The following is a 110737-nucleotide window of genomic DNA, read 5'->3' as shown; positions in this document are numbered from 1 at the left end:
GAAAAGGCATGAAATTTGTACAATAAGGAATTTTGAGAGAGAGGACGTTCACAAAAATTTTACTATATTGTAGCCATTTCCTTCTCCAGAGGATCTTCCTGACCCAGGGCTCAAACCCAGGTCTCCTGCACTGCAGGTGGATTCTTTACCATCTGAGCCACCGAGGAAGCCTTACACATTTCCATCCAGTTTCAAACTGGGGACATTTTGCTTGTGAGACAAAGGATAACAACTACACTATGGAAATGCTCACCTTAATTGTATTTTATTATTGTTATTATCAATCTCTTAATGTGCCTAGTTTATAAATTAAACTATCACAGTTATATATGCATGGGAAAAAATAGTATATGTGTGGCTCAGTATTGTCTCTGGTCTCAGGCATCCACTTGGGGATCTTGGAACGAACATGCCTACAGATAAGAGGCAAGCACTGCATCCTGAGCTGTCACCGCAGATGGAGTCAGCTCTTACTGTTGAACTCCACATCCATGGGGCCATACAGTATGTATATTTTTTGGTCTGGTTACTTTTGCTCATTGTATATTTGAGATTTATCTATGGCTATATATGTATCGGTAGTTCATCTGCACTGATGAGAAGTATTCTGTTGTTTGGATAGAATGCTGCTACTGCTAAGTCGCTTCAGTCGTGTCCAACTCTGTGCAGCCCCACAGACGGCAGCCCACCAGGCTCCCCCGTCCCTGGGATTCTCCAGGCAAGAACACTGGAGTGGGTTGCCATTTCCTTTTCCGATGCATGAAAGTGGAAAGTGAAAAGTGAAAGTGAAGTCGCTCAGTCGTGTCCGACTCTTAGCGACCCCATGGACTGCAGCCCACCAGGCTCCTCTGTCCATGGGATTTTCCTGGCAAGAGTTGTTTATCCATTATCCTGATGATGGACTTTTGCGCTGTTTCCTATTGTAGTCTGTCATGAATAAAGCTGCTGTACAAATCTTTGTTTAAACATATGTCTTCCTTTCAGGGCTTCCCAGGTGCCCTAGGGGTAAAGAACCCAACTGCCAATGCGGGAGACATAGATTCAACCCCTGGGTCGCGAAGATTCCCTGGAGAAGGGAATGGCTACAACACACTGTAGTAAAATTTATGTGAATGTCATCCCTCTTAAAATTCCTTACTGTACACATTTGCCTTTTTCACTTTCACTAAGCACTCCAGTATTCTTGCCTGGAGAATCCCTGTGGACAGAGGAGCTTGGCAGGCTACCGTCCATAGCGTCACGAAGGGTCAGACATGACTGAAGTGACTTAGCGCACACACACACATGCACATGGCTTCATTTCTGATCAGCAAATACCCAGGAGTGGGCTTACTCGGTCATAGCATAGGTGTATATTTAATTGCTAAACAGTGTTTCCCAGTTACTCCTTTCTGGGGCTTCCCTGTTGTCACAGCAGTAAAGAATTCTGCCAGTGCACGAGACAAGGGTTCAGGGTCGGGAAGATTCCCTTGGAGAAGGAAATGGCAATCCACTCCAGTGTTCTTGCCTGGGAAATCCCTTGGACAAAGGAGCCTGGGGGGCTATACAGTCCATGGGGTTGCAAAGAGTTGTACGCGACTGAGTGAGTAAACAACAGCAACCCCCATTATATATGCCCACCAGCAAAGTGTGAGTTCCAGTTGCCTTTGTCTTTGTCAGCACTACGTTTTGTCAATGTTTTTAACTTTAATCCTTTTTTGGTGAATGTGTAGTCACATACATCATGGTTTTAATCTTCATTTCCCTGAGAACTAAAAATGCTGAGCAACTTTTTGTGTACTTACTGTTTCAGAATTTACTGGGGCAGATAGATCAAGGATGCAGAAAATAATGGAGTGAGATCCCCTGAGGGCAAAACACCTCCAAATTGAGGAGTGGATTTTCTTTTCTATCCCTTTTGCTTCTATGCAGTGATCCCAGGAGCCAAGGGAGGCAATTCTTGGCAGCCATGGTAGGGTGACAGTGGCCAGCCTGCCTGGCTATGAAGTAGTCAGCGTATCTATTGCTCCCTGCTTCTTTGCTCCCTGGAGCATCTTGAGAAAGCTCATTCTCAAGGCTGGGGCCCCCTCATCCTGTCAGTTCTGTAAGGCCTTCTATAGCCTTCCTGTTGAGTGGGGCAACATTACTGATTCCTGGCTAATGGAAAGTTAAGGGAAGGTACAGACACAACTTCAGGCCCACAAAATCCTCCTGCATAATCCTCCACTCTCTTTCTCTCTCTGCAGGCTGCTTATTGACTGCTGACCTCCTCGGAAGCCACGTGTGGAACTGTGGAACCACCTTAGGCCTGGGCATCGATATGGCTGTGTGAAGCAGAGTTCCCCCGCCCCCACCCCTGCTCCCCGCCAACACACATACCCGTACTTCTCAGGAACAGCCATTTGGGGCTTTATATGTGCAATAAGTAAATCTATGCTATGTAAGACTATTGCAATTTGGGGACTTTCCTAATACAGCAGCTAACTATATCCTAACTGATAGAGACCACCAAAGCCAGTTTCTGTTGCCTACCATCAAAAACTCTGACTGATAAAACCTATCTGGCCAGGAACTTCAGAGAGCCCATTGGGTTAGCAAAAGTCATGACCCTAGGCTCTAGAATCATGACCCTAGGCTCTAGAGTCTTCCCTGAGCTACACTGCCCCCCACCCCAGCAGTTCCTTCAGCTGTCCCTCATTTGTCAAGATCCTTCCCTGCCCCCCAGGACCCTTCCTCAGAGTCCTGTTTGTCAACAGCCACTCAGAGCAGGGCCCAGAGCTGAACACATTGTGAAAGGCTTGACCTCCTGGCACCTGTGGTTAGCACATCTACGAGGCACTGGGAAGTCCACAAACGCAGGCCCCAGGACACTGGCCTGTGCCCCTCCCTCTGCTCTGATCCCTGTCCAAGCCCCAGCCTCCCAAGGCCTCATGGGCAGGCCCCTGGGTAGAAGGACCCCAGGACACAGTCTCTGCACCACCATTGGAGGCTCTGCTCTCCAGCGGCTCCCAGTCCATTTTATATATGCTTTTGTTTAGTCTGGATCAGCAACGTGTCTGAATGGTCAGATAGACAGCTTCTTTGGCCTGGTCCCAGCAGGACACCTAGCTAACCCAGGGAATTCATGGAGTACTGGGAAAGCAGATACGCCTACTAAGGGCTGGGTACTTTTTTTTTTTTTTTTGGCTGTACCATAGCGCATGTGGAATTTTAGTTCCCCAATCAGGGATCGAACTTGTGTCCCATGCAGTGGAAGCGTGGTCCTAACCACTGGACCACCAGGGACGTCCCCAGGCACCTTTTACTTAACCTTCATACCTGTCCAGAAGAGAGGGGACACTCACTTCATTTCACCAGTGAGGAAACAGACTCAGAGAGGTTTAGTAGCTTGTCCAAGCTCACACACAACTAAGACAGGAGCACTGCCAGAACTCTAACCCAGACTAAATGATCCCAAGCCCACCATGTTCTTTCCAGGCCACCTCACACCTGCTTCTGTGGCCAAGGTCAGATAGCTGGGCCGTAAGTAACAGAGCCAAATCTTCACATGACCACTCTAACAAGGGAACAGAAAAAGAGCTCCAGCTCCGACCAAACCTTAGATTCTTTTCTTTTTTTTTTTAAATGAGGAGTCAGGTTAACCATAGTTCAAGCATTTTGCTGAGTTTCTGAAAAAATTGTATAATTCACATACATTCCTAATTTTGGAATAAGGAGCCGAGACCTGAAAAGAGGCCATAGCTTGCAGGGTCACACATCATCTTCGTTCAGGAAGGTAGTCTAGAACCTGAGCCTTGTAATTCCCAGCCACCAAAATACCCTAATTACTATAGTATGCTCATGAATAATTTAAAAACCAAACTTCTCATTGCAATATATAATACATCCATGCTGCCGCTGCTATTTAGTCGCTCAGTCATGTCCAACTCTTTGCAAACCCATGGACTGTAGCCCACCAGGCTCCTCTGTCCATGGGATTTCCCAAGCAAGAATACTGGAGTGGGTTGCCATTTCCTTCTCCAGAAGATCTTCCCAACCCAGGGACTGAACTCCCATCTCCTGCTTGGCAAGCAGATTCTTTACCACTGTGAGCACCTGGGAAACCCCATAATATACCGGTAGAAAATACAGAAGTCACAAGTGTGCAGTCCAGTGAATTATCACAAAGTGAGCACTTGTGTTTTACCCCTGTCTAGAATTGGAACATTGCCAGCTCTCCAGAAGCGCCCCTGTGGTGCCTCTCAATCACTATGCCTTCCCATTCCCCCAGCCCCCAGGGGAACAAACCACTATTCAGATGTCTAAAACAGATCCGTTTTGCCTCTTTGTAAACCCAGTATCAACAGAGTCGGGTCATAGGTGGTATTCTGTGCCTTGCTTCTTTTGCTCAATATTAGGTTGGTGAGAATCATCAATGTTATTGGGTTGAACAGTAGTTTGTTCATTCTCACCGCCATCCAGTGTGTGGTCCATTCTACTATAGCAGCCATCTGCCCCACTACTGATGGACGTCTGGGGGCACCAGAGGTCATTGCCATCCTGCCATGAGCCTTCCAGTGTACGTGTTTTGGTGCATGTATGTTCATACTTGTGTTAGGTACACCCCTAGGAGTGAAATTGCTAGTGGGCTGGGGGTGGCTTGCTTCTCTTGCCTTCCCCCTGCAACCTCCCCCCAACCCAACACACACACACAATAGAGACTCCTACTTGGTGCTTTGAGAAATCCCCTGTGGGCCCTGCCCACACACATCCCCTGTTGCCCATGAGACCCTCAGGCTGCACTGTGGAGGCTTGGGCACAAATTTGCTGCAATGCAGCCATACCTTTTCTACCTCTCACACCTTTGTTCCTAGAATCCTCACACCCCCAATCCCCTGGCTGGCTCTGGCACATCTGCTGAGAAGTGCTCTCCTCAGAGCTCTTCAGATAACTCCTTTTAAACAAAGGCCCTGCAATTGCCAGTCGGGAACCAGTCCTGTTCAGCCTGCCAGTTAGTGATAACTGCAGCTCATCTTACACTAGCCTCTACCCCGATATGGGGGCTGGAACAACTGTAGCTCCTCCCAGGGCAGGGACTGCAGAGTTCCTCTTGCCATTTTCTCCCTGCGGCTCATCATGGTACGTGGGAGGTGCTCATAAACTTTTGTGGGATTGGATCCAGCTTTCTAAAATGACAATGGGGTGATGCTGCTGAAAGTCCTGGTAACCTGTGCTGTGCTCGGCCTCAGCTCTGTGTCCGTTTCCTACAGCTGCTGTAACAAATTGCCACAGATTGAGTGGCTTCAAACAACACATATTTATTCTCTTCCAGTTCTGGAGGTCAGAAACCTCCAGTCTTGCTGAACTAAATCAAGATACTGGCAGGACTGCATCCTCCTAGAGGCTCTAGGGGAAGGATCCATTTCTTCATCTTTTCCAGTTTCTAGAAACCGCTTGCATTGGCTCAGGACCCACTCCTCCATCTTCAAAGGCAGCAGCACAGCGTCTTCAAGTCTCTTTTCATCTTCTTCTACCATCACATCCCCTCCTCTCACTCTGGCCTTCCTGTCTCCCTCTTATAAGGACCCTTGTGATTAGAGTGGGCTTTCCTGAATAATCCAGGATAAACTTCCTGTCTCAAAACCCTTCACTTACTCACATCTGCAAAGTGCCTTTAACATGTAACATGTTTGCAGGTTTGGGGTATTAGGACATGGACATCTTCAACAGCCATGATACTGCCAGCCACAAGCCCCAAATCCTTAGCCTGCCAGTCAGGGCTGCAAACCTATGAACTTGCATTTTCTTCTGGTCAGTGCACACCCACACCCTCTTCTCCTGGCCCACATGCTCCTCCCTGGTCACTCTGCATATGTGGCACTTTTCTTCCTCCCACACTTTTGTTCCTAGAATTCTCACACCCCAGAACCCAGTGCCTCTCACCCAGTCTCTCCTTCAAGCCCTCACTGAAAATTCAGCTTCCCAGGAAGCCATTCCTGATCCCCCAGATGAGAGTGGCCTCCTCTCCTGGGTCACACCTGGGCGATGGCTCTAACAGGTGGCATTGTTCAGGTTCAAAGCCTGGCTCTGTCATTTGCTACCTGTGTGACCTCAGGCAAGTTAACGTCTGTGTGTCTTAGTGTCTCTTCATATATAACATCTATAATTTAGAAAAAAATTTAATGAATAATAGTGGTGCTTTTATAAGATTGTATAAGGGTTAAATGAGACAATGTACATAAGATGCTTCAGCACAGAGCCTGGTATGCAATAAAAACTTGATTTAAAAAATAGTCCTGGGGACTTCCCTGGCTGTCCGCTGGTTAAGACTCGGCACTTGCACTGCAGGGGATGTGGGTTCATTCCCTGGTTGGGGAATGAAGATCCCGCATACTGCACATTGCAGCCAAAATATAATAAAAATTAATTTTTTAAAATATTTGCATTATTTAAAAGGAAGAAAGGAAGTCCTATTTCCATTGTTACTGGTGTGCAAGGCTGTAACTCATAAGCAGACCAGTGTTACTCATCCCTGTGCCCCCAAGGGGCCCCCTGGCACAGTCACAGATGCTGGTTGATCTGCATGAGAGGGATGGAGGGATGGATGCGTGGCCACATTTATTTGCCATTATCTAGCTGAGTGTGATCAGACCCTTGGAGCCAGCAGGAGAAGCAGGCTCCTATGGCCCCAGGCTGAGCAGAAGTGGCAGTTTAGCTGTCAGGGGCAGACAGGCGTCTCCACGGAACGTATCAAAGAAAGCTGGAGAATGTAGGGGTATCTGGAAAGCTTCCCAGAGAAGGTGAGTGTGGGAAGCTTGGAGTGAAGCGAGACAAGGGGCCAGCTGGCCTCTCTCCCTGGGCCCTCCCTGTCTGTCTGCCATTTAATATCACCTTCTCCAGCCTCCCAGGCCCTGCAGTGCAAATGTTCTTTCAAACAGTGGCAAAGCCCAAGAGAAGCTGGTTTATAGGTGCTTAGAGGGTCCCTGGGGTTGAGATGGCTTTTTTGTGACCAGGGGTCCACGGAAGGCTGATCAAGGCTGTTCCCGCTCAGCCAGGGTTTGGGGGCTGTTTCCTCCAGGCCTTCTTGGTGGCAAGGGAGGAGAGTCAAGCTCTGTCAGGGCTCTGCCTCAGAAAGACCCCCATAAAGAAAAGAGCTCCTAAGATTCTACCAAGGCAAGAGTGGTCTATTGGGGTGATCAGATTCCTATTTGGGAAAAGGAAAAAAAAAAAAAAATCATTTTCTAGACACTTGGGCAACATTACAGAAAAGAGGCCCAAGTTCACTCACCTGAAACCCTGCCCTGCACTGTGAGTGCCTCTGGGCTTTCAGAGAACAAGCAGGGAAGATCCCGTTCCTGGGTCACTGCACCTGCTCACCATGCTGTGGCTGCAGAGGCCTCCTCTGGGCTCCCACCACAGCCCGGCTGGCCCTCGGCACTGGAGACCAAGGCCTGGATTGAAAGTCACACTGCCTGGTTTCTGATCCCACGTCCGTGAGAGCTAGCTGTGGGGCCTCGACATGTTCCCCCCCTCAGGGTGTCCCTCCCTGGAGGATGGGTAATAATGCCTCCTGGCAGGGCTGTCATGAGGCACGCATGAGCCTTGGATGAGGGTGCTTGGCATGGCTCTGGGCACACACAGCACCGGGGTAACCTGCCTTCTGCCCTTGTTTCAGAAGGCTGGGGCTCCCAGCACCATTAGAAAGCCATCACTTGCACCTGACTGTGAGCTTCTCTGGGTGCAGCTAGGGCCCTCTGGAGATCAAAGAGCAGGTCCTGGGAGAGAAGAGGGTCACCCCAACCCTGACAGGAGAGAGCCCCAGCCTGGCTCAGCCAAAGACTCTTCATCCCCCACAAAGGGCTCTTCACCCCCCACAGCCTGGCCTTGGAGGTTTGTCGTTGAGCAGGACACTGGGTCTGAGCTGGGAGCAGATTCTCCACGCTCGGGTGTTCAGCCCTCCTGGGGAGCAGCGCTGACCTGTCCCAGCCTGCCTGGGCCTGACTCCTGGCTGCCCGGGCCGCTCGCCGGGATGCTGAGGCCTTGGCTGATTGTCTGTTGTTCCCACTCCTGGCCATCCCCTGGGGAGGTCACAGACACAGCCAGTCCAGGCAGACACTGGCGAGGCCCCAGGCTCAGAGGAGACCCCACTGCCCACTCCCTGATGTTGGGGTGTGCCCCAGAGGAGGGTCTTCCCAGGCCAGCGCTCAGGCTCAGAGAGGAGGACCTGTGTGCCCTTCCCCCAGGGCACCCCCTGTCCCTGTCCAATGCCACAGCCCCTCTCCCTTATGTCAGCCAGGTTATTTCCCCTCTCTGGACCTCAGTTTCCTCATCTGCGAGATGGAGGCAGAAGGCTAGAAGACGTCGACTCCTGGCCTTTCAGGTCTGAAGTTACGGACCTCACCCGAGTGCTCACTGGGTTTCTGGTTTGAACTTTTGGAGCACCCTTGGCTCCTGCCCAGGGGAGGAGCCTCAGAAACAGTTGTGTATACGTTATAGTCACTGTCGGGTGAGGAAACGGAGGTTCTGAGACGTGACGGCCGTGTCCAGGGTCACACAAGCTGAAAGCAAGTCATGCTGGCTCTCAGCCCCTTGCCCATCGCGGCCCACTCTCCCACCCTCAGGGGCACCAGCCCAGTGGGGTGCAGCCCAGGCCACAACCTCAGCCCTGAGGTTGTAACTGATGAGAGACCCTAAAGAAAGTTGTCCAAACCTCTGTTTTTCTCATGATGGCCTGCCTCTGTCCCAATTTACAGTTTCCCTGGGCTTTAGGGTAACAAAAATAATAAACATTCGTTCTCACTGAAAGCTTCCACTCTGTTGTTGGTGCTTTCTGTGTATTAACTCAGTATGACCCTAAGAGTTAGGAATTATTGTGACTCCATTTTACAGATAAGAACACTGAGCCACAGGCTTCCCAGGTGGCACCAGTGGTAAAGAATCTGCCTGCCAATACCAGGAAACGTAAAATACCCGGATTTGATCCCTGGATAGGGAAGGTCCCCTGGAGGAGGGCATGGCAACCCACTCCAGTATTCTTGCCTGAAGAATTCCATGGACAGAGAAGCCTGGAGGGTTATGCAGGCTTGGAGGGTCACAAAGAGTCAGACACAACTGAAGCGACTTAGCATGCATTCACACTGAAGCACAGAGAGGTTAAGTAATGTGCCTAAGTCACACAGCTTGTAAGCAGCTGTCTCATCCCCGTGTTCCCTAGAGAACAGAGCCTAAAGCAAAGCTTATGCTCTAAGGAAGGCTTTGTTGGGAGTGCATTGCAGGGCACAAAAGTAAGGAGAGGGGAAAGAAGGAAGGAAGAAAAGGGAGGAAAGCAAATACAAGGTAGGTAGAGCATTTCTGAGCTGGACACCATCCCACAGGAGAACACAGCTCTTTGCTACATCATGGAGGACGTCTGGACAGGCCCTGTTCTCTGCTCCTGGGAACATTTCGTTGAGGGGAGGAAGGGAGGGGACTCACTGCAAGCTTTCTCCTGTGTGTCCAGAAGAAGGAGCCCATGCAGAGTGAGAAGTGTGGTGACCAGGAAGGAGAAAGGACAGGAGAGGTGAGAGCCAGCCATCCATGTGGCAGACCGGATCCGGGTCCCAACCAGCACCCTGCATCCTCCTGTGTTTAGTTGTTAACCTTGTCTTGGATTGTGTGGGTCATTTTGCTGTCCTTTTTGCTTCAGTTGGTTTCATTCAGGGTTTCTGGTCCCTGGCAACTAAGAGTCCCCATTTTACAGATGAGCAGACTGAGACTCCGAGTGGAAGGTGACTCAGCCTGGGTCACATAGCTAATCCAGAAACCAGTGTGCTCAAACTTGGCCTGTCCCATCCAGACCCTGAGCATGAGGCTCATGCGGCCCTCCATCCAGGCCTCTCTAGGTGAGGGAGGATCAGGGTAAGGGGAGAAAGTGTGTCCTCTGCAGACGTGGGGCAGGCATCTGAGTTTGCTTCCTTCCTTCCTCTCTGCCCTAACTTCTTCCACCAAAGGACTTGGTCCTAGGTGACCCTGTCACCCCTTCCAGTCTTCCCCCACTTGTTATCTATAGAGTTGTCTGTGCTTCTATGTTCCTCTGCTCTTGCCTTCAGAAAAGTTCTACCCTGGTGGTCTGAGTCTCTTAGAAGCTGAGTCCCTGGAGAGGAGATTGAACCTCAGAAATCCCTGTCTTCTGTCTGCAGCTGGAGGAAACTCAGCTCTGATTCCAGGACCGACCTCTGCACCCCCCTCCCCCATTCATCACAGACAGGGACCCACCCAAGAGGATGTGACTGCAGCCCAGGGCCACGGCGCTCTCCGGTGTACAGGGGTCTCACAGCTGAGGCCTTGGGGCCCGATGTCCAGGGCACACTGCGGTGGCTGACACAGGTATCCCACGGGGATGGAGGAAGACAGTTTCTGTGGGTGGGGGTGGTGATGGCAAGATCCACGGATCTCGAGAAAAGAGAAGTTGGGAGGCACCGTGGCCAGCAGGGGTCAGCAGAGGCCCGAAGGTCTCCTGCCCTGCCAAGCCCTGGGCCCATGAAGCCTCAAGCCAGAGCCCCAGGATGCAGCATTTCAAAAAAAAAAATTACATATGTAACACATATACATGGTAACAAAAAAGGAGCCCAGAGGAACTGATACAGAAAATATACAGCGATGCTCCCCCTCCCCAAGCCCAGAGCCACCTGGTGGGGTAGGTGTGGGAGGTGTTCTGTATTGAAGCCAAGTCAAGTGGCTCAGTCCTGTAGGATTCTTTGCGACCCCATGGACTGTAGCCTACCAGGCTCCTCCCATGGGATTTTCCAGGCAAGAGTACTGCAGTGGGTTGCCATTTACCTCTCCAGAGGATCTTCGCCACCCCGGGGATCAAACCCGAGTTTCCCGCATTGTAGGCAGATGCTTTACTGTCTGAGCCACCAGGGAATTTATTCATTTATTTTTATTGAAGTATGTTGATTTACATATGGTGATACTGTATGATATCTCTCATATGTGGAATCTAAAAAATAACACAAATGAATGTGTACACAAAATGGTAACAGACTCACAAACAAATTTATGGTTGCCAAAGGAGACTGGGAGTGAGGAGAAACAAATAAGAGGCATGGGGTTAGCAGAGACAAACCGTTTGGGTTTTTTAAAAACTGTTTTTCTTCTTTTTTTCTAGCTGTTTCTTAAAACTTTTTTAAAGCTTTTTAAAAAGTTGAATTATAGTTGATTTACAATATTGTGTTAGTTCTTTGAGGTATATGGCATAATGATTCAGTTATATATAATTCTTTTTCAGATTCTTTTCCATTATATGTTATTACAAGTTATTATAGATATAAATACAAAATATAAATATCATTGTACTATACAGTAAATCCTTGTTGCTTATCTATAAAGATTTCTAGGTTTAGGGCTTCCTGGTGGCTCGGATGGTAAAGAATCAGCTTGCAATGCAGAAGACCTGAGTTCGATCCCTGGGTTGGAAAGGCCCCCTGGAGAAGGGAATGGCAACTCACTTCAGTATTCTTGCCTGGAGAATTACATGGACAGAGGAACCTGGCAGACTACAGTCCATGGTGTTGCAAAAATTCAGACACGACTGTGACACCCACTCACTCATTTCTAGCATGTGCTTATCTCTCTAGAGTTTGATTTGTATTCGCGAAGGACACCTGTGAACAATGATTACACTCATACACTTAGCTCCCTTCCACACTTCCTTCCAGTGCTTGATCACTGACTCCAATTTTTGGTTCTACTATTCATTTCTGTAGCTCTAAACAAGGCAGTGGCACCCCACTTCAGTCCTCTTGCCTGGAAAATCCCACAGACAGAGGAGCCTGGTGGGCTGCAGTCCATGCAGTCACAAAGAGTCGGACACGACTGAGCGACTTCACTTTCACTTTTCACTTGCATGCACTGGAGAAGGAAATGGCAACCCACTCCAGTGTTCTTGCCTGGAGAATCCCAGGGAAGGGGGAGCCTGGTGGGCTGCCGTCTGTGGGGTCGCACAGAGTAGGACACAACTGAAGCGACTTAGCAGCAGCAGCAGCAAACAGCATCTTATCTCTCTCTCTCTGTTCCATCCCCCTGCCACAGTATCTCAAAACTCTCAGTGTAAGATGAAAGTCTGAGAGAACCCTAACCCCATCTATCCTGTGACTTCTGTCAGCTGGCCCTTAACTCTGACTTTGTTCAGATGAATAACATTTACATTCTTTAATGAAAACAAAATTCAAATTTCCAAGCTTTTTCTATAGCAGTTTCCAAAAGTATCCCATGAGCAAATATTATATATATATATAATTATATATATCCTATATACCAAATATCATAAATCGAACCTGGGCTCCCTGCATTGTGAGCGTGTGGTACATGGACAAATACTTTACAAAACTGTTTTACATTTATTTTAATCTGCATTATGTATGCATGTATATAATGAGTCCTTCGGTATGTGTTTTCACAAATCTAATTGCTTAGGATGAAGCTAGAGTCAATTCCTAAATGTTAAAACTGAGATAAGGTGAAGAAAAATAGTAAATGATGGTAAACACCCAAGGCATGCAGATGTAGGAAAAATCATAAAAGGGCTAAGAGATTGATTGGAAAACTGGTTTTGATTCTCAAATTCAAAAACTATTAATAGCTGGCACAGCAATTGCTTTGCTATGACAGTACTTCTCCTCCTCTGCTGAGCCCAGCAGCAAACCGCAATGATGTTTCCTTCTGTAATCGGGTGTCCCGGAGCCTAGGGACACAGTTGCTTCTCAAGAAGCAACGTGCCAGCACTGAGAACACTGTATGGTCAGGCCATTCAAGATGGCTGTTCTGTTGCTCTCTGTACATCCCCTGCTAGACTCGTCCCTGCTTCATTCACGTGACTATCCAATCCTCTTAATTATAGGACTTGCTTAGTCCCTGGTAACTAATTAGCCCAGCTGATATCTGTTCCCCCTATAAATGGTAGCCTCTTCTCCCCAGTGTAACAAAGAGGGCTGCCACTTCCTGCTTGCCAGGTGCCGCCCACAGAGTGAAGTTGTCCCAGGACTCTTTGAGACATACAAGATCCCTTGCCTAATAGACCATTGATGTCTCTGCCACAAACTTCAGGCTCTTTCTTCAGTCTCAAGGCTGGGCAACTAGCCGTCTTGCAGACCTGCAGGATGCAGCCCAACCCACGTATCAGCCCTGTCTTCTTCCACTTAATTGTTTCCAAGTGTTTCACTTTCGTCGTTGCACCATTTATTTCTGCAAGTTGTTTCTCTCAGTGTAATCACCCTTCTTTTTTTTTTTTTGTCTCAAACAGCACATCTTCAGATTTAATCATTGTCTCAGTCATCCCACTGGTTACATGGAGGGGCCCTTTTTGCCTGGAGATACCCAAGAAATGTTGATTATGTTGCAGTGGTTAGAGGCCACATCTACACTCAGATCAGAAGTCGTTCAGTTGATCTGCCACCGCCCCCCCCACCCCGCCCCCTACCCCCCGCCACAAGCCTCCTCCAGCTTGTGGGAGCCTGTGCCCCAGCTGGCCTGTGTGGGCATGTGTGCTTCAGGATGCAAGCGAAAGGAACACTTGCAGAGATGGGGCAGACACAGTGGGTCCAGGGACCTACCTCGAGGTCTTGGAGGGCCTCCTAGGGAGGCAGGGTTAGATGCAGCACTCCATGGGGATAAGAACACCAATAGTGGAGGCATCAGGGAACTTTTAATTTTCTTACATATACAAAATCTTATTTTTTATTTTCTTTTGTTTTCTTGTTGTTGTTTTTTTTTTTGCTGTTGTGTTTTGCTTTGGTGTTTCATTTTTTTCTGATATATTTTTATTTTTCTAATTTTATCTTTTATTCTGTTAGTCTGCTGTTTTCTGTCCATTGTCTGTTTTTGTGTTTTGTTGTTATCTGTTCATTTGATATTTTTGTGTTGTTTAATCTTGCTTTTATCTATTTTATTTTTTATTTTTGTTTTTGTCATTTTTATGTGTTTGTCTTTTGTCCTCAGCTTTTCTTTCAGTTTTTAAAATTTTGTTTTCTGTTTAGGTTAGTTACTGGTCTTGATTTGGGAGTTCATGTTTCTTTGGGTTACTTGTTTTTGCTTTCCTTTTTTTTTCACGTGGTTTGCTTTTTGGCTGCTTGGATTTGTGTTTGCTGTTTGTCTAGGATTGTATTTGTCTGTTTGCGTTCTTTTCTGTTTGTGTGTTTGTTTTTCTTTTTTGTTCTGTTACATTTTTATCATTTGTTTTGGCCTTTGTTTGTTTTGGGAGGTTTTGTTTTTGTTATTTGTTTTTTGCACAAACCCATGACTTGGAGGGTCTTGGTTCCCAGGGCAGGGGTCAGGCCTGAGCCCCCATGATAGTGCCAATCCAAGCCGCTGGACCACCAGAGAACTTCAGACTCCAAGGAATAGTAATCAGTGTGAGCTCTCCTGAAGGTCCTCATCTCAGCACCAAGACCAGGTTCCTCCCAACTGCCTACAAGATCCAGTTCTGGATGCCTCAGACCTAGCAATCAGCAAGACAGGAAAACAGCCCCATCCATTGCCAAAGTATGAAACAACAGAAAAATATGTCACAGATGAAGAGGTAAAGTAAAAACTTACTAGGCCAAGTAAATGAAGAGGAAATAAGTAACCTACCTGAAAAAGAATTCAGAGAAATAAACGTAAATATGATTCAAAATCTTAGAAATAGAATGAAGAGTATGGGCTGAGAAAATAATGTTTAACAGGGACCTGCTTATTTAACTTCTATGCAAAGTACATCATGAGAAACGCTGGGCTGGAAGAAGCACAAGCTGGAACCAAGATTGCCGGGAGAAATATCAATAACCTCAGATATGCAGATGACACCACCCTTATGGCAGAAACTAAAAAGCCTCTTGATGAAAGTGAAAGAGGAGAGCGAAAAAGTTGGCTTAAAGCTCAACATTCAGAAAACAAAGATCATGGCCATCTGGTCCCATCACTTCATGGGAAATAGATGGGGAAACAGTGGAAACAGTGGCAGACTTTATTTTTTGGAGCTCCAAAATCACTGCAGATTATGACTGCAGCCATGAAATTAAAAGACGCTTACATCTTAGAAGAAAAGCTGTGACCAACCTAGATAGCATATTAAAAAGCAGAGACATTACTTTGCCAACAAAGGTCTGTCTAGTCAAGGCTATGGTTTTTCCAGCGGTCATGTATGGATGTGAGAGTTGGACTGTGAAGAAAGCTGAGTGCCAAAGAACTGATGCTTTTGAACTGTGGTGTTGGAGAAGACTCTTGAGAGTCCCTTGGACTGCTAGGAGATACAACCAGTCCATTCTAAAGAAGATCAGTCCTGAGTGTTCTTTGGAAGGAATGATACTAAAGCTGAAACTCCAGTCCTTTGGCCACCTCATGCGAAGAGTTGACTCATTGGAAAAGATCCTGATGCTGGAAGGGATTGGGGGTAGGAGGAAAAGAGGACGACAGAGGATGAGATGGCTGGATGGCATCACTGACTCGATGGACGTGAGTTTGAGTGAACTCCGGGAGTTGGTGATGGACAGGGAAGCCTGGCATGCTGCAATTCATGGGGTCGCAAAGAGTTGGACACAACTGAGGACTGAACTGAACTTAACTGAGAAGAACAAACAAATAGTGATGAACAACGCCATAACTAAAATTAAAAATATATACTAGAAGGAATTTACAGCAGAAAAACTGAGACAGAATGGGTAAGTGGGCTGGAAGATCGAATGGTAGAAATAACTGCTGCAGAGCAGCATGAAGGAAAAAGAATGGAAAAAAAAAAAATGAAGACAGTCTCAGAAACCTCTGAGACAACATTAAATGTACCAACATTCAAATTACAGGGGTCCTAGAAGAAGAAAGGGAAAGAATCTGAGAAAATATTTGAAGAGATTATAGTTGAAAACTTCCCAAACATGGGAAAGGAAATATCCACCCAAGTCAATGAAGTGCAGAGTCTCATATAAAATAAACCCAAGAAGAAACATACCAGGCACATATTAACGACATTAATAAAAATTAAATATAAAGAAAAAATGTTAAAAGCAGCAGGGGAAAGTAACAAATAACATATAAGGGAATCCCATAAGGTTATGAGCTGACTTTTCAGCAGAAACTCTGTAGTCCAGAAGGGAGTGGTAGGATATATTTAAAGTGATAAAAGGGAAAATCCTAAAATGAAGATTACTCTACCCAGCAAGGATTTCATTCAGATTCAGTGGAAAAATCAAAAGCTTTATAGACAAGCAAAATTTAACAGAATTCAGCACTACCAATCCAGCTTTACAATAAATAATAAAGGAATTTCTCTAGGCAGGAAACACAAGAGAAGAAAAAAGACCTAAAAAAAAAACAAACCCAAAACAATCAGGAAAATGGTAACAGGGACATCAGTTCTGTTCAGTTCAGTCGCTCAGTCATGTCTGACTCTTTGCAACCCATGAACTGCAGCATGCCAGGCTTCCCTGTCCATCACCAAATCCCAGAGTTTACCCAAAATCATATCCATTGAGCAAGTGATGCCATCCAACCATCTCATCCTCTGTCATCCCCTTCTCCTCGCCTTCAATCTTTCCCAGCATCAGGGTCTTTTCAAATGAGTCAGTCCTTCACATCAGATGACCAAAGTATTGGAGTTTCAGGCTCAACATCAGTACTTCCAATGAACACTCAGGACTGATCTCCCTTACGATGGACTGGCTGGATCTCCTTGAAGTCCAAGGGACTCTCAAGAGTCTTCTCCAACACCACAGTTCAAAAGCATCAATTCTTTGGCACTCGGCTGTCTTTATAGTCCAACTCTCACATCCATACATGTCTACTGGAAAAACCATAGCCTTGACTAGATGGACCTTTGTTGGCAAAATAGTCACTGCTTTTTAATATGCTATCTAGGTTGGTCATAACTTTCCTTCCAAGGAGTAAGCATCTTTTAATTTCATGGCTGCAATCATCATCTGCAGTGATTTTGGAGCCCCCCAAAATAAGGTCTGACACTGTTTCCACTGTTTCCCCATCTGTTTCCCATGAAGTGATGGGACCAGATGCCATGATCTTTGTTTTCTGAATGTTGAGCTTTAAGCCAACTTTTTCACTTTCCTCTTTCGCTTTCATCAAGAAGCTCTTTAGTTCTTCACTTTCTGCCGTAAGGGTGGTGTCATCTGCATATCTGAGGTTATTGATATTTCTCCTGGCAATCTTGATTCCAGCTTGTGCTTCATCCAGCTCAGCATTTCTCATGATGTACTCTGCATATAAGTTAAATAAGCAGGGTGACAATATACAGCCTTGATGTACTCCTTTCCAGTCTATTGTTCCATGTCCAATTCTAACTGTTGCTTCCTGACCTGCATACAGGTTTCTTAAGAGGCAGGTCAGGTGGTCTGGTATGCCCATCTCTTGAAGAATTTTCCAGTTTCTTGTGATCCACACAGTCAAAGGCTTTGGCATGGTCAATAAAGCAGAAATAGATGTTTTTCTGGAACTCTCTTGCTTTTTCGATGATCCAGCGAATGTTGGTTCTCTAGTTCCTCTGACTTTTCTAAAACCAGCTTGAACATCTGGTAGTTCATGGTTCACATATTATTGAACTCTGGCTTGGAGAATTTGGAGCATTACTTTACTAGTGTGTGAGATGAATGCAATTGTGCATCAGTTTGAGCATTCTTTGGCATTGCCTTTCTTTGGGATTGGAATGAAAACTGACCTTTTCCAGTCCTGTGGCCACTGCTGAGTTTTCCAAATTTGCTGGCATATTGAGTGCAGCACTTTCAGAGCATCATCTTTTAGGATTTGAAATAGCTCAACTGGAAGTCCATCACCTCCACTAGCTTTGTTCGTAGTGACGCTTCCAAAGGCCCACTTGACTTCATATTCCAAGATTCTTCACATCCTGCATAGCACTGGAGTGGAGAGCAGCAGCTGCGCAATGCTAGAGTGGCTGAGAGGAGATACTCCACGTCCAAGGGCAAAGGAGAAGCCCCAGCATGACAGTAGGAGGGGCAAATCTGTGTTTAGAATCAAACCCCATTCCCTCCAGAGACACTAAGAGGGCTCATACAAACCTTGTGCGCACCAGGATCCAGGGACCCCACAGAGACTGGGACAGAACTGTGTCTGAGCATCTCCTGTGGAGGTATGGGTCAGCAGGGGCCTGCCACAGGGACAGGGGCTCTGGCTGCAGCAGACCTGGGTATGGCATACGCCCTCTTGGAGGCGGTCACCATTAACCCACCATAGAGCTCCCAGTACTTACACAGAACTGGAAAATAGACTCTGGGAGGGCACAGTCAGAACCTTGTGCACCAGGACCCAGGAGAAAGGAGCAGTGACCCCACAAGAGACTGACCCAGACTTGCCCATGAGTGTCCAGGTGTCTCCGGCGGGGGCGTGGGTTGGTGGTGGCCTGATGCAGGGTTGGGGGCACTGAATGCAGCAGTACACACATGGGATGTTTTGAAGGAGGTCGCCAGTGTCTTCATTACCTCCACCATAGTTTCGCCCCAGGTAAATAGCAGGAAGGGAACACAGCCCCACCCATCAACAGAAAATTGGATTAAAGATTTACTGAGCAGGGCCCTCCCATCAGAACAAGACCCAGTTTCCCCCTTAGTCAGTCTCTCCCACCAGGAAGCTTCCATAAGCCTCTTATCCTTCTCCATAAGAGGGCAGACAGACTGAAAACCACAATCACAGAAAACTAACCAATCCAATCACATGGACCACAACCTTGTCTAACACAGTGAAACTATAAGCCATGCTGTGTAGGGCCACCCAAGACAGACGGGTCATGTTGGAGAGTTCTGACAAAACATGGTCCACTGGAGAAGGGAATGGCAAATGACTTCAGTACTCTTGCCTTGAGAACCCTATGAACAGTACGAAAAGGCAAAAAGTTAGGACACTGAAAGATGAACTCCCCAGGTTGGTAAGTGCCCAATATGCTACTGGAGATAAGTGGAGAAATAACTCCAGAAAGAATGAAGAGGCGGAGCCAAAGCAAAAACAACACCCAGTTGTGGATGTGACTGGTCATGGAAACAAAGTCTGAGGCTGTAAAGAGCAATATTGTATGGGAACCTGGAATGTTAGGTCCATGAATCAAGGCAAATTGGAAGTGGTCAAACAAGAGTTGGCAAGAGTGAACATCAACATTCTAGGAATCAGCAAACTAAAATGGACTGGAATGGGTGAATTTAACTCAGATGACCATTATATCCAGAGAAGGCAATGGCACCCTACTCCAGCACTCTTGCCTGGAAAACCCCATGGACAGAGGAGCCTGGAAGGCTGCAGTCCATGGGGTTGCTAAGAGTTGGACATGACTGAGCGAATTCACTTTGAATTTTCACTTTGATGCATTGGAGAAGGAAATGGCAACCCACTCCAGTGTTCTTGCCTGGAGAATCCCAGGGACAGGGGAGCCTCATGGGCTGCCGTCTAGGGGGTCGCACAGAGTCGGACATGACTGAAGCAACTTAGCAGCAGCAGCAGACCATTATATCTACTACTGTGGTCAAGAATCCCTTAGAAGAAATGAAGTAGCCATCATAGTCAACAAGAGTCCAAAATGCAGTACTTGGATGCAATCTCAAAAACGACAGAATGATCTCTGTTCATTTCCAAGGCAAACCATTCAATATCATGGTAATCCAAGTCTATGCCCTGACCAGTAGTGCTGAAGAAGCTGAAGTTGAATGGTTCTATGAAGACCTACAAGACCTTTTAGAACTAACACCCCCAAAAAATGACCTTTTCATTATAGGGGACCAGGATGCAAAAGTCGGAAGTCAAGAAACACCTTGGGTAACAGGCAAATTTGGCCTTGGAGTACAAAATGAAGCAGGGCAAAGGCTAATAGAGTTTTGCCAAGAGAATGCACCGGTCATAGCAAACACCCTCTTCCAACAACACAAGAGAAGACTCTACACATGGACATCACCAGATGGTTGACACCGAAATCAGATTGATTATATTCTTTGCAGCCAAAGATGGAGAAGCTCTATAGAGTCAGCAAAAATAAGACCAGGAGCTGAATGTGGCTCAGATCATGAACTCCTTATTGCCAAGTTCAGACTTAAATTGAAGAAAGTAGGGAAAACCACTAGACCATTCAGGTATGACCTAAATTAAATCCCTTATGATTATACAGTGGAAATGAGAAATAGATTTAAGGGACTAGATCTGATAGACAGAGTGCCTGATGAAGTATGGAATGAAGTTCATGACATTGTACAGGAGGCAGTGATCAAGACCATCCCCAAGAAAAAGAAATGCAAAAAAGCAAAATGGCTGTCTGAGAGGGCCTTACAAATAGCTGTGAATAATAGAGAAGCAAAAAGCAAAGGAGAAAAGGAAAGAAATATTCATTTGAATGCAGAGTTCCAAAGAAGAGCAAGGAGAAATAAGAAAGCCTTCCTCAGTGACCAATGCAAAGAAATAGAGGAAAACAATAGAACAGGAAAGAGCAGAGCTCTCTTCAAGAAAACTAGAGATACCAAGGGAACATTTCATGCAAAGATAGGCTCAATAAAGGACAGAAGTGGTATGGACCTAACAGAAGTAGAAGACATTAAGAAGAGGTGGCAAGAATACACAGAACTGTGCAAAAAAGATCTTCATGACCCAGATAATCATGATGGTATGATCACTGACCTATAGCCAACAGGGGCATACATATCGATAATTACCTTGAATGTAAATGGATTAAATGCTCCAACCAAAAGACAGATTGGCTGAATGGATACAAAAATAAGACCATATATATGTTGTCTATAAGAGATCCACTTCAGACCTAGGGACACATACAGACTGAAAGTGAGGAGATGGAAAAAGATATTCCATGCAAATGGAGATCAAAAGGAAGCTGGAGTAGCAATGCTCATATCAGACAGTATAGACTTTAAAATAAAGACTGTCAGAAGAGACAAGGAAAGATACTACATAATGATCAAGGAATCATTCCAAGAAGAAGATATAACAATTGTAAATATGTATTCACCCAACATAGAAGCATCTCAACCCATAAGGCAAGTGTTAATGACCATTAAAGGGGAAATTGACTGTAACACAATACTAGTTAGGAAGTTTAACACCCCACTCATACCAATAGGCAGATCATCCAGTCAGAAAAGTAATAAGGAAACACAAGCTTTAAATGACACATTAGACCAGGTATACTTAATGGATATTTATAGGAAATTCCATCCAAAAGCAGCAGAACACACTTTCTTCTCAAGTGCACATAGAATATTATCCAGGATAGATCACATCTTGGGTCACAAATCTAGCCTCAGTAGATTTAAGAAAATTGAAATCGTATCAAGCATCTTTTTTGACCACAATGCTATGGGGTTAGAAATCAATTATAGGAAGAAAACTGTAAAAAAAACACACACACAGACACATAGAAGCTAAACAATATGCTACTAAATAATCAAGAGATCACTAAAGAAATTGAAGAGGAAATAAAACATCAAAACAAATGACAATGAAAGCCCAGTGACCCCAAACTCATGGGGTGCAGCAAAGCAGTTCTAAGAAGTAACTTTACATCAATACAGTTCTACCTCAAAAAAATAAAAGAAAAATCTCAAATAAACAACATAACCTTACACCTAAATAAGAACAAACAAAACTCAAAGTTAGTAGAAGGAAAGAAATCACAAAAAGCAGAGCAGAAGTAAATGAAAGAGGAACAAAGAAAACAACAGCAAAGATTAATAAAACTAGAAGCTGGTTCTTTGAGAAGATAAACAAAATTGATAAAATTTTAGCTAGACTAATCAAGAAAAAAAGGAGAGGATGCAAATCAATAAAAATTAGAAATAAAAAAGGAGAAATTACAACTGACACTGCAGAAACACAAAGGATCTTAAGAGATTATTACAAACAACTATATGCCAAGAAAATAGGCAACCTGGAATAATGGACAAATTCTTAGAAAAGTACAACCTTCCAAGACTGAACGAGGGAGAAATAGATAATATGAACAGACCAAACATAAGTAATGTAGTTGAAACTGTGATTAAAAAGTCTTCCAACAAACAGAAGTCCAGGACCAGATGGCTTCACAGATGAATCCTATCAAACATTTAAAGAAGAACTAACATCCATCCTTCTCAAACTCTTGCAAAAATTGTGAAGGAAGGAATATTCCCAAGCTCATTCTACAAGGCCACCATCACCCTAATACCAAAACCAGACAAAGATATCACAAAAAGAGAAAATTATAGACCAATATTACTGATGAACATAGACACAAAATACTAACAAACAGAATCCAACAACATATGAAAATGACCATACACCATGATCAAGTGGGATTTATCCCAGAGATACAAGGATTCTTTAACATGTACAAATCAACCAATGTGGTACACCATATTAACAAATTGGAGAATAAAAACTATCTCAATAGATGCAGAAACAGCTTTTGACAAAATTCTACACTGATTTATGATAAAAAAAAAAAAAGAGGGCATAGACGGAACCCACTTCAGCATAATAAAAGCCACGTATGCCAAGCATCATTCTCAATGGTGAAAAATGGAAAGCATTTCTTCCAAGGTCAGTAACAAAAGAAGAAAGTCCACATCACTACTATTATTCAACATAGTTTTGGCATTCCTGGCCATGGCAATCAGAGAAGAAAAGGGAAAAAAAGGAATCCAAACTGGAAAAGAAGTAAAACTGTCACTGTTTGCAGGTGACATGATACTGTATAAAGAAAAATCCTAAAAATGCCACCAGAAAGCTACCAATATTAATCAATGAATTTGGTAAAGTTGCAGAATACAAAATTAATGCAAATAAATCTCTTGCATTCTTATACACCAACAACAAAAGATCAGAAAGAGAAATTAAGAAGACAATCCCATTTATCATTTAACAAAAATAAAAAATACCCAGGAGTAAATTTACCTAAGAAGGCAAAAGACCTGTACTCAGAAAACCATAAGATGCAGATGAAAGAAATCATAGACATCACAGATGGAGAGATATACCATGTTCTTGGATTAGAAGAAATAATATTGTGAAAATAACTATACTTCCCAAAACAATCTACAGATTTAATGCAATTCCTATCAAATCACCAACGGCATTCTTCATAGAATTAGGATAAAGAATTTTACAGTATGTGTGGAAACCCAAAAGACCCTGAATAGTCAAAGCAATTTTGAGAAAGAAAAACAGAACTGGAGGAATTTGGCTCCCAAACTTCAAACTATACTATAAAGCTACAGTAATCAAGACAGTATGTTACTGGCACAAAAACAGACATATAGATTAATGGAACAGAGTAGAAAGCCCAAAGATAAACCATGCACCTACCATCACCTAATCTATGATAAAGAGGCAGGAATAAACAATGGAGAAAAGACAGTCTTCAGTAAATGATCCTGGGAAAACTGGAGAATTACAGGTAAAAGAATAAAATTAGAGGGACTTCCTTGGTTGTCCAGTGGTTAAGACTCTGAACTCCCAGAGCAGGGGGCCTGGGTTAGATTACCTGGTTAGGAAACTAGACCCTGCATGCTGCAACCAAGACCCAGCTGAGAAAAAAAAAAAAAAAGAAGAAGAAGAATGAAATTAGAACACTCCCTAACACCAACACCATACACAAAATAAACTCAAAATGGATTAAAGAACTAAATTTAGGCTGGACACTATAAAGCTCTTGAAAAGTGAAAGTGAAAGTCACTTAGTCATGTCTATTTGTGACCCCATGGACTATACATTCCATGGAATTCTCCAGGCCAGAATACTGGAGTGGGTAGCCACTCCCTTCTGCAGGGGATCTTTCCAACCCAGGTATTGAACTCAGGTCTCCTGTATTGCAGGCAGATTCTTTGCCAGCTGAGCCACCAGGGAAGCCCTTAAAGGAAAACGTAGGTAGAATGGTGTTTGACATAAATTGCAGCAAGATCTTTTTTGGCCCACTGATAGAGGAGTGAAAATAAAAACAAAAATAAGTAAATGGGGCCTAATTAAACTTACAACCTTTTGCATAGCAAAAGAAACCATATGCAAGACAAAAAGACAACCTTCAGAATGGAAGAAAATATTTGCAAATGAGGCAATTGACAAGGGATTAATCTCCAAAATATACAAACAGTCCATGCAGCTCAATATCAAAAAAACAAACAACCCCCCCCCAAAAAATGGGCAGAAGACCTAAAAAGATAAATCTCTTTTTAATATCTTTAATACCTTTAAATTTCTATCTATTAAAATTTTTAATTTAATATCTTTAAATATCCAAAGAAGACAAACAGATGCCCAAGTATCACATGAAAAGATACACAACAATGTCACCCATTATTAGGGAAATGCAAATAAAAAAACTACAATGAGATTTCACCTCACACTGGTCAGGATGACCATCACCAACAAAATCTACAAAGAATAAATGCTGACGAGGGTGTGGGAATGTAAACTGATATAGCCACTATGGAGAACAGTATCGAGGTTCCTTAAAAAACAAAAAACGGGACTAATGTATGACCCAGCAATCCCACTTCTGAGAATATACCTAGAGAAAACCATAATTCCAAAAGATATATGAACCCCAATGTTTATTAGCAGCGCTATTTACAACAGCCAGGAAGCAACCTAAATGTCCATCAACAGAGGATTGGATAAAGAAGATACAGTACGTATGTATATACAATGGATTATTACTCAGCCATAAGGAATGAAATTGAGCCATTTGCAGAGACATGGATGGACCTAGAGACTGTCACACAGAGAGAAGTCAGAAAAAAAAAAAACCACAGATACCATTTATAATGCATTCAAATCCTGAAAGATGATGCTGTGGAAGTGCTGCACTCAATATGCCAGCACATTTGGAAAACTCAGCAGTGGCCACAGGACTGGAAAAGTCAGTTTTCATTCCAATCCCAAAGAAAGGCAATGCCAAAGAATGCTCAAACTACCGCACAATTGCACTCATCTCACACGCTAGTAAAGTAATGCTCAAAATTCTCCAAGCCAGGCTTCAGAAATACGTGAATGGTGAACTTCCAGATGTTCAAGCTGGTTTTAGAAAAGGCAGAGGAACCAGAGATCAAATTGCCAGCATCCGCTGGATCATGGAAAAAGCAAGAGAGTTCCAGAAAAACATCTATTTCTGCTTTATTGACCATGCCAAAGCCTTTGACTGTGTGGATCACAATAAACTGTGGAAAATTCTTCAAGAGATGGGCATACCAGACCACCTGACCTGCCTCTTGAGAAACCTGTATGCAGGTCAGGAAGCAACAGTTAGAACTGGACATGGAACAACAGACTGGTTCCAAATAGGAAAAGGAGTATGTCAAGGCTGTATATTGTCACCCTGCTTATTTAACTTCTATGGAGGGTACATCATGAGAAACGCTGGGCTGGATGAAGCACAAGCTGGAACCAAGATTGCTGGGAGAAATATCAATAACCTCAGATATGCAGATGACACCACCCTTATGGCAGAAAGTGAAGAGGAACTCAAAAGCCTCTTGATGAAAGTGAAAGAGGAGAGCGAAAAAGTTGGCTTACAGCTTAACATTCAGAAAACGAAGATCATGGCATCTGGTCCCATCACTTCATGGGAAATAGATGGGGAAACAGTGGAAACAGTGGCAGACTTTATTTTTTGGAGCTCCAAAATCACTGCAGATGGTGACTTCAGCCATGAAATTAAAAGACGCTTACTCCTTGGAAGAAAAGTTATGACCACCCTAGATAGCATATTCAAAAGCAGAGACATTACTTTGCTGACTAAGGTCCATCTAGTCAAGGCTATGGTTTTCCCAGTGGTCATGTATGGATGTGAGAGTTGGACTGTGAAGAAAGCTGAGTGCCAAAGAACTGATGCTTTTGAACTGTGGTGTTGGAGAAGACTCCTGAGAGTCCCTTGGACTGTGAGGAGATCCAATCAGTCCATTCTAAAGGAGATCAGCCCTGGGTGTTCTTTGGAGGGAATGATGCTGAAGCTGAAATTCCAGTACTTTGGCCACCTCTTGCGAAGAGTTGACTCATTGGAAAAGACTCTGATGCTGGGAGGGATTGGGGGCAGGAGGAGAAGGGGATGACAGAGGATGAGATGGCTGGATGGCATCACTGACTCGATGGACGTGAGTCTGAGTGAACTCTGGGAGTTGGTGATGGACAGGGAGGCCTGGCGTGCTGCGATTCATGGGGTTGCAAAGAGTCGGACACGACTGAGCGACTGAACTGAACTGATATGTGGAATCTAGAAAATGATAAAGACGAACCTATTTGCAAAGTAGAAATAGAGATACAGACATAGAGAACAAATGTATGGACACTAAGCAGGGAAAGGGGGAGTGGGATGTACTGAGAGATTGGGATAGACATATACGGGCTTCCCTGGGTAGCTCAGCTGGTAAAGAATCCATTTGCAATGCAGGAGATCCCAGTTCTATTCCAGGGTCGGGAAGTTCCCCTGGAGAAGGGATAGGCTACCCACTGCAGTATTCTTGGGGCTTCCGTGGTGGCTCAGACAGTAAAGAATCCTCCTGCATTGCGGGAGACCTGGGTCGGGAATATCCTCTGGAGAAGGGAATGGCAATCCACTCCAGTATTTTTGCCTGGAGAATTCCGCGGACAGAGGACCCTGGCAGGCTACAGCCTATGGGGTCGCAAAGAGTCAGACACGACTGAACAACTAACACTTTTCACTTTCACATATACATATAGTTGATTCACTTTGTGGTACAGCAGAAACTAACACAACATTGCAAAGCAACTCTACTCCAAGCTTTTTTTGAAAAGTTATTCATTTGACCACCGTTTAGTTAGCACTTACCCTCTACCAGGCACTGTTTTGTTTTCTTTTTTTAGAAGTGGAAAGGTTACATTTTATTCTCCAAAATGACCTCACAGGCCTTCTTTTTAGGAACCCAGTTTTAAGCAGTTGTATAATTATTTTTTTCAGTTAATTTTTATTGGAGTATAGCTAATTCACAATGCCCTGTTAGCTTCTGTGCATAGCAAAGTGGATCAGTGTACATTTATCCACTCGTGTTTAGATTCTATTCCCATATAGGTAATTATAGAGTATTGAGTAGAGTTGCCCGTGCTGTGCAGGAAGTTCTTATTTTATAGATAGTAATACTAGGCATTGTTCTTAAGAAAGGAACTAAAGAGACAGAATTGCTACCTTGTAGGAGCCTGCATCCTAGGGGACAGATAGATGTTGACGCACAGAGTATCCTGAAATGAGGTGATGGTGAAGGCATGGAGAAAAAATAAACAGAAAGAGAGTGGGGTGCTGGGTGGGGGTATAGGTTTAGCTGCAGTGGTTGAGGAAGGCCTCACTGAGAAGGTGATTATCTGAGTGAACACTGAAGGGATGAAGGGGGAGTTAGACGATACGTGGGGACAGTGTGTCCCAGGCTGAGGGAACAACCTGTCCAAAATCTGTGGGCAGGAGGTAGAACATGGGCAGCAGGGAAGGGAAGTGAGGCAGGCGGGAGGTATTGTGGGAGATGAGCTCAGAGAGGGGGTCAGGGCCAGATCAGAGAGCCCCGTGGCCCTGAGTGAGGACTTTGGCTTCTGTTCTGATAAGAGAAGCCTTAGAAAGTTCTGGCAGAGTGCAGAATGCTTTCAGACTTCAGTCAGAACAAGGCCTTGGAGGCCTCAGCCCTGGCTGGGGCGGGAGAGGTGTGTGATCTGAGACCCACTGCTCAGGGAGGCTCACGGGGGCCCAGGGCCCAAAGGCTGGTCATCCACATCTGATGGGGTTGGGGTCCCCCAATCAGCACACCCTGTCCTGAATCCCTCTAGCTCCTCCCTTCCCATGTACTCCCTCAACTCTCACTCCACCTCCTCTCTTTTCTTATCTAATCTCAGGGGGAGGAACAACTGGTTCTGTGCACTCCTTTGCATCAGCATGTTCTAGGTCAGATGTTTCTGGGAACCTCTGTTTCTGCCTTAGTGTGGACCAGTGGAGGGAACGTGGTGCCCACCGGGCCCCAGGGGAAGGAAGGAGGCAGAGAGGTAGGCACCAGATTATCATCAGAGACACAGCAGGGCCTCAAGAAAGCCCCAACACACCCCATCTCCTCAGTCTTCTAGTCCTCCTTACCCACAACTCCAAGAAGCACTGATTACTGACCCCCATCACTATGACAAAGCTCAGGCTTAGAGAAGTTTGATCCCTGGGTTGGGAAGATCCCCTGGAGAAAGGCATGGCAACCCAATCCAGTATTCTTGCCTGGAGACTCCCTTGGTTAGAGGAGCGTGGTGGGCTGCAGTCCATAGGGTTGCACAGAGTTGCACACGACTGAACTGACTTAGCATGCACGCAGGCTCAGAGAGGTGGGGCCCTAGCCCAAGGTCATTCAGGTCATAAGCAGAAGATGCAGAATTTGAACCCAGATCTATTTAAATGCGAAGTTTGGGGTTTCCCACGTCCTGTGGTTCCTCACTGTCAGATACAGATCCTGAGGGTCTACAAAGAGCTAGAAGCATTTTCCCCCAAAAAGGCAAACACACACACACACACACACACACACACACACACAAAACATTGCCTGTGACTTCAGGGGATTTCCAGAGTCTAGTTAAGAACACCCATACCATCCTTGGGCTGTCTCTCTGAACGGCACTCAGTGGGCTGGGCCCTCCTTGCAATGCAAAGCCCTTGGCCCCCAGAGCATCCTAGAGATCCCTAGAGTTCCTAGCCAGCACCCACATCCTCCTGCCCCCCACGTAGCCAAAGCAAGAGGAGAGCCCTCCAGCTGATGAAGAGAACATTTTAGCCTGACACACACACACAGAAGGAACAGATATTTCCAGTCAACAAACTGGGCAAAATTGAAACTTTATTTTTCTGTAACTCCATGAATTTTTAAAATCTCTTCCCACTTCCTCCTATGACAGAATAATTAATGTATCCATTCCACAGAAAAAAACTGTCATTTTCCAGTTTAAACTAAGTGAAGTCCCAGCAGTTCCACTTCTAGGGATTTATCTTAGAGCTAGACCAACTCGAGTGTGAATGGTGCAGAAATAAGATGGTTTCAGCAAAAGACTGAAAACAACCTCGATGTTCATTGCACAGGACAGATTGAATGCATCCCGGCCAGACCATCCATAGAACGCTGTACATCCCAACAAAAGCACTAAGAAGCCCTCAATACAATAGGAAAGGTTCTCCAGAGAACATTGTCAAGTATGAGAAACAAGATACAAAACTGTATTCTGTGTTATCATTTGTAAATATCTAGAATACTTCTGTGCTCAGTTGCTTCAGTCATGATTCTTTGTGACCCATGGACTGCAGCCCTCCAGGCTCCTCCATCCATGGCAAGAATACTGGAGTGGGTTGCCATGCCCTCCTCCAAAGGATCTTCCCAACCCAGAGATCGAACCTGCATCTCCTGCATTTCAGACAGATTCTTTAACTCTGAGCCACAGATGAAGCCCCTAGAATACTTCTAGAATGAAGCAAGTTTTAACAGTGGTGGCTCTGGGAGAAGAAATGGGTGAGCAAAGGAGGGAGAAGGATGGAAGGAAACTTCATGCTTTTCACTGTGAAGTTCTCTGTGCCTCTTTTAAGAAAAGAATTTATTGAGAAAAAATTCACGTAGCATTGCCATTTTAAAGTGCATAATTCTGTGTCATAGTGCGCTTCACCATGGTGTGCATTCACCATTCTGTGTAGCCAGCATCTCTATCTATTTCTAAAACATTCCATCACCTCAAAAAGGAAACTTTGTGCCCGTTAAACAGTCAACTCCCTTTGTACATTTTATGTTCCTGCTTTATCAGTGAGGGTCCCCATAAGAAAGAGATGGCCCACTCAGAAGGGCAGTTAGAGAGGGGAGGGCAGAGTAAAGGGGGCCACGAAGGATGGGAAAGCCACAGCAGGGAGTTGGACCACTCCTGAGGTCCCAAGCCATCTGGGCAGGAGGTCAGACAGGACCTTCAGCTGCCAGAACCAAGAGGAAGCTGCTGCCAAAACTGCAGCCAGCGGGGAGAGAGCAGGAGGAATCGAATTCCCAACCTCTTTCTATCGGCCCTCCGTTCCGCTGCTGTCTGTATCGGCCTAACTCGACCAGAGGCCAGGGGCCTCGGAGATGCCCGTACCCGTACAGGTCAGCTCCCGGGGGACCGAGCCCATGGAGAGGGAATCCGGTGGCAGAGGCCGACTAACCAGCACGTGGTTATAGACACTTTTTCAAGTGAAGTTAGGTAACTGTTTTTAAAGCTCAGCAAAATCAGACTTTGCTGCTCCCTGTCCCAGCACTTCTGGATGAGATCTGTGGTCTTGGGCCTCAGGTGGGGTCAGCTCTTCCTGCTGGACCCACTGAGTACCCACTCCCCCATCAGCCTCTGTGGCCAGCGTGCTGACCCTGCCCTCTGCCCATGTGGACCCTTGCTCTGCTGCTGCACTGAGGGGGGCTGCCCAGGCCCTCTTGGTTCTGGTGCCCTGGGCCTCCTCCTCCTCGGCAGCCTGCGCTGCATACTGCAGGGCCTTGTCACTTTCTTGGGAAGCCTCAGGCCCTACTAACTTCTTCCCTTCTTACTGCACAGGAAATGTACCCTAGGGAGCTCCTCTCTGAGCCCCACTCAGGGTCTGGCTTCCTTTTTGAAGTTTCTTCCCTTCTCAGCTCTCAAGATCCCTAAGAATCTGAGGGATGGGGTTGGGGGAGGGAGAATTTATTCTGCCACATTGCACATCTTTCCAAACCTTTTCAGGCTTTCATCGTAACCAAAGCTTTTGAGCTTAAGAATTAGATGTCTTTTTTCTCTGATTCAGTATCCCCTTGCGGCGGGGGAGGTGGGAGGCTCACCACTTAGCACTCACAATGATGTCCTTCTCAGCGTACCCAGTAAGCCCATGAGCATGACTCGGCCCATCACCTTCTCATGTCCAGCTAGAGCTGGTAGCCACCTTGGCCAGCCTCCAAGCCATCACCCTTGTGATCCAAACAGTCAATATGAGGCCCAGAGAAGGATAGAGGCCTGCCCAAGGTCACAGAGAGAAGAGGTGAGTGGAAGATTCAGGCCTCAAAGCCAGACGTCAGGCCTCCTGTCTAATGTATTTAGTGTTTCAATATATTGGGAGACGGCACCCTGGGGTCCACACCCTGAATTTTCATGAATGCTGACAAATTCTTTCTCAGCCACCTGCATCCACCAGTTAAGACAGTATTACCTGTGACCCAGCTGAACCTACTAATCACTTTTGGGGACATCTTGCAGGAATCTCCACTAATGCCTCCTGTAGACAGTTTATATTCAGCAGAATCATGTTCCCTCAGAAGTCATGCCCACCCACAGCCTCGGAATGTGACCTTATTTGAAAATAAGGTCTTTAGAGACATAATTTTTTAAGATGATGTCATATTGGATGAAGATGGGTCCTAGTCTGATGACTCTCGTCCTTAAGGGGATATAGGGGCAAAGACACAGAGCAGGAAGACAGTCACGGGAAGACTCAGGCAGAGATTGGACAGATGCAGCTATGAGCCGAGAAACCTCAAGGATTGCTGGGAGCCACCAGAAGCCGGAGGAGAAAAAGAGAGATTCTTTACTGGGGCCTTTAGAGCAGGGCCTTGCCAACACCTTACTTTCAGACTTCTGGCCTCCAGAACTGCAGGAGAATACATTTCTCTTGTAAGCCACCCAGTTCATGGTACTTTGTTCTGGCAAGGACTACCCAAGGGAGATTCCTGGTATTCCGAGAAAGCCCTCAGTTCGCCCTGCCGTATGTGAATTTCCCACATTGGTTTACAGATGCTTGCAAACCCACCATCAACACCCTGCTTTCCTTTAACTGAAGGAGCAGATCCACACTTGTACTAGGTGGCCCTGGTGGTCATGCTCCTGGGTCCCTTATTACATCTGCTTCCATGCAAATGCTCCTGTCAACTATGCCGAAGTCCTCAGTGTTGGCAATGTCTCTCTCCTTCCCCCAGACTGGAGTTCCTTGAGGGCAAGAGCCACGGGTCCTGCTCAGAGCTCCAGCCTTCAGCGCAGAGCTTGGGGGAGGTGGGTTGAGAGGGTAAAACCCCTTCCTGGGTGCTGTGTCAACAGTGAGGCAGGTTTGCAGGGTGAGGTTAGCAGCTACTGCAGGATCTTAATCCAGACTGGTGCTGAGAACCCCTTGTGCTCTGACATGGCCTCTTAAAGCCAGTGAGGAGGTTTTCTGGGGACCCAGAAGCCCTGAGCCCATTGGCCAGACTTCCTGGGAGAACCAGAGCAGATTTGCATGAAAAAGAACACTGGCTTCATTGAAATTCTTCTCGTCTTGAGTGAAAACAAAGCCACAAAGAAAAGGAAAGTTTTAATCTTGAGCAATTTCACCGTTGAGGAGTGTTTTGAGTTTCTAAAAATGGAGAGGAAATGGCTCTCTTTGGGCCACTCCGGTCGCCGCCTCCCCCGGCCCCAGGCCCGCCCCCCTGCCCCGTCAAGGCCAACCTCCCAGGCTGAGGGAGACCGCTCTCTCTGGCAGATGCCCGAGGCTGGTGCCACACAGTTCTGGAGCTGGACGCAGCTGTCCCCCCTAGAACCCCAGCATGCCAGACAGCAGAGCAGCCCCGCAGGAGAGCCTGCTGGATGCAAGCCTGGGGACCACCCAAGAAAACTTGGGAACCAGGTAAGTCGGAGGTCGGGTCTCTGCCCACTGAGCCCATGGCCAAGCTCTGAACCTGACTCTGCTGTGTGACCCTGAGCAGTCTGCTTCACTCTCTGAGCCTCAGTCTCTTCATCTAGGAAACGAAAGAAAGAGGCTGGATGGTTGCTAAATGGGGCAAGCCCTGGAGTGGGACATGTGTGCTCCCTGCGTGGCCCAGAGGGGCTCGACCGAAGAATGAGGGCATGAGTGGGGGCTGCAGTTGGATGGAGGAAAAAGTTAGCAGACAATAAGAGTGTTTCCCTGTCTTCTCAAGGGGGAACTTTGGCATGTGGGGTCAATGTCAGACAAGGACAGGGGAAAGCCAGAGAGTCTGGCTCCAGCTTGCTGTGTGACCCTGGTGGGGCCCTGCCCCTCTCTGGGCTGCAGCTTCCCTGTCTGGACATGAATGCAAGACGTGAAGTTTCCCCAAAGCCCTTCTGCTGTATGTGTTCTACTAATCTGGGTTTCCCTGGTGGCTCAGTTGGTAAAAAATCCACCTGCAACGTGGGAGACCTGGGTTCAATCCCTGGGTTGGGAAGATCCCCTGAAGGAGGGCATAGCAACCCACTCCAGTATTCTTGCCTGGAGAATCCCCATGGACAGAGGAGCCTGGTGGGCACACCCCAATGGGGTCACAAAGAGTCAGAAACGACTGAGCGACTGAGTGCAACCTGTGATCCAGAGGAAGCAGATTCAATTTGTCAGTCATCACCAGTGCCCACTCTGGCCTGGGCCCTCCCCGTTCAAGGATGGGGGATCCTGAGAAGTTGGGACCCAGTCCTGGCCCCAGGATTCCCCAGCAAGAGGGCAGGGAGAAGGCAGACACACAGACCTCCAGATGCCTGTGATCTGTGCCCAGGAGGGGTACAGGCCCAGAGGAGGCAAGAGGGGCTTCTAACAGTGGACTATTTTGTTTGCTCTGGGGGGGCGGGGTGCTGCAGCGGGTCTTAGTTGTGGCATGCAGGATCTGTAGTTGCAGCATGCGAACCCTTAGCTGCAGCATGCGGGATCTAGTTCCCTGACCAGGGATTGAACTCAGGCCCCCTGCTTTGGGAGCTTGGAGTCTTAGTCACCAGACCATCAGGAAAGTCCGGAACATCAGACAGGCCTTGGATGGCCAGGAGGGCACTGACATTCAGAGAGGAAGAGCCGTGTGGCTAGAGGGAACAGCGTTGGGATGGTGAGAAGATGCAAAGAAAGATGCGGAACTCAGGGAGGGGCGAGGTCTGGCTGGCTGCAGTGCGCAGTGCAGAAGGGGAGAAGGACAAGGGAGAAATGCCAGGGGCTGAGCCCTCTGGGGAGAAGTTGCCGGTGTTTGAGATGCACAGTGAATGGCCATTGTTCTCATGGGAGTTATGAGGAAGGAAAGAGGGAGCAAATGAAAGAAATGCCAATGTGACGGATAGACAGAGGACCCCCCACCCCCACCCCCACCCCAAGGCTGAGTGTCTGGGCCCTGCCCTGGGTCTCCAGAGAGCCCAGAATGGGCTCCTTTCCTCACAGAAGTGGAGGCACCTTACCTGCAAAGCCTCCATGAGCTTGAGGTCCAGCCCCTCCCTGGACGTGGGCCACACGCAGAGGGTCAATAGGATTCAAGGGGGCTGGCTGGAGCTCCCTCACCCTGGGGAATGGGCTCACAGAGGCAGGGGCCTCTTTTGCAGACTCTATGAAAGGGAGGCAGAGCAGGGAATGGTAGGTATATGAGGGGGCCTATGAGGGAAGAGAGGGCAGAAAACTCAGAAGGTCAGTCCCCCTCTTTTCTTGCTTAGCAATTTTGGGTAAGTTGTTTAGCTTCCCTGAGTCTCGTTATCACTCTCTGTTCAACTCTCTGTTCAAAGGAAGACAAAGCCTGACTTCTGTTGACTTTGCAGAAAATCTGTGCAGAGTCTATCAGCTGTTGCGTATGAAATGCTTCCAAACGCACAAGGGCCACCCCTCACAGGCACAGTGAACCTCCTAGGCCTTGCAGAATCGCTATGAGGAAGGAGCTTTGAACCCTTGTTTAACATGTTCTTAAGTCAGAAGCCATTACCACGGCTGTGATGCTCCTCGCCCCTCCAGGCCGGCCCTAGGGGCACAGGGCTCCATCTCAGGCTTGCCCATCTCCCTGGGCCTTGTGGCCCCTGGCAGGCTGCTGCTCCTGGGGGAGGGTGGGTCTGCACTCCTCCAATAGTCTGGGAGAGGCCTTATCTGTCCCCTCTCCCCTTTCCCAGGGTTTCGGAAGGAAGGCCGGAGGTCAGGGAGCTGGAGACTGAGAACAGAGGAGGGTTTGCATGCCAGGCTCACCCAAATGAGCTCCCTTTTGTTTCACACCACTGGCAGGACTCGGGGGAAGGAGCCTCTGTGGGGCTGGAGCTGGGGCAGGTCTGATGCTGACCTGGCAGCTTGTGCTCTGTGTACTTTGAGGCCACAGTTGTAGACTGTGCCGTCCGTCAGGGGTACCCATCGGATATGTCCAGAGTCCTGTTAAACTCTTGGTCCAGTAGAGACACCTGCCTCCCTGAGCTGGAAGAAGCCCAAATTGGAGGAAGGACTTTAAAAGAACCAGAGAAGGAGACAGTTATTCTGGTTTTGAAGGGCCGTGGATGCCCTGGTGGCAGGCAGGGGCATTCTGTGGGCAGACGGTGTGGCTGTGGAAGAGTTAAGGCGGCCATCAGACCAGTTATATTGGGCCAGACTAACTGCTAGGTCTGGATAGGCTGGTGTGGCCAGACTAGGGGCGACCAGAGTCAGAAGAAGAGGCCAAGAGGAGACTTGGGAGGCGTGGCTGCAGCAGAAGCAGAAGAGGAGCCTAGTTTGTGGAGGCGGCTCTGGCAGCTGTGAATACAGGCTGGAGTTGGGTGGACTGGAGGCAGACGCCAGAGGAAGGGAACCTGCAGAGATGAGTGTGGCCGAGGGGAGGACAGTGAACTCTGAACTGACCGTACTCCTGGACTCCCAGCTGCCTTTCCCAGCTCTACCTGCTCAAAGACTGGGTGCAGAAAGAAGACCCCTTGGAGTCAGGGGTGTGGGGCAGGCACAGAAGGCTGCTGCAAGCCTGGTGAAGAAGGCTGCTCTCACTGCTAAAGCTTCCTGTGGATGGTGGGGAGTGAGCTCCCCATCTCTGGGGTATGCAAGTCTGGGAGGAACAAATAATCATAAATACTATGGAAATTATACAGGCATCCTTGAGAATATGGAATATCCAAGGCCTTCATTTTCCCAACTTCCTTCCCCTCACTTCCCCATGATACAAAAAATGGTTATTCTAGTAGAATTACTGTCTTTCTCACATTTTGGATTCTTTGCTGTTTATCGGTTTCCGTAAGTATCCTTTCATCTTTTGAAGATTCTCTCTCGTTGGGACGTCCCTGGTGGCCCAGTGGTTAAGACTCTGCTCTTCCAACGCAGGGTGTGCAGGTTAGATCACTGGCTGAGCAACTAAGATGCCACATGCTTCCTGGTATGGCCAAAATTTTTAAAAAAATAAATAACAGCAGTGTAGTCTTCAAACTCAAAAATATATATTTATTGTTGAATACATATTGTCCCAGAGGACATGGGAGTATATTATAAGTGCCACTGGGAGGCAAGGTCAGGAGTCCTAGGATAAAGGGCAGAGCACATCCCAGAAATCAGAGTCCCTGGGGCAAAATAACCCTGTCCCGGACATATGAATACAGATCTGGATGACTTCAGGTCAACCCAGGCCAGTGCTGAGTTTTTGCAGGGGCTACAAAGTCGTTAACTGGGAACAGCAGAACCCAAGCTGGCCTGAAGTCAGAACACTGAACCGGAAGCTGACTCACTCTGTCCCCAGGCAAGTTCCCTATTGACAGCCTCTCAGGCCAGTGAAGTTTTTCTTTAGGTCATTGAGTCTAACCCAACATTCACATATTATCAACCTACCCTGACTTGAATACCTCCAGGGACGAGGAACTCACTTACTTAACTCTTTGTCCCTGTAAAAGACAGGGATGGTGGTGGGAGAAAGTCCTGTATCACATTTGGTTCTAGGCGTGCCCCCTGGGTCCTGGCTCTATAGCCCTCCACAGGCAGCCCTGGTTCCTTGCAAAGGAGCCTGTGAGGAACATTTGAAGTCAGGGTTAGGAAGGTACTTTGGAAACTGCAAAGGTTGTGACCATGTGAAGGACATCTAGGACCTAGCTTGGACTCTAGCCCCAAGAAGCTGTAACAGAAGAATTTACATCTGCAAAATGTAATGGGTTGTGTTTTTTATTAATGGAAGCAAATTTTTCACTAGATGGCTTTTGACAAAAAGTATATACCCAAGTAATCAACAACTCAATAGAAATATAGAATATTTTCATCACTCCAGAATGTTGTCTGTGCTTCCTTCTAGTCGACTCTCACCCCCACTCATCCTTAAATAACTAGATTTGGAAAGCCACTGTTCTGTCTGCTCTTGAACTTCATACGAATGGAACCCACTGTATGTGCTTTGCTATGCCTGATTCCTTTCACTAATCACAGTGTCTACAAGATTCCTCCACACTGTGAAGCATTTCAGTAGTAGTGTTGTTTTCTACTGTTGGGTAGAATGCCGTCATGCGGCTATACCACTATTTGTTTATCCGTTCTCTTGTTGAGGGGATTTGGGTTGTTTCTGGTTTGGAGATTTTATGAATAAAGCTACTGCAAACACTCTTGTATAAGGTTTTTTGTGGACACATATACTGATCTCCTTGGAGAAGTCTCTAGGTTGTTGTATCAAAAGATCAGTTCAGTTCTGTTGCTCAGTCATGTCCAACTCTTTGTAACCCCATGGACTGTAGCACGCCAGGTTTCCCTGTCCATCACCAACTCCCAAAGCTTGCTTAAACTCAAGTCCATTGCACTGGTGATGCCATCCAACCATCTCATCCTCTGTCATCCCCTTCTCCTGCCTTCAATCTTTCCCAGCATCAGGGTCTTTTCTAATGAGTCAGTTCTTCATATCAGGTGACCAAAGTATTGGAGTTCCAGCTTCAGCATCAGTCCTTCCAATGAATATTCAGGACTGATTTCCTTTAGGATTGACTGATTGGATCCCCTTGTAGTCCATGGGACTCTCAGGAGTCTTTTCAACACCATAGTTCAAAGCATCAATTCTTTGGCGCTCAGCTGTCTTTATAGTCCAGCTTTCACATCCATACATGACCACTGGAAAAACCATAGCTTTGACTAGATGGACCTTTGTTGGCAAAGTAACATCTCTGCTTTTTAATATACTGTCTAGGTTGGTCATAGCTTTTCTTCCAAGGGGCAAGCATCTTTTAATTTCATTGCTGCAGTCACCATCTGCAGTGATTTTGGAGCCCTTCAAAATAAAGTCTGTCACTGTTTCCATTGTTTCCCCATCTATTTGCCATGATGTGATGAGGTGAGATGCCATGAACTTAATTTTCTGAATGTGGAGATTTAAGCCAACTGTTTCACTCTCCTCTTTCACTTTCATCAAGAGGCTCTTTAGTTCCTCTTCACTTTCTGCCATAAGGGTGGTGTCCTCTGCGTATCTGAGGTTATTGATATTTCTCCCAGCAATCTTGATTCCAGCTTGTGCTTCATCCAGCCCAGCAGTTCGCATGATGTACTCTGCACAGAAGTTAAATAAGCAGGGTGACAATACACAATCTTGACTCACTTCTTTACCTATTTGGAACCAGGCTGTTGTTCCATGTCAGTCAAAAGATAGGTATACATATAAGGGGATTAAATGAGTCAATCCTAAAGGAAATCAATCCTGAATATTCATTATAAAAACTGATGCTAAAGCTGAAGCTCCACTACCTTGGTCGTCTGATGTGAAGAGCCAAGTCATTGGGAAAGACCCTGATGCTGGGAAAAATTGAAGGCAAAAGGAGAAGGGGGCAGCAGAGAATGAGATGGTTAGATAGCATCACCGACTCAATGGACATGAGTTTGAGCAAATTCCAGGAGATAGGGAAGGACAGGGAAGCCTGCCATGCTGCAGTCCTTGGGGTCACAAAGAGCTGGACATGACTTAGCGACTGAACAACAAATCCGTGTATAAGGAAGCCACCAGAGGTTTTCCAAAGTGGTCCTAGCATCCTCACAAGAAGTTTCTGTTGCTCCACATCTTTGTCATCATTATCTATTGTTACTCTTTTTCAATTATAGCTTTTCTGGTGAGTGAATGGTGGTATTTCATTGTAGTTTAAATTTCCCTGATAATGATGTTGAACATATTTTCACATGCCTGTTGGCCATCTCTGCATCTTCTTTTGTGAAGTATCTATCCAAAACTTAAGCCCATTTTGTAATTGGGCTGTTATTATTAAACCTTTTATTATCGATTTGTAGAGATTTCTCCATAAATTCTTGATATCAGTCCCTCTATGAACACATAGAACTCTTTCTCTATATGTTCTATGAGAAGCTTTATGGTTTTAGTTTTTATATTTAGGCCCATGATCCATTCCAAATTAATATTTTCCTTTTTCTAACACATTTATCCAGTTCTTCAAATGCCCTTTGTTGAAAATGATTTTTTTTTCTATATTAAATTGTTATGGCCCCTTTGTTTAAAAAAAAAAAAAGTCAACTGGCTACATGTATGAGTCTATTTCTGGATTTACTTCCACTAAACTATTTTTCTATCTTTATGTCAATACCACACTGTCTTCATTACTATAGCTTTATAATAGGTCTCACAACAGGTAGTGTTTGTCTTTCAACTTTGTTCCTTTTTTTTTTTATAAACAAGATTGTTTTGGCTATCCTGGGTGCGGTAGACAGCCTCTAAGATGTTCCTCAGTGACTCTTGCCTTTTGGATTCTTGTGTAATTCCATATCCTTGAATGGGGACCAACCTACTAGCTTATTTCTAAGAAGCAGAATATGGCAAAAGTGATGGGATTTCACTTCAGAGGTATGGTTATAAAAAGACCATGATTTCATTTTTACTGCTTTCTCTCATTTTCTCACTTTCTCTGAGGGAGAGGCCCAGGTGGCAAAGACCTAAGGGAGACCTCTGACCATCAGCCAGTGAGGGATTGAGATCCTCAGCCCAACAACCTGCAAGAAACTGACTTCTGCCCACAACCCCATGAGTTAAACCTTCTGCTGAGACCGACAGTTTGATGACAACGTTATGAGAGATTTTGAGCCAGAGGCACTCAGCTAAACCTAGATTCTTGACCCATAGAAACTGTAAGATAATAAATGCCTATTTTTCAAAAGTGACTACACTTGGGGATGCTTGTTGTAGTATAATGGGTTAATAACACAATAGCTCCTTTGTTTTGTTTGTCTGTTTGTTTGCTTGCTTGTTTAATATTTATTTTTATCTATTTATTTGGCTGCACCAGAGCTTAGCTGAGGGAGGCAGGATCTTTAGTTGTGTCGTTCAAACTCTTAGTTTTGAGACAGAGCAGGACTGTATGGTACTTGCCCCCCAACCCCCCATCATGTTCTTTGCCTTCCTTTTGCCTGTGGAAAACTTTTGTCAAAGCATAAGTTTAATCAGAGAAGTGAGAATTACTGAAACAAAGGAAAACAGTCTAAGGAGACTAAATAATAATAATGTAATTATTAAGCCAAGGACCTTTAGCTCTTTCTCAAGGGCTGTAGATAATGTTCTGAGCCATATCGTGTGAGCTGTCTTAAAGATACCAAAACACCAGGTGGCAAAGTTAACTGCACGATGACCAGACTGAGCCCAGGACTTGAGCTGCCACAATTCTGAAAACTGACCACAAAAAAAATGAGAACAAGTGCACCCCAGAATTGAAGACTAACCTTACCTAAAACAACCAAGATGACGCTAGTCAGACCACTGATAACTGATTGAAGATGACTGTTAGAGATGACTATATTGTTTCTGCATGTAACAGCATCCCCTACTCTGTCTATAAATGCTCTCCCCCTATGCTTGTCAGGGGAAGGAGTCAGCCTTTGGACAGATATCCGCCACCCTCCCCCGACAGTTACCAGCACCTCAAATAAAGCAAACTTTCCTTTCCACCAATCTGGCCTGCTCATTGGCTTTTGAGGGGCAAGCATCTGGACCCTCTCCCTTCCCTGCCCCCACTCATTTCCATAATAGTTTCAGCATGTGGGGTCTAGCTCACTGATCAGGAATCAAATCTGGGACCCCTTCGTTGGGAGTGCAGAGTCAGCCACTGGGGCACCAGGGAAGTCCACACGAAAGCTCCCTTGTATTCTCATGCAAAATTTAGGATTATCTAGTTATGGGACTTTCCTGGTGGTTAAGAGATAATGAATCTGCCTGCCAATGCAGGAGACTCAGGTTCAATCCTTTGTTCGGGAAGATCCCCTGGAGAAGGAAATGGCAACCTACTTCAGTATTCTTGCCTGGGAAATCCCATGTATAGAGGAGTCTAGCCAGTTATAGTCCATAGGGTCTCAAAAAGTCAGATAAGAATTAGCAACTAAACGAGTCAGTCTCAACAAAAAAGACTGTTGGAATTCTGACTAAGAACAAATTGAATCTATGTTTCAAACTGGGGAGAATTTCCTGATCAATGAACATGGTATGTATTTCCATTTATTTAGATCTTTGATTTCTCTCAGCTATGAATTGTAGTTTTCAGTGTAGACGTCTTACACACTTTTTTCCTAAACCTGTTCTTTAGAATTGTATGTGTTTTGATACTATGTAAATTGTATTTTGTAATTAATTTTCTGATCATTTGTTGTTTGTATAGAAATACAATTGATTTAAAAAAAAATATTGACCTTGAATCTTGTGGTCTAACTTAATTACATTTGTTAGTTCTAGTGCTTTTTTTGGTAGATTCCTTTGGATTTTTTATGCATACAAATTCGTCATCTATTTTAACAGATAGCTTTATTTCTTCTACTTGCTTCCAGTCATTTCACTTTTTAATTTGTCTTGCCTTGTGCACTGACTAGGATCTCCAATATAATGCTGAATAGAGACAGTAAGAGTGGATATCCTTGCCCTGTTTCTAATATATTTAGCATTTCCAGTGATTTTTATTCCCTCTTGTAGATCTGTTGCAGGAAGGGGGACCCCTTCCAGGGCCTGAAACTGGGCTCTTGTCTAACACTAGGAAATGAATTGTCCGAGGAGACACATGTGCTGACAAAGCAAGAGATTTTATTGGGAAAGGGCACCAGGAGGAGACCAGCAGGGTAAGCGAATCCAGGAGAACAGCTCTGTCAAATAGCTTGCAGTCTTGGGTTTTATGGTGATGGGATTAGTTTCTGGGTTGTCTTTAGCCAATTATTCTGACTCAGAGTCCTTCCTGGTGGTGCACCCCTTGATCAGCCAAGATGGATGCCAGAGAGAAGGATTCTGGGAGGTGATCAGACATGTGATGTCTCCTTTTGACCTTTCCCGAACTCTCCGGTTGGTGGAGGCTTATTAGTTCCATGTTCCTTACCAGGACCTCTTGTCCTAAAACAACTCACGCAAATGGTTGCTATGGTGCCTGGCCAGGGTGGGCAGTTTCAATCAGTGTGCTTCCCCTAGCAGATCTATGTTTTCATCTGGGGTAATTCCCATTATAAACCTGAATAAACATTATTCCCTGAATAAACTCTTGTAGCATTTCTTGTAGTGAAAATGTTGCGGTTATTCTTGCTGCTTAACAAGTCACTCAAAACTGGTGCCTCAAGCCAACACCAATTCCTTATTATCGCTCATGGTTTCTATGAGTCAGTAATTCAGGAGCAACTTAGTTAAGTGATTCTAGCTCAGGGTCTCTCATGAGGTTACGCTCAAGATGTCAGCCAGGGTAACACTCATCTGGATGGAAGATCCTCTTCCAGGCTTATTCATAAGCTCTGTTCTTCATCGGCTGTGTTAGTTTCCTGTTGCCACTGTAACAAATCACCATAAGCTTAATGGTTTAAAACAGAATAAATTTATTCTTTCATAATTCTAGAGGGCGGAAGTTGAAATCAGTTTCATGGGGCTAAAATCAAGGTGTCAGCAGGGTTGTGCTCCCTTCAGAGGCTGTAGGGGAGACTCTCCTCTTCTTTGCCTCTTTCCTTTTTCCTCTTCTTTCCTCTACCAGCATCTACCCTTGGCTTGCGGTTGTACCACTCCAGTCTCGGCTCTGTGCTCACACTGCCTTCTTCTCTTTTGTGTTTGTGTCAAATCTCCCTCTAGCTCCGTCTTGTGACACATGGGACTGCAATCCAGTTCAGTTCAGCTCAGTTGCTCAGTCATGTCTGACTCATTGCGACCCCATGGACTGCAGCACGCCAGGCTTCCCTGTCCATCACCAACTCCCGAGGTTACTCAAACTCATGTCTGTGTTGGTGATGCTATCCAACCATCTCATCCTCCGTTGTCCCTTCTCCTCCTGCCCCCAGTCCCTCTCAGCATCAGGGTCTTTTCCAATGAGTCGGTTCTTCACAGCAGGTGGCCAAAGTATTGGAGTTTCAGCTTCAGCATCAGTCCTTTCAATGAATATTCAGGACTGATTTCCTTTAGGATTGACTTGTTGGATCTCCTTGCTGTCCAAGGGACTCTCAAGAGTCTTCTCCAACACCACAGTTCAAAAGCATCAATTCTTCAGCACTCAGTTTTCTTTATACTCCAACTCTCACATCCATACATGACCACTGGAAAAACCATAGCTTTGACTAGATAGACCTTTGTTGGCAAAACAATGTCTCTGCTTTTTAATATGCTGTCTAGGTTGGTTATAGCTTTTCTTCCAAGGGGCAAGCATCTTTTAATTTCATGGATGCAGTCACCATCTGCTGTAATTTTGGAGACCAAAAAAATAAAGTCTGTCACTGTTTCCACTGTTTCCTCATCTATTTGCCATGAAGTGATGGGACCGGATGCCATGAACTTAGTTTTCTGAATGTTGAGTTTTAAGCCAACTTCTTCACTCTCCTCTTACTTTCAACAAGAGGCTCTTTAGTTCCTCTTTGCTTTCTGCCATAAGGGTGGTATCATCTGCGTGTCTGAGGTTATTGATATTTCTCCCAGCAATCTTGATTCTAGCTTGTGCTTCATCCAGCCTGGCATTTCACATAATGTACTCTGCATGGAAGTTAAATAAGCAGGGTGACAATATATACCATTGACATACTCCTTTCCTGATTTGGAACCAGTTCCATGTCCAGTTCTAATTGTTGCTTCTTGATGCATACACTTCTCAGGAGGCAGGTCAAGTCATCTGGTATTCCCATCTCTGTCAGAATTTTCCAGATTTTGTTGTGATCCACACAGTCAAAGGCTTTGGCGTAGTCAATAAAGCACAAGTAGATACTTTTCTGGAACTCTCTGGCTTTCTCGATGATCCAACAGATGCTGGCAATTTGATCTCTGGTTTCTCTAACTTTTCTAAAACCAGCTTGAACATCTGGAAGTTCACAGTTCACATATTGCTGAAGCCTGGCTTGGAGAATTTTGAGCATTACTTTGCTAGTGTGTGAGATGAATGCATTTGTGCAGTAGTTTGAGCATTCTTTGGCATTGCTTTTCTTTGGGATTGGAATGAAAACTGACCTTTTCCAGTCCTGTGACCCCTGCTGAGTTTTCCAAATTTGCTGACACAATGAGTGCAGCACTTTCACAGCATCATCTTTTAGGATTTGAAATAGCTCAACTGGAATTCCATCACCTCCACTAGTTTTGTTCGTAGTGATGCTTCCTAAGCTCCACTTGATTTTGGATTCCAGAATGTCTGGCTCTATGTGAGTGAGCATACCATCGTGATTATCTGGGTCATAAAGATCTTTTTTGTCTAATTCATCTGTGTATTCTTGCCACCTCTTCTTAGTATCTTCTGCTTCTGTTAGGTCCATACTGTTTCTGTCCTTTATTGTGCCCATCTTTGCACGAAATATTCCCTTGGTGTCTCTAATTTTCTTGAAGAGATCTCTACTCTTTCCCATTCTGTTGTTTTTCTCTGTTTCTTTGCATTGATCACTGAGGAAGAACTTCTTATCTCTCCTCGCTATTTTTTAGAACTCTGCATTCAGATGCTTATATCTTTTCTTTTCTCCTTTGACTTTAGCCTCTCTTTTCTCAGCCATTTGTAAGGCCTCCTCAGACAACCATTTTACCTTTTTGTATTTCTTTTTCTTGGGAATGGTCTTGATCCCTGCCTCCTGTACAATGTCATGAACCTCCATTCATAGTTCTTCAGGCAGTCTGTCTATCAGATCTAATCCCTTGAATCTACTTGTCACTTCTACTGTGTAATTGTAAGGGATATGATTTAGGTCATACCTGAACGGTCTAGTGGTTTTCCCTACGTTTTCAGTTTAAGTCTGAATTTTGCAATAAGGAGTTCATGCCCATCAAGATAATCCATGATCAACTCCTTGTCTCAAGATCCTCAATTTAATCACATCTGCAACCCCCCCCCTTTATTGGATGGGGGGCATATAAGGTAATATTCAGTTCTGAGAGATTAGGAGATGAATATTTAGGTAGGGGGCATTTTCAACTGACCACACTTGCTGTTCACCAGAGACCTTAGTTTGCCAGTGGACTTCTCTAGTATACTTTGCTTGAGTGTTTTCCTGACATGACAACTGGTGGCTGGGCCTGGGGTTGTCTCAAGTGTTCTTTACTCATATGTCTGATGCTTGAGGTGGTGAGACTCAATAGGCTGGGGTTTGGATCAACCAGGAAGCCTCAGTATCTCCTCTATTTAATTTCACATGGTCTCCTTCATAGGGGCTTCAAGGTAGCCTGACTTCTGACATGGTAGGTCAGGGATACAAAAAGTGTGTATTGTGAGAGAATCAGGTGAAAACTGTACTACCTTTTATGAGCTAGCCTTGGAAATCACATAGTGTCACTTCTGCTACATTGTAGAAGCTGGTCATTAAGGCCATCTCATATTTAAGAAAAGGAGAATAAGACAATTGATGGGAAGAGTGTAAAGAATTTGCAGACATGATTTCAAGTCATCACATAAGTGTGCTAATGAAAAAACTCATATTTCATTTAGATATCATTTCACTTTAAAAAAATTATTGAAAATGGTTGATTGACAATGTTGTGTGAGTTTCAGGTGTACAGAAAAGTGATTCAGTTATACATATATGTGTGTGTATACGTATGAAAAAAATATACATATATACACATTCTGTTTTCGACTATTTTCCATTATAGGTTATTAAAAGGTATTGAATATAGTCCTCTGTACCAACAATAGGTCCTTGTTTGTATCTATCTCATATTTACTTTCATTTTGAAAGATATTTGATGTTTTACAGGTAGCTGAGGCTCCATTAATTTTTTTTAATATAACAGCTTTATTGAGATATAAATTGCATACCATAAATTTTACCCATTTAAAGTATAAAATCCAAAGATTTTTAGTATATTTCTAGATTTGTGCAAACATCACCACAGTCTATTTTAAAGTATTTTCATTACCCGAAATGAACCCCTAACCCATTAGCATTTCTGTTTTCCCTCAAGCCCCCAGCCCTAGGCAACCACTAATCTAATTTTGTCTATATAGATTTGCTTAGCCTGGATGTTTCACTTAGATGATCTGATATGATATATCATCTATTGTGAATGGCTTCTTTTATTCAGCATGTTTTCATGATTCATATTCATGTTGTATCACGTATCAGTACTTCATTATTTTTATGGCCAAATAAATTCCAGTGTATTGACATGCCACAGTTAGCTTTCTCATTTATCGGCTGATGAACATTTGAGTTTTTATTTTCTGGCTATTATGAATAATGCTTCAATAAATATTTACGTATAAGTTTTTGTATGGACATATGTTTTATTTCAGATATAAACGTAAAAGTGGAATTGTTCGATCATATAACTCCATGCATAATCTTTTGAGGAACTAGCAGACTGTTTTTCAAAGCAGCTGCATTACCTACCACCAGCAGTGTACAAGAGCTCAATTTCTCCACATCCTCACTTGTGGAATCTTAGTTCTCTGACCAGGGGCTGAACCCATGCCCTGGGAAGTAATGGTGCAGAGTTCTAATCATTGTGCCATGAGGGGATTCCCAGTATCCATCTTTTTTATACAGCCGCTCTGGTGGGTATGAAGTGTTACCTCCTTCTGATTTTGACTTGCATTTTCTGATAGGTGATAATGTTGGACATCACACATTTCTTCTCCATTTGTTTATCTTTGGAAAAATGTCTATTCAAATCTTTTGCCCAGTTTCAATTGGGTTATTTTTCTTTTTTGTTGAATTATTAGAGTTCTCATGCTGCTGCTAAGTCGCTTCAGTCGTGTCTGACTCTGTGCGACCCCATAGACGGCAGCCCATCAGGCTCCCCCGTCCCTGGGATTCTCCAGGCAAGAACACTGGAGTGGATTGCCATTTCCTTCTCCAAGAGTTCTCATATCAGGATAAATGATTTGCTAATTCTCTTATCAGATAAATATTTGCTAATCTTTTCTTCCATTCTGTGGGTTATCTTTTCACTTTCTTGATGATGTCCTTTGAAGCACAAAGAGATTTAATTCTGATGTAGTCCAATTTGTCTATGTTTCTTCCGTTTCTTGTGCTTTTGGTGTCATAGCTAAGAAGGTTTTACCTAATTCAAGTCTATATAGATTTATTCTTATATTTTCTTCTAGCATTTTTACAGTTTAAGCTCCTGCATTTAAGTCTCTGATACATTTCAAATTAATTTTTTGTGCATGGTGTGAGGAAAGTGTCCAGCTTTATTCCTTTGCACATGGATATTGAGCCGCCCCAGTCCCACTTGTTGAGAAGAATACTTCCCACATTGAATTGTCATGGCACCCTTGTTGAGAATCAGTTCAGTCGCTCAGTCATGTCTGACTCTTTGTGACCCCATGGACTGTAGCACGCCAGGCCTCCCTGTCCATCACTAGCTCCCAGAGTTTACTCAAACCCATGTCCATTGTGTCGGTGATGCCATCCAACCATCTCATCCTCTGTCGTCCCCTTCTCCTCCCGCCCTCAGTCTTTCCCAGCATCAAGGTCTCTTCAAATGAGTCAGCTCTTTATATCAGATGGCCAAAGTATTCGAGTTTCAGCTTCAACATCAGTCCTCCCAATGAATATTCAGGACTGATTTCCTTTAGGATGGACTGGTTGGATCTCCTTGCTGTCCAAGGGACTCTCAAGAGTCTTCTCCAACACCACAGTTCAAAAGTATCAATTCTTCAGCACTCAGCTTTCTTTACAGTCCAACTCTCACATCCATACATGAGTCCTGGAAAAACTGTAGCCTTGACTAGACAAAGACTTACTTTGTTGGCAAGTAATGTCTCTGCTTTTTAATATGCTTTCTAGGTTGGTCATAACTTTCCTTCCAAGGAGTAAGCGTCTTTTAATTTCATGGCTGCAATCACCATCTGCAGTGATTTTGGAGCCCCCCAAAATAAAGTTTGCCACTGTTTCCCCATCTATTTGCCATGAAGTGATGGGACTGGATGCCATGATCTTAGTTCTCTGAATGTTGAGTTTTAAGCCAACTTTTTCACTCTCCTCTTTCACTTTCATCAAAAGGCTCTTTAGTTCTTCTTCATTTTCTGCCATAAGGGTGGTATCATCTGCATATCTGAGGTTATTGATATTTCTCCCGGCAATCTTGATTCCAGCTTGTTGAGAATCAATTGACTATAAATGTGAAGGTTGATTTCTGTATTCTGTATTCTGTTGCACTTATCTGTATGTCTGTTTTACGCCAGTACGCCTTTATCCTGATTATTGAAGGACACACTGTGCGTGCGTGCTCCGTCTCTTCAGTCGTGTCTGACTCTTTGTGAACCTATGGACTGTAGCCTGCCAGTCTCCTCTGTCCATAGGGTTTTCCTGGCAAGAATCCTGGAGTGGGTTGCCATTCCCTCCTCCAGGAGATCTTCCCCACTCAGGGACTGAAACTGCGTGTCCTGCATTGCAAGCAGATTCTTTACTGCTGAGCCACCATGGAAGCAGGACACTGTAGGTTTATAGTATGTTTTGAAATCAAGAAGTGTGGATCCTCCAACTTGTTCTTTTTCAAGATTATTTTGTCTATCTGGGTCTTTTGAAATCTCATAGTAATTTTATACCAGTTTGTTAATTTCTGCAAAAAAACCCAGCTAGGATTTTGATAGGGATTATGTTGACCTGTAGATCAATTTGGGATCTACAATATCAAGTCTCTTGATCTTGAGATGCCTTTGCATTTACTTAGCTTTTTGTCATCTTCTTTCAGCAATGTTTTGTTCTGTTCAATTTAAAAATCTTTTTCTCTCTGCTCTTTGGATTGAATAATTTCTATTATTCTGTCTTAAGGGGAATGAACTTTCAGGTATATGAACTTTTCAATCTGCTGTCAAACTCATCTGGTAAATTTCTCATTTCAGAGATTGTCTTTTTCTTATACTTTCTATTTTTATGTTGTGATTTTCCATTGGTTCATCAGTTGTATCATTTTTTTCTTTAAATTATTGAACAGTTAGTAACCATTTTAAAGTCTTTGTATGCTTATTCCAGGGCTTCCCAGATGGCTCAGTGGTAAAGAATCTGCTCGCCAATGCAAGAGACTCAGGAGACTTGGGTTCAATCCCTGGGTCGGGAAGATCCCCTTGGGTAAGAAATGGCAACCCACTCCAGTATTCTTGCCTGAGAAATTCCATGGACAGAGAAGCCTGGTGGGCTATAGTCTATAGGGTCGCAAAGGGTCAGACAGGACTGGGCAATTGAGCATGTACGCATGCTTATTCCAACATTTGTGTCATGCCTGAGTATGTTTCTATTGGCTATTTTCTCCCATTGATTTTGGCCCACATTTCCTGATTTTTCAGATGTCTGATCATTTTTATTACATGTTGGATATTGTAATGACATGTCAGGAGTATATTGATTTGAAGAATTTCAGATTACATGTGCATTAAACTAGTGTCTCAACCACAGTGCTCTGCCCTCCTGAGTCAGTTTCTCCTACCAAAGCCCATGTTGCTGAAGTGTGTGGAGAGGAATAAGGAGCCTCAGAGAGCCTCACTCAATTTTAGGCAGTGCACATTATGGTTCATAACATAAAATCTGGAGCCAGATTGCCTAGAATTGAATCCCAACCATTCTAGTTATAAGCTCTGTAGACTTTAGCAAGTTGCTTCATTTCTCTGTGCTTCATTTGCCTCTTTCATGGGGATTATAATTTAGTACCTGCTTTCTAAGATTGTTGAAATAAGTAAATGTGTTGACACGTATGACATTATTGGAACAGGGTCTGGCACATACTAATTGTTCAGTAAGTATTAGTTCTCACTGTTAGTAAAGTGAAATGATGTTCTCCTAGGAGATCAGTCTCCTGTGTCCACATTGTACAACACCCTTGCCTGCCATGCTCACAGATGTCTCGTGTGTGTGTAGGCCATATATGTGTCTGTCTCCTTCATGCCCATCTTTAGACCGTGGGTTCCTCCAGGACAGGGACTAAGTCTGGGAGCCAATATCCATAAGCTGCAAGGGGACAACACCCCTGTTGGCAGAAGTCTAAACCCCAACCTTGCCCCTATCCTGACACCATGAAGTTTCCCTGGCTAAGAACTGGTCCAGAACCTGAAAGATGGCAGTGTTCTTCCTTCCTCTCATCTCCTTAGTAGGAACGTGGAAAACTACCTCTCATCAGAGCTGGAATTTAGAGACCATCCCTTCCACCCCTGCATTTTATAGATGGACTAACTGAAGCCATAACAGGAGAAAAAGTGTAACGCAAAGTCAGGCTTGCGGGTCTTCAAATAAAAACGGCGAGTGATGGGAGATGGCAAACTTCTTTGCTGTGTGTCAGAATTGTGTTAACTCCAAGTTTCACACTGCCCTCCCAGTTATGATGCAAAACACCAGTTGACAGTTCTCTCTGTCAGTCATCAATACAACAGGAGAAAATGGTTTGAGGATTTAAACCTTGCTTCTACCCCCAAATTTTTCAAAATTTTGGAGGAAGGGTGTAATAAAAACGTCTAATGATGAATGCTCGGGAGTGGGAGTTCACAGGACCATGGGACGCCCACCTTTCTACACCTCACTCGCTTTGGCCCCTGCCCCTCCCACTCAAATCACCCAGCAGGCCTGAAACTATCAAGTCCAGCCTGTTAACAGCATAAACACTGAAGCTGCCCAAGTTTGCACCCTACTCTGCTAACCAAAAGACCTTTGGCAAGTTACGTAATCTCCTTGTACCTCAGTTTCCTCATCTGTAAAGTGAGGATAGTGATAGGAGCTGTTGAGCTATTGATAGTGATTGGGCTGTTGAGAGGACTGAATGTGTCAATATATGTATAAGGTGCACAGAACCCTGCCTGGCACACAGTTAGTAGTGCAAACGTGTTGATTATTAGCCATTACTAACATTATTCTTGCCTTGTTCTCCCCAGCTTCTCAGGCCTTGGAGTCCAGAAACACCCAGTCCTGTATCCTTGTCCTTGCCGGGCACAGCAGAATTCCAGCCCAGACATCCAAATTACCAGTCATAGACAGAAAACTGGAAAGCCCTCTGCCTGTGACTTGCCTGGGGAAACTGAGTCCCAGAGAGGACCAGGGACTTTCCCAAGGTTATCCAACTGAGGTGGAATTTGAACTAGAATCCATGTGTCCCAGTGTCCAGGGACCTGTCTAGGGCATGACCAGACTCCTCCTAGGCCATGCAGAGGACCTTGGTGTGACTTTGTAGGCTGTGTGATTGGCTTGAGAAGGTTAAGCATTCGGTGCTGCAGATTGGGTTAGAAGTCAGCTGACTGGTGGGATGCCCACATCCACCATGGCAGGAGCCAAGATGAAGCTGAGACAAGCCTTTGGCCTCTCAGCAAGCACTCCTGTTAGGCAAAGATGGAGGAGAAACACTGAGCCTCCTTGCACTGGGGATAAGTCACAGCCAAGGGCCCTGGGTGCCTGCCCCAAATATGTTCCTTCTGATGGACCTGGCAAGATATGTCTTGGGCCACCCCTGCCCTGCCCTCACCCTTTCTGAGAAATCATGTGTCCCCAGAAGATCTCTGCCTTGGATGAGTTCCCTCTGTGGGCTGGGGTCCCAGGCCTGGGGATGGCCCACAGCCTGAGTCTGTGACACTTGGACACTCTCCTGTCTGCACCAGCTTCCTCTGCTCCACCACTGCCTGGGGCACTTGTCCTCTGCCTCATGTTAAGTAAACCTTCACCCCTATCCAACTTTCCTCCTTCAATTTTCTTGTACCCTTACCCCAGCCTGGTCTGGTGACCCCACAGTGACCTTGAAAGCATCTTTACTTATTAACTGTCAATTCCATCATCTCTAAGACTTTGAGGCAGCGACCAGGCTCTGCTTTTGAGACAAGGGCTCCCCTCTGCCCAAAGTCTCCCAGCAATGTCTGCAGAGGAGGTACTCAGTAATTATAGTAAGAAGGAGGAGCCTCGTGGAGCTGGCAGTCATGGGGCAGGCAGAGAGCATTTCCAACTCTGAGAATATGGGCTTAAGACTTTTATTTCATAGTAGACAATTCGGTTTTAAAAAGTAACACCCAGCCTCTAAACGTTAAGTGCTCTGGGATGGACACAGCCAGCATGGCTCCAGCAAGAAGCATTAGAGCTGGGGGTCCTTCCCAAAGGGCTTCCTGGAGGAGGAGGGGTCTGAAGAACAGTAGGAAACATCTGCCAGGGAAGGCAAGCTTGCAGCTTTTGAGAGGGGATAGAAAGGGTTGATGACACATTTCCCAAGTCCTCTTGCCTAGAATAAGCCCATTTGCCCAGCCTCCTCATCAGTTTGGAAACTCTGCATTTAGAGGAGTTGTCAAGCCGCCTGGGAGCTGAGGGATCTGTGCATGCATTCCTGCTAGCCCCCCAAAGTGAGGACATTTCTCCCGCCATCGCCCCCAACTTTGACCCCCGGTGCCAACTCCAACATCAATGCTCTATCCTCACCAGGAAAGTGGGAGGAAGAGGAAAAAAGTGGGGCGACCCATACTGTCTTTAGGACAGAGGAAGGATCCGCATTTCTTTCTGGGGTTCACTGGGGTTGGGGTGTATAGATTTCCAAAGCACCCTGGGTGCCCTGAGACTGCAAGAGCATTTGGGCACATTGATAGGGGTGAGCGGAGGGCTTCCAGCAAGTTCTCAAAGGGGCTCCTGACCTATGAGAGGCTCAGGGGCAGCACCCCAGACCTGAATTGTCAGGTACCCCGAAGTGGTAGTGGGCGAGGATCACTCTTAAGAAAAACACTGTTAAGAAATTGGAATTTGAAAGGGGAGAATTCTCTTGAAGTTGGTGAGCTGGTAGTGACATGCCAGCTTAGTGTAGCAATCCGGGAGTCAACTGCCATCTGAGTGGGTGGAGAGCCTTGGAATAACCCCTGCCCCATCCTGCTGTGGCCCCCTGCACCTGAGCCTTCAGTTTAGGCCTTGTTTAAATTTTCCCCTAACACCCAGTGGCCTCTGTTTTTTCACCTCTTCCAACACCTTCTTACCCCAGAGGCAATTGGCAGGTGACAACTCAGGTGGGAAGGGGATTTGGGGTGGAAGGTGAAATAGCACAGTGACTGGCAGGGGCATTTCCAGAGAGCAGGGCCCAGGTTTTAGAAGATGCAGACATAATGCCACAAACCCGAGTCTCTGGAATGAGGTGGAAGTGGTGAGGGTATTAGAGGACAAAGGGCAACGTGCAGAGGTACTGTCTCCATGGAAGAGGGGCTCTCTAGAGGCAATGTGAGATGGAGCTGTCAGCCGAGTTTTATGATGCAAATAATGGTCAAATTCAGCTTACATGGTATCCTGGTTTCAAAGTCAGTTATGGAAAGCTGGATTTCAAATGACATCTCTGCCTCTTGCTGGGCGTGTGACATCGAACATGTCTAAAGCTCTCAGGTAGCACTGACATATACACCATCATTTGTAAAATATATGGTTGGTGGAAAGTTGCTGTATAGCAAAGGACAGCCTGGTGCTCTGTGATGACCTAGAGGGGTAGGAGGGAGGTTTAAGAGGAAGGGGATATATGGAACCTTTCCCTTCTCCAAGGGATCTTCCTAACCCAGGGATCGAACCCAGGTATCCCACATTACAGGCTTATTCTTTACCAGCTGAGCCACAGAGAAGCCCATGTATATATACAATTATTTTTTGTGTGTGTGTGTATATATATATATATATATAAAATTATGACTGATTCACGTTGCTGTGCGGCAGAAACCAACACAACATTGGAAAGCAATTATCCTCCCATTTAAAAAAAGGGGGAGATAAAAGAGGAAGGAGAAAAAAATAAAATAAAGCTTTCTGGGCCTCTCACCTGGAAAATGGCACCATTAATCCACATGGGGCTGTTGCAAGATGCGACGAGCCAACACACATAAAACACTTGGTGCAATACGTGTATTTACTAAAGAAAAGTTTGAAAAAACAGAGAAAAAGAAGGTCAGGTTGCCTGCCTAACCCCTGGGGCCAGCACCAGCTCCAGGCAGAAAGCCCTGCAGCAGGAACAGTGTCTTCCTGCGTCTCTGCCAAGGATGACAGACAACACACCCACTGGCATCTGCAGGCTCCTCCCTCGCTTCCCGCCCCTTTTTATGTGAGCCTCACAGGTGGGCAGCAAGGACCTGTGCCAGGTAGATCAGAGGTATCTGTGGCCACACCTCACCGGCAGTGCCAGGGCAGACTGGGGCGGGTCCCCATGCCCGCCCAGCCCCACTGCCTCATCACCTGGGACCAGGGACCCTGAAGCACTGGCTCCCACACCTGCGATGCCTTAGCTGAAGGAGCACAGCGAATGCTGTGCCCTGTGCCTACCAGCCGCAAAGAGGAAGGTGAGCACCCTGTGGCAGCCAGACCCTCCCTGGAGGTACACAGTCCATCACTGTAAGTCCTTGGTGGGAGTCTTCCGGCTGGGAATTAGGGATCGCAGGAGAGATGCCAGGGCAGCCTTATCTTTGAGATGAGACAGGCAGGTCAGGCCAACTAAAGAGCGGTATGGAGTGCGGGGTCTGCTGTGCGGGGCAGCTGGGAAGCCAGTAGGAAGTCACCGCCGTCAAGAGCTCCAGCTATGCCGAGGGACCAGTCTGTGCGCCCAGGACCGTGGGATCAGAAGGAGGCACAGCTCCCCTCCCTGCTTGGGAGGTTTTAGGATTTGGGAAAGTATCTGGACAATGCCCTCAACTGAAAATATCCTGCAGCACGTAGAAGACAGGTTCTCCCTTTGCCCCCAGGACAGAGAGAGGTGAGAACCAGAACAAGAAAGGGATGGGAAAAAGTGGTGGTGGTGGTGGTGGTGGTAGGGGTTTACTAACAGTTGGCAGGAGTCAGGAGGCTGGGAATCTGATGTGTTTTCTCATCCTGGTAACTGATTGGCCCTGGGGCCCAAGGCAGCCACCTGCTGCGAGGCTGTGTCATTCCCAATGTGATCAGAGCATGTGGGCTTAGGTGATGGTGAATTACAGACAGGTACTGAGGCCAGGAACCAGTGAGTCATGCCCTGGAAGGAGGGCAGTCGCCCCAGACCCGGCCAAGCCACAGGGTGACTCCCTCTGTGTCTCTGTTGCAGGGTGGTTTGGAGGTGCTGGGCCTCTCTGGGGCTGATGCAGCTCTCGCAGGGGACGCCTGAACAGGCTCTCTGAGGTTCTCGTTCTCTCCGGGGTGAGCTTGCAGGGTGTGGCCACCTCTCGGGGACCATGCCAGAGGCACTCCTGCTCAGGTCTGCCAGCTCCATCCTGAGGACCGTGTAAGGAACAAGGATCCTACCCTCCTCCCACCTGGCTCCCACACTGCCTTCCAGCAAGGAGAGTTCTTGGGCTCGGCAGGGTACCTGGACCCCCAAACTTGGATTGGGACTTTTCACCCTATTTAGTAACCCTCCTAATCTCACCAAAGAATTTCCTCCTACTTATTCACCAAAAGCTTTGTGAGAGCCTAAGCATTACACATATCCTGTTATCCTCACAATAGCCATAGGATTTAGGCAGAAAACTTGAGGCTCAGAGAGGTACATAACTTGCCAAAGGTTGTACAACAAGTAAAGTGGCTTGAACCCAGGCAGGCCAACTCTGGTAAATCTGAGTGCTCTACTGTTTCAAGAAAGCATTTATGGAGTACTTACTGCATACAGAGCAGAGTGCTAAATGGGAAGAAAGGGCAACAGAAACAAATAGGAGCTGGATCTCCATCCATGAGGGGTTCATATGGAAAATGAAGGCTCCCCTTGACTTAAATGTCACACACATAGTGACGACTTGAGAAGGATCATATCCAACCAACATTTACTGAGCTCCAACTGCCTGCCAGAGAGCACTTAGGGCCAGAGGACAGGGTCAAATCAGGCACGACCCCTGCTCTCAAGAAGCTTCCCAAGCTACGGGTGGCCTTCAAAGCCCAAACCCGTGTGTTTGAGGGCTATAAGTGTGAGAGGGCATTGGGGATCATCCAGGAGGGCTTCCCCGAAGGAGGAGCTGAAGGAAGCTATTGGCAGGCTCTGTCTTTAAATGATTCCCATCAGATCTTCTGGAAAGTTAGGAGGAGGAAGGAGAGCCAGTTTAGGGAAAGGAGAGTGCAAGCCCTCCCAGACGCCTCTGCTTACCTCCCACACCGCAAAATATACCTGGTCGTACGTGACCTCCAAGTGTTTCTTGCTCTCAGTGCTACTATTGGGCAGATGCTGAAGGAGTTTTTGCTTCTGTGAAAGTGAGTAAGGCAAGATGCTCACAGTCCGTGTGTGTGAACTGGGGCTGACGGCAGTTTGCATCCTTGTGCTAAGTCGCTTCTGTCACGTCCGACTTTGCGACCACATGGCCCATAGCCCACCAGGCTCCTCTGTCCATGGAATTCTCCAGGCAAGAATTCTGGAGTGGGTTGCTGTGCGCCTCCTCCGGGATCTTTCCGAATCAGGGATTGAACTCGCATCTCTTATGTTTCCTGCATTGGTAGGCAAGTTCTTTACCACCAACGCCACTTTTGCTTCCTCATCAGGGATCCTTTTCGGATTTCCCTCTTTCTCCTAGGAATGGAAAAGCAGAGGCAAGTCAGTGCCCTTGGGCTGTTCCCTCATCATCACTGTCATTCTGCTACTTAGGAAATTTCTCCTGTGACACTGAGCCAAGTTCTGGAGTGCCATGTTCCAGGTGTTAGTAGAAGATTCCAGAATGACGGGAATACTGTGTTCCTCCCCTTTGACAGGCTCCACAGGTTGACTTTATAATATTCACACTTCCCCTGTCACAATGATTTGCCAGCCACTTGGAGAAGGAAATGGCAATCCACTCCAGCACTCTTGCCTGGAAAATCCCATGGACGGAGGAACCTGATAGGCTACAGTCCATGGGGTCGCAAAGAGTTGGACATGACTGAGCGACTTCACTTTCACTTGTGATTTCTGGAAGAGCAGCAAGAATCAGAAGGGGCCCAAATTGCTCTTGAGGAGTCAAAACAGAAGGGATTTCTCCCCAGATCTCTTTTCTTTGAGGAAAACGTTATAAATTTCACTTTGGAAGCCATCTCCTCTGACTTAACAATTCTAACGAGCTTGGCTATTTTCTGTACTAGTCTGCTACCGAAAAAACCCCCGCAGAGTAGGAGGGAGGTGAGCCACTGGAGGCCAGCACAGTGATAGCGGCATGAAGTGACCACTAGTGACGCAGGTGAGGATTAAAGACTAAAGACAACCGTGGCCAGCAGCGGCCCGTGGGGCAGCAGCCGCCTCAGGAAAGGACAGATGGCCCTCCACGCCCTGCAGTTTGACTCACTTCTGTGTTACGAGCCAAACCGGTAGATTTTGTTACTAGTATGACCCTGGGTGAGCAGGAAAAAGTCATAGGAAGGTCAGCACATTCTCTTTCAGTCGATGGGCAAGGGTGCCCTCCCCTTAAGGGGACTAAATCTTGAAGGTTTGAGCCAAGTGGCAGAGTACTCTTTACTCATTTGGATAATTAGATTTTGGCCTTGTCTTAAGCATCCAATATTCTTCAGGCCCATAGAGGGCTGAGTATGACCCTCCGTGGGCCATCCTCAAGGGGTTCTTGTCCCACCAAGTACAGGCAGGGGGACAGGATCCACCCTCTCCTTGAGGGAAGGAAAGCACAGGACATGGGAGAGGAGAGGACAGCAAAGGCGACTGACTGAGTCCCAAGAGGCTTGCTGCTGCAATGGGCAGGGGCGGCGGGCAGACGCTTCCCGAAAGGTCCTCGCAGGAAGTTGCTTCCTACTGTCTCTCCTCCCCATAGACTGAAGAAGGTTCTAATCTGATGGTTAGGCTTGGCCCTTGGCTTCCTGAGGTGTCCTTTCGTTTAGTGTTTGTTTAGCTATTTTAAAACCAGAACCGGTTTACGCAGATTTGATTAGGTGGCAGAAACGCTGCCTGTACCTTTTGATGGTGGGGATTTAAAAACAAGCTTGTTTGAGAGGCAGCAGTTAAGATGGTGGGAGATTATAGCCAACGATGCGCTTGGCCAGTTTGGGGGTGGCTACCCAGAGGGTGTTTCAAAAGTTTATCACTTTAAGCAGGCAGCCCTATCTTTAGAGGGTAGGGACCAAGATAGAGCATGGATGTTATACCGAGTTCACGGGATACCATCCCCCACCCCCAGTGGAACCCTCAGTGTGGGACCCTCAGCCTAGCTGGGTGTGTGTCCCCCAGCTTGCCCTGTAATTGCCTGAGCCCAGAGCTCAGGGGTCATTTGGTGACATCACAGTCTTCTTCATCCCAAAGTGGAGGCAGCTTTTACTCAACGACCCAAGAGAGTAGTGGCAGTGCCCAGTGATCCAAAGTCACAGGACATGTCTTATGGTTTTCAGAAGCCTCTGTTTTCCTCTGCTGGCACAACAGGCCTCATCCCAGAAGCACACTTTTTAGTCCTTCTGGTAGCCTCCTGGAGCAGGTTACCGTAGCAACAGAAGGGCTGCTCCAGCCCTGTGGCCCAGCCTTGCTCACAAAGTTCCCAAGAAGGGGACCAGCCTGGCACCCCACTCTTTATCTCCCTCCTCCTCACCCTCCCCCTTTCAAAACCTCATGATGTCTTTTGCTTTCAAACCTATCTCAGGTTTTTAAACAGACTACTGTCAGGTGGGCCTGAGTGTGTTCGCAAACTCAGTTTGAACCTGCGGTACCAGCAAGAAGTAAGACCGAATGTGAAAAGCAGGTAACTGAGCCAGGTGCCTGGGAACTGGGCAGGGATGGGACCAGCTCCACCCTCTCAGACAGGTGAGACTCTGAAGCCAGGGTCCTGCCCTTAGGGCTGCCAAGACCAGCTGCACAGGTTACACACTGCACAACTCCAGGCTCTGTTTATATAGCCTATCACTGTGACACTTGTCCCCAGAGGTGAGTAATACCATAGCCTTGTTTGTCCCTGAGGTGTACTGAACTCCATCTGCTCATCCACCCAGAAGGTTGAGGTCTGGCCAGATTCCTCCAAGGAGGAATCATGCGGAGGAGCAGTAAGGCTGAGTATATAGCAGAGGCCCAATAACCCCGTGGGCTGTGTTGATCACAAGAGGATTCATTGTGCGGGGCCACCAAGCCTTGAAGGGATCTAGACCAGGAGTGAAGACAGATGGCAAGAGCCCCAGGTTTCCCTGGCCCCATGCTTCTCCTCTCCTCAGGGAATGGGCCCAGGGCACCCTCACAGACACCACTGGGAAGAGGGCCTCATTTGGGGCCCAGCTTAGGAGCCAGGAGAGCTGTAGGAATGTCCTCAGCTCTGCATGAGTTTCTAAGAACGGCTGCTCTCAGTGCCTGAGGGATGGTGGGTGTGGGAGTGAGGGACTTGGAGGCACCTCCCAATCCTCAAAGCTTGCATGCCCGACTCCAAGCCTTTCCCTGTCCAGATGGGGACACTGAGCCCAGAGAGAGTCATGTGCTTTCCCAGAGTCACACAGCAAATTAGAGTAGAGCAGGGCTTGATTTTTCTTTCTACTGAGCCCTTAGAAACTGAAGGGAGAGCGTGGCATGGGGGTGAGGTTAACTCCTGCAAATAGTAAGGTCTTGTCCTCCGAGCCCCCTAGGATGCAGCGATGCCAGTGTCACCCCCAGGGGTACTTGATGCATTCTGGGCCAGCATCCGGAGCCCAGGCCAGCCTGTCATCTTTTAACAATTGTTTTCCCCTTACCCCTCCAGCTCCCTGACTGATGGGCAGACGCTCTCCAAAGAGCCCCTAAGCCATGCTCTCAAACTCTCGACCCCAGAGAAGGTGAAAGATGCCCAGCTGAATCCTCCAGGTGAGCTGGCTGGGAGGCTGCCGGGCAGGACTGGGTGGGCGGGGCAGGGATGCAGATGTACTGGGAGTGCTGGGGGCGGGTAACAGAGCACTACGAAGCAACCCAGGTGACCCACAGGACAAAACCTGGGGGGACAGGCCAGGTAGAAACACTGATCTCCACGTCCCCAGGGACCCCACTACGTCCCTTTTCCTTCCACAGCCATTAGGGCCAAGCTTGATGGAAGGCGGTGGGAGGAAGGTTTTTCTCTTTAGCAAGCTTGGGAAGAAGAGAGGTCAGCGATGGAAAGACACCTGGGGCCTCATTCGGTGCACGTGTTGGGTACCTGGGATCTCGGCTTGGGGTTGGTAAAGGAGAAGAGCAGGCCCAGATAAACAAGGCCTTGGAGTTTCCAAGTGGGTTGAGGCAGTTTCTTGCTGGGCTAAGGGGCAGGCTGGCCGGCTGGCACTGGCAGAGTTGTTTTTGAAGCTTTGGGAGGCCACGTGCTCTTCTAATGACGTTCACTTCCAGATAATTGCACCTTGAGGGAGGCATTTACCCTGGCGAGTCATCAAAATGATAGCAACAACACGGCTTTTGTTCACTTTTATTGGCTGTACAACGATATTGTAGCAACAATGGAAGTTTAAAAAAATGGAAGTGACTGGTGCCCAGGGGAGCGGGTTGCTGCCTCCCCGGTTCTGAGATGTCCTTGGGACAGTCCATTGTTGCCATCGTGTCTCCGGTCTGTGTCAGCTGCTCGGGGAGATGAAATCCCTCAGAGGTGCTGCTTTTCTCAGAGCTTTCCCAGCTTCCTCCAGAGAAGCCAGGGTTAGGGGTAGGTCCCTGAGCGCCCCCTGGCTCCCTCGGGGGTTTGGGTGGGAGCTAGTCAGGGAGATAGCAAGTTGACTTTTAGGTGGTTGAGTATTTTGTAGGATGATCTCCAACGTGGGTACGCCTGGTGTCTTCAGACAGGGATTGTGGGTTTAGGGGTAGCAGGTGGTAGCATTTGAAGTGGCGGCTGGGGAGGCCAGTTCTAAGGGTCCCCGAATGGGGCAGTAAAAGGGGCCAGAATCAGGGACAGGAGGAAGGGGAAGAGGACTGGGGCCTTTATTCCAAGGTCTCTTCCCTCAGCTTTCCTTCTGACCTGGGTTTCCTGGGGAGAGGACAGGCCTGGTGTGAGGGCAGGGACAGGATCAGGACCTCTCTGCTCTGCCACAAACACGGTCATGGACTGGAGGCAGAAACTGGGCCCAGATCACCATGCTCCTTGTTGGTGAGGAAGCTGAGACCGAAGAGGTGGTGACGCCAGCCCAGGGCTCTGGATACCCCATTCCCCCGCTGCCTGGTGACCTGGAGACCAAATGCCACTCCCCTCACCCTGGTGGGGCTCGCAGCCACCCCTCTTCCAAGCTGGGTGTCTCGGAGTGGCCTTGGCGGGGATCTGGCCTGTAATGTGTACTTTCCTGGACTCTGCCTCTCTGCTCTTCCTCAGAGATGAAGAAAGACTAGGACCAAGGAAAGGATTGACTGATTTCTTCTTCTTCTTTTTTCTTTTATTTGACTGCTCCGGGTCTTAGTGGTGGCATGTGGAATCTAATTCCCCAACCAGGGATTGAACCCGGGCCCCCTGCAGTGGGAGCACGGAGTCTTAGTCCCTGGACCTTCAGGGAGGCCCCAGATTGACCGATTTTTGAAGGGAAGCATTAGAAAGGCACCAAGAGAGCCCAGGAGAGGGGCCAGCTGGGCCCAGGCAACTCCAGCATCTCGTCCTGGGATCCAGGGCAGCTAGCTGACTTGCTGTGTCTCACCTCTGTCAGGTCCCATTGGCTTGCTCAGGCTTGCTTTCCTGACTAGATAATTCTGTCTCCACAGTGCTCACACAGCAGCCATTAGCACCTGGGGAATGTGCACAGCAAAGCCCTGGAGCTCAGAAGTCTTGGCTGTGGGTGATGGCTTTGGTGTTTCGCAACTTGAAGGGCAGGAAGGGAGCTAAAGTGGTGCAAGCTCGGTGTCCTCAGAGCACTCGGTGCCCAAAGTGTTTCCAAGGGGGAATGAGTAATCTGCAACCCCACTGGCTGTAATCGCTTAACCTGAATTAGTACCTGGCAGCCCTGCAGCAGGAGGGCAAAGAGACTAAGCAGATTTCAAACAGGTGGGTAGGGAATCCCAGAGAGGGTCCCATCAGCGAGGGCTGGCAGCCAGGGGCCAGGCCAGAGTGAGGTGGGGGCAAGTTACCAGCTTTAACGGAGGGATGGGGAAGGAGTAGGAGTAGGGGAGGCAGCAAGTCCATTCCGATTTGCCAGGACTTCCAAAAGCTGTGGGGACAGCCCGGCTGGGGGTGCATCTGGACTCCCCATCCTTTGTTCAGGGCTAGGCTGCTGGGGACACTGAGATGGACAGGTTTCTTTCCTGCCCTCCAAGAACTCCTAGTCTGAGGGCAGACAGGCTCTGGGTGAAGGACACACTGAGGCTGAAGAAGGAAGGCGTGCTATTTAGGAATTGGGTGATCAGGGCGGACTTCCTGGATGAGGACAATTTCTAGCTGGTCTCAGACTTTTAAACTCCCCTTAGGCCTAGGCCTGAGCTGAGTGGTCTGCCCTTGGGAGTTTAGCATCTAGAGCTGGGGATTAGGAGACAGGGACAATCTGGGAGGGACTGAGGCAGCTTCTCAGCACAGTTGCCCAAGGGACCCCAGGCACAGGGTCCGAGGACAGTGCCAAGCCGACCTCATTGACTCCCACAGACCTGGCCCATGGGTCATGCTCTGCTCAACTCCATCTCATGCAGCCTCCAGGGTTTTGAAGTATTGAGGGGGAGGCTCTGGAATGCAGCTGCACTAAGGTCCAGATTCCCCACGGCTTGAGTGCCCACTGGCTGCCAGTCTGGCCCTGGGTCTTAGTTTCACAATTCCGCAGAGACTCCAAGAGGCCAGCCTCTGTGTGGAAGAGGATACTGGAGCAGCCACACATGGGGAGGGGCCTCAAACTGCCATTTCCATAAAACTGAGAAAAAGCAACTATCTGCACCAAAGCCTGTTAGGAAGAAGCTTTCAGGGGATTATGAGATGGGTTAAATACCCACACATCTGCCCTCTGTTAATAAAAGCAGCTTTTGCTAGGCTCAGTGCCGGGCTTCCTGGGTGGTGCTAGTGGTAAAGAAATCACCTACCAATGCAGGAGACTAAGAGACGCAGGTTCAAGCCCTGGGTCGGGAAGACCCCCTGGAGACTGGAATGGCAACCCACTCCAGCATTCCTGCCTGGAGAGTCCCATGGACAGAGGAGCCTGACAGGCTACAGTGCACAGGGTCGCAGAGTTGGGCACGACTGAGGCCACTTGGCACAGGCTCCGTGCTAAGGGACTGGCTTGCGTTCTCTCATCTTCTCTTGCTGGCAGCAGTAGTGTAGGTACTTCTATCGGTCACACTCGGTCGCACTTGGTAGGAAACTGAGCTCAGAGAGGTTCCATGATTTTTCTCAGAATCACATCTGGTCTTAAAGTCGAAACTGGCACAGCCCTCTTTGGGACTATTTAGGTGAGGTCTCCTCCCCTCCTGCACACCCTGGCCAGCCCCTGTCTCCTAACTGCGGAGCTGCAGCCTCTCTGGGGAGCTCTTGGAACCTTGCCTGCAGGATTCAGTGTTCACCTGAGTCTCTTCAAGTTCCCAAGGGGCTGGGAGGTCCTTGAGCTGTGCTCCCCGGGCTGGGCTCTGAGCAGCCCAGATGGCTGTTCTCCCGGGAACAGCCCCACTGTGTCAGGCTGCAGAGCTGTGGGGATTTGACCTCCATACAAAGGCAGCCTTGTGCTGAACCTAGCCATACATTTTTTCCTAGCCCTTTCTAAGTTGAGCAGGAACCCCAGCTGGAGCAATGCAATGTCAAGACCACAGGGAGGGGAGGGTGTCCAGGGGGAGCAGCTGCTGAGGATGGGGCTGGTAGAAGTGCTGGTCAGGCCTATTCCCCACACCCACTCTCCCTAGGTGACTCTCACATCCACAGGGGAGCTTTGAGCTGGAGGTCAGGAGGTTGGGAACTCAGCATGGCTTGGTTTCCAGGCCTCCCTGTCCCCACGCTCCTACCCTCCCACCCGTTTCAAGGGCAGACACGGTGTTTCTGCTGGAAAGAGCACAGGGAGCTCAGACCCTGCGGTTGGGGCAGGCAGGGCTCCTGGAGACAGTGTGAGGTAGAAGATTGGCTATCATTTCAGCCTGAAGCGAGTGTAGGGGAAGGTAAGAAGGACTTCGCAGAGGTCAGAGGAAATGGGAACACGTGGTAATCTTAACCTTACCAGTCTAAAAAAGCAGAGCCTCTGGGGATACTTGTGGAAAACTTACCTTAATGAAAATGTCCAGTTCTGCCAATTATAGGTGTGCCTGGGGCTGGATACACTGCTGTGGCCCAGGCAGGCCTTGACTTTAATCTCTTGTCAGGTCCTGAAGCCACCATGGCCTCTTTGCCTTATATATCCCCGGAGTGTCTGGCAGGGCTAAATGGGTTCCAAAGACTCTTAGCAGAGGGTCCCTGTGTGAAGGGGCATCCTCCTGGTGCTGGTCACCAGACGGGCCCTTGCAGCAGAGGCTGTGGGATCCGGTACCCTGAAGAGAGGTCTGTCCTGGCTGGGGAACAACATGGATTGATCCAGGATCAGAGTTTCCCTCCTTCTGCTTAATCCGCTTTGTTCTAAGGCCTTTCCCACAGGTTTCAGAAAACACTCTGGGTTTCTCCTCTCCACTCTTGCTCTCCTGTTTCGACCTTTCCCCGTGAATTAAGAGTGACTTTCTCTGCTGTTTAGAAGCCTTTGTTCCAGAGCCCCAGAAAACACAGCTCCCTGCCTGCTCAGTCACCCGCAGCATAAAGGGCGATTGATAAGATGCAGGACCGGTCAGGCCAAGAGGGGCTGGAGCAACATGAGAGGGAGGGAGGGAGGGGGAGGCGGGGGAACGAGGAAGGCAGTACAAAGTGCAATCTGGGCCTTGGGAAAGCCCACCCCAAGACTCAGCGGACACTCTCTGGATGTGTGCTTGAGGCTGTTGGTCTGCTGTTGGTTGCCTTCTAGAATTAGGTCTGTTGTGGCTCTTGGGTGCCTAACTGGGTGACAGGGACCTTGATTGGATCCTGGCCATGTTTTGGCTATGATGACAGCAGTGAGCTTGGCTGGGCACAGGGCAGACCTATGCCCCCGTTGAGTTTCAAGGCAAGGAGATAGGGACAACTATAAGGGCCTGGCAGCCCATTCTGATTTCTTACATCTCTGCTATCCTCCAAGAACTCACTCCTGGGAGGCAGGCTGAGAGGTACCACAGCAGCCCTGAGCCCCTTCATGACCTCTCCCTCCTGCTCACTTCTGAGCAGGTCACTTTGTGGCAGAGGGTCGGGGGACCCAGGCACCACTCTTCTCTTCCCCAAGGGAACAGACCATGGACCCCCAAAGCCTAAACCTCATTCACTAACCAGCCCCCTAGCTCCTGAGCTGATGCCTTGTCCCAGTTCTGCCCCTAATGTGCTGTGACATTGCCGTTCTTGCCCACTCTGAGACTCCGTTCCTTCTCCTTCTGCGTACTGTGTGTAGGAATGCCCTGCCTCCACTTCTCAAGGATGCCCTCCCCTTCCTCCCAACCCTGAGGTCTCAGTCGATATCCCTGCTGGGCAATGTATGTGTAGTTTTATTTATTCTTTTGGCAAACATTTATTGCAAGTCCAACACTTGCATCAGAAGTTCAGAGTCTAGTCAGAAAGGCCAGAGCTATTTCTTGAGCAGCCAAAATGTGCTAAGCTTTTTAACAATATTACTTTGATGCAAATCTTTTCATTTTTATATATGTATTTTTATATGCACTTTTATTTGCTCCTCTTTTTAACTGGAAGTTATATTGTGAATATCTCCTTGCATTATTAAATGTGTTTTAAATACTTTGTTTTGATGACTGCTTATGAATCCATGATATGGCTATGCTCTATCGAATTTAGCCAGTCCCCTATTATATCGATTGACACTTTCGCATGACACAGTGCTCTTTCCACAGTACAAGGGCCAACTCTTGTCTGTCTATTTATTACAAATCTTTGCTACTTCATGTTCTTTGATTTCAGGAGAAACCCAGGTACATAGGAAGGTAGGTGAGTTCAGATGGCTTTAGTGGATGAAGGTTACCGTGAGGACAGGCAAGGAAGAAAGGAAGCTTAGAAAGTGGCTATGTGGGGGTGGGCGTGGCAAGAAATAGACTCCATGGTTCCCTGCTCCAGCGGCAACCACCACTGCTCAAACCTAGCCTCTCTGCCTGGCTGAAGCCACCCGCTTCTCTCTGCTCCCTAAACCGTGCTCCAACTCCTTCCACCCCATGATCTCTGCAGGAGGGACCCACAAGGAGCATTCCTACAGGGCCCTGCACAGTGACCTCATGGCCCCCATGCAGGTGTGTGGGGTTCTGGTCGCATCACTGTGGCCAGGGGAGTGGGGCCGACGTCTAAGAGTCAGTGCTTCATAGGCAAGGGACCCTTCTGACTGCTCTGCCCACCTCACTGACAGCTAAGACTGACAGCTAAGACTGGATCTTCCAACATGCTGTCCAGAGATTTCTCCTCTGACAGAGATGAGATTGGGAGAGGAAATGGTGTGAGCAAAGGCCCAGAGATGGGGATGCATGGGTATGAGAAGACAGAACGTGAGAAGGGAGGACAGATGAGACACCTCAGGCAGGGGGACTCATCTACCTTCCTTCCCATCCGCTCCTAAGCCGAAGGCCGCAGAGCTATGGTGGACTCAGGAGGACACTGAGCAAGGCTGGGTCTTGCCAGCCCTACCTAGGGGCGCTCAGGACAGAGGTTCAGCCTGGCACGGGCTGCTGGAGCAGGCACCTGCTCTGGGGGCCCACCTCTCTCTATACCTGGGCAACAATGTGTCCTGCACCACCCTCAGGCCACCTGGGGAGAAGGGAGGTGGGGAGGGAGGGGCAGGCCTGGGTGCCCTGGATACACAGTCATTCGGTCCAGTCCTCTGGGATCGGTATGGGACAGAGGCTGACTCCTGCTTCCCTGAAGGCCCCCTGACCTCTGCTCAGAGCCAGGCTTCTGTGATCAGGACCCAGGGAGGAGTCAGACCTGCCTTGGAGAGCCACTAGCCTGATGGGAGAGGCAGATCCGACCAGGACTCGGCCCGCAGTGAGGCTTGGGCACTGAAGTCCTCAGTGAGGGGGTTGCCCTTGGGGCCTGAAGGGCGGGAGAGGGCGATGTGATGGAAGAAGGGTGTTCAAGGCAGAGTCACAGCCTGGGCAAAGGCACAGGGTGGCCAGGAATGCAGAGCTCTGGGAGCAGCTCAGGCTGGCCATGTCAAGGTGGCAAAGGCTGGCAAGCCCTTCTGGGGAGGGCCTTCCTTAGAGACCACGGTAAGGGCATCACCCTGTGGTCAAGGGGAGATATGGGAGGCTTTGAGCAGGTCAGATATGGGTTAAGAAGGGTGGTTCTGGGAAACTCTGGAACGTAGGGAAGTGGAAGTGGCCAGAGATCATGACTGCTGAAGGTCACTGAGCCTGAGCTTGAGCACAGGACTTGGGGAGGCGACAGGACGGTCTGTTCCCAGGGGAGGTGTGGGTGCTGGGGTCAGCCTGGAACCCTACTGCAACCCCAGCGTGGGTTTGGGAGTCAGACCGTGGGTGGGGATCCCTGCTCTGCCAGCTGTGGCTTAGCCTTTCTGAGCGTCGTAGAGTGAGCGATGGCACAATATGGAAGGTGGTTCAGTGTGAGGTCACACAACCAGATGGCACGCAGCCCACCTGGCACAGGAAGGTGCTCAGTAAACAGGAGCTGTGATCATTTTAACTCCTTCATGGGAAGGACAATGATCCGGGAGGCCGGGGCAGGGTAGACCCCTTCCCACCGAAGTCTGCCCTTCTGGTGGTCTGGGGGTTCCGACAGCTGAGCCTGTGTGGTGAACGTAAAGAGAGGGCCAGGCCGGAGCCACGCTGCCCGGTCACACTTCCTGAAGGGCATGGTTCCACCAGGGGCCAGGGCTCTCATCCCTGTCACAAAACAACCAGGCTAAGAGGAGACTGAACTCACAGACCAACTGCCTTTCCTTCCCTTGTCTGTTCCTTCTTTTCTTCTTCTAAGCAGGAGGAGAGACAACTTATTCCTGAATCATAGGCACCATGGGTAAAAAGAGAGGTGTGTGTGTGTTAGTTGCTTCAGTCGTGTCTGACTCTTTGGACCCCATGGACTGCAGCCTGCCAGGCTCCTCTGTCCATGGGATTCTCCAGGCAAGAATACTGGAGTGGGTTGCCATTTCCTCCTCCAGGGGATCTTTCCAACCCAGGGATCCAACCAAGGTCTCCTGCATTGCAGGCAGATTCTTTACCATCTGAGCTGAAAAAAAAACAAAAACAAAAAACCCAGTGCAGCAAAAAGACAGAACCATGTAGTCTGTGGGAGAAAAGAAACCAGATAAAGGAACTCTATCCAAAATAGCCATCGAAATTTAAGTGCTTTTTTCTTCAGATGCAGTAAACCCACTTCTAGAAATCCATCCTTAGGAAAGCCTAGAACAGGGCTGAAAGCTGGAAATCATTTGAGTATCTTTCAGTGGGGAGGCTGTTATGATATGTACATTATGTTATGAAATTGATATGGCCAATGGCATAATATGTAGCCACACACACACAATGAGGGAGAGAAAGAGAGATTTTTTTTAAGTTAAAATCTTTTGTTTTACTAGATTTTTAAAATTTAATATTAATTTATTTGGCTGCACTGGGTCTTAGTTGCAGCCCTTGGGATATTTCATTGTGATAGACGGACTCCCTAGCTGTGGCTCGCCAGATTAGTTGCTCTGCAGTACATGGGATCTTAGTTCCCTGACCAATGATTGATCCCATATCCTCTGCATTGCAAAGCAGATTCTTAACCACTAGACCACCAGGGAAGTCCTGAGAGATAGATATTAATGCCACAAAAGCTAAAGATGGGTGATTTGGATAATGATAATGTTTGATTGGGTCCATATAACATTTTTTTAAAGTGTGAGCAACATTAAAAAAAATCAAGTGATCGTACTTAAACACCCAGATTTCAGGTAGCTCTTGGTTTCCATTCCTCCTGGGCACCAGATCCTAGAGCCAAGGAGCAGCTGCCCCCTTTAGAGGCTTGTATCCCCCTGCCAGTCTCTGCTACTCCCTGTTACCTCCCTGGCCCTGAGTCCGGGGTCGGGACAATGGTCCCTGCCCTTGTATTACAGCGTCCCTTAGCGAAATATTGCACTATTCTCTGTCTTTGTCAAAAACAGAGAAACAAAAGGCGGACTACAGGAGCCACGTGTCTCAAAGAAAATGAGAGGGAGCCTATTTCTTTGTGAAAAGCAAGACTGCTTCTGAGTTTCACTTGCAAATCCTGGGGCAATTCATTTATTTATTGTTTAGTATTATACATTATTTATTATTGATGTTGATACATTACCTACCTGCCCCCATGGGGTCGTACAGAGTCGGACACGACTGAAGCGACTTAGCAGCAGCAGCAGCACTCTTGATTAATACAATAGTAACATGATTCTTTTTTCCCCCTTTGGTTAAAAAGACAACAGCCACAAAATTAAAACGAATTCCTTGTGCATATATTTGTATACACAGTGCGTGCGTGCGTGCTAAGTCACTTCAGTCGTGTCCGACTCTGTGTGACCCCATGGACTGCAGCTGCCAGGCTCCTCTATCCATGGGATTCTCCAGGCAAGAATACTGGAGTGGGTTGCCATTCTCTTCTCCAGGGGGATCTTCCCAACCCCGGGTCGAACCCATGTCTCTTAGGTCTCCTGCATTGGGAGGTGGGTTCTTTACCACTAGCATCAGCTAGGAAGCCCCTGTATACGTGGACACACACCAAATGACAACAGTGATTACCTAGACTTAAGGAAGACCTATCCATTTTTACATTATGTACTTCTAATGTTTCCTGTTTCTTAGAACAAACATATAGTTTTGTAATTTTTTTAAAAAAAAGGTTATACTTAAAAAGTGATAAGTGAAAACTCTTGGCTGAGGGAAGCTTTCACAAGCGGTTGTAAGACTTATCTCTCATTATCTCGGCAAGCCTGGGGGAGCAGGTAAATGTAGTGGAACCTAAGCAACTAGAACACCCACAGGAAAACACACCTTTTCTGTCCTAAGCACCAGGAAGAACCTGTACTAGGGACGGGAAGACAGCTGCCAGCTACTGGAAAGTGACTGCCAGACACTGGGCACTCTGGTTGGCCTACCTTACAGAATTCTCTTGCCAATTTGAGGGGTGGTGTTAGCATTCTTCCTCCTTTTTTTTTTTTTCCTGGCTGCATCTCATGTCTTGTGGGATTCTTGACCAGGGATCAAACCAGGGCCCTTGGCAATGAAAGTGCAGAGTCCTAACCACTAGACCACCAGGGAATTTCATTTCCTCCCATCCTTCCATTTTTAAAAGCGGTTTTATTCAGGTGTACATTATATGCCATTGAAGTTGCCCTTTGTAAATGCAATGATTTTTCACTTTTTCAATGAAAAGAAGTCACCTTTTCAATGATTTTTAGCAAATTTGCAAATGTACCAGCTTCATTGAAATTCAAGTTTTAGAACATTTCCATCACCCCAAAAAGACCTTGATGCAAATTTGTGGTCACTCCTCATTCCCAAGTCCCACTCATCTGCTTTCTACCACTCATCTGCTTTCTATCATTTCCACCTTTTCTGGACATATCATATAAATGAAATCAGACAATATGCGGTCCTTTTGGCTTCTTTCGCCAGATATGTTTTGAGTTTCATTCATGGTGTTGCCTGTATCAGCACTTTGTTCCTTTGTAGAGCCAAATAGTGTTCTCCTGTATGGAGAGGCCATAGTTCACTCACCAGTTGATGGACATTTGTTGTTTCTACCTCTTGACTGCTGTAACTCATGCTGCTGTGAATGTTCCTGTACAAGTCTTTGTGGGGTATGTGCTTCTGGGTTGTATAGTAGATTTACGTTTAACTTTTTAAGAAGCTGCCTAACTGTCTACCAACATGGCTGCACCATTTTATATTCCTCCCACCTGTAAGAGGCTCTGGTCTCTCTTGCCAGCCCTTTGCACTTGAAGAGTATCCAAATGGAGCTGGGAGGAGAAAGACTTGCCAAAGTCACGCAACAGGGAGTGGCAGAACGGAATTTGAACCCAGGTTGACCTGACTCTACAGGCTGTGTCTTTACCCTGGTCTGCTCATGTGAGCGGACTTGCACAAAGTGCAGGGGTGGAGACGGTAAAAAGGTTGATCTCTGGGGTCTGCCAGGCTAGGGTTCCAGGAAGAAGAACCTGGAAGAAGGGACTTGGAGAAGTCTAAGAAGCAATTGGAGAGGCCTCCTCAGCAGGCGCTGACTCAAACCTCCACTAGGGGGGGTGGGGATCCAGCAGCGGCTGGTGATGGGCCTCTGTCAGAGAAGGCAGCCATGGATGCCAGCCAGCCTGGTCTTGACCTTCAACAGTACACAGTGCCTGGCACTGGGTGACCTTCTCTCTGCCACAGCCTGCAGTTCCAAGCAGCCATGCCCCTGCCCTAGACATTCTGTTTTCCTATTTGGGCCTGGGTATGTCCCCTTTTAACGGCTTCTCTGATGGTGCAGTGGGTAAAGAATCCATCTGCAGTGCAGGAGACACAGGAGATGCGGGTTCAATCCCTGGGTCAGGAAGGTTGCCTGGAGGAGGAAATGCCAACCCACTCCAGTATTCTTTCCTGGAGAATTCCATGCACAAAGGAGCCTGGCAGGCTACAGCCCAAAGGGTCCCAAAGATTCAGACGCGATGGAGCAACTAAGCACGCACGCCCCCTTCTCCCCGATCCTTGGTCTCCATGGGAGGAAGGATGGGCTCTAATGTCCCAGCCCCAGGGCCTCCACCTCTTTCTGCCAACTTCAGGGTTCGCATGAAACCCTAGAGTATTGAAGGAAGAGACAAGGTCCATCTGCTGGCTGCCTCAGAAGCGTCTGTCATACAGCTCACTGTTGGTCTTGCCTCAAGATGGATGTCCAAGGAAGTGGGACCTCTCCATCTCACAGCGGGTTGGCCAGCAGGTGGCACAGTAGCCCCTGTGGTCCTCACTCCCTCACCCATGACTCACCTTCCTAGAATGACTGCTCTGGCCCCAGAAGGCAGCCCCATGGACAAGTGTCTAGACCACCCATTCCCTTTGCAAATGATCTGGGAAAAGGGAGGAAGAACAAGGTGTGCATTTATTAGGCACCAACTACATGCGGAAGCTCTTTCATTCTTTTGACCCTCGTAACATCCCTGAGAACTAAATCCTCAGCTTTCCCCTGAGAAAACAGACTCAGAGTACAAATAGCTCACCCCACATCTCACGGACTAGATGGTAAAGCTCTGTTTCATCTATTGCACTCAGTAAACTTAACGGGTAGATGGTGCCTGGGAGAGTGTCAGGCATGCCTTTCCCACTGTGTGACATGGGGAAAATGACTGAGCCTCGCTGAGCTGCAGCTGCCCTATCTGTAAAAGGGGGCTACCAGACCCATGTTGTGCAGATGAGATTAGATCCCCACTTGAGGGTTTCGCATGGGGCCTGGTCCTGGCAGGGATAAGCAAAGAGATGGTTAGATGATTTCATGGGACTGGGAAATTTTCCAGGCTAGTGATCAGAGCCTGCTGGTTTCCAGTCTCCTCTAGCCCCCTGGAAGTGTTGCTGTTTTTGATGTTTTGGTATTCTGCCATTTGGGTCTGTCCCCAACCGCTTCTCAGGAGACAGAGGAAGGGTAGAAACCCCAGAGGATCTGAGAGTCCTGCTCTTCTAACCCCCACATCCACTGCTGACTGCCCAGCCTCAGGGGGCAAATTCCAGCTGGCATGATGGACCTTAGCAGAAAAATGTCTAGGGTCCCCAAGGCCTCCTGCCCTCCCTCTTCACTGCTGCCTCCCTAGAGCTTTGCCCATCCTTCAAGGCCGTCAGGCGTCCCCCTCTAGGCAGCCTCCTCGCGAGTGTGCCAGCCCTCGTGGCTCAGTGCTCAAGGCATTGTGGGAACCAGAGGCCTGGGCACTCTGCCCAGGAAAGGAGCAGGGGTCCCCTGGGGACAAGCCCTGGCTGGCACGATGCAAGCTGTGGTCTCCCTGCAGAGGAGGCGCTATGGACGACTCGGGCCGACGGGCGCGTCCGCCTACGCATAGACCCCATCTGCTCGCAGACGCCCCGCACTATTCATCAGATGTTCTCCGCGACTCTGGACAAGTATGGGGACCTCAGTGCTATGGGCTTCAAGCGGCAGGGCACGTGGGAACACATCTCCTACACCCAGTACTATCTGCTGGCCCGCAAAGCCGCCAAGGGCTTCCTGAAGGTGAGGAAGCCACCCAAGGCCTGACCTCTCCGCTCCCCAGCCCTGCCCTCAGTTCTGGCCTTCACAGACTTCCTTCCGATACCCCACTGGGCAAGCCCTTAGACAGGATCACTGTAAAACCATCCCGTTCGTTGAGCTAATGGTCCACTCTGGCCTGGGGCTGAGGGTTTACCTTCATTGGACCCTTACTATGTGGCAGGATGTGGCACGAGCTTCTCATTTGTCGTCCCGCTCGAGGGGGGCTGGGAAGCCTGGTGCACTGGGCTGAGGGGTGGGCTCCCTGGGAAGGCCTGGGAGGGTTAGCAAGGGCTGTTGAGTGGCTGGTCCCCCAGGGCACACTCTGACCCTGGGAGGTGGTCCCTGAGGTGGGCCGGCAGAGTCCCCTGCTGTCTGGAAGGGGGGTTTGGTGAGAATGAGAGGCCCCTTTCCTGCTGGTTGACCCGGCCTGTCTACCTTTGGCCTGGAGCTCGGCCTGGAGCGGGCCCACAGTGTGGCCATCCTCGCCTTCAACTCCCCGGAGTGGTTCTTCTCAGCAGTGGGCGCAGTCTTCGCAGGGTGAGTGGCTGAGGGAGGGGCAGAGTCTCCAGTGGGTTGGAGGGAGGCAGAGAGTGAAGAGAGGGTCGTTATCTCTTTTTAGGGGCCCCCAACCCCTCCCCAACATCCCATCTCTTCCCTGGGGCCCTCTCCAGACCTGCTTTTGTCCCCTTCTGCCCAGGGCAGCTGTGTTGAGCTGCCTGGCCAGCCATGGGAGCTCTCTGGGGCCAGGGGCTGTGGGTGTGTTGGGCAGGGGTCGGGGCTGAGGGGGTGGGCTGCTGTACCCGCCCAGACACGCATCCTCCTGGGTCTCTGACAGTGGCATCATCACCGGCATCTACACGACCAGCTCCCCTGAGGCCTGCCAGTATATCGCCTATGACTGCCGCGCCAACATCATCGTGGTCGACACACAGAAGCAGCTGGAAAAGATCCTGAAGGTTTGGGGGAAAGGGGGAAGCAGCCACGGGGGTCAGGCTAGGCATCCTCACAGACCTCCACCTTCCCTGCCAGAGTCACCCACCATCCTCAACAGCAACCCTCCCCGGGACATGCACACATCAGCACAGCAGGGCAATGGCCACTGACTCATTTGTCGGGTCTGAAAACTGAGGCCCAGGAAGCTCAAGGAACATACCCCTCATCCCCCTCAGCCAGCCCATGGCCCTCCATGGTTTTCCCTTCAGGGAAGGGTTGAGTGCCCTGAGGGTGGTTCAGGGCACTGACACGTGAGCACTCACGTCCGAGTCTTGGTGGGGAATGGGGGTACAGGCTGCCACAGGGTGGGGCTTGGGCCAAGCCAGAGCAAGTGCTGCAGCGTCTCCTAGAGACCCTAGGGCACAGTAGGAGCTCAAAAGTGCCTCTTGGGGCAGCTGGCACCTTTCTGGAGCACTGATGCCTCCTGGTCCATTTAAGGCCCCTTCCTGACTGACCCTGTCACATAAGCACCATGCTGGCATTCGGTGGCCTGAGGACACCTTTGTGCCCCAGCTGTACTCAACAGCCTGCAAGGCCCTCCGTGGCTCCTGGCATCTCAGAGAGGCTTCCTCCGGGTTGACTTGGCCCTGGTTCTGGAGCTGTCACCTGGACCTCAGTGCCCCCCTGCACCTGAGGCCAGGAGAAGTGGTCTCCAACCTCCTGGGACAGTGGGACCTGGAGCCCCGGACTGGTCAGATTAGATGGCCTCCCTCAGCTCAAGTGGAGAAGGCCTTTTCTGTCTCCACTCCTTTGAACCCCGTGTTTCCAGGGTTCCCTCATTGTGGATGCCTCTGTTCTATCTGACTCGGATCAATGCTTGAGTTGGGGAGAGGAGGTCTGGGTGCAGAGGAGGGGGTCTGGAGTGAACTGCTCTGAGAGGCTGTGGTGAACCTGGGCCGTGCTTAGCACCCCCTTCCTTGCCCTCCCCAGGCACTCAGGCCCTTCACTTAACAGAATGTCCCAAGTCACTTCAGTTGTGTCCGACTCTCTGCGACACTATGGATTGTAGCCTGCTGGGCTCCTCTGTCCACGGGAATTCTCCAGGCCAGAATACTAGAGTGGGTAGCCTTTCCCTTTTCCGGGGGATCTTCCCAACCCAGGAATCGAACCGGGATCTCCTGCGTTGCAGGCGGATTCTTTACCAGCTGAGCCACAAGGGAAGCCCTCACTTAATAGAAAGGTGACAAATATTTAGAGAATAGTGCACAGCAGGGGTGTCCCAGGCCCCTAGGACTCAGTGGGTCCCTGATTCACTCAGGTTTAGATTCTTCGTAGATGCCAGAGGCCCCTGACCCAAGTTTCCCCCAAGGCCAGCTTTCCCGGAGACCCTAGTGTTTAAGATTCCTTGAGAACCAAGCTGGCAGGAGCCTCAGCTGCTAAGTAGCGACGGTTAATTCACCTCCTCAGCCTTGCCCGAGGGAGTCACATGCCCCTCCACGTGGGCACTCAGATTGGGGAGGGTGGTAGAGCCATAAAAACGCCCCATAGGGGTTTCCCTGGTGGCCCAGTGGTTAAGACTCCACGCTTCCAGTGCAGGGGGCGCAGGTTTGATCTTTGGTTGAGGAACTAAGACCTCACATGCTGCATGGCCAAAAAAAGAATTTTTTGAATTAAAAAAGCCCCCCCAATAGATTTTGCACCCCCCTCAGGGAGACAACCCCCTCTGCATAGATGGTTGATCTGATCCAAATGCCCTTCCCCTGCCCCATTTACCACTGAAGAAACTGAGGCCCAGGCTTATTGAATCAGAAATGTCCGCCCTAGGTAATCGCTTAAAATTTGTGTTCTGGAACTTTCCAGACAAACATAAGTAGAGAGAAGAGTATAGTGGACCTTCATAGAGTGATCATCCAGATTTAATAATCATCAGTGGTTTTTCATCACACCCATCAGTAGGAAGTATTTGAAGGCAAATCTCTGATATCACAGCATTTTACCCCCTAAATAGCTCAATATTTATAAAATATAAAACAGTTTCTTCATCACAGCAACTTTATCACCTTTATTTACACTAGTCAAAGAATTCTTTCCTATCATCTAATACCGACAATGTGTTTTTCCAGGCAATTCGTTTGAATCAAGATCTAAACCAGGCCCATGTGTTGCATTTGGTGGTGTCTCTTAAGAGTCTTTTAATTCAAAACAGAGCCCCCACCTTTTGTCCTGTACCATAGACCAGTGCAGTCCAGGACCAGTCACATCACCTGGGAACTTAGTTTCAGAACCCACCCAGACCTATGGATTCTAAACAACAGGGTGTGGGGCCCACGCCTCCTGGTGATTCTGACACAGGCTCAAGTGGAGAGCCTCTGTCATAGACATGCTGCAGAAACTAGGTCAGCCGTCCTGAGCTGTTGTGTAGCTTGTCCCTGTAACCTCCACACTTCCTGTTAGATCACAAGCGTTGATGCCCTTCAGATTAGATGCTAATTGGCAAAAACACCACATAGGTGGTGCTGTGTACTTCCCATTGCACAGCTTCAAGAGGCACGTGATGTCGGGTAGTACTACTTATACTGACGCTGAGCTTCATTGCCTGGATTCGGGGGGCCACCTGATCATCCACTGCGACGTTCCCCATCACTCTCTACTGATGAACTTTGCCTGAATTAATTATTATTGAATACATGAGCCATGGGAAAACACTGGTTTTCTAATTCATCAGCTAGGATTCTTTTCCAAAGAAAGAACTTTCTTTCATCACCTGGGGCTCTTTGCTACCTGAAACACCCTGTTTGTACAAAGTAAATGTGGTAGATAAAAAACTGGCCTATGTTGGTGACTGTTCCATGCATAGTTGAATGAATGGGCATTCTTCAGTTTGTTGGGTAGAATAAAACTTCTAGAAATGTTAATAATGTCAACTTGATTGATATGTTGTTTAACTCATCTATATCCCTGTTAATTTTCTATCTGTTCTATTGCTGACAAATACTGTGGGTTGAAATCTCAGTTATTATTGTGGATTATTTATTTATCCTTTTAAATCTGGTTTTGCTTTGTGTATTATGAAACTCTATCGTGTATGCACATAGTTATGTTGTTATGTCATCTGGATGACTTAACCCCTCTATCATTAAGAAATGTCCCTCTTTACCTCTGAGAACCATTCTTCCAAAGCTACTTTGTCTTATATTAATATAGCCACTGCAGATTTCTTCTGATCAGTGTTTGCATGGTATATATTTTTGCATTGTTTCTCTTTTAACCCACATATGTCCTTATATTTAAAGCAAGTCTCTTTAGACAGCATATAGTTGAGTTATACTTTTTATCTAGTCAGACAAAATTGTCTATAAAACTACCACTTGGTTCTTTCCTATTTGTTCTTTGATCCCATCCATCCCTTGATCCTTTTCTCCTCTCTCACTATTTCTTTTGATTGGAGTTTTTTGTTTTTGTTTTATTTTTGAGTATTCCATTCTATGGGTTTCCCTGGTGGCTCAAAATTCTTCAAGCCAGGCTTCAACAGTACGTGAACCATGAACTTCCAGATGTTCAAGCTGGATTTAGAAAAGGCAAAGGAACCAGAGATCAAATTATTAACATCTGTTGGATCATGGAAAAAGCAGGAGAGTTCCAGAAAAACATCTACTTCTGCTTTATTGACTATGTCAAAGCCTTTGACTGTGTGGATCACAATCAACTGTGGAAAATTCTGAAAGAGATGGGAATACCAGACCACTGACCTGCCTCTTGAGAAACCTGTATGCAGGTCAGGAAGCAGCAGTTAGAACTGGACATGGAACAACAGACTGGTTCCAAACTGGGAAAGGAGTACGTCAAGGCTGTATATTGTCACCCTGCTTATTTAACTTCTATGCAGAGTACATCATGAGAAATGCTGGGCTGGAGGAAGCACAAGCTGGAATCAAGATTGATGGGAGAAGTATCAATCACCTCAGATATGCAGATGACACCACCCTTATGGCAGAAAGTGAGGAGGAACTAAAAAGCCTCTTGATGAAAGTGAAAGAGGAGAGTGAAAAAGTTGGCTTAAAATTCAGCATTCAGAAAACTAACATCATGGCATCTGGTCCTATCACTTCATGGCAAAAAATGGGGAAACAGTGAACACAGTGAGAGATTTTATTTTTCTGGGCTCCAAAATCACTGCAGATGGTGATTGCGGCCATGAAGTTAAAAGACACTTGCTCCTTGAAAGAAAAGTTATGACCAACCTAGACAGCATACTAAAAAGCCGAGAGATTACTTTGCCAACAAAGGTCCATTTGGTCATGTATGGATGTGAGAGTTGGACTATAAAGAAAACTGAGCACTGAAGAACTGATGCTTTTGAACTGTGGTATTGGAGAAGACTCTTGAGAGTCCCTTGGACTGCAAGGAGAGCCAACCAGTCCATCCTAAGGGAGATCAGTCCTGAATATTCACTGGAAGGACTGATGCTGAAGCTGAAACTCCAATACTTTGGCCATCTGATATGAAGAGCTGACTCATTTGAAGAGACCCTGATACTGGGAAAGATTGAGGGCAGGAGGAGAAGGGGATGACAGAGGATGAGATGGTTGGATGGCATCACCAACTCGATGGACATGAGTCTGAGTAAACTCTGGGAGTTGGTGATGGACAGGGAGGCCTGGCGTGCTGCAGTCCATGGGGCTGCAAAGAGTCTGACACAACTGAATGACTGGCGGCTCAGATGATAAAGAATTTGCCTGCAATGCAACAGATGTGGGTTCAATCCCTGGGTGGGGAAGATCCCCTGGAGAAGGGAATGGCAACCCACTCCAGCATTCTTTTCAGAAAAATTCCATGGACAGAGGAGCCTGGTGGGCTATAGTCTATGGGATCATAAAGAATGGGACATGACTGAGTGGCTGACACTTTCCTTTTCATTCCATTCTATCTACTGGCTTCTCAGCTCTCCCTCTAGTGTTTGCTCTAGGGCTTACAATATGCACCTTTAACTCACCACAGTCTACTTTCAAATACGATTAGAATGTAATATTGTACTACTTTGCATGTAACATATGAATCTTACGACAGTGTACTTGCATCCCTTTTCCATACTTTGTGCTATCGTCATTCATGCTTAATTTCTGCGTAAGTTATAACTCCTGCAATGTAGTATTTTATTTACTTACTTATTTATTTATTTGGCTATGTCAGATCTTGTCAGATCACATGGACCACAGCCATGCCGTGTGGGGCCACGCAAGACGGACGGGTCATGGTGGAGAGGCCTGACAGAGCGTGGTCCACTGGAGAAGGGAATGGCAAAGCACTTCAGTATTCTTGCCTTGAGAACCCCATGAACAGTATGAAAAAGCAAAATGATAGGATACTGAAAGAGGAACTCCCCAGGTCGGTAAGTGCCCAATATGCTACTGGAGATCAGTGGAGAAATAACTCCAGAAAGAATGAAGGGATGGAGCCAAAGCAAAAACAATACCCAGCTGTGGATGTGACTGGTGATAGAAGCAAGGTCCAATGCTGTAAAGAGCAATATTGCATAGGAACCTGGAATGTCAGGTCCATGAATCAAGGCAAATTGGAAGAGGTCAAACAGGAGATGGCAGAATGAATGTCGACATTCTAGGAATCAGCAAACTAAAATGGACCGGAATGGGTGAATTTAACTCAGATGATCATTATATCTCCTACTGTGGGCAGGAATCCCTCAGAAGAAATGGAGTAGCCATCATGGTCAACAAAAGAGTCCGAAATGCAGTATTTGGATGCAATCTCAAAAACAACAGAAGGATCTCTGTTGGTTTCCAAGGCAAACCATTCAATACCACAGTAATCCAAGCCTATGCCCCAACCAGTAACCCTGAAAAAGCTGAAGTTGAACGGTTCTATGAAGACCTACAAGACCTTTTAGAACTAACATCCAAAAAAGATGTCCTTTTCATTATAGGGGACTGGAATGCAAAAGTAGGAAGTCAAGAAACACCTGGAGTAACAGGCAAATTGCCCTTGGAGTACGGAATGAAGCAGGGCAGAGGCTAATAGACTTTTGCCAAGAGAACGCACTGGTCATAGCAAACACCCTCTCCAACAACACAAGAGAAGACTCTACACATGGTCATCAATAGATGGTCAACATCAAAATCAGATTGATTATATTCTTTGCAGCCAAAGATGGAGAAGCTCTATACAGTCAACAAAAACAAGACTAGGAGCGGACCGTGGCTCAGATCATGAACTTCTTATTGCCAAATTCAGACTTAAACTGAAGAAAGCAGGGAAAACCACTGGGCCATTCAGGTATGACCTAAATCAAATCCCTTATGATTATACAGTGGAAGTGAGAAATAGATTTAAGGACCTAGATCTGATAGATAGAGTGCCTGATGAACTATGGACGGAGGTTCGTGACATTGTACAGGACACAGGGATCAAGACCATCCCCATCTAAAAGAAATGCAAAAAAGCAAAATGGCTGTCTGAGGAGGCCTTACAAATAGCTGTGCAAAAAAGAGAAGCGAAAAGCAAAGGAGAAAAGGAATGATATAAGCATCTGAATGCAGAGTTCCAAAGAATGCAAGGAGAGATAAGAAAGCCTTCCTCAGAGATCAATGCAAAGAAACAGAGGAAAACAACAGAATGGGAAAGACTAGAGATCTCTTCAAGAAAGTTAGAGATACCATGGGAACATTTCATGCCAAGATGTGCTCAATAAAGGACAGAAATTGTATGGACCTAACAGAAGCTGAAGATATTAAGAAGAGGTGGCAGGAATACACAGAAGAACTGTACAAAAAAGATCTTCACGACCCAGATAATCACGATGGTGTGATCACTCACCTAGAGCCAGACATCCTGGAATGTGAAGTCAAGTGGGCCTTAGAAAGCATCACCACGAACAAAGCTAGTGGAGGTGATGAAATTCCAGTTGAGCTATTTCAAATCCTGAAAGATGATGCTGTGAAAGTACTACACTGAATATGCCAGCAAATGTGGAAAACTCAGCAGTGGCCACAGGACTGGAAAAGGTCCGTTTTCATTCCAATCCCAAAGAAAGGCAATGCCAAAGGATGCTCTAATTACCGCACAATTGCACTCATCTCACATGCTAGTAAAGCAATGCTCAAAATTCTCCAAGCCAGGCTTCAGCAATATGTGAACCATGAACTTCCAGATGTTCAAGCTGGTTTTAGAAAAGGCAGAGGAACCAGAGATCAAATTGCCAGCATCTGCTGGATCATGGAAAAAGCAAGAGAATTCCAGAAAAACATCTATTTCTGCTTTATTGACTATGCCAAAGCCTTTGACTGTGTGGATCACAATCAACTGTGGAAAATTCTGAAAGAGATGGGAATACCAGACCACCTGACCTGCCTCTTGAGAAACCTATATGCAGGTCAGGAAGCAACAGTTAGAACTGGACATGGAACAACAGACTGGTTCCAAATAGGAAAAGGAGTATGTCAAGGCTGTATATTGTCACCCTGCTTATTTAACTTCTATGCAGAGTACATCATGAGAAATGCTGGGCTGGAAGAAGCACAAGCTGGAACCAAGATTGCCAGGAGAAATATCAATAACCTCAGATATGCAGATGACACCACCCTTATGGCAGAAAGTGAAGAAGAACTAAAAAGCCTCTTGATGAAAGTGAAAGTGGAGAGTGAAAAAGTTGGCTTAAAACTCAACATTCAGAAAACTAAGATCATGCCATCCGGTCCCATCACTTCATGGGAAATAGATGGGGAAACAGTGGACACAGTGAGAGACTATTTTTTTTGGCTCCAAAATCACTGCAGATGGTGATTGCAGCCATGAAATTAAAAGACGCTTACCCCTTGGAGGAAAAGTTATGACCAACCTAGATAGCATATTCAAAAGCAGAGACAGTACTTTGCCAACAAAGGTCCGCCTAGTCAAGGCTATGGTTTTTCCAGTGGTCATGTATGGATGTGAGAGTCGGACTGTGAAGAAAGCTGAGCGCTGAAGAATTGATGCTTTTGATGCTTTTGAACTGTGGTGTTGGAGAAGACTCTTGAGAGTCCCTTGGACTGCAAGGAGATCCAATCAGTCCATTCTAAAGGAGATCAGTCCTGAGTGTTCATTGGAAAGACTGATGCTGAAGCTGAAACTCCAATACTTTGGCCACCTGATGCAAAGAGTTGACTCATTGGAAAAGACCCTGATGCTGGGAGGGATTGGGGGCAGGAGGAGAAGGGGACAACAGAGGATGAGATGGCTGGGTGGCATCACCAACTCGATGGACATGAGTTTGAGTGAACTCTGGGAGTTGGTGATGGACAGGGAGGCCTGGCGTGCTGCGATTCATGGGGTTGCAAAGAGTTGGACACGACTGAGCGACTGAATTAAACTGATGTCAGATCTTAGTTGCAGCACTTGGGATCTTCAATCTCCACTGTGGCATGGGAGCTCAATTCTTAGTTTTGACATGTGGGATCTAGTTTCCTGACCAGGGATTAAACCTGGGCCCTATGCACTGGGAGAACAGAGTCTTAGCCACTGGACCCAGCAGAGAAGTCACTGCAATGTAGTATTTAAATAGTCATGTATCATTCAAAAATTTTTTTAAAGAAAGGGAAGATGTCTCTTTGTTTTACCCACATATGTGCCATTTCTGGCTCCCTTCATCCCTTCATGTCCTCCCCGAGTTTTCATCTGGTTCATCTTCCTTCCTCCCAAAGAACTTTCTTCAACATTTCTTGGAATACAAGTCCAAGGGCAATGCCTTCTGTCAGCTTCTCATTTTTGCCTTCATTTTTCAAAAGGTATTTTCATTTGGTTTAGAATTCAGGGTTGATGAAGTTTCTTTTTTTTCCCTTTTAGCTCTTTAAAGACTCCATTCCAATGTTTTCTACTTTGCACAGCTTCTGATAAATAGTCTATACTTTCTTATCTTTGTTCCTTTCCACATGGTATATCTTGTTTCTCTGACCTCTTTTAAAATTTTTTCCTTTATCACTGATTTTCAGCAATTAGATTGTGTCTTGGGATGGTTTTTCTTTGTGATTATCCTGCTTGGGATTCACTAGGAGTCTTGAGCTGATGGATTTATAGTTTTAATCAAATTTAGAAATTTCTCGGGCTTTTTTCAATTAAAAAATGTTTCCTGGGACTCCAATTACAGGTATGTTAGGTTTCTTGGTTTTCTCCCCCATGTTAATTTATTCCAGTTTTTTTCTCTTTCTCAACTTTGTTTTGAAACTTGTGTTTAATGAAGCCTTTCAGGGCAGGTTTACATAGCCTTTCCTCTAAGGCTAGTTTAGCCCCATAACTAACACTTGTCACTTCTGAAGTCTGTATTTCATACCTCCTAAGGGCCCTTCACTCTGGCTGATGGAAACACAGATATCTCTGGCCCTGTACAAGCTCTTGTTTGTCTTCCAGCCCCAGCTATTGATCTTCCTCCAGCATCTGTTCTTCCAGTTTCATAAAGTTTCACCTGTGCCTGTGCGGATTCAGCTCAGTTCAGTTGCTCAGTCATGTCCGACTCTTTGCGACCCCATGAATCGCAGCACGCCAGGCCTCCCTGTCCATCACCAACTCCCGGAGTTCACTCAGACTGACGTCCATTGAGTCTGTGATGCCATCCAGCCATCTCATCCTCTGTCGTCCCCTTCTCCTCCTGCCCACAATCCCTCCCAGCATCAGAGTCTTTTCCAATGAGTCAACTCTTCGGAAGAGGTGGCCAAAGTATTGGAGTTTCAGCTTCAGCACCAGTCCTTCCGATGAACACCCAGGACTGATCTCCTTCAGAATGGACTGGTTGGATCTCCTTGCAGTCCAAGGGACTCTCAAGAGTCTTCTCCAACACCACAGTTCAAAAGCATTGATTCTTCGGCGCTCAGCTTTCTTTACAGTCCAACTCTCACATCCACACATGACTAATGGAAAAACCATAGCCTTGACTAGGCGGACCTTTGTTGGCAAAGTACTGTCTCTGCTTTTGAATATGCTGTCTAGGTTGGTCATAACTTTCCTTCCAAGGGGTAAGCGTCTTTTAATTTCATGGCTGCAGTCAATATCCTGCCAAAGACTCAAGAAGACACCTAAAGAAGATTTGTCAAACTCTTTCTCTGCCAGTTCTCTCCTGTCTGGTATTCTATCTCACAAATTCTAGGCACCCCAGCTTTCCTGAACTCTGACCTCTGACACCTCAACTTAGTGAGATAACTGAGTTCTGATTTCCTCAACCCCTCCTCCGTGCCTCTCTCTTCCATAGGTACACAGTCCTCTGCTCCGTTCAGCCAGGCCCCAGCTTGTCTGGCTTTCCTTTAATAGAGGTCGTTCCCTGCCGCCTGTTTATTCCACCTTTGATGCTCCAAAGTTCTCATGATGGGAAATTGGGCGTTAAAGGTGGCAGGTGTCCTGCTGAGGAAAAGGTCAGAGCTGGGGACCAACAACCTTTGCCACAAGGCTCCTGCCAGGCTGGCAGACACCTGGGGATGGGGCTCTTCTTAAGAAGTGCCTTTTATTTTTAATGAAACCCCACTTATTTTCTCTGTCCACACAGATCTGGAAACACCTACCACATCTGAAGGCAGTAGTGATATATAGAGAAGCTCCTCCGACGCGGATGCCCAACGTGTACACAGTATGCGTAGAGGGGCCTGGGGGGCGGTGGGGGCCTGTGTGAGTCCACCCAGCTCACCAGGACTGCCCCCACTCTCCCACCTGGTGCAGATGGAGGAGGTCATGGAGCTCGGGAACGAGGTGACTGAGGAGGCCCTGGACATCATCATCAACGCCCAGAAGCCTAACCAGTGCTGTGCACTGGTCTACACGTCGGGCACTACTGGGAACCCCAAGGGTGTGATGCTGAGTCAGGACAATGTAGGACGGATGCCCAGATGTGTGGGGTGGGCTGAGGGTGGACCTGGGCAATGGCCTTGCCCCAGCAGCCCTCGAGGGGGCTCCTTCAGCCCCTCTGTTCAGGGATCTAAGTACGACGGCTCTTAAGTCTGTGGTCCAGACTGAGCCCAGCAAAGTGGAGGGGGATGGAAGGGCAAGGCCTGGCCCAGAGGGGTTCCTGCAGAGATGCCCAGGAAGGTGTTCAAAGAACACTCCAAAGAAGTACCCCAAGCCCCTAGGGTGGCTCCAGGTGTGGGCACTTCCAGAGCTGACTTGAAGATACTGCCTGGGGCCCATCTGCCCATCCTCCAGATCACATGGACGGCACGGTACGGCAGCCAGGCTGGTGACATCCAACCTTCGGAAATCCAGCAGGAGGTGGTGGTCAGCTACCTGCCGCTCAGCCACATCGCCGCCCAGATCTATGACCTGTGGACAGGCATCCAGTGGGGGGCCCAGGTCTGCTTTGCCGAGCCTGATGCTCTGAAGGTTGGTCTGCCTCTCTGCCTGTACGTGTGCCCATGTGTGTGCTTGTGTCTGTGGGCCCTGTGCGAGCATTTGTGAGCCTGCCGGTCCTCTGTGTGTTCACAGCCTAACTCAGATGACCAAACAAGAAGGGAACTCAATGATATTACGTAAAGCGAAGTTGAGTCAGAGTGGTTCTGTGGGTCTGCAACACCAGCAAGGACAGGCCACCCTCAGTGTAAGGATGGTCATAGATGGCCACAGCCCTGTCCTACATCACGGTCCCATACTACACCTGTGCTTGGGCTCCTTCTTTTTACCATGAGGAGCACATCCCCAGAAGCCCTCTAGCACTTCTTCCTCCCCCTACATTGGCCCAAGTCATGTCCCACGTCCATTCCTCAACTAGTCACTGCTTGTGTGTGTGCGTGCTAAGTTGCTTTAGTCATGTCTGACTCTTTGCGACCCTATGGACTATAAACCACCAGGCTCCTCTGTCCATGGGATTCTCCAGGCAAGAACACTGGAGTGGGTTGCCATGCCCTCTTCCAGGGGATCTTCCCAACTCAGGCACTGAACAGATTTAGCAGATGGGTTCTTTACCACTAGCGCCACCTGGGAAGCCCAGGCACCGCTTAGAGTAATAGGGTGACCATGTCTGAATTAGACTGATAGAAAAATCACTGCCACCAGCACTGGCCACCCTGGCACCTGAGCAACATCAGGGTTCTATTTACAAAGAGGAGCGGGGAAGGGGTGGCTGTTGAGTCCTAGCCAATAGTACGGTACGTGAGTTGCATGGTGTGCACCTGTGTGAGTGCCTGTGTGCAGGGGGCCTGCACGGGTACATGCTGACTCTGGGGACAGGCCTCCTGGCTCCCAGCTGGCTCTCCACTGCAAGCCTGTCTCTCACTGGTGGCAAACAGGGGAGTCTGGTGAACACGCTGCGGGAGGTGGAGCCCACGTCCCACTTGGGAGTGCCTCGGGTGTGGGAGAAGATCATGGAGCGGATCCAGGAGGTGGTGGCTCAGTCTGGCTTCATCCGGCGCAAGATGCTGCTCTGGGCCATGTCGGTGACCTTGGAGCAGAACCTCACCTGCCCGAGCAGGTACAGGGGGCCAGGGGACAAGAGGCCTGGGGAGGCAACAGGGCTGGCTCATAACCCCAGGATACAACCTAGGATCTGAGAGGCCAGGCTTATCCCGACCCCTTTGCAGAGGCCCCATCGGTGGCTGGGCTTGAGCCCCTGTTCTCCTACCAGATCCCACAGGAGACAGTAACCCCATCTTTGCGTTCTGACTGCAAAGACTGACTTGCTCCCTCTGGAGTAGCATGCACCTTCCTGGGAGCAGCTTCTGGCAGTCTCCTGAGGGGACTCCTGACTTCAGAAGGTGGCTCAAGTAGAGGCCACAGTGATGCGGGCTTTTCCAGCCTTCTCAACATCCCAATCTTCCACCCACAGCCTTTTGATTGCTTTTAAATTCTTACCCAGTGCTGTAGGAGGCTCAACAGCATAAATGTTTTCCACCACTAGTGTGTCTGTGAAACTGTATCATGTCACATCTGATGTGTACACATGTCTGTACCATTTCATTTGCCTGGATGTGAAAAGTAAATATGTATAAATGACTCAAAGGGTTTCAAATGGAATCAGACACGTGTGTTCACGTGTCCATGCATACATCCTTCAAGTGTCTACATGTGCATATTAGTGTGTGTGCACTTTTTTGCATCTGTGTTGTCATACACAGCTGAATCTGTTCTCCTGACTTCTTGCTCAAGAGGTATTTGCACATAACTACATGTATACACCCATGTGTGCATGCATGCTCATAGGAAGGGCCAATATTGAAAATATTTAGTGATGGATTCAGCATCAGCACTAATTGATCAGAGTAGATAACTGAAATTGCCATTCAGGGTACCCACTGACCACCCCCCTCCCTTTTAATGCATGTGTGTGCATGTGTTGTCTTCTGTGAGCCATTCTCTCTCTCCCACCAGTGATCTGAAGCCCTTCACAACCCGACTGGCAGATTACCTGGTGCTAGCCAAGGTCCGCCAGGCACTAGGCTTTGCCAAGTGTCAGAAGAACTTCTACGGGGCAGCCCCCATGACTGCGGAGACACAGCACTTCTTCCTGGGCCTCAACATCCGCTTATATGCAGGCTACGGCCTCAGCGAGACCTCAGGCCCCCACTTTATGTCCAGCCCCTACAACTACCGACTCTACAGGTGTGTCCCAGGTTTGGGCACAGATGCTGGCCTGAACATCTTTGCTGATGCCTGTCGGTGCCTATCTGCTGATTAGGACCCTGGGCCCAGATCGCTGGACCATGGATCCCTGAGTGCCAACAGCTCTATCTTGGGCCAAGTCACTTTGCCAGGCCTGAGTCTTGTGGAGGTGGTCCCTGTGACAGTGTCACATGGGTCTGTGGATATAAACAGCCTTGCAGCTCAGAGGCTCCCTGAGCAGGGTTCTGAGGGAGGAACATCCGTTTGTTCCCTCCCTCCAGTAGCATGGGGTGTGTTAGAGGGTGTCCCAGCATTGTTGATGGCCCAGGCTCCAACTGCGATGGGAGCTGGTGGGGAGGACTGGGCTAGTCCTCTGATGAACTGGGGAGGCAGTCAGCTCTGGGGAGTGAGTTGAAAGATTCCCTGTTGTACTTAAATATCTCCCCTCCCTGCCTGCCCATCACAGCACTTGAAGTTATCCCATTTAGATTTTGCCCATTCATTCATTCATTCACCTGAAAACCTTTAACTGGCCCTACCTCTTAGCTATGCTCCTGCTGCTAAGTCATTTCAGTCGTGTCCGACTCTGTGTGACCCCATAGATGGCAGCCCACCAGGCTCCGCCGTCCCTGGGATTCTCCAGGCAAGAAGACTGGAGTGGGTTGCCATTTCCTTCTCCAATGCAGGAAAGTGAAAAGTGAAAGTGAAGTCGCTCAGTCGTGTCCGACTCTTAGTGACCCCATGGACTGCAGCCTACCAGGCTCCTCCATCCATGGGATTTTCCAGGCAAGAGTACTGGAGTGGGGTGCCATTGCCTTCTCCACTCTTAGCTATGAGGACCCCAAAAATCCCGAGAGGGGACATTCTAGCTGTCGATGAACACTGAGAGGTTGGGGGCCCCAGGGCTCCCTGTAGGGGCTGATCCAGGCCTTGGAGGAAACTGCTCCCTCTGACCATGTCTCCTGGCCTCTCTACACCCAGTTCCGGCAAGGTGGTGCCAGGCTGCCGGGTGAAGCTGGTGAATGAGGATGCAGAGGGCATCGGGGAGATCTGCCTGTGGGGCCGCACCATCTTCATGGGCTACCTGAACATGGAGGACAAGACGTGTGAGGCCATCGACACTGAGGGTTGGCTGCACACGGGAGACATGGGCCGCCTGGATGCTGACGGCTTCCTCTATATCACCGGGCGTCTCAAAGGTGAGTGCCACCAGCTGGGTTCAAGGCTGTGGTGGGACGTGGAAGCAATTATACTGCCACCACTATTTATACCCACTATAAGTATTGAACTCTTAGTTAATGCCACATGCCTTGCTATCGATGAACACTTGAGAAGTTGGGGACCCCAGGACTCCCTGTGGGGTTGATCCAGGGCTTGGAGGAACCTGCTCCCTCTGACCACACCTCCTGGCCTCTCCACCCCCAGCTGCAGCAAGGTGGTGGGTGCCAAGCTGCCACAGAGCTGAGGGGTAGGGCCAGTTAAAGGTTTTTAGGTGAATGAATGAATGGCCAATGAAAAATAATGAACGGATGACATTGTTTTACTTACTATTGTCTCCTGTGGGGAAGATATTGCTATTACTCCAACCTAACTAATGAGGTCAACCAGAGAGGTTAAGTAATTTGCCCAAGGTCACACAGCTAATAAATGACAAAGCTGGAATTCAAATTCCCTCTGTAAACAAGGCAAGCCTTTCCAGAAAATTGGAGGACGTAATTTTGGGGGGAGGGAAGGGTGGGGCATGCTGCTCGACTTGCAGGATCTTAGTTCCCCAACCAGAGATTGAACCTGGGCCCCAGCAGTGAAAGCACTGAGTCCTAACTACTGAGATGTGAGGGGTAATATTTTGTATTTCTATATGCAAACATGGATATGATGCCGAGCAGAAAACAAATTAGACATAAAATTTAAAATAAAGCATGAAACTTCAAATTTCCCATGAGCAACTTGGCTCCCCCAGGGAAGAAAGCTGGGGACACGTCCGGGGAAGAGGTGCTTTATTTATGTTTCCCAATGCCCGCAGCATCCCTGTGGGAACCCCACACCTCAATTTCCCAGGGGAAACTGAAGCTCGGTGAATGGGTGAATACCTTTCTGGAAATCATGCAGGCGGGTGTGTGATCGAACCTGGGTCCTTCTGTCCGTAGAGGGTCAGCTCTCCAGGCAGAGTCTGGGTGTACTTGTCCTGAGCCCCTGGACTAAAGCCTATGTGGGGGGCCTGGCCTTGCCTCCTCAGAGTTAATCATCACGGCTGGCGGGGAAAACGTGCCCCCTGTGCCCATTGAGGAGGCCGTGAAGACGGAGCTGCCGGTCATCAGCAATGCCATGCTGATTGGAGACCAGAGGAAGTTCCTGTCCATGCTGCTCACCTTGAAGGTGTGTCTGGGGGGTGGGGGAAGGAGCAGCAGGTGGCTGGTCTACGGGTCTGGCCTCAGGCAGAAGCAACATTTGGCCAAGACAGTGCAGATGTCACAACCGTATTCTGAAATAAGTAGTCAGTTCTTCCTGTACTATGGGGCAGCCGTGGCATACAGGAATACCTTCTGCCCCGTTTTAGAGTTAGTAATGTGCTGTCTTGGTGATCCTGTGTTTTTTAGTACAGTCCAATGTACAAAGTTCTGTAGATACCTCCCAGTTTGATGTCTTGTATCTGATTCTGGGGTAGTAGACGGGCCCAGAGTTGTGGCCCCTGTTTTAAAAGATGATCTCATTGGCTGAGGTCATCTAAATCTCAGTCCTCCCTTCCTTCCACCTGCCTTAAGGGGCTCAAGCAGTCTGAGTAGCATGTGCTATTCATTCTAGAACCATCTCTCTGAAACAGCTCACAGTGATCCACATCCATGACGATCAGCAGTGAGACCTCCTCCAAGGCCCGGGCACGCGGCCTGTGGAGTGAGGCTCGGTTCTGATCTGTCTCCGGCTTTTCAGTGCACTCTGGACCCTGACACCTTTGAGCCCACGGATAATCTGACGGAACAAGCTATGGAGTTCTGCCAGAGGGTGGGCAGCAAAGCCACCACGGTATCTGAGGTTGTGGGGAAGAAGGATGAGGCCGTGTATCAGGCCATCGGAGAAGGGATCCAGAGAGTCAACATGAATGCAGCTGCGCGACCCTACCACATCCAGAAGTGGGCCATTCTTGAGAGGGACTTCTCCATTTCAGGTGGAGAGTTGGGTAGGTGTTTTCTTTACACAATTGCAGGGGCTGTGCAGGAGGGCAGAGGCCATGGCAGAGCCTGGGAGGTGCCCACTAAGAAGCAGCCTTGGCAAACCAAAGGTCCCTGATGGCACTTCGGTGACACCTACCTCCTTCCTGTGGGAGGACCTTGACTGCTCAGTGCCTGGGCTTGTGTTTGGGTAGATCCTGTTCAATGTACATGTGCTGGAACTCATTCATTTGAACATACGACATTTAACTTTGCTTTGACTAAGGAATCATTTTCCTCTGAAAGCACAATGGGACCACCAACCAGACACCAAGGCCCTGTTAGAGTTTGGGCTAGAGTTTCACCTGGCTCCAGGGAGTGAGAACACCATAATCTTTTGTAAAGGCAGCTCATGCAACAGGTAAAGGGATAAAACCCTTCTGGACCAATGGTCCACAGAATCAGAAAAGACCACTCGTGTGGCCTCAGCCGGATGGATGAAGTCGCTCTTGGCTGTAGCATCTTGGGGTGTTCATGACACAGGGCGAGGTGGAAATGGCTTTTGCAGTGAGACTCCCTCCAACCCGTCAAGGCTGAACCCCAGGGCAACTATCTACAGTAATGCTGAGCTGCTATCAAAGACCCTGAGTTTATCTGGCTGTCTGGCGCTAACAAATTGAATGTAAGGTCAACCAGAGAGATGTCCTCTCTAAGCAGTTTCTATAAACGGCTTTGATCTTGAAGTCTCCAGTTACACAGCCAAGTGTGAGTTAGCACAAAATGGAATCTAAGCTACTCAGCTTTCCTGAGAGGAGAGAACAAAGGCCAAGAAAAGTGATACAAGGAAGACCTCTTGTAAAGACCATGGCAGAGGCCCTCCCTGGCCAGGTCTTTCCTCTGCCCCCATCACAAGCCATCAAAGCATAATGTCCAACACCGTATTAGCGATCACTGAAATGCAGGGATGATCTGCCTATTAGTTACGTCATGTAAACTACCCAACTTCCTCTGTATTAGACCAACCCTGGCACAGTGTGGGAAGGAGCCACACAAGGGGTATGACTGCCAGGTACAGGGATCACCATGATGGGCCATTTTGGAGGCCGGCTACTTGTTGGTCTGGCTTAGTTCCAGAGTTATGGAACTTAGTGAGTCTAGAGCTTTACCGCATAACCTTCACAGACATCTCAGAGCCCAGACCTCACTCATCTCTTCCAATTTCTCTTAGGTCCCACAATGAAACTGAAACGGCTCGCAGTCCTGGAGAAGTACAAAGATGTCATTGAATCCTTTTACCAAGAGCAGAAAAAGTAAGCAGGGGTCATCCCTCCCTGGTTTCTCCTTAAGACGGCAGGCTGAGTGTCTTCCTGACCCCCACGTCCTCTTTGGTCTGGGCACATGGGTTTTTGGCAAGTCTCTTAGGTTCTCCAGGTTAGGCACAGTCCTGGTATCTGCCAGGTCTTACACCAACAACAGCCGACAATCCCGAGAAGCTTCATGTGTGGACAGTTTTAAGTAATGCTTTTTGTTCAGATGACAATGAGATTAGCTCTCCTTCTCAGAACTAAAGGGCTGACAGTTTGGGACCTTAGTTTCAGGTAGATTTAACAGGCTGATAGCTCACTTCACCAGCCAGCTGGAGGTGGGCTGAGTGCTGAGGGGAGGGAGGAGAGGGAAGACGGCTTGGGTGAAGTATGTGGCCGGGAAAGCGCTCAGTTGTAACTCCCCTCTCGGCCTGGCCTACTGTGGACTCTCATTGGATGCTGCCACTCCCATCATCCCATTACCAGGCATTCCATCAATGCACACGCCCACTGACTCTGATGCTTAATAAAACTGCTGCTGCCTTTTTGACTGTATTTAATGTGCAACTTGAAATTAAACTTTTTAACAGAACTGTCAACAAGCAGCTGATTTTGTCAACTGAGCAACAGATGAGTCCAGAGTGGTGGGTATTCAGCCCACAGGACAGTGTGCAATGGGTTTACGAGTGACCTTTAGTGCCCTGGAATAAGCAAAGGTGAGGGAGGGGGTCAAGGGGAATGTTCTCATGAAAGCAGTTAACTGGTGCTAGTCTGTCGCCCCTCTGCCCACTCTGAATACTTCGAGCAGCCATCCTTAGTGGCAAGCTGAGCCAAGATGAAACAAGGCATCTAAATGGGTAGACGAAAGCATACAGCTCAATTCGTTTGGGAATTCTTTATTTGTGTAAACCGAAGGGTCACCAATAATTAGCACAATTCAATAAAACAGAAGCAGCAGCAGTTTAAACAAAGTAAAATACACATAAGATTATTTGTCTGGTTATGAGCTTCAAAAAAGGACCCAAACAGGAGTATTGGTTGTGGTTAAAAACTCCCTTGTGACAACGCAAAGCCGCAGGTTAGAGATGTTACACAAGGGCCAAGGAGGACATGAGTTGCCTTTGGTGTTAGACCAAAGGGTTCATGAAAATAGTGACTCAGTTTCCGAAGATTAAAGACAAATCATGCTAAAGGTGAGGATTGGAGGAAGGATGGGGAGGTGCCTGAAGGTCAAAAGCTGAGCCAAGCCCTAAGGGTGGCACGATTCTGTGAGTCAATTCAGGCTGTTTGCAGCTCCTCTTTCCCTGGTGGTGCTGAGGCAGAGGGCGGTGATTTGGTGCTTTGGGGAAGGAGAAGCCAGTGAAATGTAAAATTAATAGCCAGTACTCCAGGTTCCTCAATTGCAGTCAAAATTTATATGGTGAGGCCTGTTAGCCCTATCAGCGGGAGTGTGGTCCACTTTGGACAGCGACAGGCAGGCTGCGGAAGAGGGACTGCTCCCAGGTCCGAGTCAGGGTCCCCCAAGGGACCAAGGGACAGGAGATCGAGGGCTGTGTTATGCACCATGCTTGATATACGTCCAGTGAAAAGGAAGGACCACCCCTTCACTTCATTAAAAGCTCTTACCAAGAACAGTAAACCTCAAGATAACAAAAATAACTGAACACACAATCCACTTGTGTCTTTGTACCCGATATATTACCTGTATGCTATGAACAAAAATTACATCTCTCATTATATATTTCTCCAATCCGAAGTCTTTATTCATACTCAGTAATTCATGTAAAGTACAAATTAGTCTTTGCTTTCCATATCACTAAGAAATATACCATATTCACTGTTTTTGATGTAAACTTTCCCAGGAAATTTCTCTTGTGCCCATTTAGTTTTATAAGAATATCGTCTCATGCTATTATGCCAACATTCTACTTTATCTCTATTATATTTTTTCGTAAACCAAGAATATCAGTCTTTTTCTTTAAAAAGTTAGATGTTTTCTCTTAGTATTTCTGTCTCATGATATTTACAGTGAAAGGAAAACTATTTTAACTGAAGCATAATATGGTTAACAACAGCAAATGATAACAGTTCACTTGAGAGTTTACAAAAAAAAAATATATACCAGATAGACGTTAAATAAATAAAACAAGCACTTGGAAGAAGTCCTTTGAAAGCAGGTCTAGGGACATTACCTGCATCCTCTGCACAGATTTTAAGAAAAAGGCCAGGTCTAAAAATGTACTTGTCAAGAAACGAGCAACAAATGCATAAATGAATACATAACGGGAAGTACTCTAACACAGGCTGATGTGGCGTCCACTAGGAGTGACTGGTGCAGATACTGTCTGTAGAAGTCTTAATCTAAATCTTTTACTCGGCGACAGATTTCTTCTGTGAAGTCCGAGCATTTTGAATTGCCTCCCAAATCTTTGGTTAAGCTCTGAAAAAAGGAAAAAGCAAAGACAGAAAATGTACCCACATGTTAAACTGAAGCAAAAAACGTTTTTATTTAAAGTCCTCAGTGAGACACCGGCTGAGTGAGTTACCTGGCTACTCTTTCATTGAGTTCCTCATTTCAAAGTAAGACAGGCTCTACCACCATCCACCTACCCCAGGCGGACTTGGAAAAGCTAACTGGATAGTGTACGCAGAAACACGGCGAGAACAAGAACAAGTCTCCTGGGACTTCCCTGGTGGTCCAGTGGTGAAGAATCTGCCTTCCAGTGCAGGGGACATGGGCTCAATCTCTGCTCAGGGAACTAAGATTCCAGGGGCTGCAGAGCAACTAAGCCCGCGGACCACAACAAGAGAACCCCACTAGCATGCCTCAACAAAGACCCAGCACAGACAAAGTTAAAAAACAAAACAAGATGCTCTCACCCCAAAGGGAAGGAGGGATGCCCTCCAAAAATCTTCCCTTGATCTGCACAATAGAGTCTAAGGAAGCATTTGATCATGGACATTTCATTGACCGGAAATCTAAACAAGAGGTTGGATAAATCTCTTGGGGAATTTGTTTTTTAAAAAACACATTTTGACCTATTTTGGGAGGCTAAGAAACCAACACTAGGGAAGTATTTAAATTACTAACTCTTCAACTCCCCTCTTTAGGAGAGAAATCCTCCCATTTCCCCTGTTTTCTACCAGCTTGTGCTCTTTACTCCCAAATAGAGCTCAATATATTTAATTTTCTCATCTCATCACATCCTATGCAATTTAAAGAGCCTACTATGTAATTTAGGCATCTCTCTGCTGGGTTCTATGAGTAGCTTCTCTAATACAGTATCAGAACAAAAAATATATATAATCACATGCCCTTCAATATGACTATATCAGGCTGTTATAAACAAGCTTGGGTTTCTTATATCTTGGCCACAGAAATTTCAAAGTACAGAATTTTTAAAAAAATAAGCAGCAAACCTTGAAGATAAACCTTGTGCTAAGTGAAGTAAGGCAGTCAGAACAGTGTGATTCAGCTTATGTGAGGTGCCTAGAGCAGTCAGATTTACAGAGACAGAAAGTAGAATGGTGCTTGCCAGAGGGTGAGACAACAGCAGAAAATAGGGAAATCACTGTTTAATGGGGACAGTTTCAGTTCAGGAAAATGAAAAAGTCTGGAGATGGATGGTGGCGAAGGTCACATAACAATGTGAAAATGCTGGGTATTCAATACCCAATAGACTGTGCATCTCAAAAATTATTAAAGTGGTCAATTTTGTATTAGGTGTACTTTATCCTTTTTTAAAATGATAACTTAAAAAAAAAATGAAGAGATCTCAGGCTAAGGATCAACCTTTTGGGCCCAGCCTTGTAAAGCCATGATCTCCTCCATTCTCCCACTTTCAGAATAATCGATCACAACCCTCCCACGGGCCACAACCGCTTATGGTAACAGTGAAGCTTGTTGGGTAAGAGCCAGACTAGGTGTGAACCCCAACCCTGCCAGTTAGGAGCTATGAGACCTCGGACAAACTTCCTCATCTATGTGCTCAGTCGCTTCAGTCCTGTCTGACTCTCTGAGACCCATGGACTATAGCCCACCAGGCTTCTCTGTCCATGGGATTCTCCAGGCAAGAAAACTGGAGTGGGTTGCCATGCCCTCCTCTAGGGGCTCTTCCCAACCCAGGGATCGAACCTGCGTCTCCTGCACTGGCAGGTAGGTTCTTTACCACTAGAGCCACTTAGGACGCCCTCATCTCTAAAATGGGCTTAATTACAGTATCTACGCCACAGAGTAGCAGAAATGTGCTGAGATTTTATATATATATATATATATAGAGAGAGAGAGAGAGAGAGAGAATAAGATCATGTAAGTATTCAAGCATCAGCCATTAATACATCTATAAAACTTCTATATTACTTTTATATCACAGATGCATTTAAAGTGACACAGAGCACCACTGTATTACAGACAAGTCTACACCTGTGCCTACTGCTAGATTTCCAGCTCCTTGAGGTCTGAGACCTTACTTTATTCCTTATTTTATTATATCCTCCATACTTTATAATGTATGCAACAGATGTTTGCTGGAAAGAGGAAAAAGCTACTGAGAAAAATTACTGGACTTAGCCAAGATCCCATGGGTAGCAACAGGATAACCAGGTCTGCCCTGCTCTGACCCCCACATCACTGTCCTTCCCACTGCACACTGGCGCCCCTGCCTTGGTGCTTCTCAACCCTCCCCTGAGGAAACACACGGGTCCTCCCTTCAGAAGATGCAACATGTGCACACCCCGAGTTCACCCAGGGAGCCTACGTTAGGAACGCCTACTTGATGTCCAATCCTTTGGCCCTCTTGAAAAGAACCATCATCTGTCCTTCACATACAAAACCCAAGGAGGAAATGAATTTCACCCAGCCCAAGTGTGGCAAGATCACCGATACCTTTCCATCCTTAATTGTAGCAAAACATGCCGTCTCAATCTTCGCAGCGTGGTCAAAAAGCCCCATGTGGCGCAGCATCATCACAGCGCTGAGCAGGAGGGCCGTGGGGTTGGCCATGTCCTTGCCCGCAATGTCCGGGGCAGTCCCGTGAACCTGCGGGGTTGGGGGTGGGGCACAGTCAGAAGCGGGACAGAAGCAAACAGTTCTCTGGGGAAGCTGGGCTCTTAATCAGCTTTCCCCTCCGATGGAAAACAGCTACAGAACAGCTATCCAGACACAGGTTTTAGAAATAAAGCCTCAGAAAAATGAAGAGCTAAAGTAATTTTTTTTAAGTGTAAAAAGATGAACAAACAATCCTATCCAGTGAACTTCTGGTAAAATATTTTAACTGAGGAAGGAAGCACAATAAACAATAAGGATATAAAGGAAACCAGAGGGAAATGAATGAATCAACTGAGCTTATACAAAAAGCTAAACAAATCTTCACTTTCTTTTGACAACTGGAAAAACTCAAGAGTTAACAGATGTTTATGCAGATAATCCCTCTTGGGTTCTCACGTCACTCTGATTTGAATTCAGCTTCAGGTGTCACCAGGGTCCTTACCGACTCGAAGATTGCAACTCCATTGGCTCCAATGTTGCCGCTTGGTGTCACACCAAGACCTCCAATCAATCCCGCACACAGGTCACTGGGGGCAGAAAAGCATTTCAAAGGACATTTTGAAAAACAAAACAGCTTACCTAGTGGTCAGACTTCTATCTTTACATACCATTCTCCACTAAGAGAACCTTGGGCTCCTTGAAGAAACAGCTGATTTCAGGACTAGTCAGGAACATATAGGATGAGCGTGAAGCACCTTACTGTGCCAGAGAACAAATAAGGGTCAGGGTCAAGAGGGCACAGACACAGCTCAAAGGGACTGACACTGGCCAAGTCTGCGCAATCTGAGCACCAATATCGATGATGATAGTGAGAGACAGAATCCCTGAGTAAAACAGAAGCCGAGAGTCCAAACGGACATAGGTTAAGTCAGTAAACAAATAAGACAGAAAGAAAAGCTTATCCTTTCAGTAGAATGCCAACTAATAGATGTAAAAGGAATGATGGATTTACAAAAGCACCATTTGGCCACCAGCATGCGTATGTGTGCAGAGACAGAGAAATGAGGAGGAGGCAGGAGGGAGTAATGAAGTAAGTCTGATAAAAATGTTAACATTTGGTGAATGTGGTGCTGAGGACACAGGATTTCTTTGTACTGTTCTCGCAACTTTCCTGTAAGTCTGAAATTATGCCAAAAGTTACCCCCCAAAAAACCGTGTAAAAATGAACACCTACCTTCCTAGCTATACATGATACAACACTGAAATCAACCAACCAACCAACAAAATATCTGTAAAGTGGGAAGAGGGAACTAATGGTCAGGGAACTACAGTCCAGAGCTAATTTGGCAAATGAACAAAGGAATAACCTACCCAACATGTAACCATTATCACCACCTGAACTATCAGAATTCAACTCATATCTTCTAACAAATGCTATTTTATAACCCTTGATTAAAATTCTTAAGCCACAATTTATTTTAGAACATTTATAAATAAACTGTAGGCTAAAAGGGTGCAGCCAGACTTACCTAAGGATGTCTCCATACAAATTTGGCATAACAAGAACATCAAACTGGGACGGGTCTTGGACCATCTACAAAAAATGCATTTGTGCATTCAGCAATCAAAAACTGCACCACATGAACACACTATACACCACAAAACATAGCAGGTAGGTGTGAATATATACTTACATTCAAACATACTGTATCAAGGTACATCTCATTAAATTTAATATCTTTACAGTTTTCTGCAACTTCCCTGCATTTTTGCAGAAAAAGCCCATCTGACATTCGCCTGTATTTAATCAAATAAAAATTGTTGAAAGCAAAGACTTGCAGAGAGAAAAAGATCAAATCAGAGAAGTAAAGTTCAAGAAATTCAAGTTCCAGAAGCCAAGATGTCTGATTTCAATTACAGTAAAAAAATTTTGGGGGGCAATCAGTAAAATGCAAAGTTAAATGTTTTGGGATACTTCTGGAAGCACAGAAGGGTAAAAAATGTAAAGGAGTTTGATCATAATGAAGAAGACTATATTATCTAGCAAGAATTAAGAAATATCTATTAATAAGGAAATGTTAAAATTGCCTTACAAAGGTTAACTTACTCAATTATTTAAATAGTTTTACTATTTTACATGCTCAACACTTCTTAGGTTAGGAAACCTGCTTCTTAACACACTGAGTTAGCCTTTACTGCACTAGGGACGAGGAGAGTTCAAACTGCTAGAATTCTAGATACATCGGATCAGATTAGCACTATGAGCACTATTTTAAGCTCCTGAACAGGTGGCCATTTCAGAAACATTCCTGCTGTTCCCCTCCTAACACAGGAACGACTGCCCTTTAATAGACATGACTTAGCTAACTGGCCACCTCAACTGGGGACCTGGTCTCTCTGGCTTCCTTCTCTTCCCCTGCCTTAAACTGCCAGGACCTGAATTCCTGCTCCTTCCAAACTTGTTCATCACCCACCCGAGGAAACACATTAAATAGGAGACTGTGATACAAGAGCAATGCCCGACCCTCTGACTGGCTGCAAGGCCATCTTCCAGAACTATCAGGAAGCAGTGAGCAAGCTGCAGAGAGGAAAAGCAAGCCCTGCCACTGCTTGGCACCCACACAGCTGGAGGGAGCACCGCCCACGGGGACTCACATGATGTTGGCTTTGTGCACGGCCGTGACGTTGCTCCGGTGGTTGTTCCGTGCGTATTCAAAGGCAAACTCCGCGATGCGCTTGCTCGCCGCCTCGGTGATGAGCTTGATACTCTGCACAACGCCATCCACGATCTGAAAGAGAGGAAGTCCTGTCTTGTTGGAAGGGCGTGGCTCCAGACCGCCGGTGTGTGCAGACAACACCATCTGTGCCGGGCCTGCATGGCGCCCGCTGCCAAGGCGAGCATCATGCATATGGCATGTCGGCAGGGTGTCATGTTCACCCCAGCCCGGTGAACCACATATTATAAACCCCACTGCACAGATGAGGAAAACCGAGGTACAGAGATGGTCACCCATGGAGCTGAGGACTCAAACTTCAAACAGAGGACAAGTTCCCAAGCCTGTGCCCTCAAGCACCATGCTCCCTCCCCGAGGCATCCGTTTGAGGCGACAAGACAAATACCCACAACTCCTCACTGAGTGAAAGGGAACTGTCTTTGGGAAATGTTTTCACCTGGGAATTTGAACAACAGTCCCAAGTACATAGAAAGCAACCTAACTAAAAATGAAAAAGGATCCAAATGAACATACCACATGCTCGATTCCACTGTATTCTCCTTCTGTGTTCTCCCGAATGGTGACAATATTTACGTCATGGTAAGGGGTTTTATAGCCTTCGATTGAGACACATGGTCGGACATTTGCATAAAGGTCAAATGTTTTACGCAGCAATAAATTCATAGATGGGTGACCAGCAGCTATTGGTGTTTTTAAAGGGCCTATAATAAAGAAGAATATGCAGATGACAACAAAATACATTCTGGTCTTTTCTTTTTCTTTATAAACACAAGCTCTTAATGTTGACACTTGTCCCTCAGCATTGAGTTGGGGAAAGGACCTAGCAGATACCAAAATCCATGGATGCTCAAGTCCCTTATAAAATGACACAGTATTTGCATATAGCCTACATACATCCTCCTTTAAATCATCTCTAGACTACTTATAGTGCCTAACACAATGTAAACAACTATGTTAATAGTTGCCAGTGGAAATATTCAAGTTTTGCTTTTTGGAACTTTTTGGAATTCTTAATATTTTCAATACATGGTCGGTTCATGTTATCCATGAATGTACAATGCATGGATATGGAGGGCCAACTGTATTTGAAATTCTAATTTTCATTTTTTCCACTATTCCATCAGAGCTATATTTAGGATCCTTTCTCTGGACATGAAGTAGCTGTGCGACATGTCTAACATGCATGCTTCATGAAACGAGGGACACTTTTGCCAGCATCATTTGAAAGGACAGACAGGGGCTCTGTTTCTAAGTCTGATGCCCTCTTCATAAATGAGCCCACGCACAGCTGGTCACTCTCAGGCAGCACTGAGCACGTGCTACACACCCTGTAAAAATGTGTTCTGCTCTAACTTGACCCTCTGCTTCAGATTCAGATATGGAAGAAGTTTCCTCAGTGAAGCTTTCTGCAATATCAACTGCATTGCACACCGACTGACTAAGGACCAAGCACTGTATCAGGTCCCTGACATTAGCTAATCCTATGACACCACCTCCCTAGTGCTTAATTCCAAGGTGTCACACGCCAGTACTTTGAATCATGGCCTGGAGCGTGTATAAGCTAAAATTAATAAAAACGTAAAAATCATGCGAAAGATAAGCCCAGGTAAAGATAAATATAACATCTGTCACAGAAATCAATAATAACGATCGTACCACATCAGCACTACCTTTCAAGCCCATCTTGTTCTTATCCATGGACTCTTTGGCTTCTGGAGGGATCATCCACTTGCCTCCCGGCCCTTGAATGGCGGTGACGTTTCGCTCTTCCCACTGAATAGGAGCCTAGATGCCACACCACAGAGCACAGTGAACTGGAAAGAACTATATGTGACTCACATTCACACTGCAGCTATAAACAAATTTCTTCAACTTTGGATGCAACTGGTGAAAACACATAGAGTCAAGGTCCAGAAAGTTCCTGGCATGCAAGAAGAGAGGTCATTCTCCAGCATGCCCAGAGGGATTCTCCACATCACCCTTGTCCAGTCATCACTCCTAGCTGCCACCTGCCCAATGCTTGTTTTCACAATGACTCTTAGCGTGGCTATAATAGAATATCGTGCGGAGCAGAGAAACAGGATTCATAGAAGTATCACATAGTACTGATGCGCGGATGAACTTGGAAAACATTATGCTAAGTGCAAAGAGCCAATCATAAAAGTCATGTAATTTTAACACTCTATTTATATGAAGTGTCCAGAATGGGCAAATCTACAGAGAGAGATGGCAACCCACTCTAGTATTCTTGCCTGGAGAATCCCATGGATTGAGGAGCCTGGTGGGCTGCAGTCCACGGCGTCACAAAGAGTCGGACACGACTGAGTGACTTTACTTACTTACTTACAGAGAGAGAAAGTAGATCAGTGGTTGCCTAGGGCTGGTGATGGGAGGGGGTAGGGTGGGAGAGATAAGGGTCATGGGGAATGGCTGCTGATGAGTATGGGGTTTCTTTTTGAGTGATGAAAATGTTCTAACATTAGATTGTGGTAATAATTACACAACTCCATGAATGAAATGAACTGGATACTTTACATGATGAACTGAACAGTATATGAATTAAATCTCAATAAAGCTGTTAAGAAAAAAAAAAAGAAATATTATATAACCTATAAAGGCAAGAATTTTAAGGTATAAACCAGTGCTATCCTTTCTTTTCAACCACACTTTGCATTGTGTACACACATATCTGACAACCAACGGGGAATGCACTAGGAACAGGAACCAGAGCAAGACTTGGTCCTGGCTCATAAGGAGCTCAAAGCTGAGAGTGAACATCGTTCACCTCCCTCAGGGAACACTTTTACATAAGCATCATTTCCTCTGTAGGAGTTTTAATTAGAAATGCATATAGAAAAACAATGTATATTTAGCATAAATAAATTGAATTCCTTGACTTTTATCTGTTGGTATCAAAATTAACCACTTATTTAATTTTATACATTATTTCACCTAGCAGCTATAAATAGCAATAATAAAGCATCAGGTCAAACAAAATCCAACTTTCCTAAATTCCCACTTTTAAATATCTACCTGCATTGAAGGATAGACTATTTGACAATAATACCTCATATTTGGGTATTACCACACCCAAAAAAAAATCTTTCAAAATCTCCTATATATCAATAGTGTTTTGAAATATCTATTCTGTTTTCTTTTTTTTTTTTGGCAGGAAGGTAGAAGAAGGTAGCATGAGGGAGACAGGTGCCTTGGCAGGACTTAAAGACCTTAAACCAAGGCAGAGTTCAAAAATCCATAAAAATTACAGTACTACTTGGATTCCTTTATGCATAAATGATGCCAACGCAGTAGCTTAAACCATTCACAATGATGGCAGCAACAACACTCTTCAAGTCAGAATCTGTGAAGTTTTAATGAGAGACCTCACCAACTTCATACAGACGTGAACAATTCATCCTAAGAGTTCATAGACTCCAAAGGGCTAAGAAAACTTTTGTACAATTTATTATCAAAAGTATGTAAACCCACTTACTTTGGCAGCATCAAAAATCTTCATAACTGCAGCAGAAATTTCTGGGCCAATTCCATCTCCTGGAATTAAAGTTACTGTCTTAACCTGAATATAAGAAATCATCAGAGGAGACAGTCAGAACTGATTTTTGAAGGTTTAAAAAAAGAACATCGTTCAAAAAGAAATCCAGTTTAGGGGTTCTTAACTCATAAGAAATCCCTTTAAAAAAAACAGACCTACTTCCCAACGGCTCATCAAAGTGGAGGCAAGAATCAAGAGATGCCACAACTCTACTTCCTAGCTGAGTCCAGAGGTTTCAAAAAGAACTTAAGCAATGCTCTCCAGAGAAAACAAAAATAAACTACCAAGTAAACTTCCCACCTGAAATTTCTTTTCAGACAAACTACAAAGAGACCACTTGAACGAAGTCCGTAAAACCAAGGAGAGCAAAACATTTCAACAGTGTTCTCTCACTAAAATTTAGAGGGTTTCCTATGAAGGCAGGCATATCCCTCTCCAACAGGAGCCTAGAAATTTCCATTTCTCATGTAACTCATTCAGTCTTACAAAACACTCTCAGACACCTCCAGAGTAGCACTGTGGTCTATTTTAACACACAGAAAATCAGACTTCACATCAAGAGAGGGTCTGTTTTCCTGAGTTCCTTTATAAAACTGGCCCCTAATGACAGCAGTAATCCAAATAAGCCCAGTGAAGTTTATTTGGAACCATTAAGAATATGGTATGTGATCATGCCTGCAATGTCTGAATCACACATCAAATGACAAAGTGTATCTATAATGTAACATCAACAATGTAGTGCAAAGGCTTTCAAACACAGGCGGAAAAAGTATGTAAAGGGAAATGATGAGAGGATATAAGTGAGGACTTCCATGTGGAAACTAAATATGTCATTATTTGTGGACTTTCCCCTACCTAGAAGTTTGGCCCAGACAATGGTCCCTGGCCTTTCTCAGTTCTAGTTGCCTATGCTGGTCTGGCTAGGCCAGACAAAATAATCTAGGATGGAAACAATTTTCTCTAAGAATTAAAAAAAATAAAAACTTTGATTTAAAAAAAAAATCACTGATTCGTTTCCCTGGTCTTAGCTTCCAGTGATGCTGCCTAAGGGGCTTCCCAGGTGATTCAGTGGTAAAGAATCTGCCTGCCAGTGCAGGAGACTGGGGTTTGATCCCTAGGTTGGGACTATCCCCTGGAAAAGGAAATGGCAACCCACTCCAGTATTCTAGCCTGGAAAAATCCCATGGACAGAGCAGCCTGGTGGGCCACAGTCCATGGGGTCACAAAGAGTTGGACAGGACTCAGCAAGCACACATGATGTTCCCTAAGCAGGTGGACTAATTATTTCTGAATTTAGCTATACAATGGAAGGATTCTTTTAAAAAATTAGTTTCTCTTCTTATTTCTCTCAAATATAACCACCTTCCCACCAGGATAACATATATTTTAATGGAAAACCTGAAAATTAAGTAATAGCAGAGAGCAATGATCATCTCATTAGCTTTCAGAATGCATTTGAAATGCTAACAAGCCTCTTTCTGCATCTTTTGTAGCAAAAGCAGAGCCAAAAGAACCCCTTTGGCTTCTTCTTCCTGTTCTCCCAACACGTAATACAAAATGTCATCAGGCCACCAGAAAAATCTACTTTACTTCCAGAGTTCAGAAAGTCAATGAAAAAAAAAAAAAAAAAGTACTATGCTCTTATAAGTACCTGATGGGGTAAGATGTTATATGGGAGTATAGGAATTATGAATCCAAATCAGATTCTGTAAAAAGGAGGTAAAATAAAAACATACAGGAAGTCACTGACCCAGTCTTAGAATGCTCTAAAAATGTGGTATCAGTTTTTAAAGCACAGAACTCTAATGCGGGGAATTCTAAAAGCAGCAGATTTAATGAGAAACAGATGATCTGTTAACAGGAGAGTCTATGAAGACTATGTAAGGAACGTATCAATACATATAAGCCTATAGGGCTTATAGATATTTGAGGCATTCTTAACTGGTGATCAATCTACTGTTTTCAGGGAAGCTTACAAAATAAAAATGCGAAGCAGGTTTTGAAGCTTCTCAACAATCTTCTCTCAACTTGTACTAGTTTGGAAAAAAAAACTGTCTTATCCAAATGAGATTGCAAAATAAAGTAACAGGCTCAAGGGTAATTTCTATCTATTTTTAAACAAGCCTCCTTCAAGATATCAATGCGACAGGCTTATATAGCCAGCTATAATACAATCTTTTTTAAAATGTACAAGTGACCTAATAGATTTACACATGTTCATCAGTAACTTAAATATATAAGTATGGCCACTTTTCCCCAATTTTAAATAAATGGAGATTAAATGCCATATAATAAATGTGTTAGAGCACTTTTCTTGAGAAACTTCTAAAAGGGAAAAAATAAAAGACATAATTATACTCACACCACCAGCAAAACCTCTGGTCACCTGTTTTTGGTTGTGGAATGCCCCCAGCAGCCGAGAGACCTAAATTTAATATCAACAAAGAAATGTCATGCACAGAATTAACCACATAGTGTTAAAAGGCAGACATGGCACCGTCTCTGACAGCTGACAATGCTGCAGCTTCACACAGATATATTCAGGAATTTCCGAGGAATATTTTTCTCATGTATTAGCTCAACATAGCAAGCTCTCTTGGATTTGAAAACCAAAATTTTCAGTTTACCTTGCTTTGAGAATTTAAGTACTATAGTATGTACTTTTAAAGTCGATTTTATCAATATAAGTCGTCAAAAGATGTTGAAAATAGAATGAAACTCTACTTTTTTAAAACTCAAACACTGAATTTTCCTCAGATGATCTGGACAGTTTTATGTCCACATTCTTGACCACAGGATCAATTTGGGGGTCACACACACCCTAGGAAAACTACCACTAATTTTAAGAGCCAGCAGGGTCCTTATGAATCCCAGAGCCCAACTCACTCATTATACAGGGGAAACAGTGGGTCCAAAGAGTAAGGATTTGTCAAAGCCACAGAGACCACAAAGAGACCAGAATCTGGGTCTCCTAACTCCTATTCCAGGGCTCCTCCAGTTACACACTCTGCCGATTCTTTTCCCATGAATATCAAGAAATTATACTTTGTAATAAAAATCTAACAAAGTTTATTGAATACCATCTTGACATGCGTCATACAGAATGAAGATTTTAAATTATCTACTTCTGATAATATAGGTAATTTCATTATTATTGTTAATTGCTAGGACAGGGAAAGATACAAAAATAAATAAATAAATGTGATCTACTAACCCCATTTGGAGAAGGAAATGGCAACTCACTCTCGTATTCTTGCCTGGAGAATCCCATGGACAGAGAAGCCTGGCGGGCCACAGTCCATGGTGTTGCAAGAGTCGGACACAACTTAGTGACTAAACCACCACCGACCCCACTACCCAAAGATGTTGCTATTGGTACATCTTTTTTCCACTTAACACTATGACACACCAAAAATATAAATTCTAAAGGGTTATTTTGAACTTTAATAATTCAGTTCTTGAAAACTGGTACAAAGTCCCATTACAACACACAGAATAAATCAAAGAAACTGGCTATATAGACCAAAGGTATTAAAACTAAAATTCATTAAAACTTTTAAAGGTTAACTTTTTTTCATGCTAGATACTTGAGCAAAGATACATTTGCTATATCCTTAGTCTTCCTTTTGGGGGACAGTTCTTAAAAGTCCTGAACCTTTGGCTATAATATCAGCATGTAGTAAAGAGACACCAACAGCCAAGGAGCTGAGAACAGGTTGTATCCTCTAACCCAGCAACTAGTTATCTCTCTGGACTGAAAATAAAATAAAAGATAGGGCATGACCCAAAAGAATATGCTATGCCAAAACCACTGGCCAAAAACTCAATCCTAGAACGTGGTTCATCCACCAGCAAATGGGCTATTGGAAGGAAGGGAGACTACTTTAAGGCTATGTTATAAAATTTGCGTGAGTCCTTCTCCCCACCCTTCAAAAAGAGACAAAAAACATTCACTCAAAACAGGCCCATGTCTTTGTGGCAAAAGACCCAACCAAACTAACTGACTTACAATGTAAATCCACAAGGCAAAGATTTTCATGTTTTGTTCACTGCTTTTCTATCTCCAGTGCCTAGAAAGTGCCTGGTTCTGAGCACACATAGTAGGTGCTCAGAATACTTTTGGAAAAACTGAGGCCAGTCTCAAGTATCGCCCTGTCTGATGAGTTCCCACCCACTCCAGCAAACAGCTTCAATACTTGAAATAGTTTTCTCTTAACAACCAGTCTTTTCCATATTTGTCATCTCTCCTTTGTGACCTTAAAGTAAGGCAGTACTGCACCTAAATCACCCAGAACTTAAAGTAAAAGAAGATTTTTTAAAGCACAGACTGTCTTCTACTTTATATTGTACTTGTATAATATACATATATAGTTATATGTATTATATACATATATTACATCATTTTATTTTTTATAAAACCTGGGGAGATTATATTAGTAGCCCTTTTCAGGTAAGGAGACCAAGACCAGGCTCAAAGAATATGGACTAAACCTGTGACTTCACCCATAGCACCTCATTTCCTTTTTTACTTTCATCCTCCAACTTAAAAACATATAAATACGCTCTTGAAAGTATTACAGGTACTCAATAAAAGCCTACTGATGGGAAACTGCCTCATTATAATTATAGTATTTTAGAGCCAGAAAGGTCTTTAGAAACCCTTTAATTTTCTCTAAATAAAGCTTCTTTAGGGGAGAAAAAAATTATATATATATATACACACACACACATATATATATATATATATAAGCTTATACAGATCTTTTTCAAATAGAACCTGAAATGGAACTCTTAATAGAGAACTTATTTTGACTGAAACTCACAACCAGCTCAGCATCCCAGGACGTCAACTTCCGAGGCACTGCCTACTCCAGTCCCTAAAGGGAGCCTCCAAGGCACCACCTACTCCAGTCCCTAAAGGGAGAAACTGGCCCACAAAGGTCAAATGACTGCCAGAGGTCAAATGACTGCCAAAGGTCACACTGGGAGTCCATGTCAGAGAACCTCATCGCCTGATTCCACAACCCAACACTTTGTGAACACCTAAGCATAGTTTTTTTCTTAGAGACTACACTAAAGGAAAAACAAATTTACTAGCACTTTACTAGCTGTTTTAGTCTCTCATTCTGAACTCTTATGTATCGATCAAAGATAATTAGGTGTTAGGTGTAAGCTCAGTGATTAAAGGATTGACTTCTGTTTAGACGATGACACAGAAGTTGCTTTACCTTCAGGAGTGAATGTGAAATAAGTTACCATTACACACAAGTCCAGGTCTGAAGAGAGTAACAAAGCAGAACCCAGTTACTAAATAAAATGCAGCTACTGATGCCCAACTCTCTGCTTGAAGGCTGTAAGATAAGTATGTTGATCAGTAGGAGAGCTTCAGACTTCTGTGTTGCTTCTGAATGTATTAGGTGCTCTCACATTATTTTATTCAATCCTCAACATCTCTGTGAAGCAAGGATAGATATTTTACAGATGGCTTATTAAGACTCACAAATGTTAAGTAATTTACTCAGGGTCACATGATCAGTCAGTGGCATTGCCAAGATTTAAACCTAAGTCTCCTAAATTCCTGTGTAGAGCACTTTTCACTAAATTAAACGTATGCAAACCTCACTTTATACTCAAAGCAAGGGAGAAATACAGTATCAAATTTTCTAGAGAAAAATTAAATTGCTTATGGTAGGTTTTTAGGGGATCATTGTCTAAGAGCAACGGGAGACCTGAGGGCCCATTTCTCCCTCTGCCTATGGAGAAGGCGATGGCACCCCACTCCAGTACTCTTGCCTGGAAAATCCCATGGACAGAGGAGCCTTGTAGCCTGTGGTCCATGGGGTCGCGAAGAGTATGACACAACTGAGCGACTTCACTTTCACTTTTCACTTTCATGCATTGGAGAAGGAAATGACAACCCACTCCAGTGTTCTTGCCTGGAGAATCCCAGGGGCGGGGGAGCCTGGTGGGCTGCCGTCTATGGGGTCACACAGAGTCGGACACGACTTAAGTGACTTAGCAGCAGCAGCATGATTTGTTGTCTGACCTTGACCACAGACAGAGCAGGCAAAATGGGACTTGGAACTGGTAATCCTGAGACACCTGAGTTCCTCTTCCAGTTCTGACAGGTATTTCCTGTGTGACCTTGAGCAATTACGTTTTCAGGCAAAGTTAGTTCCACTGAGGAACCAAGGAACTGCAGAAGGTCTGCAACCCTTTCCAGCTCTGGCAGGCATCCCAGCTGTCAAGGTGAGATCACAGGACTCTCACCAACACAAGGTAAAGGAAAGGCGTTGCTGGTCTCCGTCTCCCAGTCTCTGGGTGCTCAGGTTCCAAGGTGCAACGTGTCCCGTGTGCTTTGAAGGGGAAATAGCTACAACAGCAGACTGGGAAGCGCTCCAAGGGAGAAAAAAATCTGGCAGGAAAATGACCCCGGGATTCCCTCACCTGAGAAAACCTCTCAAGCCCAACGCACGTGCCGGTGGCTAGGGAGGTTACCCGGCCGGGGCCGGAGTAGAGACCGGGGGAAGGCCCAGGTCGTGCTGAGGCGGACTCTGTGCGCGATCAGCAGGCTGCAGGGCCGCAGCTTCGGAAATAGCCGGGATGGCGAAGCCGGGCCGGCGGCTCCGGTGACCTTCCCGGGCTCCGCGCGAGGCCTGGGCTCCGGCCGGGACAGATGCCGGCGGTGGCACCGGGGTCTCCTCGGGAACAGGACCGGCGCTCCCCGCCTTGACCTTGATGCTGTCCCCGCCCCAGGCGCGACCTTCCGGGAGCGGGGCTGCCTACACACCGCCTGCGGGCCACCGAGCCAGGCGCACGGGCGGCCAGGACCGGCTCCCTGACTGTTCCCAGCCAGTCGCGCGCAGCCGCCTTCCCATCGGGGCCCGCGCGCCAGCCCCCGCCCAGCACCCAGCACGCCCGCCAGCCACATGCGGGCCTGCCCGGCGCTCACCTTGGAGATCCACGCGGGCCCTGCCATCGCGTCCACTCCTCTCACCCCGGCGACAGCGGCGGCACTAGTGCGCAGCCGCCCAGCCAGCGTCTGGAGCCCGCCCCTTTTTGGCCCCGCCCCCTGGAAGCCCGCCCCGCAAGTTCGCGTAGGGGATTTTCCGAGCACCCTCCTGGTCCCGGCCCTGGACACCCGGCTCCTCTGGCCAATCGCCGGGCTCGTCTCGCAGCGGCGGGCAGAGCAGCGACCCGGAAGCTGCTGGCAGGGATCTCTGGTCAGAGTCCTTCCTCTCCCGCTTCATTCATAGATTTCAGGGTTTAGGTGGGCTGTTTGTTCCGCGTCTACTGGATGCCAGTCACTCTTATGGATTTGGAGGATATAGCTTCTCTTACCGAGCTTACAACCTCAGGAGGGAGATAGATCATTTACTCGTTTCACAAATGTTTTATTATTTTAACAGCTTTATTGAGGTATAACGTATACGTATAACATATACAATAAAATTAACTCGCTGTAATTTCGCAGTAATTTTCAATAAATGTAAGCACTTGCACAACCATCACCACAATCCAGTTTTCCAACCTGTGAAAATGCTCCT

General features: G+C 46.7%; 2 protein-coding genes across 2 annotated transcripts; one reads left to right on the top strand and one right to left on the bottom strand.

The window, feature by feature from the left end:
- Window positions 1-55107: 55107 nt before the first annotated feature.
- ACSBG1 (acyl-CoA synthetase bubblegum family member 1) lies at window positions 55108-101116 on the top strand. Its single transcript, XM_052659474.1, has 16 exons — window positions 55108-55157; window positions 58465-58563; window positions 59542-59642; window positions 72734-72954; window positions 73421-73509; window positions 73808-73928; window positions 84428-84508; window positions 84598-84747; window positions 85078-85254; window positions 86157-86338; window positions 87235-87465; window positions 88447-88664; window positions 89702-89841; window positions 90394-90640; window positions 91840-91921; window positions 101008-101116. The coding sequence occupies exons 1-16, from the start codon at window positions 55108-55110 to the stop codon at window positions 101114-101116; spliced, it is 2298 nt and encodes a 765-aa protein (XP_052515434.1).
- IDH3A (isocitrate dehydrogenase (NAD(+)) 3 catalytic subunit alpha) lies at window positions 92835-110192 on the bottom strand. The gene is made up of 11 exons (XM_052659475.1): window positions 110143-110192; window positions 105553-105615; window positions 103131-103214; window positions 101308-101422; window positions 100151-100338; window positions 99558-99691; window positions 98597-98699; window positions 98432-98496; window positions 97405-97489; window positions 96801-96953; window positions 92835-94355 (listed from the first exon to the last, which is right to left on the bottom strand). The coding sequence occupies exons 1-11, from the start codon at window positions 110167-110169 to the stop codon at window positions 94272-94274; spliced, it is 1101 nt and encodes a 366-aa protein (XP_052515435.1). The 5' UTR covers window positions 110170-110192; the 3' UTR covers window positions 92835-94271.
- Window positions 110193-110737: the final 545 nt, after the last annotated feature.

Source organism: Budorcas taxicolor, chromosome 21, assembly GCF_023091745.1.
Source record: "Budorcas taxicolor isolate Tak-1 chromosome 21, Takin1.1, whole genome shotgun sequence".
NCBI lineage: Eukaryota > Metazoa > Chordata > Mammalia > Artiodactyla > Bovidae > Budorcas > Budorcas taxicolor.
The sequence above is the reverse complement of the archived record's forward strand: the minus strand, read 5'-3'. Positions and strand labels throughout refer to the sequence as shown.

Coding starts and splice junctions, on each gene's coding strand:
- ACSBG1 (XM_052659474.1), top strand. CDS start 55,108: ATGCCAGAGGCACTCCTGCTCAGGTCTGCCAGCTCCATCCTGAGGACC. Junction 89,842..90,393: donor CCATGCTGCTCACCTTGAAG/GTGTGTCTGGGG, acceptor CCGGCTTTTCAG/TGCACTCTGGACCCTGACAC. Junction 90,641..91,839: donor CATTTCAGGTGGAGAGTTGG/GTAGGTGTTTTC, acceptor AATTTCTCTTAG/GTCCCACAATGAAACTGAAA.
- IDH3A (XM_052659475.1), bottom strand. CDS start 110,169: ATGGCAGGGCCCGCGTGGATCTCCAAG. Junction 98,700..99,557: donor GTGCACAAAGCCAACATCAT/GTGAGTCCCCGT, acceptor GATTAAATACAG/GCGAATGTCAGATGGGCTTT. Junction 97,490..98,431: donor TTGTATGGAGACATCCTTAG/GTAAGTCTGGCT, acceptor TTCTGCCCCCAG/TGACCTGTGTGCGGGATTGA.